Genomic DNA, 123,339 nt, shown 5'->3' on the forward strand with positions numbered 1-123,339 from the left:
GGCTGGAGAAATGCAGAAACTCAGCAGTGATTGCAATCCCTATGACATTCCTGACCGGGTGAGAATAATCTAGTTAATCGTTAACAGGTTATGATTTTATAAAATGCTTGTTGTATATACTGTAGGTTTGTGAATGTTTTATTAATTTTTTTAGTTTAGTACTTGTTCAACAAAACGTAAGCATTCAGGAATGCATTTTTAAAAATACTTCTTCTATATGTATTTCATTAGGTTCAAGCCGAGACACAAGAAGAAACGGGTGATAAACAACCCAGCACAACCTACTGCACAGTAGGACAACACCAAAAAACACCAACCCAATCTGAAACAGACCACACAATTTATTCAGCAGTGTGCAAACAACAAAACAAGAAACCACCTGTCATATCCGCCAGTGACACTTAAAATAAAACTGGTGGACATTTCTCACATGAGGAAGGTATCACAAGATCTGATCCCAAAATGGCATTTTTACTCTTACTATCTTGGTCATATCTTTATATGGAAGAAATAATGAGAACAATATACAAGTGTGTTATTTTGAAAATCCAATTTAGGTGTGCTTTCTCAAGCACTGGTTTAGTATATTACATTCAAACATCCAGATCCAACAGGTCTTACTTTTTTGTGTATGACTGTGAATTATATCTTAGATTGATTTTACTACACAAAACTTCATAACTTTTAAATATAATCCCACAGTGAGAAAATATTAAATGCAGTAAACTGTGACAACTTATCTCACATGATAATTTAGTATAAGAGGTGGGTAATGGATTACATTTACTTGAGTAAATTGTCTGGGTGACTAATATTTTTGGAAGATATTTAAATATGGGTATTTTTACCCTTACTTAGCTAAATGCTCTTACTTGAGCCAGACACAGACAGGTTTTTACAGCACTGCGCGTTATAACCAATCACACAAGATTCTGCTGAGCTTATGAATGCAATGGCCAATCAAATAAATAATGCTTAATAATAATTTGCCAATATGCTGTTATGGCTACTGTGTGTCACAAGACAGAAGAATATTCATCAGTGCACTAGGTTCGTTATTGATTTATTTATATATCTTTTTAGTGTTTTTAGTGCCTTTCATTAATTACCACTAGAGGGCAATATTGTATCTTATTTCTGGCCATTTGTTTCTCATTAAATGATCAATTTTTTTTTTTTTTTTTTTTTTTTTACTTAAATCTTACTTAAATTGTACTTTTGTTGATTCTTGGATTAGTCTTGAAAATACTGTTTCCAGAGATAGCCTTTTAAACAAACTCTGGCACTCAACACTGGATATCATTCGCATTCTCAGATGAAGATTATTGAGATGGGACCAAATTGAACTAGTTGTCTGATGAACATGACTGTAGATCCATCAAAATGCATGTGCGCAACTATTAAAGTAGAATATAAATATGATAACAAATAATGAACAAATTAGGTTTAATACATTGAGACAAAATAACTATTCTGAAGTATTTTCCTCATATTGAAAAGAATCGATATAAACCCTACTTACAGCAAATAGTGCATGTTATTAACAAAAAACTATATGAATAACTTAATATATGAACATTTTATCAATAAAATTATATTTAAAAATCAACCATATTACATTTATAGTGACAATTGTCAAAGAATCAAATTATAAATACATTTACAGTGCATTTTATTTGTCATTTTTCTGCTGTCTGGCTATTAAAGTGACTTATCAACCAAATTCTTGTTTCACTATCATTTCACTTGGTTTATCAGCTACAAATCAGAAATATTTCAAAAAGTCTGTGCTGTTGACTCGATAATGTGAATTTTCTGAAGTATGTAATCCACTTTATTTTGTAAGTAAACTCTTTTCTTTGAATGTGCGAGACTTGCGGTTCAAGTGTATTAAACTGTAAATTATCTGCGAGACAAACCAATGTGTTTGTGACAGTACATTCAAATAATGAGGAAAACAACCAGCTTGAAATATCAAATATCAAGCAAGCACCTTCATGAGCTGTAAAAAAAGAAATAAAAAATATATAAAAATAACTGGAAGCTAACGACCCAGAAGCCTCACACATTCAACTTACAATGGTCACTCTCTCTTTTTTCTGTATTAAAAAACATTTTCTGTATTAGCCAATCTACTGCATATTCAAAACATAGTTTTTTTACATAATTTTTTTTTCATCTTCAGTGTTTCTGTATATGTTTTTGTATTTTTTCATGAATACAAAAGACTAGATGTGTTATATGTGAGTTTCATCTGCTGTCTTCAAAAATAAAATTGTTATATTAAATGTAAATCTTCTCAGATGAATTTGAAATATGTTTTTTTTTTGTTGTTGTTGTTGTTGTTGGAAACCATGACTTAATGTGCATACCAGGTTTAACTAATGAAAACAATTCTGTAAGCTTGAATCAGTCATGGGTCAGATGATTTACACAGGAAGTCGGGTTTATCCTTTCGTTGTTAATGTTTTAGGCAGTAGGGCAATCCGGTGCTATAATAGTAGACTATCATACAACTGCACCGATGTGTCTGCCGTTTCACAACAACTGTTAGTTAGTCACCAGAAGGATTCCAGAGCTTGAACTGTTAGCAGAATAAAACACTATAGAGTCCACACTTAAAATAATGATAGATCTATAATGTATACATAAATAGAGCTGCTTACATGTGAAAAAAATTGAGGTCTGATATCATTTTTGTGAATGAACGCTGAAGCTGCTCACTGTTATGTAGCGTTTTATTTTATAATCATATTCACAAACTGAGCTGGTTAGGTTATGATTCTGAAGCTGTGTACACCTTTGTACAGTACTTGCATTTGGGGTCCTTAACGTGATGTTTTGTGATGTGACTGACTACAAACAGGATGTAGATAAGTGTTAAAGAAGTGAGACTAGGGGTGAATAATGAAGTGGAACACTACGCATAGACCCTCTGGAACAAAAACATTTTCACCTAGTACAATGTTAAAGTTATTTCATTTTGTTTGACTTTGTTATGCAGCTCTTCTCCATTTTGACTTTGTGACTCTTTAGGGTGGAATTTCACATGAGCTCAAAAGTCAGCTATATTTACTTAAACATTGCCTATAATTTTACACTCATGATTAGTCATTGTCAGGTGAAGTAGAACTTTTTTGTGAGCTTCAACAACCCGATCTCACGACAATTCGTACATTTTTCACAAGGTGGCTTATTCGTACGAATTCGTATGACCACACTCATACAAATTCATACGATTGTTGCCAAATCGTAAAATACGTATTTTACGATTTGCACAATTCGTATGAATTTGTACGAATGACCTACAACTAACCCCGCCCCTAAACCTAACCGTCACTGGGGTCGTATAAAATCGTACAAGTGAGGTAGTACAAATTTGTACAAATAAGCCACCTCATAAAATACGTACGAATTGGTCGTGAGATAGCGTTGGCTTCAATGGAGTTTAGGCTGCTGCTGACCTTAGTTCTTTCTACGCACATTACAGGTACGAAATCTAATCATTTTTACTAATGTGAATATGTATTGGATTACTGATTTCTTATGGTGACAAATCACTAAATTAATGGGCAGTTGTAAAATTCTCCTGAAATTAAAGTTTTAATACCTAATGTTTGGTTACCAGGCTTTTTTTTTTTACATTTATCCAAAAATGTATTTTGGTTTCACTTCAAAGCTGTTCAATGAAATATTTCAAGTATTTAATGAGACTTGACTGATTTGTTACAATAAAATATAGTATACGCTGTGTTTGGAGGGCAATCAGAGAGCCGCGTCTCACGGACAGCAACACCAAACCCGAGCTCTCCTTTGCATCCTCCTGCACCTGAACAAATTAATACAAATCGCAGATTAAACATGAAAACAGAAAAAGATGTGAAGGAGCCCAATTCAGCACCAGCGCACAGTGTTCTGTGGCAGCTGGAATGAAGACAATATAAACAAATAACTGCATTTATAAAGGTATCTGACAAATAACTGCATTTATAAAGGTATCTGACCAAACACAGAGACACTCAATCATTCAGAGTACAAATCAACATCTATCAAAATAGCTTACTTTGGTTTAATAAATCTAGTCTAACAAGCTCAACTAAACTGACAACTGTAATCTTATTGTGTCTTATTTTCCAGAAAATGAATTAAACAATGACCAGACTGGGGGGCGCTAGTGCGCATTTTCAGAAACTTGTGACGTCGCAGTCTGAGCTGCAGGCCCGGGTGGCTAATCAAGAGTTGGCTATTACTGACTTTGAGGCGCGAATTACCGTGCTGGAAACCAAGTACTCAGAGCTATCTAATAGGTATGATGACATAGCAACCACTCGCGGCGAACATTCTGCCTCAAAAATGTGTTCCAAACTGCGTGGTACTGTTAATGTGTGTGTCATTCAATATCTACTCCTGGCCGCCTGGTGGGAGTATGTTTTTCCTGAATACGACATTAACTATGTTGAGTCCAAACCCCTGCAGCGTTGGACACTTCAGGATTTCAGCCCTGAGGTGTTTTCAGGTCACCGCGACTTATGGAAAATTTGCGTGGCTTTCAACTGGTCGGTGGGCTTCATCTAAGCTTTGGACACTACTGAAAGCTAGGTGGACATAAATACATAGCTTTTATCTTGGTACTGACGAAATTCCATCGAAATCCATAGAGGAGACGGTATTTAACTAAATCGCGGAAATTGGGTAGTCACATTTGTGGCGGGTAGATTAGAGAACGCCCTGTCAGATGGACTGCAGGTCTCGTTCAAAAAAAAAAAAGGAAAAAAAAAACTGATTGTCTGTTTGTGATTGACAATGAATATTTGTTGTGTACTTGTATGAATATGAATTAACAATTATTGTTGATGTGTTTTGTTGTTTTCTCTTGTATTCTGAAAATAAATGTTTATGAATATGAATGAACTCTTATTAATTATACTTGTTCAGTGAGGTCTGATGCCAATTCCAGCTCAAACAGTAAATTTTCATGATTTCATTTGAAAGAACTAACAAAATTCTACCTTCTATTAAAATTTCATGCAAATATCTGATAAAATGAGGAAGTTACAAGAAAAAATGTGTGAATATTACGCATTTTCGGTCACACGACTTCAATTGTAATTAATGTATACTATTTTACTAAATTCCCCGTTATTAAAAATGTCATAACTTTCGCAATCCTCAACTGATCTTCACAATCCAGGTGTCGGTGTAAAGGGAATTTTCAGCTCTGTCTAGTCATGTGATCCATTTCGATCTTAGGGGTGTTTGAAAATTTTGTCATCATACCTATATCTAAGCAAAACAATCAGCTCCGCGCTAAAGTTCTAGACCTCGAGGCTCGGTCTCGAAGGCACAATATTAAGATTGTGGGGATACAAGAGGACGAAGAGGATGGTAAACCCACCGAATTTGTCTCCAGGCTGATTCCTCAACTGCTCGGGGAAGAGCATTTCCCTCACTCGGTTAAAGTGGATCGAGCACATCGTTCTCTCCAGCCTAAGCCTGCAGCTGGTGAGAGGCCACGTACTATCTTGGCGCGCATCCATCATTTCCAAGTGAAGGAGCTGATTCTGCGTCGCGGGAGAATGCAACCATTAGAATACAAGGGTAAAAGAGTGCTGATCTTTCCTGATTATACCGCCGAGGTGATGACGCAACGGAACTCCTTTCGGGACGTAATGCAAGCTCTGCGCAAAAAAGGAATTAAGTTTACATTGCGGTTCCCAGCTAGACTGCAGATTCACCAGCATGAAGAGAGGCCGCCAACAGTCTTTGATGATCCGGAGAAGGCAGCGTGATTCATGGAAAAATGTGGTGAAAATTCCGCAGAGTAGACTCGAGTATGGTCGACTGCAATTTCCTTGTGCTGTTGCGTTTGTACTTGAGACTGACAGCTAGTAGAGTCGCTCCCACAGCGGACGAGTCGCTGTGAGCGCACAATGCACTAAACTACAACAATTACAATTGTGCTGCGTGCCTAATCTGTCATATGGTTTGTTCTCTTATTGGTTTTATGAATGCTTAATTTCAGTTGTGGGGTAGTACTTTCAGCCCTTTTTTTTTTTTTTAAGATGAAAACTGTATACATAATTCAGTACCTCCTTTCTAGTTTATTTTTTAACTTAACTCATTTTACGTATTTTATGTATTGATATTTACCCATTTGTTTATTTTAATTTCCCCCTTTTTATTTTTATTTAATTTTATTTATTTTTGTTTATTTTTTTTGCGGCAATATTCTGTCTGGGATCACGTAGTTGAGGCCTTGGGGAGGCGTTCTTTTTTCCTTGGAGGTGTTTTTTGATAACTGCCCGGCAGCTCCTTTCTGGATGGAACTAGGAATTGTGTGTCAGGTTCGGGTAGACACGAAGGTGGGTGGGGTAAGTTGCGGGTTGTTGTTCTTTCTGGCTCGGACTTGTTTATCCTATTTTTATTTGTTGTCTTTTTGTTCGTCTGTGTTTATTACTTTTTTGTTTAGTCTTTTACAATGTATTCTTCGGATGCTGCTAGTCATGTTATGTTTTCAAAGGTGGATGTCCATTCTAAGATTTAATTTATTTTATTTTTTTGTGTATGCCTAGGCCTCCTGATAAAGCATTGATTGAGGGGAAAATGTGACATTGGTCTCTTGGAACGTTAAGGGGCTTGGACATGCTATCAAAAGAGAAAAAGTATTTAGACACCTTAAATCATTATCAGCAGATTTTTGTTGATTTTTCTGCAAGAGACCCAAGAGACCCATATTAAAACGACAGAGCAGAGTAGATTGAAATGCAGTTGGATATCACAGGTCTATCAATCACCGTTCACTTCCCATGCTCGTGGGGTGGCCATTCTTTTTAGGAAAAGCATTCCATTTAAACTTTCCTCTATGGTCACTGATCCTTATGGCAGATATATTATTGTATCTGGAACCATAAACTTGTTCCCGCTGACTTTCTTAAACATCTATGGTCCAAACACTGACGACCCTAATTTTTTCAAGAAGGTTTTTGACTTGCTCCCCGATGGGAGTAATTCTAATATAAAAGTCGGGTCTGAATTGTTATTTAGACCCTTACTTGGATAGATTATCCACTCGCCCTCCCCCTGGAATTGTGTCCGTACAGGTTTTAAACAACCTGCAGGAATTTGGTGGACATTTGGAGAGTTCAGCACCCTGCTGACAGGGACTATTCTTACTACTCTCATGTCCACAAATCGTATAGTAGAATAGATAATTTTTTGGTTGATTCTCAGTTAATTTCACAGGTTATTGATTCCAAATACCACAGTATATTGATATCTGATCACAGTCCTCTGGCCATGTCTGTTGACTTCTCTCTCCCTAAGCGATCTTATTCCTGGCGTTTTAATCCATCTCTGCTTGCTGATGGTAAATTTGTAGAATACATGTAGCAGATAAATAGTCCACTCTAGTGGCTGAACAGAAAAAAGGCTTGAAGGTCACTTTCCAAAATTATTCCATTGTCCACAGGATAGATTTCCAAACTGAAATAATATTTATTACAAAAAAGAATGTTTATACAAAATCAAAAAATCAAACTCTCATATAAATAAAGGATTGAAAAGATATAAAGTGGATTGAATCAATCTGTTTTCTATGGAGTCAGGCCGTGAGGTCAAAGACTGTTACTTCCGGTTCTGGCCACGCCTTCAGGTGAAGTCACAGGTCCTTTATTCCCACCTTCTGCTCCAATCCCTAGGTGGTGCCAACTCACATAACATTGGGTGCAATAGTTAATTATTTAACAAACAAAAAATAAACCTTATTTTAGCTCCTACATATCCGGCCCCTAAATGTTTCAAACTTAACATTGAACATTTACATACATTTATACAAGGAGCTATTAATAATCTAAGTAATCTAATTACAAAAAAAAAAATATATATATATATATACTTTCCATTCATTTGATCTCTATTGATCATCTTCTCCCAACAGCAAGCACAGCTTTGTGATGGGCCGCTCCATAATGCTGGTCTTTGTCTGCAGTTTGACTGACCGGACCATCCCTTTTGAGTCAGGTTTTGTTTCTAGTATTCTTGCAAGTGGCCATGAGGATCGTGGAGAGGTAGGATCAACCACCACCACAATATCTCCAACTTTGAGATTAGTTCTTGCTTTACACCACTTCTGTCTCTCTTGCATTAGTGTTAAATACTCCTGTGTCCATCTCCTCCAGAACAAATCCGCCAAGTATTGCACTTGTTTCCACCGGCGCCTGGTGTATGAGTCAGATTTGGAAAACTCACCTGGAGGCAGAACAGGCTGAGAGTTATGCAAGAGAATGTGGTTAGGTGTAAGAGCCTCCATGTCGAAAGGGTCAGAGGATACAGTGGTGATTGGGCGGTTGTTAAGAATTGCCTCATGCTTTCTGACATCGTCGCTCTTGACAGTCGTCCTCCAACTCTCAATAATCCATCTTTTATCATTGGATCTAGTTTGTAGAGGGTACTCTTTTTTTGAACATTGTGTGGAGTCATTTTTAGCTTTTCAAAATCATTTGGGAAAGCTTGTCTTTGAGTGTAGGATACAATTTCCTTTTCTGCTCTCCCAAGGTCTTTCATAGACAAGAACTGACCACAAAGTGTTGATCTGAAGGTATGCAGCTGGGAAGCCAGTTTTTGATGTCTAGAACGAGTGCAGACATTGGTGGAAAGTTCCTTCCTTTTAGAAGCGAGTGCTAACAGGCTGTCTCCAAGCTTTTGGTACCAAGCAACAGCTTTAAGCAATCTGGTCCAATCTGAGAAGTAAGAAAGAAGCTTTTGGGTAGGATTCTGTTCATTTTTAGTGACCGTGTTGCACACAATGGTAAAACCTTTGACCTCTGGGTCATCTTGTCTAAGGGACCCTTGTTTACACCCTTTAGTTAGCCAACTGTGATCTGGTTGCCAGAGGAATTTAGGGCCACATATCCATCTTTTGCTTTCCAAAAACATTGGTACACTCAGCCCCCTGGATGCATCATCTGCCGGATTGTCCTTACTGGACACGTACCTCCATTGTTGGGTGCAGGTATTTTCTCTAACAAATGATACTCTGTTGGCAACATAAGTGTGAAATCTTGCACTGTCATTGCCTATGTATTTCAACACTGCCTCACTATCTGTCCAGAACAGTGACCTTTTCAATGGCAGCTGCAGTTCTGACCGGAGCATCTTGTCAACTTTGACAGACAACACAGCAGCTGCCAACTCAAGTTGTGGTATCGTCAACTGCTTTAAAGGGGAAACTCTTGCTTTTCCAATCATGAAAGATACATGGATGTTACCTTGCTCATTGGTCATTCTGATGTAGCTTACAGTTCCATATCCAAGTTCACTGGAATCAGAAAAATGATGCAACTGAAAGGACTGTGGCTTACCAAATCCATTGGGTTTCTTACAGCGTGGCACACTGAAGGCTGCCAACTTGGGGAGGTCATGAATCCAACATAGCCATTGTCTTAATTGAGATGTGGGTATTGGCTTATCCCATCCATAGCCTTCTTTGCACAATTGCTGTAAAAATTGTTTGGCTGGAAGAGTGAGGGGTGCCAAAAGTCCAAGAGGATCAAAGACAGAGCTCACCATTGAGAGAATACCTCTACGGGTATGGGGTTTTTCATTGAGTATGATGGTAAATCTAAAGGTGTCATCTTCCACGTTCCATTGAAGTCCCAAGGCATGGTCAACTGGTAGTTTGTCCTTATCTAAATCTAAGGACCTAATGTTGTCTCCTCTTTTCTCCTCCTCAATGGCCGATAAGACGGTTCTACTATTACTCACCCATTTGGTGAGTTGAAAACCTCCCAAGCTGCACAAATCCACCAAGTCTGATCTCAGTTGCACTGCTTCCTGTGCTGTGGGCAGAGACAATAGGCAATCATCCACATAAAAATTATGCATTACTGTGTTGGTTACTAGAGGTCTAAAACAGCTGTTGTCTTCTGCTGTTCTCCGTAAGGCAAAGCTAGCACAGCTTGGAGAAGAGACTGCTCCAAAAAGGTGCACCAACATGCGATGATCTATAGGACTTTGCTTAATGTCCCCTTCTGGCCACCACAGGAAGCGTAAACAGTTCACATCTGATTTTGAGACTCTTACCTGGTGGAACATAGACTTTATGTCCGCCATCATTGTAATGGGTTCTTGACTAAATCTAAGCAGGACTCCAACCATTGAATTGGTAAGATCAGGCCCTTGCAACAGTTCCGTGTTCAGGGACACACCTTGATATGTTGCACCACAGTCAAACACGACTCTAATTGTATTCTTTTTAGGGTGGTAGACTGCGTGATGTGGAATATACCAGGTTCTTCCCTCCACTTGATCCACCTCTTCCTGCGGGACCACCTCAGCATATCCTTTATCTATCATGTCACTGACAAAGGATGTATATTCTTTATGGAATGAATCACTTTTCTTAAATTTCCTTTTCAGACTCAGAAGACGTTGCATGGCCATGTGACGGTTGTTGGGCATTATCACATCCTTTTTTCCGAAATGGTAAGTTGAGTGTGTAGTGTCCATCCAATAGTGAGATTGACTCATTTGCAATTTTAAGGAAACTTTTGTCATCAAATGACATTTCACGTTTTTCATCTGAGGCCTTTTCATTGAAGTCATGATTGTACTGACTAATCAGAAGCTTTTCCAAATTTGCTACAGATATTCTGTTTATGTCAGCAGATGGAGAGTCACAACTTATGCTGGATTTCCCTCCTCTTAAGGGTCCATTAACTACCCAACCAACTAAAGTCTTGACTGCATAAGGGCCCCCACCTTGACTGTTTACAATCTCCCATGGCTCTATAACCTTTGAGGCATTGGTTCCTATAAGTAGCTCAATGTTGCCATTAATTTCAGGGATATCAACCTTTTGCAGGTATGGCCATCTAACAAGATCTTTTTTGGTGGGTATGTTTTCCATGGTGACTGGCATTTCCTTCTGTGTGAATACATCAGGCAATTGTATGAAATTGGTTTTATCCAATCCAGAGATCTCTAATCCTGTGATTACATAAGTTGGCATGGACTTCTCGTGACTCATTGTCTTCAACAGGATATTAGTTCTTTTACCTTTGACGTTCAACTGAGACATCAGACGTTCGGTACAAAAGGTAGCGGAACTTCCAGGGTCAATGAAAGCATAGACTGAGACGATTTTGTCACCTTTAGCAGCTTTGACTCTTACTGGAACCACTGAAAGGACATTATCCTGTATACCGGCCCCAATATTCCCACCAGCTGGCTGCGTAACGGCAGAGGAGTTCACGGTTTCTTTAGTGTCAATTTTCTTTTCATGCTTTACTTTTTGCTCTGTTTGCTCAATGTGAAGGACGCTTGGGTGCTGTTTAGAACATGATGTACAGGTGAGCGTCTTCCTACAGTATTTGCTGATGTGACCTTGATGTAGGCACCCAAAACAGATTCCTTTTCCTTTGATGAATTCTATCTTTTCCCTGTGCTTCTTTTTCTCGAATAGCTTGCACTGCTCCAACGTGTGATTGCTGCTGCTACACAAATGACATAAGACTTGCAAATGGGTGTCAGAGGATTGCTGAGTAGAATGGAAAGCAGGTGCAGAAACACTAGTTGCAAAGGTACTTCCACCAGACTTCGGCTTGACTTTAGTGGGGAACTTGTCTTTAGTTTTGATTAGGGGTTTATCTTGAATATCCCCGAATATTGGGTCTGAAGCCACTCTCACTTGCTTTCAACAAATAGGACAAGATCTTTAAATTGAGGCCTACTGTTATGGGTTTCTTGAAATTCCCAAACTTTTGATCGCCATCTTTCCCTCAGCTTGTAAGGAAGTTTCAAGACCAAGACTTTCATGTTGGATGACAAGTTAATTTCATGTGAGTAACTCATGTCCTCCATTGCATTACAACAGCTCCTCAAAAATATTGCGAAAGCTTGCAGAGATTTAGAATCCTCAGGTCTAATCGTAGGCCATTCTAATGCTTTCTTCATATACGCAGAACACATGCTGAATTCATCTCCAAAGTTTTTCTGTAGCAAATCTCTTGCTCTTTCATAACCTTTACCTGGGGTCATGTGAAGACAACTCCTTACCAGATCTCTGGGAAAGCCACTGGTATATTGATCAAGAAAGTACAGTCGGTCAGCACTGCTATCCGTTTTTAGCTCAATGCCATATTCAAAAGCTCTTATGAATGGTCTGTACTTCAAAATATCACCATCAAAGATTGGGATATCTCTCTGAGGAAGACTTGAAAGCTGATGCTGCTTCACTAGAAGGGATGTTATGTCATTTTGGCGTTGAAGGATGTTTACCAAGCTGCTCAGATGTACACCAGAACTCGCAACAGACTCTGAAGACTGATCAGAAGACTGGTCAGATGCACTGGCTGTGGCTAGGTTTGACTGTGCATGGAGATTACCTGGACCAGGTGGTTGAACCTCCTTGGCTTTCTTCCTGACTGCATTGTGGCCATTTGAACGCTGTGGGATAGGACTGGGTTGAATATCCTTGGGACGAACACTTGGGGTTTGCACAACAGAAAGAGCTTTAGCGACCTTATCCAAAGAAAGGAATTCATACTCTGAAGCATAACTCTTTGAAGACATCTCAGCAAGATAGGATTCCATTGGCACGTTCACGTCGTGAGGATTAGATGTTAAGCCTGTTGCTGCTGAGGCTCCGTTATATTTACCAGCGGACTTCAAAACTGCGAGTTTGGCTGATGAGGCATCTAGCTGTACTTTCAGCTCCAGAACTTCAAGTTTTTTCTTTAATGCTTGCCTCTCTTTGTTAAGTGCTTCTTCTCTATCCTCCAAGTCATGTTTTTCTCTGAGTGCAGCCACCTTTGCTAAAACTGCAGCTCTCTCTGCTTCCACCTGTAGACTTGCAGATGCAACTGAAAATGCTCTTGATTTGGATTCACGACTGGAAATTTGAGATATGCTGTCTTTAGGGGCAACTTCAACCTCCTGAGGTTCGACAGCCTTAGATACTCCAGACAGCCACTCAGAAACAGAAGAGAGAAAAGTGTTAATGTCTGCCATTTTAGGTTTAAACCATTCTGCTTCATCTTGCCTTGCTTTCTCTTCTGACAACAACTCCTGATAGGTTTCATGTAGAGATTTAAAATCATCCAATAGACTCACAAATTTATTCAAATTTTCTTTCACTTCTTGCTCACACGAAGCATCTTCCATAAGTTCAAGCATTATATTTTTTCTTTTCGTTAAGTGGGCAAGCTTTCCTTTTATAGCATTTCGTAGCTTAGGCGCATGACCACTAATCTCTACATCCATAACAGTGCTTGATAAGTCACCCTTGACTTTTTCTTCATCAAACTCATTACGGTGTCTTCCATACTTGTCACTTGTTTGCTAGTTCAGCACATGGAATCAATATGCATGGATTTGCTATGTTGCCCGGCCCAGCAGCAAACTGATATAAAATCATCCAATGATCCACTTTTCCTATAGTAGACTTCCAACAATTTGCACGGTTTTACAATCAAATCACTCCATAAGCAGATTTCCATTACATATGAATTTCTGTTCTGTTTCCTCTTCTATCATTTCAATGACTTGATTCAAGAAATGCATAAAGCCGTACATACCATGCGGTCCAAACAAACAGTCAGTCCATGTGTTCATTGATTTCCATGCACTTCACTTCTTCAGTTACAAGCACATTTTTTGAGATATCTTCAGCTTGTAGGAAGTAGTCTTTGACTTTTTGTAGCAGATAAATAGTCCACTCTAGTGGCTGAACAGAAAAAAGGCTTGACGCTCACTTTCCAAAATTATTCCATTGTCCACAGGATAGATTTCCAAACTGAAATAATATTTATTACAAAAAAGAATGTTTATACAAAATCAAAAAATCAAACTCTCATATAAATAAAGGATTGAAAAGATATAAAGTGGATTGAATCAATCTGTTTTCTATGGAGTCAGGCCGTGAGGTCAAAGACTGTTACTTCCGGTTCTGGCCACGCCTTCAGGTGAAGTCACAGGTCCTTTATTCCCACCTTCTGCTCCAATCCCTAGGTGGTGCCAACTCACATAACATTGGGTGCAATAGTTAATTATTTAACAAACAAAAATAAACCTTATTTTAGCTCCTACAATACATTAATATCAAGCTGAAAGAGTTTATAGAGTTTAACGATAATGGGGAGGTGTCAGATTCTACTCTTTGGGAGACTTTAAAAGTGGTTATGCGTGGGCATATTATTTCTTATGAATCTGCTTCCAAAAAGGAAAAAGAGAGGCGGCTTTTAGAGATACAAACTATTCTTCCTACCCTTGAATTGGTATATAAGAAGTCAAAATCATCTGATGATTATAACAAAATAATGAAGCTCAAGTATGAGTACAGCGGCATTCTTGGTGGTCAAATAAATAACCTTTTCATGAAAATGCGGCAGAGACAATATGAAACGGGGGATAAGCCTGACAGCTCAAAGGGATTCAGGCTTCCAGGTCGATTTATAGCATTAAGTCTAAAGAGGGAGTCCTGTTAACTAGCCCCAAGGACATTAATGCTCGCTTTAAGAATTTTTACAATGAACTTTATACTTCTAATAATATAGCCACTCATTTCGATCTAACAAATTTTTTCGACTCTCTTGAAATTCCTAAGCATGACGACGATGCTAGGGCCGACTTGGATTCTGACTTTACTTTGGAGGAGATAATCAATGCTGTGAAGTCATTTCCAATTGGGAAGGCGGCTGGGCCAGATGGATTCTGTGCTGAATTTTTAAAGAGATTTTGTGGTATCCTTGCCCCGCTCCTCCTAAGAATGATAATCTGTTCTAAAAACGAAAAAAAAAATTGCCTAGTTCATTATACAAAGCCAATATCTCTCTTATTGTAAAGAAAAATGGGGATGAAACTGACCCAGCCAACTATAGGCCAATTGCACTTCAGAATTTTGATAGAAAAGTAATCACTAAAGCGTTAGCTATTCGGCTTAATAAACATCTACCCTCTATCATTCACCCTGACCAGACTGGATTTATCCCTGGCAGATTCTCTTTCTCTTATGTACGTCGCCTTTTCAACACAATATATTCCAATCATACAAAAGCAAATGGGGCAGCTATCCTGTCCTTGGATGCGCAGAAAGCTTTTGATCAGGTCGAATGGCCTTACATGTTTGCGTCATTACAACGGTTTGGGTTCGGCGAGGCATTTATATCATGGGTCAAATTAATTTACGCCAGGCCAATGTGTTCAGTTTTAACTAACACAGACAGGTCGCCTAGGTTTCCCTTGCAGCGCTCAGTGCAACAGGGTTGTCCCCTCTCACCTGCCCTTTTTGCCATTGCGATAGAGCCTCTTGCCCTAAGCATAAGGCATAATACAGATATCACGGGTCTTGAAGTGGGGGGCAGGGAAGCTCTTATTAGCTTGTACGCTGATGGTATAATATTATATTTGCGGAACTCTGAGAGATCAGTTCCCATTCTCTTAGATTTAATTACTTCTTTTGGGAGACTATCAGGATATACCATTAATTGGTCAAAGAGTAACTTTATGCCTCTCTCTGACGCTTACAGCCCTGGTTTTTTGGAGAATATGCCATTTAAGATAGTTAGGGATCATTTCACGTATCTTGGACTGACAATCCCCAAAGATCCCAAATTAATATTTAAGTTACATTTTTTTGAGTTTCTTTCTAAGCTCAAAAGCAATATAGGGAATTGGAAAATTTTACCTTTGTCTATGATTGGCCGTATAAATTCAATTAAAATGGTCAAAATCTCCCTATTTTTCTTACCTCTGCTTTCTTTAAGGAACTGGATTCTATAATCCTGTCTTATTTTTGGAATTATAAGACCCACCGGATTTCTAAGAGTCATCTACAAAAATCCAAGTTTTTGGGTGGACTGGGTGTGCCAGTATTTAAACATTATTATTGGGCTGCCAATATTAGGGCTTTAATGTTCTGGCTGAAGGGGGCGCCGGGTAATGAGACACCTGAGGCCCCCTTGTGGGTACAAATGGAGACCAACTTGGCTGTTGGCACCTCCATAAAGGCACTGCTGTTCTCCAAATTGGATAAGCCCAAAGATTTGAATAAATTGAGCTTTGTTTTGAAAAATTCTGTCAAAATTTTAAATCAAGTGAGAAAATCTCTGTCCCTGCCGGAGACCACCGTTCATATGCCAATTTGTTACAATCAGTCCTTTTTACCCCCATGGTCTGATAGAACTTATCATGTTTGGAGGGAAAAGGGTTTGGGTTCCATTAAAGAACTTTATATTGAGGGACGGTTTGCATCTTTTAATCAGTTAAGAGAGAAATTTGATTTGCCTCACGCGCATTTTTTTCGTTATTTACAAATCAGACATTATGTGAAGTCCAAAATTTGTAATTATGAACTCCTCCCGGAGAAACATGTTTTTTTTTCGATGTTTTTTTTTAATCCTCCTGGCTCTGTACGTCTTATTTCTAAATTTGTTTCTTTATTTGGAAGTTGCCTCTCAGCCCCTACTGTAAGATTTAAAGAGGCCTGGGAGGAAGATCTAGGAGTTGAGCTCTCTGATCACACGTGGGACGGGTGCTTGGCTACGATACATGCTTGTTCAGTCAATAGCAGACACCAGCTGATCCAGTTCAAAGTTATTCACCGCTTACATTACACCAAAGCTAAATTGCATAAAATCTTCCCCTCCGTTTCACCAATGTGTGACAGGTGTAAGGTGGCAGAAGATACAGCTTCTCATGCTTTCTGGTTTTGCCCTTTATTGTCTGGATTTTGGTCAAGCATTTTTGACTGGTACTCCAAGGCTTACAATAAGCCTCTTCCACCGGATGCTGAACTTGCCATCTTCGGCCTCTCACAGCGCACCTCTAACCTTTCAAGTGCATTGAAACAGTCCTTAATGCTGGGTATGGTCGTGGCTAAGAGACTTGTGCTTAAGAACTGGAAGTCACCCTTGCCCTCTTCCTTCCAGATGTGGATTAAGGATATGATCTCTGTCATACAGATGGAAAGACTTCGACTTTTGAGGACTGAATCTATTGAAAAGTTTTCCGCTGTCTGGGGTTCATTTCTCGTGTATTTGGACAAGTTAACAGCTCAGTCGACCCCCAAAGACTTCTCTAAGATCTAGTCTGGGCACTTAGCCTGTTGTGCAGCATTCTATCAATGTACTTTTACATACGTTTTGTGTGTGTGTGTGTGTGTGTGTGTGTGTGTGTGTGTAATCCGAGCCAGTGTTGTTTGTTACGTGTTTTTACTTGAAAAATCCTTTAAAATAAAGTATTTAAAAAAAAAAACAAAAAAACAATGACCAGACTGTGTCACCTCTCCTGTGGCCAGTTGTTTGTTTGGTGGCATTGTGCATTTTGAGTCTTTTAGTCTTTCTGTACTTCAAGTATAAAAAAGGTATGTCCATGTTGCCTCATTCTCTATGAAAAAACTGATCTCTGTGTTCATCAGTTTAATCAATTAAGTACTTTACTGCTTTTGTAAAGAAATAAAAAAAGAAAAGATGAAAACAAATTTATGGTATTTTTTTTCTCTTTTAGTAAACCAAAAGAGACCACTGAAACCAAAACAATACATACAAATAACCAATCATTACAGAAATAGTTGTACATATATCCTCCCGTATTATTATGATTTTGTCACTTTCACTGTCACTTTCACTTCACAATTGTAATACTGTACAATATTGTCTTAATTTATGAAATGGTTTACACCAGTGGATTCCAACCTTTTTCAACTCGCGGCCCACACAACCACACACATATGTTTGCATGGCCCACTTCAAACAAATTAACTGACCCCGCTATTGTTGGGTTAATAACTTAGAACTCAGAAGCTAGATTATTAACTGTATTCACTGAATGAACTACACTGTAAAAAATAATTCAGTGGCTTAGTAAATTTCACAAAAATAAAGAACTATATTAACTTAATAAAATCTTTTGAAATCATTTAAGTGATATTTTGAGTGGGTCAGATTAAAAAGAATAATTAAAAATCCAACAAATAATTTCTATAAAATTTACATATATTATTTAAGTTTATGTAATGAAAATAAATAAGTATTTAACTAACTAATTATATTTTTAATATACCTTCAATATTTCTGGTGAATTCTAATAGAAATATTTGATAATTATTTACTTGTACTGATCTGTTTTAGAAACTAAAATTATTAAGTATTTCCAACCAATTTTCCTAAATAAAGTTCCAGCTTAATAAATGACAGTTTAAATAAATTGAGTAAATTTCGCGGCTAAAGTGATCACGTGTGCAGCTCCGCAGGAAAAAAAAATCTGCTTTCCTCAGCAGCGACGTCGACTGGCCATACACCTCACAGCTCCTGGTAAGTAAGGTTAGTCAGCTAATCCTACTTACGTTTGTAACACTTTATTAAAAAGTTAATAATTATTAATCATTTTCTAACAATTGTCTTTGTATTTTACGTCATATTCAACAAGTTTCGTAGCTTAATCGAAGTCACCTGAAGGACGGCTTTCCTCAGCAACGGCAAGACCCGCACTCCTCTCATTTCGTGGTACGTTATGTAATTTAGCCAGCTAATACTAATTATGTTTGTAATGTTTAATTCAGAAGTTAATTATTAAGGATTTCCTAACAATTGTGTTTGTATTTTGCGTTATCTTAAGAAGTTTAACAAGTTTCGCGGCTCAAACAAGAGGCACCTGTCACTGAAGGACTGCTTTTCTCAGCAACGACGTGAACAGCATTACTCGAATTTCCTGTAAGTAACGTAGTCCTTTTATAACTATGTATATTTGCAAAAATGTTTTCAAAAGTTGATTAAACATTGACCGTGTGTACGTGTACATAACAGTGTAGTTTTCGAAGTTAGTTAGTGGGGCAGCCATACCGTTTATTTCAACCGCCATTTGAAAGTATAACGATAAGTGTACTGTGGTCAAGCAACTATAACTATACATGCCCAATGGAAAACGATTTTGTACAGGTTCCCCTTTGGGGTCAGTGGCTTGTCAAAAGGGAACACTTCATTTATGAACTTTCAAATGACAAAAGCTGTCACGTTGTTGTAAAACATCATAATTACTACACGAACTCAAGTATGAGCTCTTAAATCACCACTACAAATACGCCATGCAAAAGTATTTAAAATGGCGTGGACATAACATAGACTGGTGCGTTTTAATCAGCTCCCACTATAGGGAGTCGGACAGTTTAAGACCTGCTCCATTGTAAAATCATTCTAGTGCACTGAAACCTAGATCACATACAATATCGGTCAAAAGTTTGAAAACCGTAAGCTTTTTAATGTAACAAATCCAGACCTGGTGGGTATTGAAGGACAGCGGAGGCTGGGGGAGGGGTACATTGTTTTAATTGAGTAAACTTACTAAATTTCTTAAGAGTGTGTTTAAATATATTCATTTTGATTTGAAATTATTTGTAATATTTTTGTTCCCTGAAACAGATCAGTTTAATTTTCCATCCTTAAATAAATTGATAGAAATTTCACAAATATATTATGTGTATTATAAATAAACAATTTGTTAGTCTAATACTAAATTGTTTTAGTGGAAAAAATAAAATATAACTGTACATTTTAGATAAAATAAACTGTTGTATTTTTAGTCCGTTAATATGTTTACATTTATGCATTTGGCAGACACTTTTATCCAATGTAACTTACATTGCATTTCAAGGTACACATTTACAATTTAATAAATTTTTGCTAGCGCCGACGCTCTACTGTTTGAGCTACAGGAAAGCCATCTTTTGTATAATCAAGTGAACTATATTCAGAGATTTTATTAAGTTAATAAAGTTAAATATTACTGTAATATTTACTAAGCCACAGAATTATTTAGAGGGTTAAGGGTTGAGTGTGAGGATTAATGCAATGCATATTTTTTTCAAGTAGTGCAATTAAACAAGCTTTTTTGTTTCAAAACCATTAGTCATTTTACTTAAATATTAAACATGTTTATAAAGAAATTGGTTGAAATAATGCAGACCTCAATAAAAGCCTATAGCATTGATTTACAGCATAGAAGCTCGCAGTTGGTCTCTTTTCGTTTTTCTTTTAGGTTTATTGTTAAAAATAAATGTCCCTATGTAGAAAATTAACCTGTCCTCTTGTTAAGAAGAATGCTGTTAATTTTTGCAACTCCTCCCCCTAGTAAACTTTGTTTGAGATTTTACCTATCATACGGTCCAACAGAATGTTTGCTTCTTCAGGTGCTATTTGTTTTGTGTATTTGTCACTTTCTTGTAACATTCAGTTTTGAATGTTAGCTCTAACCAGTTATCTTTAAAATTTGCCTGTAGGGTTCAGCTGATCTACCCGTCTTCGTACACGCAGAGTTGGCAGAGGAGGTCATAAAAATCTACATCCTTCGGAACAATAATGGGGCAGTCAGCGATGTAATCTTGGGAATCTCAGCAGAGCCTGCTGCCATCTTTCAGGAGTCACATTGGATTTGAGATATCCCAAGACCCACAAATACAGGTCCTTCTCCAAAAATTAGCATATTGTGATAAAGTTCATTATTTTCCATAATGTAATGATAAAAATTAAACTTTCATATATTTTAGATTCATTGCACACCAACTGAAATATTTCAGGTCTTTTATTGTTTAAATACTGATGCTTTTGGCATACAGCTCATGAAAACCATAAATTCCTATCTCAAAAAAATAGCTTATTTCATCTGACCAATAAAAGTGTTTTTAATACAAAAAAGTCAACCTTCAAATAATTGTTCAGTTATGCACTCAATACTTGGTGGGGAATCCTTTTGCAGAAATGACTGCTTCAATGCGGCGTGGCATGGAGGCAATCAGCCTGTGGAGGCCCACGATGCTTCGATAGCGGCCTTAAGCTCATCCAGAGTGTTTTGTCTTGCGTCTCTTAACTTTCTCTTCACAATATCCCACAGATTCTCTATGGGGTTCAGGTCAGGAGAGTTGGTAGGCCAATTGAGCACAGTAATACCATGGTCAGTAAACCATTTACCAGTGTGAGCAGGTGCCAGGTCGTGCTGAAAAGTGAAATCTTCATCTCCATAAAGCTTTTCAACAGATGGAAACATGAAGTGCTCCCAAATCTCCTGATAACTAGCTGCATTGACCCCTGCCCTTGATAAAACACAGTGGACCAACACCAGCATCACTGACTGTGGGTACTTGATACTGGACTTCAGGCATTTTGGCATTTCCTTCTCCCCAGTCTTCCTCCAGACTCTGGCACCTTGATTTCCAAATGACATGCAAAATTAGCTTTCATCCGAAAAAAGTACTTTGGACCACTGATCAACAGTCCAGTGCTGCTTCTCTGTAGCCCATTTCCTGCACACGCCTGTGCACGGTGGCTCTGGATGTTTCTACTCCAGACTCAGTCCACAATCTTCCTCGGGGTCCGGTCACCTCTTCTCGTTGTGAAGCGTTTTTTGCCACACTTTTTCCTTCCCACAGACTTCCCACTGAGGTGCCTTGATACAGCACTCTGGGAACAGCCTATTCGTTCAGAAATTTCTTTCTGTGTCTTACCCTCTCGCTTGAGGGTGTCAATGATGGCCTTCTGGACAGCAGTCAGGTCGGCAGTCTTACCCATGATTGTGGTTTTGAGTAATGAACCAGGCTGGGAGTTTTTAAAAGCCTCAGGAATCTTTTGCAGGTGTTTAGAGTTAATTAGTTGATTCAGATGATTAGGTTAATAGCTCGTTTAGAGAACCTTTTCATGATATGCTAATTTTTTGAGATAGGAATTTTGGGTTTTCATGAGCTGTATGCCAAAATCCTCAGTATTAAAATAAAAACCTGAAATATTTCAGTTGGTGTGCAATGAATCTAGAATATATGAAAGTTAAATTTTTATCATTACATTACAGAAAATAATGAACTTCATCACAATATGCTAATATTTTGAGAAGGACCCTGTACTCACTTGAGTTGTTCCAAAAACTGTTTCTTGAGCTGGATCCTCCAAAACTCTGTTGATGTTCAGAGGTTAAAAAATTATCTTCTTGCATAGTAGTGGTTCATGGTCATCCCACAGAATGGGTATTCCTGATGGAAGTGTTTCTGTTATCTGATTAATTCTGTTGAAGACATAGTTCACCCCAAAAGATGATGTTGTCATAATTTACTCTCCCTCAATTTGTCCCAAACCTGTACGAGTTTCTTTCTTCTGTTGAACACAAAAGATATTTTAAGTGAAGTGACGTGACATTCAGCCAAGTATTAAAGAGTGTTGGTTAACGCAGTTAAAGGTTGCCAATGACTTTGCATAGTATACTTTTTTTTTTTTTTTCCTATTATGGAAGTCAATGGCAACTTTCAACTATCTGTTAACCAACATTCATTAAAATATATTTTGTGTTCAACAGAAGAAAGAAATTCGTACAGATTTGGGACAACCCGGGGGGGCGAGTACATTATGACAACATCATCTTTTTGGGTGAACTATCCCTTTAATATTGATGTAAGTGTTGCTTTTATATTTTTTTATGGTTTAATGTTGAGTGTGACTGCAAATGGCTGGTATGCACCAGGAACAAAGATGTCATTTCTCTTACGGCTATCGTATTTTACATGTAATCTACTTGAATACTAAGATGGATGAAATGTTTCATAAGGTTTAATCATTTCCCTTATGGCTACTTTACAGTTTTTAATTTTTGCAATCTACTGGAATATTAAAATGGATACAATGTTTCAAAGGTTGATTTTAGACTTTGTCTTTATGTTTAATTGACAAATAAATTTTCAATAAAAAATGTGTTTCTTTCTTTATTTGGTTTTATTATATTAATTATAAAGGGTAAATGGTGTAAAAAAAAAAAAAAAAGTGAATGCAGCATTTTGATAATTTATAGTCCAATATTAAGTTAAATTCACTTTTACATGTAGTAAACGTAGCACATTTTTTTTGGTAAAATTTCATCCAATATTTCAATTATATCTACTCAATATTTTTTTTTATTTTACATAGAATTACAGTTGTGGTGTTTTATAATTTTGATTAAATCCAATTAATTTTATTTCTCATATAAAGTAATTCAGTTACTCAGATTTACTTAATTTTTTTACTGACAATTACTCAATTTAAACAGTATATTTCATTGATTTCACAGCTTTAAAATTTACTCAATTTTTTTGAGTGTAAAAATGTTTCACCAAAAAAATTGAGTAAATAATAGTTAAACTTTTTACAGTGTAGGGCTGTGCGATATGGACAAAAAAATAAACCTATCGCGATTTCTTTGATCAATTTTGCGATTGTGACACACACCGATATGATTTTACTGTCATAAATGCATTCAGGATTAATTTGAAACATATTTCCAAAAGAAAACCAATAAGAGCTTTATCAAAAAGTTGTAACGTCTCTAGAACAGACATAAGTAAAAATTATCACTATAGTAAAGATGTAACAAAATGTATAGACTTATGGCAAAAAAAAAAAAAAAAATCCCATGTATAGGGACGTTTTTTTTCTTTTTTGCCATGGATTGTTCATAGACCTCATTAAGTGTAGCGGTGCCTCATGTGTTTGCAGTGTGTATACAGTATGTGTATGCGGTCAGCAGCGAAAGCGCATAAATATAACGCAAAAGCACATTAAAATAATGCACGAGTGCAAATCTCTCTGTTCGCAAGCAGATTTCCTTTGCTCTGTCACAAAACCAGACGTGCTTGCTCAGATACACGCTGCTCTCGCCCGGAGAGAGTGTGCTCACTTAAAACGTGTCTCCTCTCACTAAACTGCGTCCTGTGCACTCACAGCTCTCTCTATGCTCATGTGTTAGATATTAATTATTTTCACACGTTTTTATTTCCAGCCTTTTACCGCGTACAGTGTGAACGCTTTGATCCGTTAACATCCGTTAACAGGCTCAGAAAAAAGGCGCATCACAGACAGTGTGTGAACCTGGAGTTAGGTATATGTCCAGTCTGTTCTGTTCTCGCGCTAAGTGCAATGCATTCTGATTGGATCGTATAGCATACTACGGGAGGTCAGGGCAGTGGAAAACCGTGCTATAAAGCGGTTTAGAAATAGCGCACGCTCAAATCGTGATTTTATGACTATTTCTATTAATCTCACAGCCCTAGAATGGACTGGAGATGAACAGAAAATAATTGGCCGCCCACCTGCAATTCCACCGTGACCCACTAGGGGGGCGCGGACCACAGGTTGAAAACCACTGGTTTACACTACACCTGCTGTACTATACATGAAGAAAGCCCCAGATGCAGAAGTTTCATATTACTAAAATAACTCAGTTTAGAGCAGTTTGTAATTAACAGCCATATATATATATATATATATATATATATATATATATATATATATATATATATATATATATATATATTATTTGATAAGTCTTGATGCTGATATGTTGCTGCACATTCTAAACCTCACAGGTGCTCAGGAGGAGGTAGTAGAAGGTAATACAGTCTATGCTCAAGTTGAGGTAAGCTTCAAACCAGTGTTAATTTTGACACGAAATTTTAATTTAGTTTTAGTCTTAGTCTTTTGACTATAATTCTTTTTAGTTTTAGTCAAGTTTTAGTCATCTGATTTGTTTTAATTTTAGTCTTATTTTAGTCGACTAACATTGCTTGGTATTTTAGTCGACTAAAATTGCTTGGTATTTTAGTCGACTAAAATAAGACTAAAATCAATGACAGACTTACTAGACAATTTTTTACAGCTGGTATAGGAAACAAACTTAACCAAAATATATAAAACACAAATTCAACTTTATTTCAACACAACTGTGTCTTTATTTCGATTCAAAAGCTTTTATGCAGCAACAAACACTGTCATGATAATGTAAACAATAACTAGCTGCCAATTGACCATCAATAAAAGAAAACATCTCGGTTACGTATGTAACCTTGGTTCCCTGAATAGGGAACGAGATGCTGCGGTGACGTCACCACGTATGGGAACACCTCTGGTGTGACGAATGTCTGAAGCCCTATACCATCCCGCCAATCCTATTGGCCAAATGGCGCATAGCACCACCCTGCGCATGCGCACGCATGATATACCTGGGTGCAGCGCGCCATTTCGCTCAGATTTCATGACTGAAGATGAAGAGTTATCAAGGTACGGAACGGCCAGAACCGCAGCATCTCGTTCCCTATTCAGGGAACCAAGGTTACATACGTAACCGAGATGTTCCCTATCATAGGTCACTTCGATGCTGCGGTGACGTCACCACGTATGGGAACGATATACCAAAACGCCTGACGTACCTGATAACTGAGATCCGAGGAAGCATCTGCTCAAGCGGAGAGAACCCGGGAGCCAGGGGCAATCCTCACATCCAGACTGTAGGACTTGATAAAAGTGCTCGGTGAGGACCATCCTGCCGCAGCACAGATATCATCCATAGAAGAGCCACTGAGAAAAGCTTGAGAAGAAGCTACAGCTCGAGTGGAATGAGCCTTAATCCCTAAGGGCGAAGCGAGTCCGCGCGCCTCATAGGCCAAAGAAATTGCCTCCACCAGCCAATGGGACATGCGCTGCTTTGTAACTGCATGGCCCTTACTTTTATGTCCAAAGCAGACAAACAGCTGGTCAGATTCACGCCAAGGGGCTGTACGATCCACATAAGTCTTTAAAGCTCTCACAGGGCAAAGACTTAGATCTCCTGACCCAGCCTCAGCAGGTGAAAAAGCTTCCAGAACCACTTGCTGAAAGCGAAAAGGGTTAGATGCGACCTTAGGAACATAGTTAGGCCTGGGCCGCAGCAGCACCTTCACAGAGCCGGTGCGAATTCCATGCATGAAGGTGAAACAGAAAGAGCCTGTAAATCCCCAACTCTCTTGAGGGAGGATAAAGCCATGAGAAGAAGTGTCTTCAGTGTCAGGAATTTATCCGATACGGTCTCCAAGGGCTCAAACGGATGCCCTGATAAACCTAACAACACAATGGATAAATCCCATGAAGGAACTCGCACAGGGCGGAAAGGCCTCAGCCGTCGCGCACCCTGTATGAAACGAGAAACTAATGGATGACGCCCCACAGAGGCACCGCCTATGTATTCGTGGTAAGCTGAAATGGCTGCCACGTAAACCTTTAAAGTGGCTGGTGTAACGCCATCCGAGAAACGCTCCTGGAGGAACTCCAGCACTGAAGCCACTTGGCAGTAAACTGGATCCACATTGTGATTGCCACACCAGGCTGTAAACAGTCTCCACTTGAAAGCATATAAGCGTCTCGTAGAAGCTGCTCTAGAATTCAATATAGTCTCAGTAGTTTCAACAGAAAGACCGGGACATACTAATGCACTCTGCTCAATGGCCACGCCCACAGTTTCCACAGATCTGGCCTCGGGTGCCAAATCAGCCCTTGTGCTTGTGATAATAAATCCTGTCTGAGGGGAATCTCCCACGGAGAGCCCGCTAGCAGACTGATCAGATCCGCAAACCACGGCTGCGTGTGCCATCGCGGAGCCACCAGAAGCAGCTGTTCCACTCTGTCCCGCCGTATTCTGCATAATACCGCTGGGATCAAACGAATCGGAGGAAAAGCATACAGACTGGTCCTGGGCCAGCTGTGAGCTAACGCATCCACGCCCAGGGGCGATGGGGAGCGTAGGGAGAACCATAGCGGGCAATGCGTAGTCATGCTCGACGCGAATAAATCCACTTTCGCTTTGCCAAATATCCGCCATAAAAGATCCACCGTCTGGGGGTGTAATCGCCATTCTCCCTGTTCCAGAGCCTGTCTGGATAGCAGGTCCGCTCCGAAATTCAATCGTCCGGGGACATGAATGGCCCGGATCTACAGAAACTTGTCCCGAGACCACAGGAGAACACACCTCGCCAGCCTGCACAGGGGGCGAGAGCGCAATCCTCCTTGATGGTTCAGATAAGACACAACCGCTGTGTTGTCTGATCTGAGCAGCACATGACGGCCGATCAGCAGATCCGCGAAATACTGGAGAGCCAGAAAAACTGCCAGTAATTCCAGTCTGTTTATGTGCCAGCCGCGCTGAGCTGCTGTCCATACTCCGTGGGCTGGTCGCCCTCGACACACAGCTCCCCAACCAGTCAAAGACGCGTCCGTCGTGACAGTCTCTCGGAAAGCATACATTCCCAGTCGAACTCCTGACAGGAGAAATTCGGTTGACATCCAAAATTTTAGCGACATCACACACCGCCGTGTCACCGAAATCGTGCGATGCGGGAGACAACGGGGTGAAATATTCCGCCTTTTCGTCCACCACTGAAAGGGGCGCATTTGAAGCAATCCCAGATGAATCACGGGGGATGCTGCTGCCATTAGACCCAAGAGCCTGAGGCACAATCTCACTGTCACCGTGCGACCCGCTTTGAAGTGCCGCACGCATGACGCAATCGACTGAGCGCGCGGGAGAGAAAGCTTCACTGTCATCGCGCGAGAGTCCAGATCTATTCCCAGAAAAGTTATCCGTTGAGAGGGAGTTAAAACACTTTTCTTGAAATTTGTTCGTAAGCCCAGGCTGTTTAAATGATTCAGCACAAGATCTCGGTGAGAGTGTGCTTGAGTCCGCGATTGCGCTAGCACCAGCCAATCGTCCAAATAATTCAACACACGAACGCCCCGGAGCCGCAACGGGGCCAGAGCTGCGTCCATGCATTTTGAGAAAGTACGGGGCGCTAAAGCCAAGCCAAAGGGAAGAACGCGGTACTGATACGCTTTGCCCTCTAAAGCGAATCTGAGGAACTTCCTGTGTCTCTTGACGATCTGAATATGGAAATACGCATCCTTCAGATCGATCGTAATAAACCAATCGCTTGGTCGGATCTGAGACAGAATAGATTTCACCGTCAACATCTTGAATTTGCTCGGTCTGAGTGCAAGATTCAGACGGCGTAAATCCAGAATGGGCCGTAACCCGCCGTCTTTTTTCGGTACCACGAAATAACGGCTGTAAAAACCTGTCTCCATCTGAGAGGGGTGTACTTCTTCTATAGCCCCTTTGCTCAGCAGAGCTGACATTTCCTGTCGCAGCACTGCCATTTCCGTAGACTTCACCGTAGTGGAAAGAATTCCGCGGAAAGGGGGCGGGCCTTTCCGAAACTGAATGGTGTATCCGTGACAAACCGTGCGTAACACCCATTGAGAAATGCCGGGCAAGCGTTCCCACGCGGCCCGAAACAATATTAGCGGTTTCAAAACTTCCGCTCCCTGCAACGCCGTCATACGCGTTAAAACGACCGGACACGAAAAACCCGTGGTGTTCGTGCACCGGGGAAGCGTATGCGCCAGAGTCGTTGCGTTCCGTTGAGTATAATCCTGAAATGTGTCCACGGCAGGAATTAGGCCAACAGATGGAACATCGGGCTCTGCCGCTAGCGAAAAAGCGGCGGCTGTGCGAGCCGTCATAAACGGGCCGCTTGTGCAGGGTCCTTGAGTCGTACCTCGAACTCCGAAAGCAGGATTGCGCAGAGGGTCTGAGGGAGCGTCTATTATTACAGCTCGATCCAATGTTGCTCGAGGCGCTGTTTGCGGCGAGACAATCAATGTTTGAGCATGGGGACTGCAATGAGAGTGTAGGATGCGCGAAAGCGGTCCGACAGCGCTCTCTAGCGGAGGGCACAGTCCCTGGCAAGCAGCAAAAAGATCAGGAGCTGCTATTCGGCACCCGAGAACGAGAGGCTTTAGCCGTCGAGGTCAGGTTCAATCGCTTACGTTGACGCTGGTGCACCGGAGGAAAAACCCTAGGGCCCCAGTCCTTACGAGGAGGCGCCATAGGTGTGGGTTCCTCTCGAGAGGCTGCTCGCTGGCGGTGAGAGGAGGTTGAGCGAGAACGCGCGGGCGCTTGCCGGCGTTCGACCTCCCTGGGTCTGCGGGGAATCAGCTGGCGGAAAGCGGCTGATTGCTGTTTCGCTGCCCTGAACTTCTCCACTACTGACGTGACAGCCTCACCGAACAATCCATCCCTGGAGACAGGGGCATCCATAAGGAAAGATTTATCCTTCTCCTTAATATCGGTGAGATTAAGCCAGAGGTGGCGCTCAACCGAAATCAAACCGGCCATAGTACGGCCCACTGCACGAGCGGTATGTTTGGTAGCACGTAGCGCCAAATCCGTAGCTCTACGCAGTTCTTTCACTGCCTCCGGTTTGATGCCCTCACCTTCATCCAATTCCTTCAATAACTCCGCTTGGTAGGCCTGAAGGACCGCCATAGAGTGGAGCGAAGCAGCCGCTTGACCAGCCGCCATGTAGGATTTACCCACCAAACTAGACGTGACTCGACACGCCTTCGAAGGAAGAAGGGGGCGAGACTTCCAAGCCGCGGCCGAACTAGGCGCAAGGTGTTCGGCGAGAGTCTCTTCCACCGGGGGCATCATAGTATAGCCATGGTTCGCCATATCAGAAACGGTGGCGAAATCCGCGGCCGCAGCATTAGTAATCCGCGCCGAAAACGGCTGTTTCCAGGACCTCGAAACCTCCTGGTGGAGGTCCGGGAAAAAAAGGCAAAGGCCTCCGGGGCTGTGTAGGTGTCCGACTGGTTAGAAAACGGTCGTCCAGCTTAGAAGAAGGTTGGGCCTCGGCCTTGTCAACCTCCCAGTCTAGCCCCAATTTACCCACCGCACGAGAAACCACATCCAACAGCTCACTGTAGGAGGGGGAAACACGCCTCTCCTGTCCGCTAGGAGGAAGAGGGCTAGTGTCGGTCGCGAAGTCCTCAGACCCCGAGGCCGCGGTGGATAAAACATCGTCGTCATAGCATCCACAACCGAAGGAGATGGCGGCGCATGCCTCCGGTGTGGGAAGTAAATCCTCATTAGAGAAGACGACAGGCTCAGTATAAGTTTTATTCTGCAGCAGGGTAGGGGAGAGCGAGCGATGTGGAGAATATTCCAGCGCTGCGCTGTCCACGAAGTCCATGTCGCACGTGTCACCCCAGGCCCTCGCCTCGTGCGGTGCCTCGGCAGTCGCAGAGGTGACCTGACGGGGGTTAGACTCGAGGGCGACATTAGAGAATACTTCCACCCTGGAGCGCAGTACTCTGAGCCGCAGGCCATCACAATGGGGACAGGAAGAAAGGCCGCTAAGCGCCGCCTGTGCGTGATGTAAACCAAGACATACTACACACCTGTCATGAGTGTCCCCCGCCGTGATGTACCTGGTACATGGCTCCTTACATTTTCAAAAACTCATCGCGTCCGCGAAGAGGAGTTAACACTGCTCGAAGAGATCGCTGGAGAACGCAAGATGATAGGGCACAGATGATTCGCTATTCCTGAAGGAATGAAATCTGAGCGAAATGGCGCGCTGCACCCAGGTATATCATGCGTGCGCATGCGCAGGGTGGTGCTATGCGCCATTTGGCCAATAGGATTGGCGGGATGGTATAGGGCTTCAGACATTCGTCACACCAGAGGTGTTCCCATACGTGGTGACGTCACCGCAGCATCGAAGTGACCTATGATAGGGAAATAAAGTTAGGTCCAGGACCTTAAAGCTTACAGCTGAGCTGAACAATAAGTGCATACATTTAAAGTAAATATTTAATAAGTTGGGTGAATAAAAAAAGTAACAAGATTTTATAAGGTATTCATTTGTCTAGCAATATTGTAAATACTACAATATTGCTAGATTAGTATGTATAATTATAGGATGTGAACATTCACGTTTCTCATGACTAATATAGAAATATTTGTGATATTGTCAACAAGTAGAACATTATAAAATATACTAAACATTAGTATTAATCAAATGTATGTATCATAATATTACGTATTAGCATCTAACTTGAAGAAGGGGCTATTTTACAGTACTTTTCAGTTCGTAATATTTAATGCTACAACATTTAAGCACTGCAGTTTTCCAGTTTTGCTTAGCTCAATAAACAAAAGAAAATCGTTGTGAAATTACATTTGAGAAAATGTCCGGGTGGCTCGTCTGTAAATGTCTTTTCAAATTGGTTGTGTTCTTGCCACGAATGAGCTCTCCGCGTGCTTTAGAGTTTGTTTTGTTTTGTTCGTCGTCAAACGTGAAGTGAGCTGTGGACATTTTGTCGCTCTTTTAGACATCACCTCTTCGAATGCCGACTTCCCGGGAGCTCATTTAAAAACTGAAAACCTTCACGTCTCAATAAGTCAGGCTCTGATTGGTTCTCTTCTCTCATGCAGTCTCGCCTGTTCCGTTTTGCCGGTTCTTTTGTTCATTCCTCGCATCTCTCCCGTCTGCTGATTTGATTTTCGTGACAGTCTATTTTCGTCTCGTCCTTTATTCGTTGACGATAATGTCAATCAATTTAGTCATAGTTTTAGTCTCCATCAGTGCCTTCTTTTTTAGTTTTTGTTTCGTTTTCGTCCGCAAAAATATATTCGTGACGAAAATAATGACGAAAATATTTAGTCAACGAAATTAACACTGCTTCAAACTACTGTTCATCACTAAGCTTGCAGACACCATGTGTTCTCATGCAGTGTAGTTCTTATTAATCATGTTCAATCTAATGCATCATAATATGGGAGGATATAGCATGTACAGCTATTTCTGTAATGATTGGTTATTTGTATGTATTAATGTTTTGATTTCAGTAACATAAGCTTCCATCTATAAATCAGCGGTTCACAAACTATTCAAACATATATCTTCATGTTATCTTTAACAGTATATCAAACATAAACATATGATCTAAATAAAAGGACATTATTGAAAAAAAAAACTTGTCTCAGTATGATGAACTACTTGTTAATCTAAAGAAAGATTTTTTTCCACTTCAAAAAACCTTTAGCATAATGCACAGGTTGTGTCAATGTTAAAGGATGAAACTATAGACATCGTAGATATGTTGTAGATATCAATGAGGGATTAAAAAAAACACTTTTTTGATTTATTTCATTAGGCTGAAGACCAGACACGAGAGAAAACGGGAAACGATCGACCCATCACAGTCTACTGGACATTAGGACAACACAAAAAACCTACAATCCCCCCTGAAACAGACCATACAGTTTATTCAGAGGTGTACAAACAACCAAATGAGAAACTATCCGCCATTTCAGCCGATGCCTCTTAAAATGAAACTGGCTATGTGTCATGGGGAAGTTGTTGTGAGACTTGATCTCAAAATGGCTTCCTTTGTTACATGCCTCATGTTTTGTATTTCTTGTGGTTTACTTTACAGCTGTACTTTACAGTGACTTTTAAATTGCATTTTGCCCCATTCTGTTCTCGTTTCCTGTCATGTTTGTAGTTTCTTTGCAGTAGTTTTGAACATGTTACAGACTCTTACTATTCTCTGTCACATCTTTAAATGGTTAAAAAAAGGGTATGCAGTTCTACTTTTCAGTCAAAGTTGTTGTCTTCTCTAGCATTGGTTTAATATATTAATTTCAGACTTCCACAACCAAGCTGTCTTAATATTTTTGTGAGTATTTTGAACTTTTTTTGTGTGAATTCTGAATTTGATATTGTTACACAGAACATACAGTCTAAAAAAATAAAAGTGAGCAATATTAATGGAAGTGAAAAAGCCTGTGACAACTAACCCCGGTCGGCTCCACATGAAAATGAGCAAACACTGAAGTTATAATCCTGACGTCACCTCTCGTATTATATTTAGCAAGTAGACATTTGAATTCAAATATATCCAGCAAACATGACTTATACCTCAAGTATTACTCGTAGAGTTGCCAAATTACAAGTCTTGGAGATATCTTTACCTGAGAAAACACTGATGAAGCTTACATAGACCCACACATCACACAGACAATAATACATTTATACAAATTAAGAATAAATTCCCACAAAGTAAGAATTTGTTCCCTTGTTTTTGAAACTAATTTCCTTCATTTTAGATAATCATGGCCACAGATTAAGAATTTGTATGCACTAATTTGTTCCCTTGCTTTTATAATGTTAAATTGTTCCCTTGTTTTGATGTAATTAAGTGAACAAATAAAGGTAATATGACCGGTCATAAATCATGACTTAATGTAAAACTGAAAGAGGTTTAACATCTTTTGTTGGACCAGCCATGAGTCAGGAACTGAAATCAGGAAGTCAGATATCTGTAAGCAGCCATGTTTTAGACAACAGTGCAAACCGATGCCCAAAATAGCATCATAGCGCCTCACTGATATATCTGTCATTTCACAGCAGCTGTCAGACTGTCCTCTAATGGGTCCAACTGTTTTGTGAAATGCGAAAATATTTAGGCTTGAATGAACACTAAAGCTGCCTCCCACAGTTATGATTTTTCATTTTAACTGGCACTAAAGCTAAGGGGAAATGACATAGAGATGCATTCGTGTTTATGAAGCTGAAGTCACATATTTAACTTCCTCCATTGTTACATGGACAGAATCATTCTCTTTGAAATTTAATTTTTAATTCTTAATGTTTAGTTTACTCAATCTCTGTATTTGACCTTAAAGGGTTAGTGCAGCCAGATAGCAAAATTATGTAATTAATAACTTACCCTCATGTTGTTTCAAAGCCGTAAGACCTCGGTTTATCTTCAGAGCACAGTTTAAGATATTTTAGATTTAGTCCGAGAGCTCTCAGTCCCTCCATTGAAGCTGTGTGTACGGTATACTGTCCATGTCCAGAAAGGTAAGAAAAACATAGTCAAAGTAGTGCATGTGACATCAGAGGACCCGTTGGAATTTTTTAAAACATCAAAAATACATTTTGGTCCAAAAATAGCAAAAACGACGACTTTATTCAGCATTGTCTTCTCTTCCGTGTCTGTTGTGAGAGAGAGAATTCAAATCAAAGCAGCTTGATTTCCGGTTCGCGAACGAATCATTCAGTTCACCAAATCGAACTGAATCGTTTTAAACGGTTCACATCTCTAATACACATTAATCCACAAATGACTTAAGCTGTTAACTTTTTTAATGTGGCTGACACTCCCTCTAAGTTCAAACAAACCAATATCCCTGAGTAATTCATGTACTCAAACAGTACACTGACTGAACTGCTGTGAAGAGAGAACTGAAGATGAACACAGAGCCGAGCCAGATAACGAAAAATAGCTTCAAAATATTCTAACTGACCCTCTGATGTCACATGGACTACTTTGATGATGTTTTTCTTACCTTTTGGACATGGACAGTAGACCATACACACAGCTTCAATGGAGGGACTGAGAGCTCTCGGACTAAATCTAAAATATCTTAAACTGTGTTCCAAAGGTAAAAATATTGCTATCTGGGTGAACTAACCCTTTAAATGTTTGTGTTTCAGATAAGGTAGAATCTCCTGTCCTGACTGTAAACTCAAACTGGTCCATCATGAACCCTGTATCTTGTAACATTACTATCATCTTCATAGAAGCAGCTGTTCTCAAGAAGACCACATCATCTGATCACTACACTCTAAGGCTGATCTGCAGTGATAACTCCATCATGTGTAACTACAGCAACCCAGTGAAAGTGCAGTGTGTAAGACACATGCCTTTGGTGTGAGAGACCCAGGTTCGAATCCACTGTGAGACACCAATGTGTCCCTGAGCAAGACACTTAACCCCTAGTTGCTCCAGAGGCGTGCAACCTCTGCCATATATAGCAATTGTAAGTCGCTTTGGATAAAAGCGTCAGTTATGTATGTATGTATGTAATGTAATGTAATGAACACTGCACTGTTAATCTAAGTACACACTGTATCTGCTCTGAGCTGTAAATACACTCACAGATGAGGAAACAGAAAATAATTAAGAGAAAGTAAGTAAACACTGAACTGAGAGTGAGTAAACACTGGGAAAGCTGATGATCTATAAATACTTCCAGTGTGAGAAGCATCTCTTTTGCATATTGATAAAGTTTGCTGTTAGATGTCTGTTTCTGTTTATACAAGAAATAAGTTGATTCTGAGAATCCAAGGCTTTTTGTTTTGCTCTCCTGAATTTTTCTAAACTCATAACATTCTAAATCAATATTCAAATAATTAATATTATATTAAGGTGTGCATTCTACAATAACATCTAATCATGTATTTACAGGCCATCAAGCAACATTAGTTCACCACCTTCAGGCTGACTTACACTGAGACACTAGGGGCCCTATCTTGCACCCAGCGCAATTGACTTTGTACACCGACGCATGTGTCATTCCTATTTTGCACCCGCGCAAAGCGCGCTTTTCCCTCCACAGAAGCACGTCGCTAAACTAGTGAATGAACTTGCGCTCCCTGGGCGGTTCAGCGCAAAAAAGGAGGCGTGTTCCGGCGCAAACAATCCCTGGTGCTATTTTGCTGTTCCATTAAACAATTGCGCCACTGACCAGAAAAAACCTAGTCTAAAGTCAGTGGCGCATTGCGCGTTGTTCATTATGCTATTTTAAGGGCGCATGCTTGACCATAATGTATAGCGTGCACAACGCGCATACACTTTGCTCATGTAATCTACACAGATGCAACAGTTATTTTTGCAAATCATAAATTGTTACACTAAAAAAATATTAACACATGAGATGACGGAAATCATTGTGGTGTGACACGAAGATGTGAAAAAATAGGCATAAATCTAGCTTACAAATTATTCAGGCTAATTATTCTCCCATCCCCATACAACACAACTTCTCTGTCTTTCACTGCTCTTACAAGAACATAAGTCTCCTCGGCTGTGAACCGCTCCTGGCGTGCGCCTGGTAAATACGCCATAATAATAGCAATCCATAATGGAACTTGCGCACCTGCTTTTAAAGGGAATGTTGGATGACGTTCTGATTGGTTTATTTCACGTTATGCCCAAACCACACCTATGAATAATGAAGCTACTTCAGACCAACCCATTTTAGATTTGCGCCGGGCGCAAGAGCCATTTATCCCGCCGGGAAAATAGCAACTGCGCCGAGACCCGCCCACAAAGTTACTTGCGCTTCGCGCTTTGACACTTGCGTTTCAGATCGTTAAAATAGGGCCCTAGATCTCTGCCTCATCTAAATTTATGGCCAGGACCTGCAGAACTTTCAACACTATCTCACAACCAATTCATACTTATTTTACAAGGTGGCTAATTCGTACAAATTTGTACCACCTCACTTGTACGATTTTATACGATTTGTCTAAAACCAAGTTTCCGTTAGGTTTGAGGGGGTGGGTGTTAGGTGTAGATCAATCTTACCAACTCATACGAATTGTTCAACTTATAAAATACCTACGATCAGGCAAAAATCGTATTAATTTGTATGTGTGTGGTAGTACGAATTCGTTCGAATAAGCCACCTCGTAAAATATGTACAAATTGCCGTGAGATCAGGTTGGAACTTTCCTCTCACCTCAGCGCTTTAATAGGATTATGGTCTGACACTGATTTGTTTGGTCCATTTGGCCCTTGTCTTAAGTGCATTCAATGCATTAGATAAAAGATTATCAAAGTGCCAATTATTTAAAAGAAAGATGGCACTTCCACACTTTTAATTGTATTTTAGGGGAATGAATGAAGTGATAAAATGTATATAGTACCTTCAATGCAGGTAAGCTGCTTTGGATAAAAGAATCTGCCAAATGCATTAATGTACATATACTGTTCAAACTATAAAACAAAATGCTGTGGCACATGTGCTTGTGAAAACCTTAACGGATGTGACGGCAGCTGACCAACACCCCAGCCACCAAAACAACCACTAATTAAAAGTAGAGAAAAAAAGCCCCTAAAAGTGAAGTAATTTCTGAGAAAAGATCGATCATCTTTAGTTGTAGATGAGATGTGGTCTGACACTGTGTATTTTGTGTGGTTTAAGTATATGGTGATAACATACCACCATTAGTTTATAGAGTAGTTTCTGTTTTCATCTAAGGTTATGAGGATATTCCCATTCCTCATCCTTCATTCATTCTGATCAACGTTTGTTTCTTTAGTGAAGTGGTAAACTCACACACACTGCTGAAGTGTCTCAACTGACTGAGGACCGGAAAGTTTGGTTCTGTTTTTTCAGTGCTTATGTTTCCGCCACAGTCAGAGCTAGCTAAATTTGATTCTTGTGACATCTCACTGTTTCCAAGAAACAGAGGTTCCTCTTTGTAGCTCTTTGTCATTTGTGGTTCTCTGTGCACCTTGATATTAGTGTCAAAATGTGCCGTGTGTAAAAAGTGTCAAAGTGTATTTTGCTGAATTCAGAAGTGGACTATTCCTGCGCTTTTGCTGTGAGAAAGGAAGGCTCTTTTTTCTTTAAAAGTTGTGTAAAAGTTAATTAAACACTTTTCATTTGGTGTAGTACAATACAAACACCTGCACATTAATAATGAGATAGAGAGATGTTACTGAAATGTGTTTCTACACTTGAGTTGATTAGAAGCGAGGACCTCTGAAGTTTCAGCAGGAACTTGTTTTTCACGTCAGTGCGACATTGAACTTCCGTATCTACTAAGTCAATGTGGCGGCAGTAATTTTGTTTTGTTTCTTTTTATTAAGTTTTTCTTTTTTTTTTAGGATGATGTCATTGAATCAACTACTCTTATTACTTATATTTCTTCAGACCTCCAAAACAGGTAATATATATATATATATATATATATATATGTTTATTGTGACAGTGAGAACCACCAAAAGCATGGTTCATTTTCACTGATCATTTACTGAAATACTCACTATAGGATGCTACTTTATACAATAATTTAGTCTAGTCCCAGTTTTTGATGATTATCAGTTTTTAATTTGTAAAAATGTTCTGAAAGAAACATACTCCTACACACTCCTTTAAGTTATTTAGATTTTTTTTTTTTTACATTTTTTAAGTTACTAAAACAGCTGTTTAAAACCTTGATTTTTACTTTCTATTTTTATAAAAGTGCTAGTGCTATTATCTGTTAGTAATTTTGTTAGAGTATGGAGATGAACTTTTCCTAATGTGACAGTAGTTTATCATAACTTTTATTTTCACCTCCGTTGCAAGCACAATAATAAATATAATTATTCATAGCTGTGGTGAGTTTTGTTCAAGTGTGTGAAGTCATAATCAAACTCTATGGCAGTTCTGATCACCAAACTCATAATTAATATAATATCATAAAGCATGTATTTACAGCATAGCTGTTTACTGAGACATATCTCGGTGTATCTTGTAAATAGGAAATGTGAAAAGAGTCTGATCGTATAAGTAATATAAGATTAATTTATATTATCATAATCCTAAAGAAACCTTGAAAACAAGTATCTTTCTCTCTTCTCAGGGTTCAGTGCTGAGATCTCTGTGTTTGTGCAGACAGGAGCTTCTGTTCAACTGGATATACAGACACAAGAAAAACCAGAGTTTGATATTTTAGCCTGGATGAATAATAAATCAGAGAGTATAGTTAGATATAACAGTGATTCCAAAGGAGTAAAATCTCTAGATTTCTACAAGGACAGAGTGGTTTTCAATGATGTAACCTTCTCTCTGACTCTGAAGAACATGCAGAAGACAGACAGTGGACTCTACACAGCAAGAACAATTGGATCAATAAACAAAGATTTGGTCTTATACAGAATATCTGTTATAGGTGAGTGTGATTTTTGCTTCGTGTGTTCAGTTCATAAAAAAAAAAAAAAAACTTAATTATGTTGATGTTTTACTCTGTGTGGTATTATATAGCACAAGTGGTGAAATTAATCACATTTTCCAATCATGCTTTACACAGAGATGATGTAAAGAAATTATATGTGGTAAAATAAAGTTTTGGTATTAGTCTAGTCCCTATCAAACTAAAGACAAAAGAACTGCTGTAATTAAAGGCAAATTCTTAATACACAATCAAATGAATACAAATAGAAACTCTGAATATCATTAAGTTTGAGGATATTTTAAACACAGTTGATCAACTATTCTGATGTATGTTTGTGGAATATATATGCTGTCAGATGCTGTTAACCTCTTAACTGTCTCTCACATTTTTTAACATAGACTTGAAAGTGCATGATCCAAACCTATTTTTTTATATAATTCATGACTGAAAAGATTTTGCAACATGATTTTGATGTACCATTTTCATGGTAATGCAATGTTTGATTTTAAAATGGGTTTTAAAGGATGAATTTTGAGATTTTAAGTTTTCAAATGATATATGATCTCTGATGATTTCTAAAGTGTGATAGAGAAAAAGGCAACAAAGGAGACTTTTTTCATGACAAAGTTCAGAAATCCTGTTATGATGTAGGTTTTTGAGGTGCTCTATTGTCATAAATTAATCTATTATTTTCCTAAATAATTTTTAACAAACAAGATTGGTAAAATATCTATTTAGGAGTCTTAGACCTTTTCAACGACATATAGTTTGTCTTGATTAGATTAGGATTTAATTGTAATATAGTGAAGTAAATGTAGACGGCCCACCGAGGGGCTGGGTAACAGTTAACAGGTTAAGGCTCCTGTGCTGACTGTGAACTCAAACTGGTCCACCAGTGACTCCTGTACTGTGAACTTCACATGCAGAGCTCATGAGCTCATGATTAACTCCAGCTATCAGAACAACAGATGCTCTCCACAGGAAGTGACATCACAGATCAACGCTCTCATCCTGGACTGCAGTGAGGAACACATCTTCTGTAACCATAGCAACCCTGTCAGCTGGAAACAAGACAGAAGAAACATCACACAACTCTGTGGAGGTAACACACACACATATTAACATTAACTGTCAAATCAAATATCTCATTTTGATTTAATGAATCCAGTCTAACTGCTGTAAAGTGAACTCAGAAAAACTGAACTGTCAACAGTAGTTCTTAATTATAAACTTCTCATTTTCCAGATGAAATCTCAAAGAGTGATTCATCTCGCCTGGTTATAGCAGTTGGTACGGTGGCAGGGTGCATTTTGCTTTGTGTTTCAGCTGCTTTGTGCTTCAAGTATAAAAAAGGTATGTCCATATTAGCTCACATACATTCTCTATAAAAACTGATCTCTGTGTTCATCAAGTTGATCAATTAAGTACTTTACTTCATTTGTAAAATTATTAAAAAGAAGTTTTAGTTAACTGTAATACTTTAGAATGGGGTGTTCTTCCACTTTTATAATTCTCGTCTCTACAAAATATCCTCTGATGAGATTATTTAAACATCCTTAGTAGCAACCAGTTATTAACCAACAATAAAATATATTTAAGAACACTGGTCATTCTAAAATACAATACTTTTTTTTTTTTTTTTTTTTTTTATTAAACCTTACTTTTGATCTATATTCACCTCGACACAACTCAACCTGTTCAGGTTTAAATCTCACAATGTTTGTAACAACGATGAGGACAGAAACATATTTGTTCTTTGCTGGTGCCAAAAAAAGAGAAATGAACAATCATTTTATAATCCTGAGAATAATTAGTAAAAGCAAAACAGATAAAACACAAAGGATTTCCAATAATGTTATAATTATCTTCATTTCTAACAGAAATGGTTTACAACTACTTCTGTTTTCAGCTGAGTACATGAGGAAAGCCTCAGATGCCGAAGTACATAGTACAAAAGAAACTCAGTTTAGAGCAGTTCAGCATTAACAGTCAGCCAGTATAAAAAAAAAAAGAAAAAGAAAAAAAATATATATTTATATATATATATATATATATATATATATATATATATATATATATATAATCTGTTCTTACTAAAGCGCATGGGTCAAAATCACCATAGAGTGCCTTTCAACGCTCAGAATACTCACACATTTTGGTCTTAATTTCCCATTCACTTCATGCCATGTCATAAATACAGTAGTTGACAGTTCTATATATTAGTTGAGCTCCCACAATTTTGTTTTAGATAATTATGCAAATTATTTTCTGAAAGTTGCAATGTCCCTTTCCTTAACAGGGTTATGGGGTGGACACATGATGCAGAACACACAAAGCATAACAAAATATGACAATGAAACATATATTCAACTTAAGGACAAAATAAATCTAATAATAATAAATAATTGAATTACTGTCTCAATCATATAAAGTAGTACAATAGCATTTCATTCAATTATAAAAACAAAGTAGCAAACAGTAATTTTGATAAATACAGCAGATTTTATCAATGCAGCATACACAGCTTGTTCATGAGGCCTAAAAAATAGTATATGCACATACTACTATTACTCCTTGACAGAACATTATACAGTAAACTCAATCATATTTCCAATTATTTTATAGCAATATTAACTACAAATGAATGCTATATCCACCCTGTCATATATATGTCCAACCTAAGTGGCAGACAGGGGGGGCATTTTGAGCTTCAATTAACATATTAGCTTACAACAAACTGTGACTAGCTAAATAGTTATTCTAGTTGTTGAAGAGAATTTGGTTTACTCAAACTTACATATTTTTAAAATACTGTATTCTGATCACTTCCCGCATATTTTATGCTGACAGGGTGAACATGCTGAGCTTTGGCAAAGCAAGAAAGCAAACTTATACGAAGAAAATGTTTCCCTTTGAAAAGTCACCAACTTACTCACCTCAGCCGCCCGCCACTAAAGAGACAAAAATCCTGTCCTGATGTAACTAAAGTGGACAAACTTCTTTTTTATATATAAAATTTGTTTTGTTTCTATTACCAAGAAATCAATACACTCAAATTGAGTAATCTCTTATTTAATAAAATATTAATAGAAGAACAACATTTTTAAATTGTATGATTTAACTACTCTAATTCAAATTTAATGAGTAGTGCATGGGACTTGGCAAAATAACATGCATCCTCTAACACAAAACAAAACACAAATCTAGAAAATGTATTGAAAGAGCCAAGCAATGCTTTGGTATGAAGAGAAAAACTTAGCCTCATAACACACACTTTTATAGTCATTTTTAAGTTATCATGGTAAATGAGTTATTTATGTACAGGACACTAAAAGGCACCCTACAGTGATATTGACCGGCATGCTAAATTTAATTTAATAAAATAAATAGTTTTTTAGATGCATATATGAATATATTCTTTATTATTTGATAATTCTTGATGTTGATATGTTGCTGTACATTGTAAACCTCACAGGTGCTCAGGAGGAAGTAGAAGGTAATACAGTCTATGCTCAAGTTGAGGTAAGCTTCAAACTACTGTTCATCATTAGCTTGCAGACATCATTGATATGCTGTCATGTGGTATAGTTCTATGATAGACATCAAAAACTTTCCTCTACACAAATCAATGGCTCCCAAAAATGTCAAAACATATATCTGCTGACGTGGTGATTATTATCACAGCTGAAAACATTTAGACACATTATTATAGACCATTATTTAATAATTAAACCTTCTCAAGAAAACATTGATATGACCAATCCTAAACAAATCCTTCCGCAACTAAAATCAATTATTTTAACTGATTAAAGTTTACTTTTGTCACCAGCAAAGATAATCAATTTGTCATTAATGTGATAAGAGTCATGCAGGCTCACAGTGAAAACAATTAGCCTAAAAAATAAATAGTATTTGATAAAGTAGTACAACAGCATTTCATTCAATTATAAAGCATAGTAAACAGTCATTTTGTTTAAACATTTTAGGCTCAAGAAATGCAGAAACTCAGCAGTGACTGCAATCCTTATGACATTCCAGACCGGGTGAGAATAATCTAGTTAATCGTTAACAGGTTATGATTTTATAAAATGCTTGTTGTATATACTGTAGGTTTGTGAATGTTTTATTAAACTCTTTAGTTTAGTACTTGTTCAGCTAAACATAAGTGTTTCAGGAATGCATTTTAAAAATACTTCTTCTAAATGTATTTCATTAGGTTCAAGCCGAGACACAAGGAAAAACGGGTGATAAACAACCCAGCACAACCTACTGCACAGTAGGACAACACCAAAAAACACCAACCCAATCTGAAACAGACCACACAATTTATTCAGCAGTGTGCAAACAACAAAACAAGAAACCACCTGTCATATCCACCAGTGACACTTAAAATAAAACTGGTGGCCATTTCTCACATGAGGAAGGTATCACAAGATCTGATCCCAAAATGGCATTTTTACTCTTACTATCTTTGTCATATCTTTATGTGGAAGAAATAATGAGAACAATATACAAGTGTGTTATTTTGAAAATCCAATTTAGGTGTGCTTTCTCAAGCACTGGTTTAGTATATTAGATTCAAACATCCAGATCCAACAGGTCTTACTTTTTTGTGTATGACTGTGAATTATATCTTAGATTGATTTTACTACACAAAACTTCATAACTTTTAAATATAATCCCACAGTGAGAAAATATTAAATGCAGTAAACTGTGACAACTGATCCCACATGAGAATTTAGTATCAGAGGTGGGTAATGGATTACATTTACTTGAGTAAATTGTCTGGGTGACTAATATTTTTGGAGGATATTTAAATATGGGTATTTTTACCCTTTCTTAGCTAAATACTCTTACTTGAGCCAGAGACAGACACGTTTTTACAGCACTGCGCGTTATAACCAATCACACAAGATTCTGCTGAGCTTATGAATGCAATGGCCAATCAAATAAATAATGCTTAATAATAATTTGCCAATATGCTGTTGTGGCTTCTGTGCGTCACATGACAACCTGTCTGATGACCATGACTGTAGATCCATCAAAATGCATGTGCTTACTTTCTAAAGCAAAGTCATTCTTTCTTTTTTATTATTATTATGCAAACAGACTATTACAATATTTACAAAAAACAAATTAAATGCAAAAAACAAATTCAGAGACCAACATAACATACATATCATTACTATTTGTGTGTGTGTGTATGTGTGCATGTGTGTTAGTGTAACTGTGTGAGGGAGTAGAAATATATGAATAAAGGGGGCTGTAGGGAAGTACAACAGACTTAACCTTGAAAAAAAAAAATAATATATATATATATATATATATATATATATATATATATATATATATATATATATATATATATATATATATGCACATACATATATACACACATAACAATAGCAATAGTACTACTACTACTAATAATAATAATAATGATAAATCAAATTAATAAGAATAAACAAATGGTAATAATAGTAGCAGTCGTAGTAATGATAAACATATATTAACAAATATTTCTTCCAGAATGAGGGGGAGGTTAAAGGATCAGGAAAAGGACAAATAAAATAGTAGCAGTAGTAATAATAATAATAATAATAATAATAATAATAATAATAATAATAATAATATTGACACAGCCATTGAAAGCAATGATAATAGTAGTAGTTGCAATAATAATAATAATAATAATAATAATAATAATAATAATAATAATAATAATAATCAGTGTTGGGTATAGTTACTTTGGAAAGTAGTTAGTTAGGTTACAACGTTACCATCAATTAAAAGTAATCAGTTATGATACAGCGTTACCTATTCATAAAAGTAACGCGTTAGAGTACTCATGCGTTACCAAAAATTAAAAGCCGTTTGCAGTGGCTCACACATGACAGACACAGCCCCTGGCCCCTTTAAATGCACCTAGAAGTCGTGACTCCCGACAATGAATAACGTCAGTCATCCGACTAAATTAACACTGCAGGATAACAATAACAGGAAAGACAGTCAGCAATCGGCTATTCCACATGGCGTTTTATTTATTTATTATCACAGAACATATTATTAATCAAAATTCGCACCTACCCAGACCGGGTAGCCTAGGCTACTGTATATTATGAGCACCACAAGAAAACTCCCGATTTTTTTCTTTAACTTTAAATAATGCAGTTATCAAAGTACAAGTATGCTTACTTGTAAACACAACCTTAAACAGGCTTGCAGATTTAAATCCATTTAGAAATGATGAACAACCAGCCAGCCAATGATCTAACAGAAATTAACAGCTGACTGTCAAACAAACAAATGATAATAAACCGAATTAAATCCTTCACCGCCACACAGGCAAATGACAAATCGCTTAATAGCCGAACTAATTATTATTAAAGTGTCACTCACAGTCACAAGCCTAAATTCGCTTTAACACAGTCCTCTTACATTTACTCTTCAAAGTAGTGATTAAAACGTAGCGTTAAATTTGAGGTAGAATTTTTGGCGATCGACAGAAGCTTTTCACCAACGCAGAGTGTGCATTTTACCGTTATGTTCTTTTCTTTTTCGTTGACAAATTGAAAATAATGTGCGTACTTCCATAAACCAAACGCTGTCCTGCTATCTTGCCGGGAGTTCGAAAAAAAAAAAAAAAACCCCACACACACACACACAGGGTCAGGCGCAGGGCACAGACGCATCACAGCCATTGACTTTACGATCACAGAGCTTCGGCTCCGCTGATACTGTACATCCGCCGGTGGCACAGTAGACCTAGGACTACTGTCTGACAAAAAGCAGGCTGCAGTCGGGATTTTCCTTTCCTTAAAATAACGGATTACTTTTTTAAAAAAATAACGAAGTTACTGATTACTTACGCACGAAACTAACGCGTTAAGTTACACATTTCAGGAAAAAAGTAATTAGAGTACTCTAACGCGTTACTTTGTAACGCGTTACCCACAACACTGATAATAATAATAATATTGATACACCTATTAATGATAAGGTATTGTAAAGCTGCCTCTGACATCCCTCATGGCCATGGCATATGATAGACCCCCGCCAGCATCTAGTTGCAAGTGGTTATCAAGGTGAGGTGCTTCGGGGCCCAGGGTCACCAAATCCAAACTCATTCCCAGCCGTTCCAGACATGCCATGCTTACCCTGTCTTGTGTGTGTTTTTTTTTTTTTTTTTTTTTTCTTTTTTTTGGTTAAGTCTGTTGTACTTCCCTACAGCCACCTTTATTCATATATTTCTACTCCCTCACACAGTTACACTAACACACACGCACACATACACACACAAATCGCAAAGTCATTCTTTTGAGTGTGATATTCTCTATGATAGTAATTAACTAATGTATTCTGAAGTATTTTCCTCATATTGAACAGAATCGATACAAGACAGTATCGAGTCAACAGCACACAGACTCTTTGAAACATTTCTGATTTGTAGCTGATAAACAAAGTGAAATGATAGTGAAACGAGTTTGGTTGATCAGTCACTTAATAGCTAAATGGCAGAAAAATTAAAAATACAATGCACTGTAAATGTATTTATAATTTGATTCTTTGACAGGTTCACCATAAACGAAATATGGTTGATTTTTAAATAGAATTTTATTGAGAAAATGTTCATATATTAAGTTATTCGCATAGTTTTTTGTTAACAACATACAGAATTTGCCTAAGTAGGGTTTTTATGAATTCACTGAAGTATGTAATCCACTTTATTTTGTAAGTAAACTCTTTTCTTTGAATGTGCGAGACTTGCGGTTCAAGTGTATTAAACTGTAAACTATTTGCGAGACAAACCAATGTGTTTGTGACAGTACATTAAAATAATGAGGAAAACAACCAGCTTAAAATATCAAATATCAAACACCTTCATTAGGTGTAGAGAAAAAAATATATAAAAATAACTGGAAGCTAACGACCCAGAAGCCTCACACATTCAACTTACAATGGTCACTCTCTCTTTTTTATGTTTACTTTTTTTTCTGTATTAAAAAAAAACTTTTTCTGTATTAGCCAATCTACTGCATATTCAAAACATAATTTTTTTACATAATTTTTGTTCATTTTCAGTGTTTATGTATATATGTTTTTGTATTTTTAGATTAAATTTAAATCTTCTCAGATGAATTTGAACTGTGGTTTTTATCGTTGGAAACCATGACTTAATTTGCATACCAGGTTTAACTAAAGAAAACAATTCTGTAAGTTTGAACCAGTCATGGGTCAGATGATTTACACAGGAAGTCGGGTTTACCCTTGTGTTGTCTATGTTTTAGGCAGTAGGGCAATCCAGTGCTATCATAGTAGACTATCATACAACTGCACTGATGTGTCTGCCGTTTCACAACAACTGTTAGTCACCAGAAGGATTCCAGGACTTGAACTGTTAGCAGAATAAAACTATATAGAGTCCACACTTAAATTAATGATAGATCTATAATGTATAGCTATAAATATAACTGCTTATATGTGAAAAAATTGAGGTCTGATATCATTGTCGTGAATGAACGCTGAAGCTGCTCACTGTTATAGCGTTTTATTTTATAAGCATATTCACAAACTGAGCTGGTTAGGTTATGATTTTGAAGCTGTGTACACCTTTGTACAGTACTTGCATTTGGGGTCCTTAACGTAGAGATGTTTTGTGAAGTGACTGACTACAAACAGGATGTGGATAAGTGTTAAAGAAGTGAGACTAGGGGTGAATAATGAAGTGAAACACTACGCATAGACCCTGTGGAACAAAAACATTTTCATTTACCTAGTACAATGTTAAGTTATTTCATTTTGTTTGACTTTGTTATGCAGCTCTTCTCCATTTTGACTTTGTGACTCTTTAGGGTGGAATTTCACATGAGCTCAAAAGTCAGCAATATATTTACTTACGCATTGCCTATACTTTTACGCTCATGATTAGTCACTGGATTGGTCATTGTCAGATGAAGTAGAAGTGTCTGAATAGCTGTGGTAATAAATCACATTGGTTCATGTTCACTTCGTTCACTGAAAGACCCGTATCAGGCTTTTTTGTGAGCTTCAATGGAGTTCAGGTTGCTGCTGACCTTAGCTCTTTCTACGCACATCACAGGTACGAAATCTAATCATTTTAATATTGTAAATATGTCTTGGATTAGTGATTTCTTATGGTGACAAATCACTAAATTGACGGGCAGTTTTAAAATTCTCCTGAAATTAAAGTTTTAATTCCTAATGTTTGGTTACCAGGCTTTTTATGACATTTATCCAATAATTTATTTTGGTTTCACTTCAAAACTGTTTCACTGAAATATTTCAAGTATTTTATGAGACTTGACTGATTTGTTACTATAAAATATTGTACTCAGAAAATTGACAACACCAGATCACACTGAACTGTGAGATTCTGGGATTCACAATGATGGAAATCCCAGAAGACCTTGTGCTTGTGTAATCTGATGTCACCATTATGATTATGGTCAATGTTACTGTTGGTTGGGAATCTGGACTTGATCTTAGTCTTTAATGTTGTGTTCTTTACTGATAGAAACAAAATCTTGTTTTTATGCTACAAAACTACGTGTATGCTATACATTCACTAAATTAAAATTCAGTTAAACTATTTAGATTGTTTGAACTGAATGATTGCTGTATATGAAAACAGCACGCAAACAGCTACTATTTGTATTTTAATAAAATACTTATTTTTTCTCTCTCCTCAGGGTTCAGTGCTGAGATCTCTGTGTTTGTACAGACAGGAGCTTCTGTTCAACTGGATATACAGACACAAGAAAAACCAGAGTTTGAGGATTTATACTGGACAAAAGATAAATCAGAGAATATAGTTAAATATATACATGAATCTAAAAAAGTTAAATTTTACAAAGACAGACTGGATTTCAATGATAAAACCTTCTCTCTGACACTGAAGAACATGCGGAAGGCAGACAGTGGACCCTACACAGCAAGAACGAGTGGAGAATCAGAGAAGGATATTGTTAAATACAGAGTATCTGTTATAGGTGAGTGTGATGTGTATTGATTAGTGTATGATGAAACTGCACTCAATATAAGATAATGCTATTTATATTTAGTATGATGTAACTGCATACAGTGGGATAAAAATTTCATTTATTTTATTTATCTGAAAACAGTAAAAAAAAATTGTAAGCACAACAAAATGCTGCACTATACCTGTACGTTCTGTTGATGTGTTTTATTTTATTTATTTTTTACTTCAAAAACTGTTACACATAATGTTAACAAAATCATATGTTAATTTCATGACATCGGGACAAAATAGTATAAATAAATTATGTTTGGTCCTGAATCGGTAAATTCTAGCATCCCTAAATCTGTGACCTGAAACATTTTAATACATGTGTGTTTCAGATGCAGTGGAAGCTCCTGTCCTGACTGTAAACTCAAAATGGTCCAGTCATGAATCTTGTAATTTTACGTGTAATGGAAGTAACATTACCATCAGCTTCATCTATAACAGAAGCAGCTGTTCTCCAGAGGAAGTGACATCATCTGATCTCTACACCCTAAGACTGATCTGCAGTAATGACTCCATCGTGTGTAACTACAGCAACCCAGTGAGCTGGAAGACTGACAGAGTGAATGTTAATGAACACTGCAGTGTTAATGAAGGTACATACTGTATCCGCTCTGAGCTGTAAATACTGTCACAGATGAGGAATCAGAACATCATTGAGTGAAAGAAACTTAGGCTTTAATACTGTATTTGTTTTTTAAGTATGAACTGAGATGCTTATTAGTCTGAATATTTTGAACCAAATAAAATGACAATAAGTCAGAATAACATATATGAGCCTAGCTTATTCTGTAAACTTGTTTTATGAAACAGGGCCCTGCTGTCCTGTCAAATTTGTTGCTACCACCCACTAACAGAACCATGCCGTTACAGCAGCGGTGGGGAACATCGATCCTGAAGAGCCACTGTCCTGCAGTTTAGCTCCAATCCTGAAAGGAAAGAAAAATCTACCTGTATCCTGGAGACATTGATTATCTGCGGTTTTGAAAATAACTGCGTTTGTGTGGACAGGGGTTGGAGCTAAACTCTGAAGGGACACCGGCACTCCAGGATCAAAGTTCCCCAGCCCTAAAAATACAACGTTGGTAGCACAATCCGACAGTAGCATTTGTTAGAACACTGGACCCAAAATGACAAGAGTTCATCTTACACTTTACAAGCAAGAGTTCAATGTTAGTCGCAGGACCAGGCCCGTCGGGACAAGGCAGGCAAACCAAGCAATTGCTTGGGGCCACGAGCTGGCCTGGGGCCCCAAGACAACGACTTGTTAAGAATAAAATGCAACGACACTGTGTGAGCGCCCCTTTGATCGTCAATGCAGTAACGTGTAATGACACTGTTATCGGGATCCACCTCAAGGGGGCCCCTCTCAGTAGTCGCTGACAGCAGCCAGCCAACCACGTGATCTCACGATACGGATTAATATCTGTAAATATTATGCCGGAACAGTCTATTTAAATATGAATCCTGCATGTTCTGCTTGTCTCTGCAAATGAATGGAGCAGAAGCGCGGCTTCCTTTATTAACACACATAGCGTGACGCTCCGGTGAGTTCAGCGTCTGCTGTCTCACTAAATAAGACGAGAACACATGAACAACATCTCCAGAACTGCTCTGAAAGTCACTTCATGAGCATTTGACCGTTTGATTTGAGTAAAACTAGCGTCACATCACATACACAGAACTGTAAAGGTACGTCAACCCGTCAAAATAAAAGTCCTGTTTTATACAAGTATTTGCCAGAGATGTGTTACTATTGTTCAGCAGAATGTACATAGCCTACTACAAAAAAAAAATCTAACTTTTTTTTAAGGTTTAATCACACAAAATGTCTTCCATTGTTTACCAAAAAGTTAAGTTTGCTTAATTTCCAATAATTAAAATATAAATTAAATTCATGTTTTGTGTTTAATGTTTAATGTGCATCTCAGAAAATGCTTTATTTAAAACCTCAACTGAATGGCACTTAAATGCACTTAATTCATCTGTCAGACTTTATTGTAATTGTTCACAGTACAAGTACAGACAGAGAAACAATGGGCAATAATTAAATGTTTATTTTTAATGTATGCATTGCATTCTATGCATTTAATAAAAAAATCTAAAAAAATCTAAAAAAGGAAACTTAGTTGTTCATTTTAAGAGACCCAGGAGTCTTATTTTCTCTTGCATAATTAATATTAATAAGCAAAAACACATTTTATCCGATTACTCGATTATTCGATGGAATTTTTGGTAGAATTTTTTGGTAGAAAAAACTAAAAAAATTTATAGCTACAGCCCTAGATGAAAGTGGCATAGCAAATAGCATGCTATACTATTCCACCGTGATAATCTATTTACCAAATGGGGGTTATGAAAACCACACAATAAATTATGTGGATCAAACATTAGCTTGGGATGTTTTTAAGCATAGGTAGTGAAAGCAGCTGCCTGCATCCCTTCCCTTCTAATATCAAAATATGGAAATGCTAACATATCTTTAATTTTTCGGTAAACTTTATAATAAGTAAAAATACTGTTTGCTAACAGTTTAATGACAATTAACTCAAGATTAATTAACTATCAATTTACCATCTATTAATGATTGTTATTATAAAGCGTCTACCATCTAACTTAGTTAGCAACTATGGCTTTGGGAAATGCATCCCTGAGCTGTTAATAGTGACCTCTGTCAATATGCTAACAGTGAAATGGTAAAACGTACTTCACAGGTAATTTCAGATTTTTTTCCCCAATATTTTCCCAGCTACACCATCAACTTCATCCTCAACATAAACAGATGCATCACTTCCCAGTGCTGATGTTTCCTCTATATAGCCAAGATACCACAAGCTATATAAACTGATAAGCGTGTGCTATCATATTATTAGAAAACAAAAACAGTGCAAATCACTATTGAATTCCCACCAAACTATTTTTCAAGCAGTATTTGCACTGTAAACCTTTTTTTATTTATATAAAGTGTGGGTGAACTGTATGGCTATGCTGTGGTTCATGCATGTTTTGGGTGCATGCAGGGGTCGGGGGGCCTCTATGTCAATTTTGCTTGGGGCCCCCAAATTCCTTCAAACGGCCCTGCGCAGGACCACCAGCTCCAGACAAACAACGATCCTTTAAACTGCTCTGATACTTCAGTTAACATAACAACAACTGTATATCATGTTCTGTGAAACATCGCAAATCAAATGATACTCACGTGTCGAGAAGAACCCAAGCAACCTCTGCATCCTTGGTCAGGACTTCCCGACCTCGTCGCTCCACCGCTGGGAAATTTTTCCAGTATAGAGTCCTGCTCCTAGCTCTTGTTTGATCATAACCCATCTTTTTCCAGTGTCAGCCTTCTGAGATTTTTGTCTTTTTGTAATGTCTCAGTCTCAACCATCTACAGCCTTTCTACAAATCTCCCACTTGCTCTCTCTTTCTCCTCCCCATCATGAGCGAAATCGACTATTTTCTACTAGTGTGTTCTGTTGCTCAGTGATCGATCCACTTTGTTTATTCTTACAATTTACACAACCAGGACTATTCAGTTTCTCAGAAACTGCATTTAAACTCTAGCCTATAACCACTAGATGGCGACATTGTATCTTATTTTTTATGCTACAGTATATGTTTCCCAAGTGTTTCCAAAAAAATGTTTCCTAAGTTTTTACTTTTTATCTTATTAAAATAGCACTTTAGTTGATTTTTGGCTTAGTCTTAGAGGTATGTTTACCTGAGATAAACTTTTAAACAAAGTCTTGCTCTCAACACTGGGTATTCTCAGCATTCCCAATCTCCAAGTTATTTGTACTGACATGGGAGTGGATTGTGAAAACAGATAATGAATAAATACACTATAAATTCACTACCTCACATTGACACACTGGCAGTGTCACCCTGTACATTCCTGTGTATCTTAATATTTAAGAATAAAATGCATATATGCACATTGTACATCCCTGTACATCTTAATATTTAAGACTACAGTTTACTTTCATGCACATTATTTTGTGTTCTATATTTAATTCTACAATATACATTTTTTATATTTTATTCTTATATTTTTATTGTTTACTTTTATTTCATTCTTACATAGCTATATTTATGTATATTTTCATCTGTGTTGTTTTCTTTAATAATTGCACTGTCCATGGAGCGGACCTGACTCACATTTCACTGCTGGTTATATATGATATATATATTTTTATGTGATGAATAAAAATCTTGAATCTTGAAAAAAAAATTACACACAGGTTTATTAATACATCAAGACAAAACAACAGTATTAGACTGCAAATCCACATTCCATGTATAAAAGCACACACAAACATAACACGCCAAAAAGAAGTGGCATTTATGTTGGAATCAGGTTCATCTTCAAATTCAGATGTATACCCATATCTAAATTTCACATAAATGTGTGTTCAGGGGACTTTACATTCTAAAGCAAAGTCATTCTTTTGTGAGGCATATTCTCTATGATAGGAAATAACTATTCTGAAGGATTTTCCTCATATTAAACAGAATCAATACAAGACATTATGGAGTCAACAGCACACAATAAGGTAAGTCACTTTAATAGCCAAACAGCAGAAAAATTACAAATAATATGCACTGTAAATGTATTTATAACTTGATTCTTTGACAGTTATAATGAAATATTGAAATATGGTTGATTTTTAAATATAATTTTATTTTGAAATTTTCATATTTTTAGTTATTCGCACAGTTTTTAGCTGACAACATACAGTATTTGCTTAAGTAAGGTTTTTTATGAATTCTCTGAAGTATGTAATCCACTTTATTTTGCAAGTAAACTCTTTCTTTAATTTAACATATCCTTGCTGAATAAAAGTATTGATTTTATAAAAAAAGAAAGAAAGAAAGAAAAAATTACTGACCCCCAAATCACTGACCAGTAGTGTATATTGTTATTACAAAATATTTATATTTTAAAGACATAGCTTCTTATTTTTTTACTTTTTATTCATCAAAGTATCCTAAAAAATTATCACATGTTCTGAAAAAATATTAAGAAGGAGAACTGTTTCCAACTTGATAATGAATCATCATTTTAGAATGATTTCTAAAGGATCATGTGATAATGATCCTAAAAATTCAGCTTTGCATCACAGAAATAAATCATAATTTAAAGTATAATAAATTTAAAAACAATGATTTTAAATTGTAATAATTTATCACTGTCATATAATAATATATTAATTTTCTGTATTTTTTTATCAAATAAATCCAGGCTTAATGAGCAGAGGAAACTTCTTTCGAAAACATTAAAAATAGTAACGTTTCCAAACTTTTGGTCTGTACTGTATATATATTTACATTTAAATTTATTCATTTAGCAGACGCTTTTATCCAAAGATATATATATCAGAAATCAGCATCAGAATCAGAATCAGAAAGAGCTTTATTGCCAAGTATGCTTACGCATACAAGGAATTTGTTGTAGTGACATAAGCTTCCAGTACACAGAGACAACAACACACAGACAAAAAAAAAAAAAAAAAAAATTACAAATTGGCAAATTCAATTCAAGTTTCAATTCAAGTTTATTTGTATAGCGCTTTTTACAAAACAAATAGTTACAAAGCAACTTTACAGAAAAATGTGTTTCTACAATATTTAGCAGTAGCTAGTAGTTTGTGCACATTTGACAGGATTTTAGAAAAAAATTAAAAATAATAATAATACAAGACGTAGTCAGCTAGACGATGAACTATCAATATTATTAATTAAGTTATTATATGATTCAGTCACACATTTAGCAATAATTGTTAGTTCTGTTTGTTGATTCAGGGTTAGCATCATCTGGGGTCCTCTGAGGGTCAGCATCATCTCTTCTCAGGTGTTCTGGATCCAGACTGGAGCTTGTGTAAATCCTAGTTACCACGGGATGTAAATCCCGTGGCGAAACATAGAAACAAAATACAGACATCATTAGCATAGCTGCTGATCCAACAAAGTAAAATTAGTTTAACCCAAGCTAATGAATAAAAAAGCACCTTTGATCAGATGCAACTACACTCACAATTTAAAAGATACATTATTCGAATGCTTGGTGAAAGAGATGTGTTTTTAATCTAGATTTAAACAGAGAGAGTGTGTCTGAACCCCGAACATTATCAGGAAGGCTATTCCAGAGTTTGGGAGCCAAATGTGAGAAAGCTTTACCTCCTTTAGAGGACTTCGCTATCCTAGGAACGACCAAAAGTCCAGCGTTTTGTGACCTTAGGGTGCGTGATGGGTTGTAACGTGGTAGAAGGTTAGTTAGGTACACAGGAGCTAAACCATTTAGGGCCTTATAGGTAAGTAATGATAATTTGTAACTGATACGGAACTTAATAGGTAGCCAGTGCAGAGACTGTAAAATTGGGGTAATATGATCATATTTTCTTGACCTCGTAAGGACTCTAGCTGCTGCATTTTGGACTACCTGTAGCTTGTTTATTGACGAAGCAGGACAACCACCTAGAAGTGCATTATTTACAATAGTCCAGTCTAGAGGTCATGAATGCATGAACTAACTTTTCTGCATCAGAAACAGATAACATGTTTCGTAGCTTGGCAATGTTTCTAAGATGGAAGAATGCAGTTTTTGTCACATTGGAAATATGATTTTCAAAAGACAAATTGCTGTCTAATATAACACCCAGATTTCTGACTGTAGAGGAAGTAACAGTACATCCGTCTAGTTGCAGATTGTAATCTAAAAGATTCTGTGTAGTGTTTTTTGGTCCAATAATTAGTATCTCTGTCTTATCCAAATTTAATTGGAGAAAATTATTTGTCATCCAATCTTTTACATTTTTAACACACTCTGTTAGCTTAGATAATTGAGAAGTTTCATCTGGTCTCGTTGAGATATATAGCTGAGTATCATCAGCATAACAGTGGAAGCTAATTCCGTATAAATTATAGTAATAAATAAGTGTATAAACAATTGAGCTATAAATGATAATGGAATAGGATTGAGTGAGATGCAGGAATGTTCTAGGATGGAGGGTTAACAAATAAATATAAGGATATTGCATGTTTATAAGCATAAGTAGGGAACATTTAACTGTTCATGAGGTAGATTGCCTGGGGGAAGAAACTGTTCTTGTGCCTTGCTGTTCTGGTGTTTGCGGCTCTGAGGCGCCGGCCAGATGGCAAAAGTTCAAAGATGGGGTGACTTGGATGTGAGGGATCCAGAGTGATTTTCTGAACCCTTTTCCTCACTCTGGATGTATACAGTTCTTGAAGGGTGGGCAGGGGAGCACCAATAATCCTTTCAGCAGTCCGAACAGTTCTCTGTAGTCTTCTGATGTCTGATTTTGTTGCTGAACCAAACCAGACAGTTATTGAAGTACAGAGGACAGACTCAATGATGGCTGAGTAGAACTGTTTCAGCAGCTCCTGTGGCAAGTTAAACTTCCTCAGCTGGCGAAGGAAATACAACCTTTGCTGGGCCTTTTTAACAATGGAGTCAATGTGATTGTCCCACTTCAGGTCCTGAGAGATGGTGGTTCCCAGGAATCTGAATGACTCCACTGCAGTCACAGTGCTGTTCATGATGGTGAGTGGGGAAAGTGCAGGTGGGTTTCTCCTAAAGTCCACGATCATCTCCACTGTTTTGAGCGTGTTCAGCTCCAGGTTGTTAAGACTGCACCAGACAGCCAGCTGCTCAACCTCTTGTCTGTAAGCAGACTCATCACCGTCCTGGATGAGGCCGATGACTGTAGTGTTGTCTGCAAGCTTTAGGAGCTTGACAGAGGGGTCTTTAGAGGTGCAGTCGTTGGTGTACAGGGAGAAAAGCAGAGGGGAGAGAACACATCCCTGAGGGGCACCAGTGTTGGTGGAGCAGCTTTTTGATGTGAATTTCCCCAGTCTCACTAACTCTAGCCTATCTGTCAGAAAGCTGGTGATCCACTGACAGATAGAGCTAGGAACAGAGAGCTGGGTCAGTTTGGTCTGAAGGGCTGTTGGGATGATGGTGTTGAATGCCGAACTAAAGTCCACAAATAAGATCCTCACATAAGTCCCTGTTTTGTCCAGATGTTGCAGGATGAAGTGCAATCCCATGTTGATTGCATCATCCACGGACCTGTTTGCTCGGTAAGCAAACTGGAGGGGGTCCAGTAAGGGTCCAGTGATGTCCTTCAGATAAGCCAGAACCAGTTTTTCAAACGACTTCATGACGACAGACGTTAGAGCCACAGGTCTGTAGTCGTTAAGTTCTGCTATCTTGGGTTTCTTTGGGATGGGGATGATGGTGGAGCGTTTGAAGCAGGAAGGCACTTCACACAACTCCAGGGATCTGTTGAAGATCTGTGAAAAGATGGGGGCCAGCTGGTCAGCACAGATTTTCATACAGGCTGGTGTAACACCATCTGGGCCTGGTGCTTTTCTTCTTTTGTTCTTCTTGAAGACCTGGCGCACATCATCTTCACAGATTTGAAGAGCAGGAGGTGTGGAGGGTGGGATTGCAGGATGTGTTAATGGTTGTGTAGGGAGATGGTCAGTATGGGTGTTGGGGGTTTCAAATCTGCAATAAAACTCATTCAGGTCGTTAGCAAGTCGTTGATTAGCCTCAGTGCAAGGGGATGGTGTCTTGTAGTTCGTGATGGTTCTTAGACCTCTCCACACTGAAGTTGAGTCGTTGGAAGTAAACTGGTCTTCCAACTTTTTAGCGTAGGTCTTTTTAGCCGCTCTGATCTCTTTGTTCAGTGTGTTCCTGGCCTGATTGTACAAGAACCTGTCCCCATTTCTGTAGGCATCCTCTTTGGCCTGACGAAGATGTCTGAGTTTTACTGTAAACCATGGCTTATCATTGTTGAATGTTAAATAAGTCCTGGTAGGAATGCATATATCCTCACAGAAACTAATATAGGATGTTACGGTCTCTGTGAGTTCGTCCAGATCGGTGGTAGCAGCTTCAAAAACACTCCAATCAGTGAGGTCAAAACAAGATTGTAAATCCTGCTCTGTTTCGCTGGTCCATCTCTTCACAGTCTTTACTCCAGGTTTAGCAGATTTAAGTTTTTGCTTGTAGGACGGTATGAGATGAACCAGACAGTGATCAGAACGTCCCAAAGCTGATCGTGGAACAGAGTGATATGCATCCTTTATTGTGGTGTAACAGTGATCCAATATATTACTATCTCTGGTGGGACATGTAAAATGCTGTCTGTATTTTGGCAGTTTACGGGAGAGATTGGCTTTGTTAAAGTCCCCAAGAATGATTAAAACAGAGTCCGGGTGTTGTTGTTCTGTGTCTGTGATCTGATCAGCAAGTTTCTGTAAAGCTGAGCTCACATGCGCTTGAGGATGGATGTAAACACTGACCAGAATGAACACTGCGGTCAAGCCAGCCGCGCTTTGAAAATACACGGTCAAGCCAGCCGCCTTTTTTTCCTTTGCGCGTGTAATCATGCACTTACGGTACGGGTGCTGAGAGCAGTCAAAATGCATGTAAAGAAGTTGTCGTACACACGTTTACTTTAGACTTTCGCTTATTTTAACTCATTATTGTATATAAACGTTTGTGTTGTACATTAATTATTTTAAATCGTTTATTAGAGATTATAAATTACAATATTAATGATTTTCATTCTTTGTTTTTTTCATGTTTAAGTGTGTGTGTATATGTGCATATATATATATATATATATATATATATATATATATATATATATATATATATATATATGTGTGTGTGTGTGTGTGTGTATATATATATATATATATATATATATATATATATATATATATATATATATATATATATATATATATATATACACATAATGCATTCTACCAATTGCACGGTCCCAGTTTCCTACACAAAGAAGTGTTCCTTTATATGTTAGCTTATTCTTTCATATCATATGTATTCAGAATGACCCTGACTATCACTGTATTCATTTTCAAAGCATTTTAATGTATAGTTGTGGAGAAAGCTAAAAGCAAAATCACCCCAAATAAAAAATGCATCCGAGAAATTGCACTGTGTCCCATTTTTCAACATTCATAAAAAAGGTTGCTTTATAGGATAGCTCATTCTTTCAAATCATATGTATTCAGAGTGACCCTGACTATCACTGTATTAATATTCAAGGCATTTTACTGTATAGTTTTGGAGAAAACTAAAAGCAAATTCACCCAAAACATCAAACTCCATTGTTGCACTTAGACTTTTCCCATTTTCCAAAATTCATAAAAGGTGTTCCTTTATAGGTTAGCTCATTCTTTCAAGTAATATGTATTCAGAGTGACCCCTACTTTCACTGTATTAATATTCAAGGCATTTTACTTTATCGTTTTGGAGAAAACTAAAAGCAAATTCCCGCAAAACATCAAACTCCATTCTTGCACTTAAACTTTTTCCCATTTTCAAAAATGCATATAAAGTGTTCCTTTATAGGTTAGCTCATTCTTTTAATGCATATGTATTCAGAGTGACCCATACTATCACTGTATTCATTTTCAAGGCAATTTACTGTACAGTTTTTGAGAAAACGAAAAGCAAATTCACCCAAAACATCAAACTCCATTGTTGCACTTAAACTTTTTCCCATTTTCCAACATTCATAAAAAAGGTTGCTTTATAGGTTAGCTCAATATTTCAAGTCATATGTATTCAGAGTGACCCTTGCTATCACTGTATTAATATTCAAAGCATTTTACTGTATAGTTTTGGAGAAAACTAAAAGCAAATTCACCCAAAACATCAAACTCCATTGTTGCACTTAAACTTTTCCCCATATTCCAACATTAATAAAAAGGGTTGCTTTATAGGTTAGCTCAATATTTCAAGTCACATGTATTTAGAGTGACCCTGACTACCACTGGATTAATATTCAAGGGATTTTACTGTATAGTCTTTGAGAAAACTAAAAGCAAATTTACCCAAAACAACAAAATGCATTCTAGCAATTGCAGTTTATCCCATTTTCCAAAATTCATATAAAGTGTCCCTTTATAGGTTAGCTCATTCTTTTAATGTATATGTATTCAAAGTGACCCAGACTATCACTGTATTCATTTTCAAGTTATTTTACTGTATAGTTTTGGAGAAAATTAAAAGCAAATTCACCCAAAACATCGAACTCCCATTGTTGCAGTTGCACTTTTTCCCATTTTCCAAAATTCATATAAGGTGTTCCTTTATAGGTTAGCTCATTCTCTCAAGTCATATGTATTCAGACTGACCCCTACTATCACTGTATTAATATTCAAGGCATTTTACTGTATAGTTTTGGAGAAAACTAAAAGCAAATTCACCCAAAACAACAAAATGCATCCTAGCAATTGCAGTTTATCCCATTTTCCAAAATTCATATAAAGTGTCCCTTTATAGGTTAGCTCATTCTTTTAATGTATATGTATTCAAAGTGACCCAGACTATCACTGTATTCATTTTCAAGTTATTTTACTGTATAGTTTTGGAGAAAATTAAAAGCAAATTCACCCAAAACATCGAACTCCCATTGTTGCAGTTGCACTTTTTCCCATTTTCCAAAATTCATATACAGTATTGTTCAAAATAATAGCAGTACAATGTGACTAACCAGAATAATCAAGGTTTTTCATATATTTTTTTATTGCTACGTGGCAAACAAGTTACCAGTAGGTTCAGTAGATTCTCAGAAAACAAATGAGACCCAGCATTCATGATATGCACGCTCTTAAGGCTGTGCAATTGGGCAATTAGTTGAATTAGTTGAAAGGGGTGTGTTCAAAAAAATAGCAGTGTGGCATTCAATCACTGAGGTCATCAATTTTGTGAAGAAACAGGTGTGAATCAGGTGGCCCCTATTTAAGGATGAAGCCAACACTTGTTGAACATGCATTTGAAAGCTGAGGAAAATGGGTCGTTCAAGACATTGTTCAGAAGAACAGCGTACTTTGATTAAAAAGTTGATTAGAGAGGGGACAACCTATAAAGAGGTGCAAAAAATGATAGGCTGTTCAGCTAAAATGATCTCCAATGCCTTAAAATGGAGAGCAAAACCAGAGAGACGTGGAAGAAAACGGAAGACAACCATCAAAATGGATAGAAGAATAACCAGAATGGCAAAGGCTCAGCCAATGATCACCTCCAGGATGATCAAAGACAGTCTGGAGTTACCTGTAAGTACTGTGACAGTTAGAAGACGTCTGTGTGAAGCTAATCTATTTTCAAGAATCCCCCGCAAAGTCCCTCTGTTAAAAAAAAGGCATGTGCAGAAGAGGTTACAATTTGCCAAAGAACACATCAACTGGCCTAAAGAGAAATGGAGGAACATTTTGTGGACTGATGAGAGTAAAATTGTTCTTTTTGGGTCCAAGGGCCACAGGCAGTTTGTGAGACGACCCCCAAACTCTGAATTCAAGCCACAGTACACAGTGAAGACAGTGAAGCATGGAGGTGCAAGCATCATGATATGGGCATGTTTCTCCTACTATGGTGTTGGGCCTATTTATCGCACACCAGGGATCATGGATCAGTTTGCATATGTTAAAATACTTGAAGAGGTCATGTTGCCCTATGCTGAAGAGGACATGCCCTTGAAATGGTTGTTTCAACAAGACAATGACCCAAAACACACTAGTAAACGGGCAAAGTCTTGGTTCCAAACCAACAAAATTAATGTTATGGAGTGGCCAGCCCAATCTCCAGACCTTAATCCAATTGAGAACTTGTGGGGTGATATCAAAAATGCTGTTTCTGAAGCAAAACCAAGAAATGTGAATGAATTGTGGAATGTTGTTAAAGAATCATGGAGTGGAATAACAGCTGAGAGGTGCCACAAGTTGGTTGACTCCATGCCACACAGATGTCAAGCAGTTTTAAAAAACTGTGGTCATACAACTAAATATTAGTTTAGTGATTCACAGGATTGCTAAATCCCAGAAAGAAAAAAAAATGTTTGTACAAAATAGTTTTGAGTTTGTACAGTCAAAGGTAGACACTGCTATTTTTTTGAACACACCCCTTTCAACTAATTGCCCAATTGCACAGCCTTAAGAGCGTGCATATCATGAATGCTGGGTCTTGTTTGTTTTCTGACAATCTACTGAACCTACTGGTAACTTGTTTGCCATGTAGCAATAAAAAATATACTAAAAACCTTGATTATTCTGGTTAGTCACATTGTACTGCTATTATTTTGAACAATACTGTAAGGTGTTCCTTTATAGGTTAGCTCATTCTCTCAAGTCATATGTATTCAGACTGACCCCTACTATCACTGTATTAATATTCAAGGCATTTTACTGTATAGTTTTGGAGAAAACTAAAAGCAAATTCACCCAAAACATCAAACTCCATTGTTGCACTTAAACTTTTCCCCATATTCCAACATTAATAAAAAGGGTTGCTTTATAGGTTAGCTCAATATTTCAAGTCACATGTATACAGAGTGAGCACGACTATCACTGGATTCATTTTCAAAGCATTTTACTGTATAGTTTTGGAGAAAACTAAAAGCATATTCACCCAAAACAACAAAATGAATCCTAGCAATTGCAGTGTGTCCCATATTCCAACATCCATAAAAAGGGTTGCTTTATAGGTTAGCTCAATATTTCAAGTCATATCTATTCAGAGTGACCCGGACTATCACTGTATTCATTTTCAAAGCATTTTACTGTATAGTCTTTGAGAAAACTAAAAGCAAATTTACCCAAAACATCAAACTCCGTTGTTGCACTTGCACTTTTTCCCATTTTCCAAAATTTATATAAAGTGTTCCTTTATAGGTTAGCTCATTCTTTTAATGTATATGTACTCAGAGTGACCCAGACTACCACTGTATTAATTATCAAGGCATTTTACTGTATAGTTTTGGAGAAAACTAAAAGCAAATTTACCCAAAACATCAAACTCCATTGTTGCACAAACTTTTTCCCATTTTCCAAAATTCATATAAAGTGTTCCTTTATAGGTTAGCTCATTCTTTCAAGTCATATGTATTCAGAGTGACCCCTACTATCACTGTATTAATATTCCAGGCATTTTACTGTATAGTTTTGTACTGAGCCGTCCGTTTTCGGAACTAAAACTATCGGGCTCGCCCAGTTACTGTTGGATTCTTCTATTACCCCCATGTCAAGCATAGCGCCTAATTCAGCCTGAACTACTTTTTTCTTGTGCTCAGGTAAGCGATACGGCCGGCTGCGAACTACCACGCCCGGCTCGGTCTCGATATGGTGCTGAATAAGGTTAGTACGGCCCGGTAGGGGCGAAAAGACATCGGCAAAATCTGCCTGTAACTTCGTTAAATCAGTGAGTTGGCACGGCGAGAGGTGATCTCCACCTGGAGCCAGGGCGAGGGATTGTGGTTTGAAATTCGCCTCTGGCCCGAGATCATCCTCCCCCCCAATCATCGTTGCCAACATCACTGATTCACTGATTCCTTCCACCGTATTACCTCATAATTGAGATCCCCGACTTGGCGTGCGACCTCAAACAGCCCCTGACACTTAGCCAATAATTTAGAGCTCGACGTTGGGAGTAATACAAGTACTTTCTCTCCCGGTGCAAATTTGCGTAACCTAGTTCCCCTGTTATACAGCCGACTCTGGCGGTCCTGGGCTTGCAACAAATTCTCCCTTGATAGCCGCCCCAATGTGTGGAGTTTTGTTCTCAAGTCCAGTACGTATTGAATTTCGTTTTTGCCCTGAGATGGTCCCTCTTCCCAAGTTTCTCTCAGAACGTCAAGCACCCCCCCGGGGCTGGCGTCCATGGAAAAGCTTGAAGGGGGAAAACCCCGTGGAGGCTTGTGGGACCTCTCGCACAGCGAATAACAAGGGCTCTAGCCACCTATCCCATTTTTTGGCGTCTTCCTGAACGAACTTACGGATCATGGATTTAAGAGTGCGATTAAATCGTTCGACCAGGCCGTCCCTTTGTGGGTGATAGACGCTTGTTCGAATTGACTTAATGCCCAACAATCCGTATAGTTCGCGTAGCGTACGTGACATAAACGCCGTGCCTTGATCAGTAAGTATTTCTTTCCGAACCCCCACCCGGGAGATAAGACGAAACAGGGCATCCGCAACACTTTTAGCGGAAATGTTGCGGAGGGCCACTGCTTCAGGATATCGTGTTGCATAATCAACTATGACTAATGCAAAGTGATGTCCTCGTGCCGATCGCTCTAATGGGCCGATGAGGTCCATACCAATTCTTTCGAAGGGGGCCTGCATTAATGGGAGAGGGCGCAATGGTGCTTTTGGGGCGGCCGGTGGGTTCACCAACTGACATTCCGGACAAGACGCGCACCACCTGCGCACATTGTCATGAATGCCCGGCCAGAAGAATCGGGTCATGAGGCGATTTAGTGTGGCTGCCAGTCCCAAATGGCCCGCCATAGGATTAGAATGAGCCGCATGGAAAAGCATCTCCCTGCGGCTCTTTGGAACTAACAACTGGGTTGTATTTACTTTTGTCTGAGCGTCTTGGGTCACTCGATACAACCGTTCTTTTAAAATGGCAAAATAGGGATAGGAGAGCGAGGGCCGGTCGGAGAGGCTGGCCATCGATGGTGCGGACCTGCTGGAACTCATGTTTTAGCGTCTCATCCTGAGACTGCTCCAGGGGAAAGTCATCGTGCTCCGAGAGAGTTAGTCTCCCGATTCCGCTCGGTTCCCCTGAAGCCGGCCTCAGCGGTCCTGGCTCAGTTTCCCCCACCTGCACCCGCGCGGTCTCCTTCCGTGCCTTATTTCCCCAAGAGGCATCCGCACATAACGACCCCAATAAAACCGTAAACGCGGGCCAATTCGTCCCCAAAATTACTGGATGCCGGAGGTGGGGACTAACCGCCACCTCCACACTATGTTTTTGTCCCCGAAATTGAATCCAAATTGGGACGACCGGATATTCCACCACATCCCCATGTACACACCGCACCTTAACCACGCGGTTTGTATCCAACGCCCCCGGTTGAACCAGGCTTTGATGGATTGAGGTTTGGTTGCATCCTGAATCCACCAATTCACTGTATTAAAATTCAAGGCATTTTACTGTATAGTTTTGGAGGAAACTAAAAGCAAATTCACCCAAAACATCAAACTCCATTGTTGCACTTAAACTTTTTCCCATTTTCCAAAATTCATATAAGGTGTTCCTTTATAGGTTAGCTCATTCTTTTAATGTATATGTATTCAGAGTGACCTAGACTATAACTGGATTCATTTTCAAGGCATTTTACTGTATAGTTTTGGAGAACACTAAAAGCAAATTCACCCAAAACATCAAACTCCATTGTTGCACAAACTTTTTCCCATTTTCCAACATTCATAAAAAGGGTTGCTTTATAGGTTAGCTCAATATTTCAAGTCATGTGTATTCAGAGTGACACTGGCTATTACAGGATTCATTTACAAGGCATTTTACTGTATAGTTTTGGAGAAAACTAAAAGCAAATTTACCCAAAACATCAAACTCCATTGTTGCAATTAAACTTTTTCCATATTCCAACATTCATAAAAGGTGTTCCTTTATAGGTTAGCTCATTCTTTCAAGTCATATGTATTCAGAATGACCCCGACTATCACTGTATTAATTTTCAAGCCATTTTACTGTATAGTTTTTGAGAAAACTAAAAGCAAATTCACCCAAAACAACAAAATGCATCCTAGCAATTGCAGTTTATCCAATTTTCCAAAATTCATATAAAGTGTTCCTTTATAGGTTAGCTCATTCTTTTAATGCATTTGTATTCAGAGTGACCCCTAATATCACTGGATTCATTTTTAAGGCATTTTACTGTATAGTTTTTGAGAAACTAAAAGCAAATTCACCCTAAAAAAATGCATCCTAGCAATTGTAGTTTGTCCCATTTTACAACACTCATAAAAAGGTTTGCTTTGTAGGTTAGCTCATTTCTTCAGTGGACATGTATTCAGAGTGACCCTGACTATAGCTGTATTAATATTCAAGGCATTTTACTGTATATTTTTTTGAGAAAACTAAAATCAAATTCCCCCCCAAAAACTAAATGCATCCTAGCAATTGCACTGTGTCCCATTTTCCAACACTCATAAAAAGGTTTCCTTTATAGGTTAGCTCATTCTTTCAGTGGAAACGTATTCAGAGTGACCCTGACTATCAATATATTTTCATTGTCAAGTTATTTTACTGTATAATGTTTGAAAAGACTAAAAGCAAATTCACCAAAAACATCAAACTCAGTTGTTGCACTTGCACTCATTCCCTTATTCCAATATTCAATACAATATATATTAATGTATAGTTCTTGAGAAAACTAAAAGCAAAATCATCGAAAACAACAAAATGCTCCGCCACCCAGTGGATGACGACGGCTCTCCCAGTTTTGGGCAGCCGGGAGGAGTCCCCGTTCTCTGCTCCTCCCATTTCCGGGGGATGGTAGCAGGCGAACGGTGCCATCTCCTCCGCTCCCTCAAGCGTCCACGGCGGCACACTCCCTCGCCCTGCTCGATGGCACCGCAGACTCACCACAGCGACAAGGGATCTTCAGCAGCGCGTCCCTCCTTCCTCCCAGGTTTCGGCACCAGTGTAACACTATAAAAGCTTCAGAATCTCGGGAAGGAGGCGGTAACCAGCGGACATTCAAAATAAGCTTTAATAATAAAATTAACACAAAACAGCGCGACAGGATAGGATATACAACAGTATGCCCAAAGTGCTATTATTCCTTAAGATGCTTTTGATGCTTAAGAAGTTGTTTTCTAAAACAAGAAAGGCAAAAAAAGAAGAAAAAACCCCACAAATAAATGTATAATATATATAAATATCATGTATTTATATAAAATGCATAATCTTTATAAAAGTACAAAGAATATGATAAAATAAAGATTAGTAAAATTAAAAATTAAAACATTTGTGTTGTCACCTAGCTTACCATGTGTAATCTTGTTGTATCTTGTTGTATCAATGGATTTTAATTGAGATTGATCATTCTAAAATCCGTTTTAATACAATTATAATCGATCAGTTACATGTAGGGAGAAACAAGAAATTGCACTGACTTATGATTATGGGAAACAAACAAAGCAAAACAAATAATTGCTTTTCAAGCATAATCACCATTAACAATACAACAACCTCAGGGCTATAAAAGCAAAGACATAAGAAATGTAACTAAAAATGATAAACCATGGACACAAATAAGGACTTCTCAGAGGTAATTAACCTAATCATTTTCTATGGTTAAAATTAAGATTTGAACTTAATTAAATGTGACACTAATAATTAAAATGTAAGAAGAGGTTGAGTGTATCAGGAGGGTATTTCCTAGCAATTTTGACCAATACTATTTATGAAATAAGAGTCAGTTTAATGTGGTAATAAGCATGGTACATTTGCATAATAATTCCTTCAAAATCTGAAACTTTATGTTGGAAAATGGGATATGAGTGCAACAATACACTCTATAGAAACATTTTTGAAGTGAGATTGTGTTTTCTCAAAACTGTAAAGTAAAATGACATGAAAATGAAAACAGTAATAGTCAGGGTCATTGTAAACATGAATTAATGAAAGAATGAGCAAACCTATAAAGGAAAGAATTTTATGAGCGTTTGAAAATGAGACGTGATGTAATAGTGCAAAGGTGCACATAGATACTTGGGTTGAATTTGGCATAAATTTTCTCCAAAACTTTACACTAAAAATATTTGAAAATTACCACAGTAATAGTCAGGATCACCATGAACAATAATCAATTGAAAGAACGAGTGAAGTTACAAAGAAAATATTTTTATGGGTGTTTGAAAATGGGTAATGGTGCAACTGGTAGAATGAACTTTTTTTTAAGTGATTTTGCCATTAATCTTATTCAAAACCATACAGTCAAAATAAAAAAATATGATCATCCCACCCCTATCAGGAATGCTGAATCTCTGACAATTTTCAAGCGACAGCTGAAAGCTCATCTCTTTCAAAACTACTTGGCTTCATCGAAAAAAAACAACAGCTTTTACTTATTTGAACAATGTCTAAAACTTGGTATTACAAGCACTTCCTGTGTCTGTTTGCCTCTAAGAAGAATCACTTTATGTATCCCGAAATTGTGAGTCGCTTTGGATAAAAGCATCTACAAAATGACTAAATGTAAATCCATCCATCCATCCATCATCTTCCACTTATCCAGGGCCGGGTCGCGGGGGCAACAGTCTAAGCAGAGACGCCCAGACTTCCCTCTCCCAAGCCACTTCTTCCAGGTCAGCCGGGAGACATAGTCCCTCCAGCGTGTCCTAGGTCTTCTCCGGGACTCTGCTTCTGCTTTGAAAATGAATCCAGTGATAGTATGGGTCACTCTGAATACATATGATTTGAAAGAATAAAGCAACCCTAAAAGAATGAGCTAACCTATAAAGCAACCCTTTTTATGAATGTTGGAAAAGGGGAACAAGTTTAAGTGCAACAATGGAGTTTGATGTTTTGGGTGAATTTGCTTTTAGTTTTCTCCAAAACTATACAGTAAAAAGCCTTGAATATTAATACAGTGATAGTCAGGGTCACTCTGAATACATATGATTTGAAAGAATGAGCTAACCTATAAAGCAACCTTTTTTTGTCAGGATCCTGCCCTGACAGCCCTGTCCATCTTGTCTCTGTTCCATGTGTCTTTGTTTGTTTTGTGTCTAAGCACATGTTTCTGTCTTTGTTCGTGTCTGCCACGTGCTCCACTTCTCCCACCTCCTTGTTACCCCTGGTCACGCCCCCTTGTTTAGCCCTTGTCTGCTTGATTGTTTTCATCTGATCCTCATGTGTACTGTCCTATATATTGGGGTTTCTTTCCTTGTGTCTCTGCTGGTTTGTTTTTGGTGTTTACTGGTTTCTTGGGCCAGAATTGAGCCTTTTGGTCTTGCTCAAGTTGTTTTTGATCTCTTGTCTAGTTAATCAATATCCTTGGTTACTTTTTGGCCTTTAGTTCTATCTAGTTCTTGTTTTTTGATTGTCCACATCCTAATCTAGTTTTTGTTTTTACCCTTTGATTTAGGGTTTAATTTACTCAGTTTGAGAGTGCAGTTCCTTTTTGGATCTTGGCTTTTTGTTTACTCTTTATTTTCAATTGTGTTTTTCATTTTGAGTCTAGTCTTGTGTTTGTGTATTGTCCTGTCTTGCCCCACTCAGATTTCCTGGCCACTGAATCCCACTGCTTTGAAGCAGCTCTCCTCTCTCACGTCAAGTCTCTGGTCTTGTGAGTCTCTATCTGGTGACGTTGGAGTTTCACTTGAAGCTAAGGGTTTCTTGTGTCTGCCTGGCCCTTCCTCTGGAGCTGCCTACTCTGTGCTTGGGCCTGTGGTCATCTTGGACTGTCTCAGTGGTCATCCCTCCTGCCCGTATTGTTGTCTGCCCTGCCCATCTGTTTGAATTGTTACACTGCAAATTCCCCCAGCTGTTCCAGTCTAAGTTTTGTTAATAAAATACCCTTGTCTGCTCATTCTGCATTTGGGTCCCATTTCTTGCAGATCCCTGACATTTTTATGAATGTTGAAAATTGGGGAAAAAATGCAAGTGCAACAATAGAGTTTGATGTTTTGCGTGAATTTTCTTTTAGTTTTCTCCAAAACTATACAGTAAAATGCCTGGAATATTAATACAGTGATAGTCTGGGTCACTCTGAGTACATATACATTAAAAGAATGAGCTAACCTATAAAGGAACACTTTTTATTAATGTTGGAATATGGGGAAAATTTTAAGTGCAACAATGGATTTCGATGTTTTGGGTGAATTTGCTTTTAGTTTTCTCCAAAACTATACAGTAAAATGCTTTGAAAATGAATCCAGTGATAGTCGGGGTCACTCCGTATACATGTGACTTGAAATATTGAGCTAACCTATAAAGCAACCCTTTTTATTAATGTTGGAATATGGGGAAAATTTTAAGTGCAACAATGGAGTTTGATGTTTTGGGTGAATTTGCTTTTAGTTTTCTCCAAAACTATACAGTAAAATGCTTTGAAAATGAATCCAGTGATAGTCTAGGTCACTCTGAATACATATACATTAAAGGAATGAGCTAACCTATAAAGAAACACTTTATATGTATTTTGGAAAATGGGAAAAAGTGCAAGTGCAACGATGGAGTTTGATGTTTTGCGTGAATTTGCTTTTAGTTTTCTCCAAAACTATACAGTAAAATGCCTGGAATACAGTATTGTTCAAAATAATAGCAGTAAAATGTGACTAACCAGAATAATCAAGGTTTTTCGTATATTTTTTTTATTGCTACGTGGCAAACAAGTTACCAGTAGGTTCAGTAGATTCTCAGAAAACAAATGAGACCCAGCATTCATGATATGCACGCTCTTAAGGCTGTGCAATTGGGCAATTAGTTGAATTAGTTGAAAGGGGTGTGTTAAAAAAAATAGCAGTGTGGCATTCAATCACTGAGGTCATCAATTTTGTGAAGAAACAGGTGTGAATCAGGTGGCCCCTATTTAAGGATGAAGCCAACACTTGTTGAACATGCATTTGAAAGCTGAGGAAAATGGGTCGTTCAAGACATTGTTCAGAAGAACAGCGTACTTTGATTAAAAAGTTGATTAGAGAGGGGAAAACCTATAAAGAGGTGCAAAAAATGATAGGCTGTTCAGCTAAAATGATCTCCAATGCCTTAAAATGGAGAGCAAAACCAGAGAGACGTGGAAGAAAACGGAAGACAACCATCAAAATGGATAGAAGAATAACCAGAATGGCAAAGGCTCAGCCAATGATCACCTCCAGGATGATCAAAGACAGTCTGGAGTTACCTGTAAGTACTGTGACAGTTAGAAGACGTCTGTGTGAAGCTAATCTATTTTCAAGAATCCCCCGCAAAGTCCCTCTGTTAAAAAAAAAGGCATGTGCAGAGGAGGTTACAATTTGCCAAAGAACACATCAACTGGCCTAAAGAGAAATGGAGGAACATTTTGTGGACTGATGAGAGTAAAATTGTTCTTTTTGGGTCCAAGGGCCACAGGCGTTTTGTCTGACGACCCCCAAACTCTGAATTCAAGCCACAGTACACAGTGAAGACAGTGAAGCATGGAGGTGCAAGCATCATGATATGGGCATGTTTCTCCTACTATGGTGTTGGGCCTATTTATCGCATACCAGGGATCATGGATCAGTTTGCATATGTTAAAATACTTGAAGAGGACATGCCCTTGAAATGGTTGTTTCAACAAGACAATGACCCAAAACACACTAGTAAACGGGCAAAGTCTTGGTTCCAAACCAACAAAATTAATGTTATGGAGTGGCCAGCCCAATCTCCAGACCTTAATCCAATTGAGAACTTGTGGGGTGATATCAAAAATGCTGTTTCTGAAGCAAAACCAAGAAATGTGAATGAATTGTGGAATGTTGTTAAAGAATCATGGAGTGGAATAACAGCTGAGAGGTGCCACAAGTTGGTTGACTCCATGCCACACAGATGTCAAGCAGTTTTAAAAAACTGTGGTCATACAACTAAATATTAGTTTAGTGATTCACAAGATTGCTAAATCCCTGAAAAAAAAAAAGTTTGTACAAAATAGTTTTGAGTTTGTACAGTCAAAGGTAGACACTGCTATTTTTTTGAACACACCCCTTTCAACTAATTGCCCAATTGCACAGCCATAAGAGCGTGCATATCATGAATGCTGGGTCTTGTTTGTTTTCTGACAATCTACTGAACCTACTGGTAACTTGTTTGCCACGTAGCAATAAAAAATATACTAAAAACCTTGATTATTCTGGTTAGTCACATTGTACTGCTATTATTTTGAACAATACTGTATATATATATATATATATATATATATGCACATATACACACTACACTTTATATTTATATACACACACACTTTATTTATCTAACACACATACTTAGTATACACTTACATTTTGCACACAATATATATGTACATACATAACTTCACTTTGTAATATACCTGCCTACAATTGTCATTTGTATATTGTCATTCACTGTCTACATATTTGTATTTTTTATTCTTTTATTATGTGTTTTATGTTCTGTCGCTGTCATTCTGTTGTACTGCGGAGCTTCTGTCACGAAAACAAATTCCTCGTATGTGTAAACATACCTGGCAATAAATCTCATTCTGATTCTGATTCTGATTCTGAAACATGAAAAAAACAAAGAAGGAAAATCATTAATATTGTAATTTATAATCTCTAATAAACGATTTAAAATAATTAATGTACAACACAAACGTTTATATACAATAATGAGTTAAAATAAGCGAAAGTATAAAGGAAACGTGTGTACGACAGCTTCTTTACATGTATTTTGACTGCTCTCACCACCCGTACCGTAAGTACATGATTACACGCGCAAAGAAAAAAAAAGTGCGGCTGGCTTGACCGTGTATTTTCAAAGCGCGGCTGGCTTGACCGCAGTCTGGAGAGCCAAGCGCTGAAGCAGCCATGTGCGGCGCCATCGAGTACTACTAATATAACTGGAAGCTGATGACCTGGAAGTCTCACACATTCAACTTACAATGGTCACTCTATCTTTTATGTTTAATAAAGAAATTGTAAAGTGAAACCGTTTATCCTCATGTGCTGGTATTATGACCTTTTTTGATATAACTGTTAAAATAATGTATTTTCGGTATTACACAATTGACTAAATATTCAAAACATAATTTTCTAAAACAGTATTTTTATTAATTTTCAATGTTTGTCTGTATATATGTTTTTGCCTATTTTTTATGAATTCAAAAGAAGATTTAAAAAATTAAATTGTTAGATTAAATTGTAATCTTCTCAGATGAATTTGAAATGTGATTTTTGTCGTTGGAAACCATAATTTAACGTGCATACCAAGTTTAACTAAAGAAAACAAGTAACCTTTTTTCTTGTCTATGTTTTATGCAGTAGGGCAAATCTACGGTGGCCAAGAAAGCTCAACACGCTGCAACTTAAGAAAACACATGTATGGAGTGAGATTTATGCCAAAACCTCACACACACACAAAATGTGTTTTACTCACACCCAACGATTCACAAACAAACTCAGTGTGGTTTGCAAATACAAAACATCACTCACAAACTAATGCATTTTGTTCTGCAAATAAAAAACGTAGCTATCAAACAAATACAGTACGTTTTACATTAACAAAGAAACTTATGTCTTCAATGACAAAAATATCTTCCAAGTACAAACTAAAATCTTTCGAGTACAAAACAAAATCCTTCAAGTACAAAACAAAATCCTTCAAGTACAAAACAAAATTCTACAAGTACGAAAAACTGTCACGTGACTTTTGGCACAAATTTTCCGCCTTGCTGATCCACATGCAAATGCCTTCAGATCCACACACATGCTAGTAAACTGTCATGTAATTCGCACTCCACAACAGCGGGTGGCGCTGTTAGCGACTTGCTTGGCGCCGCCACCAACATGGAAACACTAGAGAAGAAGAAAGGCTAGCGCAAGGGACGTTTTGAACACGATGAGCGAACAACAGGTGAGTTTCCAGTCATTGCTGGTGAAAAATCAGCCTGAAGGGGTTGTTATTCGCTATTACAACCGCCTCGCTATACATGATCCCACTTATTACATTGCTACCTACAAAATAAATAAATAATTTGACAAAATTTATTGATTTTAAAAACGATTGTATTGCTTCCACTAAAGAAAATAGTCCGTTCCGCGTCCATAACAACGGTCTGTTTATCATGGCAAGGGTGTTTAGACCTCCAAATCAACCCTGGTCTTCTCCTGCTAGTTTCTAATAGAATATAGAGGCTTTATTCCATGTCAAATCAGTCAGAATCCAGGAAAGTGGTTGCAGCAACATCTCAGATGAAGAGTTTTTCTATATTATATTTGGGTCCCAAAACCAAGGCCTGTAAAAATATTCATATTTTTTGTCAGTCCTTGAGATTGTCATTTTTATAGCATCAAAAACACTATCAGAGAAACATGTTTGGGCATTAATATCTTAAAGTGTTATTCATACCCTCACCGAACTTTGCAGGATGGAAGACAAACATGTTCTTAGTATAACTGAACCAAAGTTTGTACTGCATGTCTATTGAGATTCTACAAGGCCCTAGACTTGGGTAAATGGCTAAACCCCTGATACTGAGGGTATTATAAACTCATTTTCTGCATCCATATGATATCAATCATTACATTTTCGTAATTGTAATCATAATCATGTGTCATTATTTGAGGTCTGTATCACTAATGATATGTAATAATTGATAGCCTGATTGCACTGTAAGTCGCTTTGGATAAAAGTGTCTGCTAAATGCAAGAATTTAATTTAAATTAAATTAAATGTTAATTTAATTTAAATTTAATGGTCATGAAGATATTAAGAATGAACCAAAGTGTAGTTTTTGGTCATTTTACTGGTCATGTTCAGTTACACCAGTATTTTTGACCTCATACATTTTTCCTCTTTTCCCCTCTCTCTAGGAACTGCTTGCACAAACAATGTTAGAGAGAATCCACACACGGCTCCAGCATATTGTCTGTCAGCACACCCTTGACCTGGATTACCTTGAATTTGTGTGTTTTCAGGAGGCTGTTCTTTTTAGTTCTGCCTCTAACCAGGTTCTTATCCCAAAAGGCATTTTAGATGCACTCACAGAGCTGCACAAGTTGGTTAAAGGCGCAGACACACTAGACTTTAAACGTGCGAAAATATTTCGGACACCGCTGCGAATATGGGCGGGAGCAATAAAACGGTCTTTCCTCAATTATCACAACATGGATTAATATGTGCTTGTACTGTGTCTTTTGCGACGGCGTCGAAAGCGTCTTATTATATTGTACTCCCTATCTCTCTCTCTCTTTATAAATATATACACCCTAAGCAATAAAAAATTATAAAACATCCACATTCAAATGTATCATCTGTTCCTGTTGACACTACAAACCATGCAGATACTTTATTTTATTTTTTATAATCTTTTAAATACGTATTATATAAAATAGGACGCTGCGCTACAACTAAAGTTATATAGCGCTTCCTTCATTTTTGAATTTCTGTACAGAGAGGTCACGCAGTGACGTATCGATCTTCTACTGGTCCCACATCTAAACGTGATGCGAATTCGCAGGTCAGAGTTCACCAAACTTGAACTTTGGAACGCAGCGAAATGCAGAATTTTTCGCATGAGCTTGCGTTTCCGGTCTGACGCATTCGCATCAATGAATGGAAGCCAATTGAGAGAAAAGTGCAGTGTGACCACCCTATAAGAAAAAGAAAACCATAGTAAAAAAAAAGAGAAAGATTTTTTATTTTATTTTTTTTGGGTTGTTCCAACCCCCCAGATGTTTTAAGATTGTATTCACACTACAATAAAAAAAAATACAATCTACATGTGTTTGGTTTGAAGATTCATTACAACATTAAGAGAGCTGAAAGTCTTAAAGTCCGCTGCTAGCACTGCTTGAGGAAAGCTATTCTTCCTGCTGCCGCTGGCAGTCCTAACACGGGGCATGTCTGCTGGTCTGATTTGATTAAACAGAGAAAAATCAAACATTAGACCACCTCACTGATTCAGAAATATTTATTTGTGTAACTGTAACATCTTACAAACCAGTTATTAGCAGGAGCACTGTTCTGTAAATAAGTGTTCTTTTTGTATTTGTGCTGCATTATCATTGAATCAGGTCCTTTGCTGAGTACATTTTACGGTAAGCCTAGTAAGTGCTGGAAATACTCCACAGTAAGTAAGTAGATGTCTGAGCCATGTGATTGGGAGTGTCCCAGGGGATTTATGGCTGCCCTTAGTGCTGCCATTTGTTCATCACTCAGTACATCGTCCATCTCAGGAACAGTCACATCAGGCAGGCCACTGTCCTCCCAGTCCAAATGTGGTAGGTACAATACCTGAAAAGACATGTAAAGTGTTTATGTGGTTCTCAAACATTTTTACATCAAGGACCCGGACCACATTTGATAACATTTTGTAACAAACTCCAGAAATACACAATATTAATTCTGAGACTGAATAACATTACTTTCTTTGTCAATGTATGATCAAATTAATGTCAGTGGGATGCATTTTTTGGTCAAATTTATAAAGAAGTTTGTGGAAAAATAGTCTATTTCTAGAAAAAGTCAGAATTAAAAAGTTGTGTGTATTTATATATACCCCCCCTTGAACCTCCCTCAAGGACCATAGCCAAACCCATTGCCAAGTTTATTCTTACTGATTGAATATACTTTAATTCAAATAAAATCTTTGCACTTACTTCATACGTATAGTTCTTTTTAGCAAGGGTTAAGGGTTATTAACGAGCAGGTTATGTCCTAATTTTCAGCTTTAAAAAAATGCAGCACCCATGTATGCTGACAGCCTGCTGGTATGATATGGATGCAGAAAATGAGTTTATAATACCCTCAGTATCAGGGGTTTAGCCATTTACCCAAGTCTAGGGCCTTGTAGAATCTCAATAGACATGCAGTACAAACTTTGGTTCAGTTATACTAAGAACATGTTTGTCTTCCATCCTGCAAAGTTCGGTGAGGCTATGAATAACACTTTAAGATATTAATGCCCAAACATGGTTCTCTGATAGTGTTTTTGATGCTATAAAAATGACAATCTCAAGGACTGACAAAAAATATGAATATTTTTACAGGCCTTGGTTTTGGGACCCAAATATAATATAGAAAAACTCTTCATCTGAGATGTTGCTGCAACCACTTTCCTGGATTCTGACTGATTTGACATGGAATAAAGCCTCTATATTCTATTAGAAACTAGCAGGAGAAGACCAGGGTTGATTTGGAGGTCTAAACACCCTTGCCATGATAAACAGACCGTTGATATGGACGCGGAACGGACTATTTTCTTTAGTGGAAGCAATACAATTGTTTTTAAAATCAATAAATTTTGTCAAATTATTTATTTATTTTGTATGTAGCAATGTAATAAGTGGGATCATGTATAGCGAGGCGGTTGTAATAGCGAATAACAACCCCTTCAGGCTGATTTTTTCACCAGCAATGACTGGAAACTCACCTATTGTTCGCTCATCGTGTTCAAAACGTCCCTTACGCTAGCGCATAGACAGTAAAAGAAATGGACACAGCGACCCCATTGGAACTCAATTGAGACAAATGAAGCCCAGTTTTAGCGTTTTTTAGCACTTCCGTTTCTGACGCACAGACTCAAACGAAGCTTGACGACGTCAGCAACCTGTCTGCCAGATGTAAATCTTCTAAGTAGCTGTTCGTGCAAACTGCCATCGTTAATCTTGCAGAGACGGCGAGCTTGAGCGGGGAGTTCTTTGTCGTGAGTGAGCAGGAGTAAGTATTCTGATTAATTATTTTGTATAGTATTTTAAAATGTAACGACAGTACGCCACATTAAGTTAATTGCCTGCGAGCTTCTCCTCCTGTCTTTACGGTAATGCGACAGAGAGCCGAGTGGTTATGACGCAATCGTTAGCCTATTTTTTACAAAAACTGTTTATACGGGGCCATAATGTAACATAGAAGGTAATGGAGCCCTTTATACATTGTCGTGTATCTTTAGAGATAAATAATGGACAAACAGAGTCTTTAAACGCCTCAGATGTAAAGTTATTCGCTGTCAAAGTGACGCCAAAATGAATGGGAGTCAATGGGAAAGGTAACGCAAGTGAAGTTCTGCTAAAAGATGGCAGCCCCCACCCGACTTCAACTTCCGGTCGAGTTCCTTGCCCCTTGCGCTAGCGTTTCTTCTTCTCTAGTGTTTCCATGTCGGTGGCGGCGCCAAGCAAGTCGCTAACAGCGCCACCCGCTGTTGTGGAGTGCGAATTACATGACAGTTTACTAGCATGTGTGTGGATCTGAAGGCATTTGCGTGTGGATCAGCAAGGCGGAAAATTTGTGCCAAAAGTCACGTGACAGTTTTTCGTACTTGTAGAATTTTGTTTTGTACTTGAAGGATTTTGTTTTGTATTTGAAGGATTTTGTTTTGTACCTGAAAGATTTAAGTTTGTACTTGGAAGATATTTTTGTCATTGAAGACATACGTTTCTTTGTTAATGTAAAACGTACTGTATTTGTTTGATAGCTACGTTTTTTATTTGCAGAACAAAATGCATTAGTTTGTGAGTGATGTTTTGTATTTGCAAACCACACTGAGTTTGTTTGTGAATTGTTGGGTGTGAGTAAAACACATTTTGTGTGTGTGTGAGGTTTTGGCATAAATCTCACTCGATACACATGCAAACTGAAAAAACACCAGCAAATGAAGAAAACATCTTCATTAGTTCGACAACACAAGTGTTGCAAATCCTCACAACACATGCATATAACGAAACGCCTGCAAATCCTCACAATACATGCACATTAAGAAACAATTAATGAAGCATTGCAAATTTATTTTCATTGACCTTGAAATTACATTGAGCTGAGGATACTGAAGTTAGCCATCTTAAGTAACATTTTACATTTAATCATGTAATTATTCAGCTTATTTGGGCTTATAATATCCAAAAGATAGGCTAAAGGAATCATGCAATCAGGGCGTTTATAAAAAAAATATATTGTATTATATTTGTATTAGGATTTGCAGCTTTTCTTAATTTTCATGTGTTGTGAAGGATTTGTAGCGCGTTTTGTTATATGCATGTGTTGTGAAGGATTTGCAGCGTGTTTCATTTTATGCATGTGTTGTGAAGGATTTGCAGCGCATTTCGTTATATGCATGTGTTGTGATGATTTGCATCACTTGTGTTGTCAAATTGATGAAGATATATATTTTTTTTTTGCTGGTGTTTTTTCAATTTGCATGTGTTTTCTTAAATTGTAGCGTGTTGAGCTACCTCGGCCACTGTACAAATCGGTGCTAAAAATAGTATCATACAACTGCACTGATGCACATGATGACCATTTCCTTGGTGAACTTGAAGCCCCTCCACCGGTAATAGGCAATGGGCTCTGATTGGTTAGCTAGCCCTGTGTGTTGTAATTGGCTAACCGCCACTAGTGCATGTCCCATCCCTAGCCTCAGCGACATGAGCTCAGTTGTATTGTAAACAACTACGTTAATATCACTTATCAGTTTGAGCCCAATTGAGAGGCAGAGGATATTAGAGAAGAGGATCATGCAGAACCTGTGCAAGCATGGCTTTTAATTGTAGGCCTGTTATTTTTTTCGTTGTTGTCTCCTACTATTACATACGCTGTTATTTGTATATGCTACTAATTATGTTATCTTTTAATATAGCCTATGGTTTTATCCTAATTAATGCTTTAATACAGTATGGAAACTGCACACGCGTCCATGTTTAAAGCTTCTCATACCTATCCTATGTGAAAATAAGCTAAAGGGGTCGCACACCGGATGAGAAGCACAGCGTCGTGCCACGTCTTTAAAATTCGAACACATTGTTTTCTTTGAGTGTACACACACCGGCGGCGCCCAGGTACGACTCAGGATGCTGTTCAAAATTCTCCTGCGCCACAGAGCACCATCTACATAGTTTTATATTACATAACATCATATTTGTTTCAAACCATTGTTCATACATTATACCAATATACCACTGCTGCAAAATACTACCTACATTAGTTGTACAGCTTGAATAAAATGTAAACATATATAATTAAATGTATAATAGACGTAGTTCTTTTAATCTTTTATTTTTCTCTTGAGACATTTTACATACGCAAAATACAGTATTTGCCTGTCGTGATTACATCCAGTGTCAATGGCAGCAACCTAGTGGATTTACCAGGGTACAACCGTCACAACACACTTCATGTTATTTAAATAGCAGAGTAGCAGACCGCAAAAAACGATAAACTAATCAACGACGAAGGGAAATACCCAGAATAATATGCAACCAACCATAGATTATTCAAAGACAACACGAGGAAGTCATAAGCGTGGAGGAAGATCGCGTTTGTCATTGGTTTTTCAGGCAAGAATGTCCAATGTTCGATCTGAGGTAAAATGTTCAGTGACAGTCCTAAGAAATAATCATACAAGGTCGTATGGGGTTCGCGGGCCCCAGTGAAGATTGTACCAGTGAAATTGTTTAATTTGCATGCTCATTCTGTTTATTTATTTGTACTATTTACACAATGTTTAAGCTTGTTTAAGTTTTTAGGTGTAAGTGTAAGTACAGAAACCGAATAATCAAATGTAAAATAGCACTCTTCAGTGTAAAATAAATCATACAGTCAGACCAAAATGTATTCAGATACCTTTAACATTTCTCACATTATTATAGTTTATTTGCTATAGTTTAGAACATGGTAATAAAATAGATCAAGAAATCATAGTTAAACTGTCAGAACTAATTTATCTTGATAATGCCAGAAAACTTTGATAAAAAGGTGTGTAATCGACTACAATCAAACAAAACTTTAGACAACTGTTAGTATCCCAGTCGGGCGGATATAGAAAAATATTGATGGGGTGGCGAGAAGGCGGCAAGAATTTTTGAGGGGTGGCAACATATGGCAGACATATATATACTGAATTTAGTCACAGTCATAACAGTTTGATGATAAATAGTATAAGAACACACTACAAAAGGACACAGGCTGCCATTTACAAACTTAATCTCATGCAATCAATGTATTGCATTTGAAACATACAAGGAATAAGTTGTTTTTTGTAGTGAGTATACTGTGATCCACACCTCATTCTCACCTGTGCCAGAGCATTCTCCCATAAGCACCACCACACTCACTAATGCATACAGTATTTATCGACATGTAATTGAGAGCATTATGAAGGATTAAGTGTTATCAGCATTTCAATTTATTATAAGAAACACCTTTAACACCTTTGACTTTATAAGCCAATGACATTTACAGCTGAGGAGACTCAACTAATTTTCTACTGTTAAGTGTTAATCACCATCCAACTAAACCAGTCAAGAGCTACAATTATCCTTAGATGTTATATGAATATAGTCCCTGAAGCATAGCTTTTATTAGCTGACAATAATAATAAATAAATAAACACTATAGGCACAAATACAAATGTACTTTAAGAAATAGTTTTTGAAAAATATGGTGTTATTGTTTTGGCATGTTTAAATTAAAACAACTATGAAAACTTGTGTGATATTCCTTTAAAATATAGTTTTAGTATATCTTTTTTTAAAGTATATTTTACTGTGCAATTTCTTACATATTTTCTTAGACCAAACTTTTATTTTGGAGGGTTATAGACATTAGTGGTGGGTTGTAGACAGAGTTTCTGTGGTTTTTTAATAAACTATTATTATTATTAGCTATTAGGCCTACTTGAAGTATAGCATACTCTACTGTACAATAGTACTATATTTCTGTTTAAATTTCTTCCAAAATTTTATTTTGACAGGTTGTCGTAAGGACATTGCGGTTTCTGTCTGTGTATACGATACGAATGAATGACGATAGTTTAATGAAATGAAATGGTGAAATACTCTCATAGTGCGCTGGCATGCACATGTGTAGCCTACATCATGTGTCAATATAGCTGAAGACACCACGTGTGCTTCAGTTTGTGTGTGTGTGTTTGTGTGTTGTACAGAGCCTGGTGTAGTAGAGCACACATTGAGCGCTCATTCCCAGAGACGTGTAGAACAAGACCTTTAATATTCACAGACACTAGTTCATATCAAGATTTGATTAATTTCACAGCCTTACTTTTGATTTGTTCATTCAAAAATTGTGAATTCCTCGATTCAATCCGTGTCACTTTGCAACTTTTTTGCAAACACAGATTGGATGAATTTATGATTGAAAGTGTGAAAGTTCTGACACAAAAATAAGTTGTTACGAGTATCCTCAAGCTTTTTAAAAGTGGGTAACGTATCACTTAGGAGACTACACCACTGTAACGTTATTTTTTTTATCATCTCAAAGTCAGTGCTTTCATTAAAGCTTCATTTCTTGATAGATAGATAATCAATTTTTATCTCTTTCCTCCTGTGTCTCCTCGCGACTCCTATCCTTTCCTGCTGGCTGCATTTACTGCAGTCTGACATTGGAGATTCGCGCTCGTAAATTTCAAATTGGCCATTTTGTTCATTCTGTGATTAATTAGCAATTAAAAAAGAAACACTTAAGCAAAACATGGTCAGGTCAAAGTGTCTGAATATTTTTTGTATAATTTTGTACAGTATATCAATTTAACTGGTAGTCCACAGTATCAAGAATTTATATAATAATTTCACAGTTCACTCTCTGTAGGTTACATAATGAATAGTGCCCTGCAGCCACAAATAAAAAAATTCAAAATATTATATCTGGTGTCGGAATAAATTTAGGTTTGGCTGTGGATTAATTCTTGTTAAAGCTACAAAGTAATTCATTCAAGAGCAGTAAGTGATTGTCTGCCTTTCATTTTCTTGAATTAACGTTTAAAATTAAAATTAGGCGCTGTCACTTTAAGAGACAATGCATCCATTATCATAATACACATCCGATTTTTTTCTGCACTGTTAACTTTCACTTAAGACACTCCAAGACAAAAATTTTGTATGTATTTGTCGTTACAAAGCAAGAAGGGGCAAATTCAGTGTTCAAGGTTTGGGACGTGTCTCTGCATGTGCCCGGTGCTGAATTGGGCTCCTTCACATCTTTTTAAGTTTGCATGTTTAAACTGCAATTTGTATTCATTTGTTCAGGTGCAGGAGGATGCGAAGGAAAGCTCGGGTTCGGTCTTGCTATTCGAATACAGAGCTCGATTAACCAGCCATTCTGTTCAGCTTTTCCGTGTTTGCATGCTTTCAACTCTTTTGAATGTTTAAATTGACAAAGCTTTAAACACGTGAAAATTATAAGCTTTCTTGACGACACGCAACAGTGGCCCAGCAACTGTCTTATGCCGCGTTTCCACCGCAGGAACTTTACCCAGGAACTAGGAACTAAATAAAGTTCCAGGTAAAAAAAATGCCGCTCAGAAAGTCCCTGCTCGCGAAGTGGTACTTTTTAAAAGTTCCGGAACTTTCCGGGGCGGGACTAAGGTGCTAAACATCCTGATTGGTTGAGTTCACGCAGCATTGGTTGAGTTCAACCACCATTTATTTGGATCATTTTCAAAATATTACTGTTATTGTGTCATGAAATTTAATTTTAAAAGTATTTCAGGCGAGAATGTAGTTGTTTAAAACTCAAATCTGTGGTTTATTTATAAAAACAGAGCCTATTTAAAAATGTGTTTCGCCGATCTCGGAGACTGTGAGCTCTCTTTTCAGTCTTTTTAGGCTTGCCTCAGCCTCACCCAGTCAGTTGAGATCGTTGGGGGCCCCTCTTCTGCCGTGGGTCCCTATAATCATCACCACCTTATAGCGACGGCCCTGTACCTACATGTATATAATGCATCTGCTCAGAACTTGATTCGATATTGAGTTCCAGCGTACAGAATGTGCGCGTCCAGTGTGCGATACCTTGAGTTGTCCTACATGTGACACGACGCTATGAAAACATACAGTGCTTAATTTAATTCACAGATAAGAGCAATAATGATATTAAATAATTAAAAATAGCTTACTGCGGTTACTAAAATGCATATGCATATTGGAGGTCTAACCAACAGCCCACGTTGGCTACATTTATTTTGGTAATTACCAAATAATAAGAGCAGCAGTACAGTACAAACCTTACAAAATTAAAAAAAATCACAGTAGGCTAAATAGAATATAGTTTAAATCTCTAGATCAAAAATTAAAACAAAGATAATAAAGATAAATAAAACCCCGGTAATGCTCTATGGGAACCCACGTTCTTGTCTTTTCTTTATCCTGTAAAAGCCTCTGATATTTATATTCAGACAATTACACGCTGCTGTCCCTTCACATTTCCTGCTCTCATAAATCACTGACACTTCATGCTGACTTTTTAAACCTAAATGTAAATGTTAAACAACATATTTCAGCATAATTAATGTTTTTGCGCTGAATAGTGTTTCCCTTTCTACTGTGTTCCATCTGTTTAACACACGTGTCCACCGTGACATCGCTCTTTCAGTAAAGATTCCAACAAAAATGGAAAGGCTTGCGTGAATTTGTGACATTTACAGATAAGGATATGACCGTTAATTAAAAGTTTTTTGTGCCTAGGACACACACATGTGTCTGTAAAAGCACGTGACAGGCAAGCCATTACACTAATGCATCAACTTGAAGTTTAAAATAAAGACTTATGTTTTGGCCAGCTTGGATTTCTTACTTTTCCAGCAGGAGCTCATTCTGTTTCCTCCATTATTTGTAGATGTATTTTGTCTATAGAAGTGTCAAGAAGTGACAATAAACAGGATGTGGGTAGCCACTGTTGGTTCTAAAGAACTGAGACAAGGGGTGAAAAGTGAAGTGGAACACAATGTGTGAACCCTATAGAACAAAAACATTTTCACTTGTACAATGTTAAAGTAAATTCAGCCAAATTTACGCATTGCTTATATCATGATTAGTCACTGGATTAGTCATTGTCAGATGAAGTAGAAGTGTCTGACTAGCTGTGGTAATAAATCACATTGGTTCATGTTTACTTCCTTCACTGAAAGACCCGTATCAGGCTTTTTTGTGAGCTTCAATGGAGTTCAGGTTGCTGCTGACCTTAGCTCTTTCTACACACATCACAGGTACGAAATCTTATAATTTTTATATTGTAAATATGTCTTGGATTAATGATTTCTTATGGTTACAAATCACTAAATTGACGGCCAGTTTTAAACATCTCCTGAAATTAAAGTTGTAATTCCTAATATTTGGTTACCAGGCTTTTTATGACATTTATCCAATAATTTATTTTCACTTCAAAACTATTTCACTGAAATATTTCAAGTATTTTATGAGAATTGACTGATTTGTTACAATAAAATATTGGGTAGCATTTTATTTTACAGTCCTGTTCCTCATGTACATACTATGTACTTATTATAGTAATTACAATAACTATGTAATAGCTAGGTACTACTGTAACCCTGAACCGACCCCTAAACCTTACCCTACCTCATGTACGTAGTTACCTTGTATTACCAGAACTTTCTTAGATAAATACACTGTAAGTACACTATATGTACATGTTAGTACACAAACTGTAAAATAATATGCAACCTATTATGGTATTCAGAAAATTGACAACACCAGATCACACTGAACTGTGAGATTGTGGGATTCACAAACATGGAAATCCCAGAAGACCTTGTGCTTGTGTAATCTGATGTCACCATTATGATTATGGTCAATGTTACTGTTGGTTGGGAATCTGGACTTGATCTTAGTCTTTAATGGTGTGTTTCTTTACTGATAGAAACAAAATCTTATTTATGCTACAAAACACATTAAGTAAATTGAAATTCAATTAAACTATTTAGACTGTCAACTGAATGATCCATGAAAACAGCAAGCAAACAGCTATTATTTGTTTTGTATTTTCTCTCTCCTCAGGGTTCAGTGCTGAGATCTCTGTGTTTGTGCGTACAGGAGCTTCTGTTCAACTGGATATACTGACACAACAACTACCAGAGTTTGAGGATTTATACTGGACAAAAGATAAATCAGAGAATATAGTTAAATATATACATGAATCTAAAAAAGTCAATCTTTACAAAGACAGAGTGGATTTCAATGATACAACCTTCTCTCTGACACTGAAGAACATGCGGAAGGCAGACAGTGGACTCTACAGAGCAAGAACAAGTGGAAAATCAGAGAACGATATTGTTACATACAGAGTATCTGTTATAGGTGAGTGTGATGTGTATTGTTTAGTGTATTATGAAACTGCACACTATAAGAATGCAAATTATATTTAGTATTATGTAACTGTATACAGTGGGATAAATATTTTCATTTTCTTTTGTCTGAAAACAGTAAAAATGTTGTGAGCACAACAAAATGCAGCAATATACCTGTACGTTCTGTTGATGTGTTTTATTTATTTTACTTTAAAAACTGCTACATATAATGTTAACAAAATCACGTTCATTTCATGACATCGGAACAAAATAGTATAAATACATTATGTTTGGTCCTGAACCGATAAATTCTAGTATCCCTAAATCTGTGTATGTGTTCCTGTAGCTTAAGTGGTAGAGCATTGCATTAGCAAGCACAAGGTTGGGGGGTTTGAATCCCAGGGAACACATATGAAAATTGTTATCCTGAATGCAATGTAAATTGCTTTGGATAAATGCGTAAATGTAAGTGTGTGACCTGAAACATTTTAATACATGTATGTTTCAGATGCAGTGGAAGCTCCTGTCCTGACTGTAAACTCAAAATGGTCCAGTCATGAATCTTGTAATTTTACATGTAATGGAAGTAACATTACCACAAGCTTCATCTATAACAGAAGCAGCTGTTCTCCAGAGGAAGTGACATCATCTGATCACTACACCCTAAGACTGATCTGCAGTAATGACTCCATCGTGTGTAACTACAGCAACCCAGTGAGCTGGAAGACTGACAGAGTGAATGTTAATGAACACTGCACTGTTAATGAAGGTACATACTGTATCCGCTCTGAGCTGTAAATACTGTCACAGATGAGGAAACAGAACATCAATGAGAGACAGCAACTTAATCTTAAATACTGTATGATGTGCAACTCTTCATTAAAATCCCCAAAACGAGTGAAATTCATGTTCATGTAAACCTCTGTCTCTGAAAAGTAGAGATTTGTACTCTTATCTTTCATGTGTATTAACAGGAAAACAAGCAGCATCTGTGTTTCCTCCGTGGGTCGTTGCTATTATTTGTCTATTCTCAATGGCGGCAGTGATCATGTACAGTATTTACAAAAGGAAAAAAGGTACAGAGCATCTAATCCTGCAGTTGCCTTATGTCACATCATAAATCATTTCACACATTTCCTACAATGCTTCAATCCTGCTATTGAATCATTTCAACAGCAATATTTCATATTGATTGTTAGTGGACCAACACGGAGTAGGCTATTTCTTTATCTGAAATGAAAGGATATGCATCAAATCTCTCACAAATATATGGATAAAATATTAGTGTCTTAGTTCTTTGCTTTTAAACTAATGTCAAACAGTCAAAGTGTGTCATTCTTAAGTAATGTACTGTAATTCTAAAGAGTTTTTTTCCAAGAGCATATGACTGCAGTAAATACTGGAACTTCACTTCCCTAGTTTTACAGACAGACAAGCTACGTTCAGTTTTTAAATGTGAACAGGGATTTTTGTGTGTTTGATACAGTTTTTTTTCCTCCACCTTAAAGGTGCCCTGGAGGTTGAACAAACAATCTATGCAGAAGTGGACGTAAGTCTTTTACTATTATTTTTCATGAACCAAAGACACTTATTAAATGACATCACACTACCTGGTCTCCTTTAAAACAATTATGCAAAGTTTTTTTTTCTCAATTTTGGTAATACAATCCTACACCCCTAGAAAAAGTAAAAGCTGTCACTGGGGTGTACCCTTTCAAAAGTGACTAATATTTACGATTTAGGTACAAATATATACTTTTAATATTCCTTTAAGTTCCTGCATCCTTTAAGGGTAAATAAGGGTGGTGGACCCCAGTGACAGCTTTGTACATAATTTTCCTGAGAGTCTAAAAGCTTCTGCTTTCATTTATCAATTCATTGTTATTTGTTCTCGATTATTAACTGTCACATGGGCACTGGTGATCACTTTTATTTGCTTTGTTACCACTGGTAATTGTGTATGAGCACTCACCGTTTATTTCAGCCAAAACAGCGGTCTGACATTTTGATTGTATTGTGTCCGCAGGAGAACATCAAGCCACGGAAGTCACTGGAGATGTTGGGGAAATCAGCGAATTCCCAGACAGTGTATGATACTGTAGGAGATCCAGGACGAACTGATGCTACTGTCCACACTCAGCCTGTGAAACAGGTGAAGAGTAAATGACTCACTCGGCTACAATTCATTTCAAATAAACTGATGCTTAATTTGAATTGATTTGATTTGATTTGATTTGCCTTTATTGTTTTAATTTGAATTAAATGTCTTCATTTGGAATAAAAGTGAAAACAAGTATAAGTGAATGACATTCAAATGATAAAGTTATTACATTTGTGGTTTATTGTTTGGGAAACGACCTGCCCGAATGCAACCTGTTTAAATTATTAATTGGGATTGATTTTTTTAACTTCAACTGATCTTGTTCTTCTTTATTTTAGAGTTCATCACTTTCAGAGAAGAGCGAGTCAGATGCACCAGTCACAATCTACTGTTCCATTCAGCAGCAAGTTAACCCCCCCAAAACTGAAGCTGAAAACACTGTTTATGCTGTGGTCAGTATCCCGCCAGCTGATTATGAATCTGAACATCCACGATCAGAATAAAAGTGAATGAATGAAAAGAATAAAACTTAAAGCATGTGTTCAGGAAGGGCAGTGTAAATGAGTAGCATATTTACCATGTGCAATGTGCTCACATTGTAGTTGATTCGTGGTGTGTTACAGATATTTGTATATGTAAATCTTGTCATTTTTTAAAGCAACAATGTATTTTTATTGTAAAAATATTGTACATGAGGCTTCAGGGCCACCCTGAAATATGTGAATAATGTGCCCCCCTTCAAAACAAAAAACAAAATAGAACTTTAAATACAACTTTATGACTTTATTAATACAGTTTAAAAGAAAATTAAACAGATTCACTATGATAAAAACCATGGATTATTTTTTTAAGGGTTGTGATATCCACATTTTCAAGAAATGATAGGGGCTGTGTCATCTATAGCAAAAAAGGTGGCCAAAAATGAAAGATTGTGAATATTTGTGATTATTTGTGATTATTTGAATTAAATGTTTGGCCAGCAGCTTAAAGAAGGATTTGATCGTCCTGTAAGTGTAACAGCATCAATTATCTTTTAGCTCCCTTTGTAGGTATTTGTAATAACATGTCATTTACATGAATTGTTTATTTTGTTTTAGCCTGCATTATGTATTTTAACAGTATTATTACCCAATCATTATTGCCTTATTGTTTTTTTGTAGAATGCACTTTAAGTCTTTTAAAAGGCTAATGAATGCTCAGGTCTGTTTTTGTAACCCAAAAAATACACAAATAAATAAATAAAAGATCTTAATACTTCTTTGTAAATTATTAATTGAAGAATGGAACCCATGGTTAATTTGCAGTTACCATGGCTACAAGAACAATGATTTTTGGAGTTATTGTTAAAACCATGGCTAATTTTCTCAATGGAACACGGAAACGCAGAGAGAATATGAGATGCGTTGGTGGTGGTGAAATTATTTCTGACTTTAAAACATGTTATGTCAACAGCCAAAAAAAGTTTCATAGGATTATGATAATTTTCTTATGATTTACAGTTTATTTTAAGAAATATAAAAAAAGGAAAAGGTGTGCATTATAGTTGACACCTAAATGAACAGTTTACCGTTGTTTTTATGACTGTTAAGTCATTCTCAAATGCTATTGATGTTAGAAAAGTGTATACCAATATTGAATGTAACTTTAGAGATGGCCCCTTAATTTGCGAATATTGAACCTCCAACGTCAAGCCAACTTTATGCCAGTTTTGTTTTCTGCACTCGATTGCTGATGTCTTTTCAGAGGCATAGATATCCATCCATCCATTATGATAATTTGCATTCATCCGCAAACATGAGGTGCGAGCTATAGGTGTGAATGGTTGCGAGCACATATGGGGGAAAGGAGTGTTTTTGAGCACCTGGGATGGTGCCCCCCTGGGAGTTGGGGCCCTACGCAATACTCTGCATGTAGGGAGCGGAGGTATTGTGAAGCTTAGACTAGTGCAAAATCTCATGCATGTAGTTTCTATAGATTGCTGTTAAAGATTTCTCACCACCTTTGCAGGCAACTGAAAACCACTTCCTTGAAAGTATCTCGAAGGGTAGCAGGGTCATGTCATATGCCCATTTACCCCCATCCCTCTAAAAAAAAAAGGGAAAAAAAAGTTATATATATTAAATAAAAAATGTACTGTACAAAACCACGTTGGACTAAGAGAAGTTAATATTATTGGACTGAAGTTCATGTATGAAGAGTATGTCAGTAACTGATCAGGCATCTGTGTACTGTAGGGCCTAACCAGTGTCGACAGCATCAGTGATTGTACATGGTATAATAATTCTTTTTGATGTGACTTGCATCTGGCGTGTCAGCATTTAGAGCTTGTCTCACTACTATTTGTTACACAGACCTCAATTCATACGAATTTGAAATCAGAAGACACAGGGAACATAATCATGTCAATTTTGCTGCATTCCAAAATTGTATTATAGTTTATGTAGAAATATCTTTAAAAGAAAATGTCTAGTGTGACCACAGCTTTAAGCAACCAAATACCAGAGGGTGGAGCCTATGGTGCAGTGATGTACAAGTGCTTCGACATCTTGCTCTGGAGCCAGTCATATGTCAGTTCATTTGTTCATGTCCTTGCATATTATAAGCTTGATTAAAGAATTTTCTGCACCATCCTGACAATTTAAATTAACCCAGGACAACAAAATGAAGAAACCACCTCTTAGAAATATTAAGTCAATAATTCTAACAAAATAAACTTCACATTAGAAGATTTATTCCATAATGATAAGAAAAATAAAAAACCGATAAGCGATAACACACCCACAGTTCAACACTTCAGATCAATTCAAGTTTTATCTATGCTGAAATTGCGTCACACTAATTTCAAGTTTCCAACACAGGCAGATTCGTGTCCATCATTCCTAAATTGACCATATAAAAAGAAAGCATTAAACATCTTTCATTTCATATTTAAAGGCAAACAAATAAAACAATCTTAAAACAATAAAATAATCATTTTCTCAAACAATAATCTTAAAAAGAAAAAATAACCATTAAACCATGCAAACAATAAACACGCGGAATGTGTGTAAGTGAATGTGTGTGAGTGTGTATAGAGAATGAATGAGTGTAATGGATGTAGTGGCGGTGTAGCGGTTACTGACCAAGTTTGCAGTCATGAAGGAAACTGGATAGTGTAGTGGTTTTGTCAGACACCAGTACAGCTCAATGTGCAGCTATCACTTTTCTTCAGGACCGCTTTACTAATGCAGACACTCTTGAAGTGCAACGTTTAAAAATGTTGTCAATAATTTTATACTGAATAGCTCTTTGTTTCTTTTTGTATTAGACTGTCCTCATGTTTGAATTCAAGTCAAGCCACTGTTCTTGCAGCTTTTCCTATATATTTATATATATATATATATATATATATATATATATATATATATATATATATATATATATATATATATATATATATATGAAGAGTGCCATCTGAAATTTTCATCTAAATTTAAGATTTTTATCAAGCTCTTATGCTTAGGTGGAGTCATTTTACTTTAATGGCAATGTGCATGTCCTTTTCCAGGCTATTAAAGTGAAATAACTGAACATAAATATAGGAGCCTGATAAAAATCCAAATTTTAGATGAAAATTTCAGATGGCATTTAGAGGCTTTTGCATCTGAACTCTTCATATATATATATATATATATATATATATATATATATATATATATATATATATATAGCTAGATGTAATTTAGCATTACTGTGTATCTTGTGTCTACTACAATAAATTTAGATCAGGCTATGCATTGCACATGTTTGTGCTCTTTTGATGAATATTTCCTATTGCACACAAATTAATTTTAACCATTACAACCCACATATTTAAAACCTCTCAGTTGTTGGTCAGGTGTTTCAGATAAAGATATGTAGTGGTGGAGCTTCCAGTATAGTCAAAGCAATAGACCTTTATTTATAAAGCACTTTATACAATACAGATTGTATCAAAGCAGCTTTACAGTAGTAAACAAGAAAACAGTGTGCGGATAATGGACAAGGACAATAATAAACTAAATTTTTCAGTTAAAGTCAGTTGATCATTGATTCAGTGATGTCAGTAATCTGATCCAGCAGTTCAGTTCTAATATTATCGGTGAAACTAAGCAAGCCATGGTGACACACTGACAGGGAACCAAAACTCCACTGGTGACAGGAATTGAGAAAAGGAAAAAAATTACCCTTGGCAGAAACCAGTGTTATGTTCCCAGTTATTCTAGGGTTAGAGGAACAAGTAACAGAATAAAAAGGTGATGTGTGAAGGCAGCAAGGTTCAATTCCCAATTAACAAAGGCCAACAATCAACTCAATATCAAAAACAAAAGTTCCTTTATTTTACAAGAATGGGAGGATGTCAAAACGTCAAGAGGGGGCAAGGCCAACAAACAAAAACTGTTTGGGAGAAACTAACCAAGCTAACAAAAAAAAAGAAAAATACAATAAAAATAAGCCAACTTACTAGCATTAACATGAGAAAATGTATCAATCTAAACTACTAATAAAGCTTGTTGGGTTGAGAATAGAATCCTCATGACGCAGCCTACACACACACACACACACACACACACACACACGCACGCGCGCGCGCAGAAGAGAGAAAGTCATACAACTTTGGTCAAAATGAGGGTGTGCAAATGAAGACAATTTAATAGCAATACATTTACTCAAAATCAGTGCTTTAAGAGCAATATCATGTCTGTTAACTGCTTCTGCAGTGCATTCAAGGATGTTTATCAGTTCTGTCCTTCATTAATAATTTATTTCAAGGCCCCAACTCCAGCAAAAACATTAAAGGGTAAATGGATTTGATTTGGGCCAAAATATTAGCCCCAGTCCAGCTCTGACAACTCTGGTCTAAAAGATTTGTATGGAGTTTTGTGTTTTTTCGTGACTTTGGTGCCAGTACAGTTGATACAAATGAGTGGGACGTGGTCGTAATCACAGTGGATATCAGGCGGTACATGTGCTTGCTGCTGCTGTAAATCAGTCCGTCCTATTCATACTCGCTCATCAAACTTACAAAACAGACATCTGGAAAGAAACAGACAGCCGTTCTCCTCATTAGAAGTCAGTGCATCACCAGAATGATTTTGAAACTGATTTTTAAAGGTAATGAAAACTTACAGTTTAAGGAGACATATCTCAAAGATGAGATAAGAGACAGCTCTCCTTCAAACTCTGGTGCAATAGATTCTCAGAGAGAAAAGCAAAAGGAACAAATGGGCCAAGTTCCTTCCTTCCTTCCACCCCTCCATCCGGTGTGTTTGCCACATTTTGTTCAGCTGCAGTGCGTCTGTGACATAATTTGACTGTAATGTTTATGAACTAATGGCTACCGTATTTTTCGGACTATAAGTCGCACCTAAGTATAAGTCACATCAGTCCAACCCGAACATTTTGAGCCTAAGTATGTGTGTGTATTTGTGTGCCTGAGTGTTTCTCTTTTCCCTCATTACAATATTCTCTGTGTTCTCAGCGAGTGTTAGACATGAAGAAAACATTACCATCTCCAGCCGCGAGAGGGCGCTCTATGTCTTCAGTGTAGACTACAGGAGCACTGAGCAGCATAGAGCGCCCTCTCGCGGCTGGAGACGGTAATGTTTTCTCTTGGTTCACTTCTCTCGGTTCATGTCAGATTAATCTTGATAAATAAGTCGCACCTGACTATAAGTCGCAGGACCAGCCAAACTATGAAAAAAAGTGCGACTAATAGTCCGGAAAATACGGTATGTATTTTCAAGCTACTGTTCGTAAACGGTTTTATTAAACAATTTTTTAAGAAAACTTAATTGAAATATTTTTTCAGTCACACACAGATCTATATGAAAATGAGTTTAGAAAATTCTACCGCATAGCTTAAAAATAAAACAAAAAATGCTTTAAGCAAAAAAAAAAAAATTGCTTTTCAGAAAAAGTGTCAAAATTACATTTGTTTTTGCTTGAAACAAGCAAAATAATCTGTTAGTGGGATAAGAAAAGTAATCTTATTTCAGACAGAAAACAAGATTATTTTGCTTACCCCAAAAAAGACAAACAGGCAGTGCATCCACATTCACACCAAACTCAGTGTTTTTCTGGGAATAAATACGCAGACACCAGTGTTGTGTGTAAATCAAAAAAGGATATTAGCAGAATTACGAAATAGAACAAGAATACCAACATCTTTGAGAAGCATCTGAGGTTATGGGAAGTTTTGAGGAAATCAGTCATGGGTATTGCAGAGAAAGGACAAAGACTAAAATTTATTTTCGAAAACCCTGATAATAACAAAGACTGTTTTTCTGAGATTTCACCCTGATGCCCTTCTGAGTGGCGAACAGTACACCTGAAACCAGGAAGAGCATTTATTCATTATTTTAGATTAACAAATATATCTTCAAGGGCTTATTTTAGTTACATAATATTACCGTATATTATTGTGAATGCATTAAATTAACCAAGAATTAATAAGTGAATAAATAGGAATTATGAATTCAATTACCAGAAGATTTTTGCTTGACATCTTGAACTCTGAGCAAAGACTCTTGTCCATGTTCTCTTCTTGACTGGCAAGTCGTGCACTGAATTCAAATAAAGATTAATCTACAGTACAGAAGTCTGGTTTCTGATGTAAAAAGATTGTATGTTTGTTTGCTTTTTAGTCGGATGACGACTATACAATCTATTTACTCTTCTTTTTTTATTTATTATAATGCATGTAGTTTAAATCACCTCAAATTCCTTAAGAAGCTAGATGAAATATTTATACAAAAATAAGCCAATAATTGTGACCAGTATTTATAAATACACTTTAACTAAAATTCATCCCCCTTGATTTTTGGTCAAGTGTGTTCACAGAGGTTTCCATTGGCCAATGCAAATACATCTGGTTAAAAAAAAAACCTACACATTGTTGGACCTAACATTTTAATCATAACCAAAAAAAACTAGATGTGATGTGTTATACATAGACTCAAGTCAACATTTCTAAACAATAAGATTCTGCTCACAAAGCCTTCATTTATTTGAAATGATTACATTTCAGAATCATTTACCTCTAGCATAGCTGTGTAGTCAGTTTTGTGTTTCATGAATCAGTAAGTTATACAAAACTTAGACAAAAAATGATTTTTAATATGCTTTATTCACTATTTATTTCTTTTATCACAAAGAAAGTCTCTGAAATGCAGACTAGTGTGTGTTTGGTATAGAAACTGTACACAGAAGCAAGGCACTATACTGTACATTTAAATTAATATCTTTTCTTTCTCTCATCCGTTATTCCATGCTGTCCAAATACGAACCAACATGATGTCCCTCACACCTGAAGAAAAAGAGACCAGCACCATCACAACAGCCATTCACACGAGAATACCACACACAAAGAACAGGTCAACTCCTCTCGAATCATAAAGGAACATTCTAAGACACATGATAACATTTAGAGCGATCACACAGGATTTTCATCTTTTGCTACAAAGTTTATACAATTTCCAATTATTCAGCAGACTTCTCAAACATTAACACACATCACAATAAAAACCCATCGCAGATCGTACCGAATGGGAAGGTGAGTCGATTCATATCATGAACTTGTTTTAAATGTTACATGAACATACTCCCATACAGACCACAGATCGTCACACAGACATCACCTCCACAGACTTCAGAAACACATCAAAAGCAGACGCCACAGCAGGTGAATCTGTAGATCCTAAAGTGACCTTTGACCTGACCGTTTACACTGTTCTCAGTGCACAACCACTTCTCCTCACCGAGAGAGGTCTAAATGCTGAGGTGAGCGCAGAACCATTAAGGAAATGGACAGTGCTAAATCTGTCACCGTGATGACTTTAGTCAGGCATCTAAAAGAGTCCTTTGGCTTTTTTTAGGTTCACTTGCTTCCACCCAGGCAGAGTGTCAAACTCTTCTCTCTTCATGTCTAACACTCGCTGAGAACACAGAGAATATTGTAGTGAGGGAAAAGAGAGAAACACACAGGCACATAAATACACACATACATTAGGTTCAAAATGTTGGGGTTGGTAAGATTTTATGTTTTTAAAACACGTTATGCTCACCAAGGGTGTTTTTGATCAAAAACACCAAAATAAGTAATATTGTGAGACATTAAAATTGAAAATATCTGTTATAGATTTTAAAATGTAATTCATTCTTGTGATGCAAAGCTGAATTTTCAGCATCAATACTCCAGTCATCAGTGATGAATAGAAAGGTTTAAAAAAAAAAAAAATATATATATATATATATATATATATATATATATATATATATATATATATGTGGAAATATTTTTTTACTTTCTTTGCTTTTCATGTTTGGTCAATTTAATTGATCCTTGCTGAATTAAAGCATTAATTTCTTAAAAATAATAAACAAATACATAAACTAAACCTTACTGAACCCAATCTTTTGAATGGAAGTGTATATTCGCACAAACAATCTTAAATTTGCAGAAAAGTGAGGAGAGAAGGGTTACAGTAACACTGTGTCTTAGCTAGGCACACTGGGTTTAAACCTCAGTGAAATTGCAAAAGATTTACAAATACTGTACAGATAACAGGAGAGAGACTTTGGACCAATCAGAATTGACTGTGGGCGGGGCTACTCCACACAACCTCGATGCTTGTGCAGGAAACTAGATTGTAAAGGATGCACATTGTGTTAAAAATCCTATTACAATGTGCAGAGACAACTTTAAACAAGCCAATCAGGGATTGAACAATCTATTCAACCAATGGTCTGAATTTGGGACAGGACCACTGGTTTGCCAACAATTGTTGGATTTACATGCACTTTGACTGTGATCGGCTAAATTAAGACCACAAAAAGGTTTCAAGAAAACAAAGTGTGGACAAAATGCAGTCTTGTTGGACTGAAAACAAAAACAAATGAACCGACTTAAGTTGGCGGTTTAATGTGCATTGGTCTCGGTCTCTTTAAATGGCCAAATCTCAGTGAAAATGTCGCTATCTGTGTGACATTTGTGTGGAAAATATATAATTTATCACATGATTATCACCATGCCTAGTTTGGACACTGTGCTTTCAGTATACCATTCTCAGAAATTGAATTGCTGGAAAAAAATCTTGCAAATCTTGGATAAAATCTGTTCACACAGTGTGTGCTCTGTGCATGCATGGGTGCTTGTGTGATTTGTTCAAAAAGTTCTCAAAGATACAACTAGACAAGAGAAATCCAAAGGGTGCGAGAAATAGGGAGAAAAATGAAGCATCAAAGTGAGGCTGTCAGTAAACAGTGCCACAGAAACATACTGTATCTTCCCCAGTCCATATCAGAGATACTCACCCACTCAGAATTCCCTACACCCCCGCCTAAAACGGCAAAACATTTAATTTCATTTAGTATCTAGTCATGTCATACTTGAAGAAACCATTAATAGGATGAGCATCTGCTTAACCACTTGTATTTGGCAATTTAAATTTAAAAGATAAAAAAAATGGAAATGTAATAAACTGTTGTAAAAACTTGCTTAAAAGGGACAATAAGTAACTTTTTAGGTATTTTATTATCTAAAATCAATATTTTTATTCATAAATATGCCCTCAATGGTGTACAAATACCTATGCCAATGTTTAAACTAATCCTCGTAAATGAGGAATTTATTATCTTTATATACATGGGACGGGTAGGTCGACGGAGGCTTCCATGTAGTTCCGCCATCTTGCAAAACTATAATAGCAGAGAGGGACAAAAAGTACTAAGCCAACGCGTTTCCACAACGCGTTTTCGGTCAGAGCCAGAAACGCAGGTGCAGAGCAGTGAGAGGCGCTTGAAACTGCACAGGCAAGTTTAAAAGTCTGGATTGCATTCTTATTATGGACCATACATATGCCGCGCCACAGGAGAAGAAAACATCGTCGCCAAAACAGTCAAAAATAGAACGTAAAAGGAAACGTGACCGTAGATTACAGAAAACAAGAGTTAATGTCGGGGAAGCTTTTTCTAGGTGGAAAGAGCTAATGCTTGATAAAGATTTCAAAAGAGACGCTGAAGTGGCCAGTTTTCTTCTCGACAGGTAAGTCAGTGTTACAATCTATATTACAATATTTTTTTTATATCTAACAATGCACATTATTCAGAAAATATAACGAATAAAGAAGACATAACTACTAATTACAATATTTCATGTTTTCCACAGTCAGTAATTCATACTGTAACATTCGTTTGTTTATGGTCATGTTGCAGTTTGTTTGAAATAACACACCTGTTCACCTGAAGGAAAACTCGACGAAGTGCTATTAGAAGACATCCTGTCAAAGCTTTTTCGTACATATCACCTACCGTAGATGCAACGCGCATTTGAAAAAGCGAGGAGCTGGAGAGCAAAATTAGTTTGAATGCAAAATACAATTTCACCACTAGATGGGAGTAATTCCTACTTAGTGTCCCTTTAACCGAATCAAATGTATTTTTTTTGGGAGGGGTGGGGGGTGCATTATTGGTTATTTTGTTTTTCCACATAAATCTACATTTCTCATAAGATTTGAATTCTAGATTGAGTTTGTCACTTTATAACCGGTTTTAAATTAAAGATTGTTTCCCATCTTCTAAACAATAAAAAATGTGAATAGATTATTCGGGGATGTGAATACTTTTGCATCGGTTTACGATTTTTACACCGATCCCAAGATGCACAGGTGATCTCTCTCATAGAAGTGTATGGCGTTACCTCAAAGTCCTCGTCGGTCAGGTACATCTCGAGCCTCAGCGGGTCGACGCCGTGGGGAAGGGGACGGGTTTGCAGTGTTGCTAGAGGATAAGTGCTCTGACACAGTTGAGCCAGGACATCCTCCACCAGAATGATCTGGTTACACACTTCTGCCTCCTGCACACACACACACACACACACACACACACACACACACACACACACACACACACACACACACTTCATTTTAACACAGAGTAAAACCTTTGAAATTTGAAAAACTTGGCAGCCACTGACTTGCACAGTATGGAAAACAATACTATAGAAGTCAATGGTGACTGTCAACTCTTTGGTTTGGAACAACTTGAGGGTGAGTAAATGATGAAGTTTAAAGTTTTTGGGTGAACTATCCCTTTAAACACTCATTTAACATCACTGTTTCAGTCATTGATTTCTGATTTGTCTAAACCGAAAATTTGCTTTCTGATTTTCAAGTTTCGTTCACTGACAAAAATACAACACATGTTGAGCATCTCACCCTCTCTGTGATTTCAGCAATGTCCTCTCTGTGCTCCCAGCTGGGGAACATGTTTGTGAAGGTCAGAGGCTCCAATCCAGCATGGATCAAGTATGACTTCTGAGGCTTCTTCTCGTTCTTTTCTGCTAGACAAACAGAGGCATCAGTAATCTATATTCACAGCATATGTAGACATGAACTGTGTGTGAAGCAACATACAACATTACAAGCTGCTGGTTCAGATGCACATTTACAGTTAGCTGACATAACTAAATGATGATTGGCCAATAAGGCTGTCAATCACCTCTGCAGTACTGCAACACTGTTTCCATAGCGCACTTCCTGTCTGCGTCCCAGCGGATGCGGGCAGAACCGGTACACTCAGTATCCTGCGGCCACCAGCCCTGCCACAGGTAAACTTCATGAAAGTTATCCACAAGGAACAGAGCTAGAAATGGACAGACGGGGAGAAAAACATGCATCATTACTTACTCATTGTTTCCCGCCTGGGAGAAAGAGTTCATCTGTGTAATTTCCTTTTACCTGGCTGAGGGGCAGAGTACAGATCCTCCTGCAGGAACGGCAGGGAGCAAACAAGCTCTGTGGCTCTGGACGGGTTGAAGAACTCCTGCGCCACAAACTCACCCGAAGAACTACTGAGCTGGAACAGACGCGGCGTGAAGTTGAACTTGCCAGGGTCTGAAAAAAGTGAGAAATATTGAAATAAAAACAGTAAAAAAGCCAGATGAATCAGAGAAAAAAAGACCGAAAGAGTCTAACTAATAAGAGTTTATGAATTCTTGGGATCACATATGTTCTCAAGCCATAGATCCATTTCCACCACTTAAAAAAAAACATGCTTTAGTTAATCATAATTTCATAACCAGTCAGAATTGTGAGATAAATTTGAAAACATTAAAATCTGAAATTAAAAGACAAGTTAAAATTATGGAAACATTCTGAGAATAAATGGTGAAAATGATGCGTCATGTTTGTCATACTAAAACAAAAACTTACATTTTGATTGTTAATTTTAATTTTTCCCATAATTGATTTGTTAATCTCATGACTTATTATTTACAATTATTTTATTAAGTAGCAGACCCCCCCCCATGCATTGGCGTGCATTATTGTCCGTGATATCAGCAAAACTTCCAAAATCATGCAGTCCCACTCTCCTCTGGTGTGTTGTACCTTGAAGCATGCAGTCGTATGCCTTGCGGTCCTTCCTGCCTAACGCTTCCCAGAATTCCACTGGCTCGCCACCTTCCTCACATTCATGAATGGTCACATTGCAGCTGCTGTGAAGTCCCGCCTCCAGTGGCCGTCTAGGAAACACAAATACAGATTTCAATCATAACATTTTTGGGCAAAATGTTTTTTTTTTTTTTTTTTATCTTTCTGACCCCCAAGCTTTTGAATGCTAGCGTATGCTCTGAAATCAGTTTTATAGCACCAAGTATAAATAAGCAGAAGTAAATTACAAGGAAACGGAGCTATATAAAAAATAAATTAAAAAATAAATAAAATGCATAAATGACTCACTGTTCTTTGATCTTCTCTGTGGCGGTTCGAGCGACATGGCGTGTGTCTGTTTGAGTTTTGCAGCCGTGCCACAGGTAGATGAGGGCTTTGTTGATGTTCAGAAGGACCATTGATGTGCGTGATCGCAGACTGCTGCAGTGACATGCCACCTCCAGCAGATGGCCCTCTACAGGAACCTCACCACGCACACAGTACAGACGCCAGTCACCTGAAACACAGATTACAAACAGTCAAATATTAATACACTGGTATACAGCTTTGTGCACAGTACACTAATTTAATACATGTACTTAAAACTATCCGGATGACTAAATGTGTCAAACAATAATATGTTACTATACTGTTCTCACATGCGCCCATTACACATAAATTATTTATTAAAAAAGCGGTTTTGTTTTTTTAAACAATTTGTAAAACATTTTAATGAATGATAAAAGAAAAAAAAAATGCTTCTGGGTCCCAAGTGACCTAAGGCAATGAAAGTTCAAATGCATTGTGGGATACAGTGTGTAACACTATGAGCTCTTGTTAAATTAGCAAATGTTGATAATCTTATTACCAACATACTATGCACATATTATGAATAGTAGATTTAATGCATACTACGCTTGCTTTCAAATATAGTTGGCAGTAACTTAATTTAAGAAAGTCATAATCTGATAACGTGCTTAACTTTGGAATCTAATAACATAATCCAGACTGCATACATCAGTTACTACCCATCACTGCTCCTAACAAAGCCTAAATTTAGATTGAACACGAACACTAAAATGCAATCCTCTTACTCTGAATGTTCTCCTCTTCTTCTTCTCTCTTCCCAGAGTGCACAATCATCCCTCCATTAAAACACTGCAGGAAACAGGGCGGCTCCTTCCCCTGCTGGACCTGCATCTGAATATGAGTCACAGAAGCATTGAGTGAGAGAATGAGAGAAGCAGAAAGCAGTCAAGTGTGTTCAGAGCAGTATCCCATCCTACCTGTGCTCCTCTCTCTTCATCCAGTTCAACAGTCATGAGTGCAGACGTTCCTTTCTCACTGACCGTCGAGTTTCTGCCCTGCCAGAAGAAATAGCAGCACTTCTCTCTGCCGGGACCCGCACTGCGCACCTGATCCAGCTTCTGCCTGCTGCCCACTGACATGGACACACACATCCAATGACACTCTTAAAGGAGAGCACTGACAGATTTATACCAGCATATAAAGAGAGGGTGCATTCTATATTTCTGCAATAGAATTTTCCCACATACTGCATAATGTCAGTCCTAACCGTGTTCTAACTAAGTGTAAATTGTATTAACTCTCTGGTGTTTAATCATTCATTATACAATGGTACATGGACAGGCAAGTTCATTTGTCCCGGTGCCATTACTAACCTGCTGCGCTCACCATGTACTTCCATTTCACTACATAAGCGTCTCCCTCGTGAAACTGGCCGATGCTCTGCTTGGGCAGTCGGCTGTAGTCGAACTCTAGGATGTGCCAGACATCAACAGAAACCGTGCTGATCTCCAGAGAGCGCATGCAGTCATCCGAGCCCTTCTCAACCGGACCATGTCCTCGACCCACATTCTGACCGTCCAGAACTGTGCAGATGGGCGACTGCAGGACCGGCAGCATCAGAGAGGCGCTGTACGCCCGACACTCAGAACGAGAATCTGCGCCCGGAGACTCCTGAGAAGGGAAGAAGAGCGGTTTAAAAGAAGAGAATAAGAAAAGTTGCGCTTAAATAAAAAGAACACCAAAGGAATAGATGGGATTCAAAAATTTCCCTTTTCACTAAAATATGCAATATTTTGAATCTAGTTGTATATTGTGATTATATTATGGTGTTACTATGTTTTTATTTTATTTCTTAGACATATTCAAAAGATTGAAGTCAGAATAATCTTTTTGTAAAAAATTAATACTTTTAGAAATGTAATACTTAAAATAAAAAACAAAAACATTTAATCAAAAGTGAACAAAAACAGAAATGTTTTTGAAATTCCTTTAAAAGTGCTGTTCTTGTTTAATTTTCTATTCACCATAGAATCTTGAAAAAAAATGCATCACAGTTTCAAAAAAAACATTAAGCAACACAACTTTTTAACATAAGAAATATTTATTGGGAAGCTAATCAGCATATTAGAATGATTTCTGAAGGATCATGTGACATCACAGGAGCATTTTTTTATGCATTTGATTAGAAAGCGATTATTTTATACTGAAATAATATTTCACAATGACCGTTTTTATTGTATTTGTGATCAAATAAATGTAGCCCTGGTGAACAGAAATGACACTGCATTTTTAATAATGTAGGTATTCAATAACTTGCTCATAATTACAAACAATGATGAAGGGAAAACATTATCAGAACCAGTACATTGCTCCCAATTCACATCCCTAATAATAAAAAGGTGAAAGGATGTTTTTACTGATACGGTATACAGATACTGACACACACAGTGACCCACCTTCTGCTGGAAGGGGTGCTCGATGACATTTTTAGGTGACAGTCGAGAAGCATCTTTCCAGTCCAAGAACTTCTCTTTAAAAAGACATGTTTCATTGTGTTCGGTCAGTCTGCCAAATATGGCCCAGTCTGGGCGACCTTGACCTTTCCTAAAAAATAGCCACACAGACAACTTTACAATGAGGTTCTCAAAGTTAAGTGGATGATTAGAGTGTGTGAAACTTCAAATAATTTAAGTATTGTGCTCACCTCGGTATGAGCGTGTTGTGTCCTCCAGGGTCCAGAGGGTTGATGTCACAGTTGGTATAATCAAACGTCCCGTTCCAAAGGTGCTTGGCCAGCTGAAACGCCACCTTCCTCTGAGCCAGCGTGACCTCTTTACCATGCCACACGTACACTTCACTACCGAAGTCAAACACTACAACCTAATGTGGAAAAGAGAGCCAAGAAAAACACATTCACGATATGCAAAATATGCACAAATAAAAAGTATCTAAAACCTCAAAAAGTAAAAAAAATTGACCTCTTTAGAGCCCAAAAGTGTACTACGAGGCACTTTTCCCCAGAAATCATCATCAGGAAGCAGTTTATCATCCACAAGACGGAAGATACAGTTTGTCTCCACAATGGCACTTTCATACATCTCATCCTCGTCTGGAGACCCAGCCGCTGTGATCATTATACACACACACAGAGAAAAATATTATTAATTTCAAGTAAGATAATAGCACATAAACGCTATCTATTTGAAGGTACATACAGTGGTAGTTGGCTGGTCCTCCCAGAATCTTCCAGAACTCAGCAGCTGCGGGGCTTTGTGCATTTACTCCTTCTTCGATCGTCTCTACCAGTGCAGCTCGACAACCAAGATCATGGTTCAGCTGGATGAAAGTGGCCAGTTCTGATGCCTGGATGTCAAATGGAACAACATAGCAATGAGGTACAAAGCTATATGATGATATGAATACTGGCGTGCTTAAGAACTCAGATGGTACCTTGGCTCTTTCAATGACATTTGCAAACTCTCCAATCCAAACAAAACAATGCTCCGGCGTGACCAGTAGAAAACAGTCACCGCTGTTCAGAGAGGACACTCTAGGCTCCACTAGTCTGGTCTGGACATGACGTCGACCTGGTGAACATTTATATACATAGTTTAACACACTCAACCACTAAAACACATACCATACCTGCTGCAGTAAAATATCACAATTTTACTATATCATATTTTGTGCCTTCTGTATTACACTGTATGCCAGGCTTAATGCTAGTGAAGTAATTTTTCTGTTTTCATCAGAACCCATTTAATGTTTGAACTAATTAGGCTTTCCAGCTTAATGTGAAAGAAAAACTTCCACGGATCACATTATCACATCATGCCTGATTTGGAGACAGTGTTACAGTATTACAGACTGACCTTTGACCTGCATGAGCATGACTTTTTTGAAGGGAGCTGCGCTGTTATTGGTCATCTGCTCCGAGACGCTGACACTGCGCAGACTCACACTGCTGTAGCTCTCTTTACTGGCCAAACCAGCCAGAGCTGCATCCGACAAACTGGAGCTCTTGCTCACTGGAAAACATGGTAAAAACAACATGACAACAGGAAGTTAAGTATATTTTAATCTTATTTTGTAAGCATAATTTTATTCATGTAAATGCACAATTTACATGAATACAACACAAGAAACAATTTATGTCCTGCTTCCTGAACAGCAGTATTTAGAAATGATTTCCAACACACTTTTTTCCCTTTTGTTTTGTATAAAAAAAAAGTTGACATCTCTAACTTTTTCCCTTTTCTTTCCTTCATTGTTTATGTTGTTCTCAGTGAAAATATATTTATGAAGCAATGTTATTTCAGTGTTATTTATATGCTACTGCTAAATTGACATTAGTACTATTACTATTTATATTAGAATTATGTATTATGGTACTTAAAATATATAATTATTAAAAATATTATTTATAAATTTATTATTAAAATTTTAGTTTAAGCTATTAATTCTTCAACATTTGTCAGCTATCAAGGAAAAAAAATCAGACGCTTAGATGCTTTTACATCTAATATTTGTATATTATTTTTAACTATTTCAGTTGTGAGAACAGTGAACTGAAGCACGTCTACTCACTTTTCTCCTGTTTAATTCTCTTGGTTTCTAGCTGACCGACGTTCAGTCTCTCCTCGATGTACTCCTGTCGGATGTCTTCTCTGGCAGCGAGAATCTTTAAGGGGTTCCTGGAGGCCTGGACATTACGGGAGGGACGAACGGCCCGCTTGTGCTGCACCATAGCTGATGTCAAGCTAGAAGCCAAAGAGAGGCCAAAAGTCAGAGAAAGTGCAATGAGCAAGCTTTAAATTAATCTTAGAGCCAAACACTTCTTTTTGTATGATTTCTGGAAAACTACAATATGGCGTATAAAAAAAAACTGTATAAAATAAATACATAAATTATATATATATATATATATATATATATATATATATATATATATATATATATATATATATATATATATATATATATATATATATATATATATATATATATATACACACAGTAACAGAAACTTAAAATCATACGTTGGAGTTTGTTTTCCGAAGATGGCATCAAAGTCCTCATCTAGATGCATCCTGCTGCGGGGAATATCTGTGACGTGGCGGTAAAATTTTGAAAAGATCTCATCATCCAGTCGCATCACTTCCTTCACGGCTTTCTCTGTCACCGTCAAAGTCGTCTCCTGCAAACCTGATACTGAGAGGAAGGAAGGGATTGAGATGACAGCGCAATGGAGAGAGATGGCAGTGGAAATGTTTCACACCACAGAAAGTCTTGATGGTTTAAATAAAAGCTTCATTATCAGGTCACTGTGACAGCAAATGAAAACGGATTCATTTTTCAAAGATTTTGAGAATAAAAAAAATGCAATTATTATTTCTACTTTTACCTCTACAGTGGGCTCATAGCATCATAACAAAGTGAAGAGATTTTTTTGCAATCAATCAACTCACCTTTACTGTTCAAACGCCCTAAAAACGTCTCCAGCTTTTCCAGCTTCTTATCAGATTCCATCTCTGCTCTGGCCTCGATTTCTGCAGCACATCAGGGTTGTGCCCCAGTTATTATGGTGCAACAACAAACTCTCTCAAACTTTGTGCCTTCCAAAGAAGAATATCTTTCATGAAGGGTGCATTTCTTGAACGTACCTTCCTGTGGCTTCGAGATAGCAGGCACACTGCTCTTCAGTTTAGCAGAGACCGGAGACAGAATAGGGCTGATCACTGCAGAGGAAGCAGCCAGACCTGTCAGATAAGAGACACAGAAAAATAAGAATGCTACCTATGTAATGCTAAAAAAAAAACTAAATTAAATGTACATACAAATGGCATAAGTAACAAACATTTATAATTCGGTTTTATAAATTTTACATTTGTACAATGATTTACAGAATGGAACCAGTAAAATGTACTTCAGTGCAACAATAGTTTATTAACAAAGAATCTTGTCAGGCATATTTAGAACAAGAATCATCTTAGACTCTCTTTAAGGATCATGGTTCAGCACCCCAAAACTAATTAATTGTAATTTTAAGTCTTTCTCTTTGCCACTATCCTTCAAACCACTTGGTTTTATCCATTTGTCAGCAGAATGCTTTTAATCATTTAAATATAATACAATTTAATATGATGCTTTTTCTTTTCTGTTAATAAGTACAGGACAGAGTATGCATGTTGTTTCATTTTTACATTACTCTCTGCTATGCTAAATGATGATGGAACAATATTTCACCCACATCTTTACTTGCATTTAATATGCTTTCTATGTAAAAAAATCACTTTTTTAAATTTAATTTGATGCAGACTCCAAAATGGGCATCTTGTCATTTTTCATTTCAATTTAAGTTAGTTTAAATTAAATTATTACTTTTTTAATTCTTCAATATGTATTTTTTTAGTGTTACTGTTTTGAGAGCATTTTTACAGGATTTTATTTTAGATTTGAAGCCAAAAAAGTATTTTAATCTCTGATTTGTCCAACTATTTTTTCTTAAACTAATAAAAATGTAACAAAAAGCTTTTACGCATTTAAGGATAATAACTCAGGATAATAATTAAGGATATGTAAGCATGCACATCCTAACCTTTTTTCACCATCCTGGCAGCCACAGTGTATTGGCTGGAGTCATTGGCCACGCCCCTCCCTGTACTCTGCCACGCCTCCTCTCTCGTAGAGATCATCTGCTTCCTTTCTTCAATTGACATCTGTCCCTCCCCCTCTTCAAGCTTCTGATCATGAGACAAAACAGACAAGATGGTTATAGATCATTCCAACATGTTTATAGGAAGGAAAGACCAACGACTTGGACGTAATGGACAGATAATTCAAACGAGAAGGTCATCAGCAAACTCAAATTGTACAGCCCATGTCAAAAATGCTTTTAAAACATTAGAACAAGCATTCTCTTTGCTGTTCATAGAGTACTGAAATCTGACAGTTAATAGCAAGCGTAAAAAATGCAGTCATCCTTACTCAAAGTTCTCTGCATTTCCATCTAAATTAGATTTACGCATTTATGCCACCAACGCTCGTTTAATAAATGCAATTGCCCAAAGTAAATCTACAGAAATTTGGCTGTGCTGCCTGGTTTTGTCAGAGAAATGTGTTTTCTACAATCATCCACAGTGAACTAAAGCATATATTATGCACACCGATAATAAAAGTCTATTATAAACTAAATCAAACCAGACAATTTTAACTTGGTGCATTAAAGCACAGATATTATTTATGTAGTTTAGACTCTCTTAAAGATTATATAACAAGGCATTTACTGTATATACTATAGTCCGAGTAGTTATCATATATACTTAAATACATGCACACATAAATATTCATGAAATAGATTTAAGCAACTCCTATCTCATCGGACAAAACCTAATGTTCAAAACATTCTAGACTGATACAGATTATCTGTTGACTGAACGATGGAACAAACATATGAGTAAATTAAGACCTTTCGTAGAGTTCTGTTAATAATGAAATGGTTCCAAAATGCACACGCTCCCTCTTACCTGGCCTTGTTGTTCTACATATTGGCATTTTGGGGTAGATGGGAGAGGAGGAGGAGAGTAGGTGGAAGAAAAGACAGGTTCCTACAAACAGGAGAAGCGGGAAACAGGAAGTAGATAGAAGAAAGCAGTGAATGAAAAAATGTGTGTAGATATGAATGGAAGAAGAGGAACAGAGGTCAGAGAATGAATGAGGGGAAAAGGCAAAAGAAAAATCTGGACCAGTGGTTCTCAACTGGTTTTACGTCAGGCAAGATTTTTTATATTCTGCATTGGATAACAAGTGACAACTAACACAGCACCAAACCTGGTTATTGTTCAAAAATGTAAGTTTAACAATATTATTATGAACTGCCAAAACTTAAATATATTAACATGATTTAAGCTGACAGCATACTGTAAACTGACCTTTATGATTTCTATACATAAAGGGTTAATGTTCTTTGTTTCCGCAAACCATAATGATATCAGAAATAAACAGTCACCTATTTTTGAGATCTGACCCATCAGTTGAGAAGCACAGATCTGGTCCATCTAGAAAAGCAAGGTGCTTGCTCGAAAATGTTAAGTGAACTTATTACAGCATGTTCTGAACATTCAACAACAGCACAGTTTTAGAGAAATGCAAATATTAACTTGCTATACCCGCCTGTCTTGTGTGTTAACATTAATGCATTAGCTAACAAACTAATAATAAGCTAAGTATTTTTTAACAACACTTATTCTTTGTTAATGCTAGCTAATAAAAATACAATTATTAATGTTAGTTCACGTTAGTTTTAATAATGTATGAAAATGTCAAAATTAACAAAAATGCTGAAGAAATGTTATGCTAAATGAAGCCTTATTGTAAAGTGTTACCAACAGAAACATGTAAAATTTTTCATGAGCTATAAAATGAGGTTAATTTAGAAGATAAGTCAAGCAGCTTTTTGCAAGTTGCAGGCCGGCCAGTCATCTTGCAGCTAAAGCCAAACTCGTCTGAGACAGACACCGATGCAGACGCTTACCCAGAGCTGCTCAGAGGATGCAAACTCTCTGATAACGGTCTCGTTCTAAACACACAGGAAATTCATGTGTGCGCGCGTGTGTGAGAGGTACAAAGAGTTACAACTGGAAAAATGCTACATGATATCCATTTGGTACGAAAGACCTGGTCTTCCAGTTTAAGATAAACTGAAAACCCTTCATTCCTTTAACCTTTGCACTTGCTGAATTGAGAGTAACAATAACTCTGGAAAGCACAGGGTTTCTATATAAAACTCAGTGAACACTGAAAATTACACAGCATCTGAAAAGATGAATAGCACGCTGTGAAATGACTTAGACTGTGTAAAGTATGCGTTTCAGTTCTAGGCAGTCAATTCACAGCTTTGCCTACAGGAGTAAATGAAGGTGTTACTATTCACAAATTAGTATAACACATCTGATTCAAGCTTTTGATTGGGTATACTTTAACAAAAATGAAAATTCCCATCATTTACTCACCTTAAGCATTGTATTTTCTTCCAAGGAACAAAAAAAAATGACTTTTAAAAGAATATCTAAGAATATACATTTCAAGTCCTAATGGCACCATTAGAGATGTTGTATTCACATGTCATTCTTACATTAACGTCTATACAGTGTAAGGAATTGAATGAAACATTTATGGGCTTTTTTTTATTTCACAGCTTTATAGCACCAGTCATAATGCAAATGTCATCAGAGACTTAAAGTATTTGAGTAATAGTTCACTACTATTTATTAGTATTTATTAGTTACTATTTACTATGTATTATTTTGGAGAATTTGTCCTTTACAACAGTACTGTTAAAACTGAATATTTTTACTCTTATACAGTTTCATGCAGACTTAAAATTACAAAATACATTTCTTGTCACAAGCCTTCATTCATGCTTACATAACTTTACATTTACTTGTATATATCCTTTTATATTTTCTTTTATTAAAATAAATATATTTTTCCCCACTGTCAAAGAGAAACCAAACAAGAAAACAAACAGTGATTTCTGACAGGTTTCTTTAAATAAAAACTGCATTAAAAAAATACTAAAAGGGAAAATCCACATAGTTCTTAGCTTTTCTAAAAATAAAAAATAAAAATTTTTAAACTATGACTACAGTATGTACATTTTTATTGTGTAACATTTTTGACAGTATTTGTACTTGAACCTAGGTACATTACTTTGTACACCCTTGAATATAAATATATGAAATACAATGACAATGTGAAAACTGCAGTTACAGTATTTCATATGAATGTAAAAAGTGAATTTATGGTAAGAGCATTACAACTCTATATTAGTGACTATTTATAGACATCCCACTGGTTATTACTTGCACCCAGACATGTAAAAACTTGTATAATATTGTGTAGCTGGTGGTGACACATTAGACACGACTTCTGGGGAATTCATGGCCTAGTGGTTAGACAGTTTGACTCCTTAGCCTAGGGTTGTGGATTCGAGTCTCGGGCCAGCAATATCACGACTTAAGTGACCTTGAGCAAGACATTGAACCCCCAACTGCTCCCCGGGCACCGCAGCAAAAATGGCTGCCCACTACTCCGGGTGTGTGTTCACAGTGTGTGTACGTCACTTCACTTTAAGCCTTTGTATATAATGCATTATAAAAGAAATGCATTAATTTTGTGTTGTATCCCCTGTGATGCATTTCCAGATTTAGTTTTGCGAGGCTACAGATACTTACCTTTTTCTTAAAGCCTTGCTCCTCCATTATTTGACTACTCTTCTCGCTTACGGACACCACTTCCTGTTTAACTTCTTGTTTCTTGTTGATCCTGTTTTTCCAATCTTCCTCTCCACTCTTCTTCAACATGGCTAATCTGAGAAATGGAATAATCAAACGCTTCACTCCATTTTGAACAGACTTTTACACTGTAGATGTGAAACTCATGCAGATAACGGAGTAATATTATATAAAATGAAAAATGACAACAGTAAAGTGTTTGTTGTACAAGACCCTTTCAGAAATCCCACCAAATACTACAGCATACAAATCTCACCACAATTCAGCTTTCTCATGTGACTTTGTCATGGTTTGTTGTCTCTATCTCTCTGTCTGCACTCATTTTATCCTGCCCTGCGGGAAAGACTGGGAGATCTAAAATAGTGCTGTCCGCATTATCAGCGCTCACCGAGAGCAGATATGACCCAATTTCATTTATTAGACAAGACAGAAGGAGAACAGCTCCAGTCAACCTGCAACATCTTAAGCCATCAGCAATAGACTGCAATATGACACTGCAGTGTTTTTAACATGCTGTTTAGCTGTAATACTTTCCAAATACACATACACATCTAGATTTCTAGCTTAAAAAAAAATTATTTTGAACTTTCGATTCAAAGTGTCACACAAAATGTATCCAACATTTTGTTCTCACAAAAATATTAAGCAGCAGAACTGTTTTCAACATTGATAGTAATGGGAAATTGTTCTTGAGAAGCAAATCAGCATATTAAAATGATTTCTGAAGGATAATGTGACACTGAAGACTGGAGTAAAATTCAGCTTTGCATCTCAGGAATAAATTGTATTTTAAAATATATTTACATCGAAAACAGACAATTTAAATTGTAACAATATTTCACAATATTACTGTTTGTTTTTACAGTGTTTTGATCAAACAAATGCAGCCTTGAAACAGCTTTCAAAACATTTAGAAATCATATTGACCCCAAATGTGTGGATGATTGTGTATTTATTTATATTTTTTCATTTCATTTCTTAAAATGAAATGTTAGTAACAAAATAGTATGTTACTTTGTAGCCAGAGACAAGCTTGTTAGAGCAAATAAAAATGCATAGACTATTGTTGAGCCCTGGACAATCATTTTGAAAGGTTTACTGCTTAATTAAAAAAAAAATTATATAGAGAAAAATATGATTTTTACTTCCAAAATTTGACTCCTAAGCTAATATGCCATATTTTGTGTGAATTACTATAAATGGGATACTATGGATACTGTATGTAATGTATGCTGACTTACAACGTGAAGTTACCAGCACACACCTCTCTTTGATTGACATAGATGTCATGGCCTCTGGATCTTCGTGGATCTCTGGCTTTTGGTCTTTGGAGACGACGAGGCCAGACAGGCCGTATTTTCCCAGGGTCTCTTCTTGGAGCTGTGTTGGAGGGGGTATGAAGCACTGGGGTTTTGGTTGGGTTTTAGGGGGTATCTTGGGTTGAGGGGGTATGTAGGCATGTGACTGAGGTAGAAGGAAAGATTGCGGTTTGGGCTGCGTCTGCGGCGGGACTCTGGGTTGCACCTGCCGCTGGGGTTCAGGGAACAGCTGGGTTTGCCATGGAGGGCCCTGAGAGTCAATGTGGATGTGAACCTGAGAGTCAGAAGTAGGGTGTGTTTGTGGTTTGGCCGGTGTCTGTGGTGGTGTCAGCGGGCTGTAGGGTTGTGTTTGAGGTCTAGAGTGGGGTGGGGTGTAGATTTGAGGGTGCGGAGGCGTGTAAGACTGGGTTTGCTGGAGGTAAGTGAGAGCATTTGAGGTGTGTGAAGAACTTCTGGAGATGACTGCAGATGTGCTCACTGTCTTCAGGGGATTTCTGGGATCAGAGACATCTGGAGAAACACATTGAGATCCAGCATGAGAGCAAGTTCATATACAAAGAGACTTACAGGGTAAATTGCTCAAAAGCTGTCAGAAACATGTCAATTTCTGAAAAAAATATGTGCTTGTATTGTGACATTAATCATTTTATAAATTTCAACTGAACACCCACTAAACCTCCATTAATGGAATGCAAAAATGTAGAGTTATGGAATTATGAGCTGGACTTAAAACAGACAAGATTCATGAGACCCTATAACCAGAGGCATTACATCAGTACTTATTAAATCAGATTCAATCAAAAACAGCTCAACGCTAATATACCATTCAAATCTTTACGTCAATCCCTCCAGTTAATAAGACAAATACTGTGTAGCCACAGCTATTCAATGCAACGGATAAAGGGAAAAAATCATTACACATCTGCTTACACACACATCGTGTTCATCACAGAGCACAATCAATATCTGACACACAACAGACAGCTGCCTAAAGCACCAATGCCGCACAAAACACACACATGCTCACTGTTAAAAACACCCTTTATCCTGCGAAAGCCAATGTCGCATTCTGCTATCATGACTGTCCTTTAACATGTACCTTATAACCCGCTGTGTTTTTTTCCTGTAGGCTGACAGCATGTCTATCAGTTTGCACTGAGACACTCTTACCATCTTACCGCTCCAGCCTTTCATTCATTTCCCTCTTTACTACAAAACAATTCACACACACACGCCTATTTCTTCCAGGCAAATGGATAGTAACAGCTTTGGCGGGGAGCGCAAACAAAAGCCACGGAGCCACTTCTGCCCGATTCATTTCAGCATCATTAGTTTAGCGTGACAGACAAAGAGAGCCGCATGCTTGATGTATGATAAATTATGCTAATCACATTCGACTCGAGCAGCATGTAGGCTGGAGGCCGGTTAACCCAGTTAGCCCAATCAGTGCAGCATGTGTGTGACCGTGTGCACACAGACAATAGACAGCTGGTTTGCAAATCTTTTAAACCTCTTGTCTTTTTATTTCTATCCTTACCTGAGACGATGGCTCTGGTACCACTTCCATTTGCTGTCTGATGGGCGTCTGGCGAGAGGTAGCCTCCCTGCGAGACGGGTGTACCCTCTTTCTCCCTCTCCCGTGGGCCACTCAGTTCTGCATCTCCCCTGCCATGCGGGGGAGTGTGTCTGAGCGCATGTGTGTGCGGAGGAGAAGTCACACTGGGGGGCACTATGTCTCTCTCCTCTCTGCTTAAATACCCTAGTCTTCCCCTCTGCCCATTCTCGTCAGCCACACCCTTGCTGTATGCCGATTGGCCGGGCAGCTCTGTGGGGGGCGGGGACTGAACATCAGGTGTGGGTCTTTCCCCACTCTCTGTAAGACTGAAGTATCGAACTCCTCTTTCATAGGGAGGAAGCTGAGCGGAGACCGCCTGATTGGGTGAGGCCTGAGAGGTGGGTGGAGCTGCAGAGATCCCCATGCGAACATCTGCGGTCATTGATGGGGAAGCACTTATCACCGTGGCAACAGAGGCCTGGGTGGTGACCGCGGTAACAGAGCGGACAAGTGATGCAGAGAGAGGCTCCAACTTCACGTTCCCATTTTGCAGCTGGAGACAGAAAGAAAAATTATATTTTCAGACAGTGTTCACATTTACAGAGCCCAGATAGGTCAGAGGTCATATGCAGGATGCATGATTCAGAGGAAGCTTACAGAGTTTGGATGTGCTCTGCATACCAATAACCTCATTGGTAAACTTCTCAGACATGCAACAAACCTGATTTTTTTACACCACTAATCATCATCATAAAGGTCCATTTAAAACAATTCTTATCCCACATTATTGAGAAAAACTGTCTCAAAGCAAGCACAGAATAGCCTATTTAAAGGAATAGTTCATGAAGAAAATTATGTTTGGTCATCATTTCTTTCCAAAACTCTAAAAAAAAAAAAAAAAAATCATCATTTTTTTTTCTTCTGTAGATTATAAAAGGAGTTATTGTGCAAAATGTCCTGGCTGCTTTTTCACCCCCATGAATATAAGTGAATGGGACTTTTGAGAGTCAGAAAACCCCCATAAAAGTTGTGAAAATATACTTTAATAACTGCATTTCTATTGAAACTTTTAAGTTGTATATTTAAATTGATCTATAATTACACACATTTGTAATGAAGTTGCAATTTAGAACATTTAATGAACAAATTTGAACTTAAATTTAACATCAAATAACATTACAGGTCAAATTATAGTCAAGTTATAGTTTTTTTTTTTTCAATAATATTATCTACAAGTAGTTTTCAAAAATATATTTTAAATATTTTAAGTACAATACAGTTAATTGTTCTCTTTTTGCTATATTCCATATCATCTGAAGCCATAAGGTCTTGTGTGAGGTAAAGACTACATTTTGGAGCCTTACAGCCCTTGTTTTCCATATGCTTTTGAAAAATCAGCGTAAATCATCTCATTCATTAAAAAAATCAGCGTAAATCATCTCATTCATTAAAAAAAAGTTTGAAAAAATAAATGGCAATTTTTATTTTTAGGGTAAACCTTTAATAATTTAAAACCGGCACAGTAAAATGCAGTAACCCAGATAAGAAATAAAACAGGTCAGTCTCTTAAAACACAGTAATGAATCCATTATAATACAACTCAGCAGTAGCAAATATCCAGTTGGAAATGCAACATTGTTGGGGCCTCAGCAATCAACCAATCAGCAGCTGTTGCCAAGGCAAAGCTCTCACGGACCAGCCAATCAAAAGCCTCAGTCCAGAGTGTCTTACTTGCTCGCTCTGACGGGGACCAGCAGAATCATTAGTCACAGCGGGTTGATCTGTGAGACCAGACGGGTCTACACCTTTTGCATGTTCCTGTGAATAGCATAATGTCTCTGGAATCAACTACAACTTCTAAATGACCTCTCTTTAATAAAGTCTACCTAACGTAAAGAGCACATTTTCTAGACTGCTAGTGACAGCAAACTTAAACGTAAAGATTATAATAGTCTCTAAATACAATGAACTAGCACACAGGTAAAAAGAGGGAGGCCTCACCTGATCAACCTCATCCTGGGTGATAGGTTGAGTCTGAAAGCGGGTGTTGGCTCTCCGCTGGCGTGTGTCAGGACGGGTTCCGTTTGCTGATTGGCCAGAGGGTTGTGACAAGCGACTGAATAATGCCATCTTCTCAGTAAGGCTTAGTGTTGATAAGTCTGGCTCCTCGGGACCCAAATCCTCTTCTCCCGGAACGGACTCCTTCGAAACCTCTTCTTTCTCCTGAGTCGATCCATGTGCTGATGATGCCTGCAGACTGACAGGAGAATTACAGGTTGTTATACTATAATAAAGTATTCCAGTGAGTAGGTAATCCAGTTTATTCATTTGTTTATATAAGTCTGTCTCTTTGAGATCTCATATTATGGTCAAATTGAGCACTTAGAGGAGATGACATCAACAGACTTTTCAGTCTGCAGCTTCAATCAGATAATTTCACCCTAATAAACACACAAACAGAGTTCACCTCACTGCCTGGTCAATATTCCAGTCCACATTCTCAGTTAAAACTCAAATACATTGGTGTTGTGTTTTTATCTTGTAATTTAATTTCATTGATTTTCTTTCTCTTTGCCTCTCGAATTTAAGTAAATCTCTCACCATCTGTCAATCTCATAAAACTGTTGACAGACGGGTGACACCTTTGACATTTCAAAGCACATCGAGAACGCCAAATGTGTTTTGCTACTTACCATGTGACTCTTTACAGCTAATCTGAGTGACCATGCGCTAATGTAGACACCCAAAACATCTGCACATGCTAACACACCTTAAAATACTCTTACTTTTTCATACACAGACACTTGCTCACATTACAAAATCAAGGAACTGCATAACCCCATGCCAGACATTGAGTTTTCAAACTCCCAACAACAATTTACAACAGAACGTACAATCCAGCAGCAGATGGCGCACTGGCACAAACATTCCCACAGAGACTTGCAACATTTAGAGAACGGATTCATCTAATGCACCAGTCAGTGATTGGATTTGTCTCCTAACTCTATTCTGAATTCTCTATTAATATGCAGTCATGCTGTCAAAGAACACACTATCCTGTTTCCATAAAAAGTCCAAGTCAAGCAAAGAACAAATTAAGAAACAGCATGCAGACCCAGACGACAAGGCCTATATTCTCATATATACACAAAATAAAATAAAGCATTCAAATGATACCTGAAACTAGTCATGGACGTGCTGACTACAGCAGGACTGGGGATTCTGGGAGCAGTGGTTTGAATAGTGATGACTTGGGATGAGGGAGCGGGGGAACTTATAGGAGGACAAAAACGAAAAGTAATGTAGAGTGGAGTAAACAAGATTCAGTGCAAAAGTAGGGGCGTATAAGCAATCATAAAATCATCATGGTCAATGTAAAACAATTCAGCATCAAACAAGTGATTATGGGAATGTGAGTAGACAATGATGGGTTTATCCCTTAAGGAATAATTCTGTCAATTCTGCTGCATTTTTTTTTTTTTTTACAAACATCCAAAGTTCCTGAGGACCACAAGGACTAAAAACAAAAATTCTGCCAAAGTAGACCATCTGAGCTCTGTGAATACATACAAAATAGAATAAAAACTTCAAGTCATTATTTGTTAATAATTCTTGTTTCATCAGAATTATCTTTGTGTTCCAGAGAAAATACAAAAACATGAAGGTATGTCCACAGAATTTTTAATTTCTTTAATGATATGAGAGCTAGGTCCTTTACATAACCAAAAGCAGAAAAGGCTTACGTAGCGGCAATGACAACTTCCTCTGTCGTGACCGGCTGTGTCCGTGAACGATCCTGCACTCGTCTGAGTCTCCGCTCAACCGCAGCATTGCGTGATCGAGGTTTGGGGACACCTCCATCTGAAGTCTTCTCCAGCTCCTGCAAGACCAGAGGTAAAAAAAAAAAAAGCTTGGTTATTATCCAAATGTATTGACACCTTTGTGCTATACATATTCTGTATATATGTTTTAGTAATCATTAGTTTTACATGATTTCATATAACAAGTTCTGTATACTACAGAGATTTGATACCCTGAAAAGAGACCTCTTGGCTGCCACACTCATTTTTGCTCGTTCATCCATTTTTTCTTCATCCACTAGACAAAAAATAGATTTAAACTTAGGTTACTGAATATACACTGTTTATAGAAGGGTTTTTTTTTTTTTTAATGACTATGGCCAAATCACAGCTGCTGATATTTGGTTTGTTTGATATTGCTCAAATTTAGACTTACATTCTGCATGCTGAAGCTCTGGACTAAGACGGGACCTGAAGATAAAAGTAAAAAAAAAAGAAAATTATTGACCCTGAAGATTCAAGTGTTATAGTATGATGACTAAAGAAAAGAAAAAATAACTACATAGCTAGAACAAATGCACATTTCAGATAACAATTTAACCTTTCTAAAAATGCATTCATATCTAAATTCAGATATGAAGCATATTTATTAAAAGACTGCGGGATACTTAAATATAAAACAATGACATTTTACCACTACTGATAATAAATTAGTGATTTCAGTACAACACCTGACTTCATGTTTCACTGTACCTATCAGACTCCAGTCTTTCGGCTGATGTGATTGGTTGGGTTCTAAACCTCTCAGATGACTTCCTGTCATCTCCAGGGGAAATGTAACGTCTGGGCCGACGTGCTTCTTTCTCCCGGTCACTGTTGACAACTGGATCAATCTCCATGAGAACCTGATCTCCTTTAGACTCCCTTTGTTAGACAGGAAAGATTTTTTTAAATTTGTTTGTTTAGTACCGAGCTTCTAACATTCACACCAACATTCACAGAATAGAAACATCTGTAGAAAAAAAAAAAAAAAAAAATTGTGCACACAAAAAAGCTCTCAGGGCATTTTAGGGGACCCACAGTTGAGACTGAATTTTATATTTAAAAATACATAATGCTGCAACACAGCTAGTTTAGATAAGTTGGTCTGGGTTATCCCAATTCCCCCAAATTTTGGAGCAATACATCATAAAAATCAATAAATCAACAAATCACACAACACATTTATCAATGATAATCACGCATTTAAAGAAGATAAAATCTAATTTCTTCACGCAATGTCAAGGCAAGGTTAAGATCAAGCAGTTTGTACCATGGCATCCAATCTACAAAATCTCATCCTGATGCTCATGTACTGTAGATAGAGGAGATTAAATTAAGCCAACACTCCTTCAGATTTAGCTGCTTGGATGATAAGTGGCAAAGTTTCAGCAATAACAGATTAAACCTTTAAATGATGAGCAGCACACAAGTGATTGCATATGATTAAAATAGGCAGAACTTGCATGCAATTGTTGGGATAATTACTTAGGTTAGTGGGTTTAATCATTATCTTTGATAAAAAATTGATTTAGCATGCTGACATGCCAGTTCACATACAGCTCAGGTCTGCGTCCAGAAGCATTCTCCAGGTAGGAATGTCTCAGCTTAGCAACAGAAACTCTTGTGTCCAAGGTGCCCATTTCACCATTGGCCGCACCACTTGGTTCTCTAGTGTGAAGCCCTGTATCTATCACCAATGCAGACTCTCGACTGACAGCACACTCTACACTTCTCAGTGCAGCAGAACGTTGAGTTACTCCAATATCTGACATGGAGCGGATTCGCACCTTAGGCCTCAGGTCTCCTGCATCCTGGCTCACTCGATGTTGAGCTTGTGGGAGGGAGGAACCTTTCTGTAAGTAGCCTCCAACGTCTCCCACCCTATGGTGTGGAAAATGCTGTTCATTGGTAGCTGTGTCCATTTCCTCAGGTAGATGTGTGTTGGTCTGCTTTCCTTTCTCAGGTCTTTCAGAATTATCATCTGGCTGGCACATTCGATGCACTCCTTGCACTTCCCATGCATCCAACTGTCCAATTTTACGTACCCTACGTTCCTCCAAATCATCTTCTGGTTGGCTTATCCTTCTCCGTCTGATATGCCCTTCTTCATTCTCTGACAAATTAATCCGTCGTCTTCTACCATGTCCTTCTGCCACTTCTTTTTGGAGGAACCCTTGGTCTTTCTGCTCTTTATCACCATGCACCACTGGTTCAACAGACTGTAGAGTGTGGCCTAGTCTTTGATCAACTTCCCATTCTCTTTCTTTTAATTCATCAACTTTCCTGTCACCTCCTTGTTCCATCCCCTCGAAGCGGTGAGTGCTCCAATTATCTTGACTCAGATCCTTTTTAATACCAGCCACTTGCTTGTTTTCTTCTCTTTGACCAATCTTCCTTACACCACGTCCCACATCTTCACATTTCCAACTAGTCTTTTTGCCACCATCTACATCTCTTTCTTCAGAATGACTGCTCCTTCGGTCATCATGCTGTTCTCTCTCTTTTAGTAGACCAATTACCTTTTCACTTGCTATTGTTTCCTTGTCCATCTGAGCGATTCCTCTTCCATTAGGCCCCTCCCTTTCTTCAAACTGGTGCAACTTTCTTCCAACTCTCTCCTCTATCTCCTCTGACTGGCTGATCCTTCGGATTCTCTGACTTTCCAAACCTTCATCAGTTTGTCCACGCATGGGATCATCCACACTCTTTTGCCTGCGGCGGATCTCTGAGGGGTAGCACAGCTTTTCTGCTCTTAAGTAATCCTTCTGAAGCTGGATCCACTCTGGATGCCAAACGACCTTCTCTTTGAATGGGCTGAATGTGATCAACACTGGCCCTTTGTCTAGTTTCTTCACCCTCTTTTTCAGCAGGTGCCAAACTTTGTTTGGGCAATCGTCCTTTGGGATCCAGTGTCCCAGACTTACTAAGTGAAGGTCCAGGCACAGGGTGAGCTGTATGAGCATATGAAGATGAAGATATATGGCTAGATGTATGGGAAGGAGCTGAGTGAACAATTTGTCCATATGCTGGAGGCAGTGCCTGGACTGAACCATACTGCAGAGGGGTGTGACCATAATGCCCATGTGACAGACGTGAATGCAAGGTGTGTTCATGTTCACGCAGAGGCTTCTGAGTAGGTGCATGTGCTTGAGCTGGTTGGCGTGTGTTCTGATCCACAGGCACTGGTTGAAGGATAGCTCGATACTTTTGTACAGGTGGTGGGGCATCTCTAGTACCAGGTAATGGCTGCTGGAGATCTTTGTATGCTAGATGTGGTTGTTGTGAAGGTCTGTGCATTTGTGATGGTTCTTGAGCATCTTGATTATTTCGCTTTGGTAGGGATTGCTTGGTTTGCCCAAATCCAGATTGATGACCCATGGTGCTAGGGTGTATACCAGGACTCTGTTCATATTTTGGGGGCTCGGCACTTTGGGCACGCTGATGATTTCCAGTTTCACTTGAAACTATTTGTTGAAAGGCAGGCGAGTCCATACTGTGAGTGCGGTGGAATCGCGGCCGTTCTGCACTATGTGCCCTTTGTTGACGGGTCACCTGATTAGGTGGTTGGATTGGGGGTTCAGAGCTCCGTGTTTGTGGTTGGTTTGCAGATTGAGGTCGTGGAGCTAAATATGGAGGAGCTACTGTTGGATGACGTCGTACAGAAGATGCATCTTGCCCTGAATCAGAACCCCTTACCGAGATGTCCTCCCTTGTCTGTCTCTCTCTTACTCGTATTCTTCATTTAGGGAGGAAAGAGAGGAATTAACAATCATCCAGATAAAGTTTTTGTACCTACTATCATCCTGAGAGAGAGTGTCATCAAATTTATTAGAGATGATGACTGATTAAAAAAATGTTGTCCCACATATCAAGAATAAGAACCAGATCCTCATCTTAGAATAGCATAGGGGCTTTCGCACCACGTAGTTCTAGGACCTCAGTTCTAGGAACTAACTAGCATGTTGATTCCTAGAAAACCTATTTCCCCATTGGGCAGTTTTCCTGGGTGCATTCGTACCAGCAGCAGGAACTCTGAAATGGCCAAAAGCGACATCCTTATTCGCAGCCATATTTACAAACATCAACCACCAGTGAATGGAGGAGGCCATGATTGTAGCTGTTGTTATTGTGTGTTGTGGCTTTCACAATGAGGAAAAAGGAATGTAAACAAACTTATGTGACTGAAAGGGCATGAAAATTTGACTGAATCTCCCATGACAACTTGCAGTGTTACATAGCGTACCTTCAAGTATGAGGAAAAGAACACAGCGCTGCAGACAACAGGTAGCTAAATGCCATTAACACTGTTTTCCATGTTCATGAAGTAAACATTTTTACTTGGCTTTTTAAAAATGCTGGTGAGCCGATGTTTAGGAGCTAATTCAGTTTCCCCCAAACTGAGTTCCTAGAACTAAAACTTACTAATTCCTGTGGTACAACGTGCCAAAAAGTGGGTACTTCCAGCCAGGGGCCTACGCGATGCTTCTAGGAGGAACTATGAAAAGGTTCCTCTCGGTGCAAAACCCTTATGTTTTAATAAATCTCTACAGGTAACTTTTACCTGACATTCATGTTCAACATTCAGGGGGATAAAAAAAACTAAAACCCCAACATATCTCCGTTCAGAAATATGTTTTTCAATAGCAGGACTTGTAACCATTTACTTGCACATCTTTCAGCCAGCAGTGACTCCACGGACACACAAATAAGCTGCACCTGTTTTTTTTTAAGTGAAAAACTGAAAAGGAATGAAGCCAAGTCTTTTGTTAGGAGCTGGTCTCTAGTGAAGGGCAAAGATCAACAGTTAAAAAAAAAAAACAGTGGAAAGATGAAGAGGAATTAACAAGGGAAATGTTTGCCAACATCTACTATGACTGTATATGGAGAAAGCAAAGATAATGAAATCTAAATTATGCAAATTTATTTGAGTGCATGGACTTCGTAGGATATAAGGTAAAGTGTTGGAAATGGGAGTTAGCGGTCACTGGGGAAATTTAAAGGGTTGCACTCCCACTCTGATACCTGGATGGCAGTTGATTTGAGAGTATGATTCCATGTCCGTGTCTCTCCTGATGGACCACTCACTTGAGAGAGAGCTGCCCAAACTAAAGAACACAGAGGCCCAGACCCTAGTTATCACAGTAACAGCATGAATTCAGCACCTTTAACAAAACACACTTGTGGCTTTACTAGTCCTCATCGAAAGGGAGACATTGTGAGACACAAATACTGTAAAACTTCGGTCTTCTTCCTGATTGCTTCCCTCTTTCGTGTATAGTTATTCAATTTCATGTAAGGTTCCTTCATTACTGCCTAAAGTGGTCGCACTAGACGATTTTCACATCTTAACTGATAATTAAAACCATGGGAGACAGAGTTCTTAATCCTTATAGTCGAGAGTTTTTTGAATCCTTATAATCCAATTTTTAGCCTTATAGTCCACTGTAAGTGCACACTTGACAATTCGACCAGAACGCGAAACCACACCCTTCATGACCATAGGAACGATTTCACAATGACACGAGATCTCATGGAGACACACTAGATCAAACGTGATTAGAGAAGAAAAAAAAGGGAGACAATCAACGTTGTCAGCTGGCTCTCCCAGCATGTATCAGTTTCACAATTAAAAAAGTATTAAAAAAAATATGGGTGATGTATTCTGCGTTCGTGGCATTTTTGTGGCTGTCAAGTTTCAGCTATAGACGAGGTGCAAATCGGGCTTAAAATCAGCCTTAAAATCCTCTAGCTAGTGGCCAGCTTTAGAAGTACAATGATCTCATCAGTTTGGACCTCTTTCTCCTCAAGGTTGTTATGTAACACTTCAGATAGAACACATCTGGATATGAGAGGAATAAAGTTATCATTTTATAAAATATTAGGAGTCTCATATAACAACAAATTTCACCTACACAACAAATCTCAACATGCAATCTGACCCTCAGAAGAAATATGCTGCTCTTCTCTGCTTACATCAAGATACATTTTATGAAGGTCTGGAAACAACCAATTATTGTCATACTAAATAATTTGCAATTCTCATCCACTGCTATGGGGAGACTAAGCTTTAAATGTAGTGGGCAATGCAGTATCTCTCAGCAGAGCTCTAGAGTGAAATTCTTGCTGATGTCCAGTGAACAGTTTTTCACCCCAGCTCACCAGCTCTTTGGCAATGACTGTTAACCTGACTAAACACAAAAGATGGTCCATTCAGCAATTTTTTTTTTTTTTTTTTAACCTGGAGTATGTTTAAGAGCTTCAGCATTATCGGAGTAAGGCTCTTTTCTTTATGAGTATTTTTTAAAGCAGACTTTGTAAAAATCATTTAATTGATGGGTAATGCTGCTCTACATGAAATCACACAATTTACCGCTGATCAGAGAACCGGCCACATTAAAAAAAAAAAAAAAAAAAAAAGCAAGTTCGCATACCAACTTGG

At 37.6% G+C, this 123,339-nt stretch overlaps 2 protein-coding genes and 1 pseudogene across 3 annotated transcripts in view; 2 read left to right on the forward strand and 1 right to left on the reverse strand.

The window, feature by feature from the left end:
* The window catches only part of LOC113045302 (SLAM family member 5-like), a 96,737-nt gene extending 53,067 nt beyond the window's left edge, over positions 1-43,670 (forward strand). Inside the window, exons 4-10 of the mRNA XM_026205597.1 lie at positions 38,084-38,392; positions 38,751-38,755; positions 39,248-39,497; positions 39,641-39,748; positions 41,871-41,917; positions 42,382-42,438; positions 42,612-43,670. Coding sequence (XP_026061382.1) covers positions 38,084-38,392; positions 38,751-38,755; positions 39,248-39,497; positions 39,641-39,748; positions 41,871-41,917; positions 42,382-42,438; positions 42,612-42,785 — 950 coding nt within the window. The 3' untranslated portion in view covers positions 42,786-43,670. The remainder of the gene's footprint in view (positions 1-38,083; positions 38,393-38,750; positions 38,756-39,247; positions 39,498-39,640; positions 39,749-41,870; positions 41,918-42,381; positions 42,439-42,611) is intronic.
* A 3,570-nt stretch (positions 43,671-47,240) lies between these two features.
* On the forward strand, positions 47,241-88,377 carry LOC113045306 (natural killer cell receptor 2B4). 2 transcript variants are annotated; one of them, XM_026205601.1, is made up of 7 exons: positions 47,241-47,495; positions 48,106-48,405; positions 48,776-49,036; positions 86,005-86,106; positions 86,539-86,579; positions 87,057-87,182; positions 87,470-88,377. In XM_026205601.1, exons 1-7 carry the CDS (start codon positions 47,447-47,449, stop codon positions 87,632-87,634), a joined length of 1,044 nt encoding a protein of 347 aa, XP_026061386.1. In that variant the 5' UTR covers positions 47,241-47,446; the 3' UTR covers positions 87,635-88,377. The 2 variants fall into 2 exon arrangements, with proteins under 2 accessions (XP_026061386.1, XP_026061385.1); XM_026205600.1 differs by lacking the exons at positions 47,241-47,495; positions 48,106-48,405; positions 48,776-49,036 and adding exons at positions 82,448-83,932; positions 84,741-85,040; positions 85,539-85,799.
* Positions 88,378-94,259: 5,882 nt separating this feature from the next.
* LOC113045307 (supervillin-like) lies at positions 94,260-121,183 on the reverse strand (annotated as a pseudogene).
* Between the last annotated feature and the right edge of the window lie 2,156 nt (positions 121,184-123,339).

This window comes from Carassius auratus, chromosome 27 (assembly GCF_003368295.1).
Source record: "Carassius auratus strain Wakin chromosome 27, ASM336829v1, whole genome shotgun sequence".
In the NCBI taxonomy this organism is placed as follows: Eukaryota; Metazoa; Chordata; class Actinopteri; order Cypriniformes; family Cyprinidae; genus Carassius; species Carassius auratus.

Bases quoted from the DNA above. Each gene is read 5' to 3' on its own strand.
- LOC113045306 (XM_026205601.1), top strand. From the start codon at position 47,447: ATGGAGTTCAGGTTGCTGCTGACCTTAGCTCTTTCTACGCACATCACA. The intron at 47,496-48,105 runs GTACGAAATCTA...CTCTCTCCTCAG, and splicing joins TCTTTCTACGCACATCACAG to GGTTCAGTGCTGAGATCTCT. The intron at 49,037-86,004 runs GTACATACTGTA...GTGTATTAACAG, and splicing joins ACACTGCAGTGTTAATGAAG to GAAAACAAGCAGCATCTGTG.